General features: G+C 44.0%; 3 protein-coding genes and 1 non-coding gene across 12 annotated transcripts in view; 1 reads left to right on the forward strand and 3 right to left on the reverse strand.

The window, feature by feature from the left end:
- The window catches only part of HTR3A (5-hydroxytryptamine receptor 3A), a 12901-nt gene extending 11705 nt beyond the window's left edge, over positions 1-1196 (reverse strand). Inside the window, exon 1 of the mRNA XM_006735358.3 lies at positions 916-1196. Coding sequence (XP_006735421.2) covers positions 916-982 — 67 coding nt within the window. The 5' untranslated portion in view covers positions 983-1196. The remainder of the gene's footprint in view (positions 1-915) is intronic.
- Positions 1197-21310: 20114 nt separating this feature from the next.
- On the reverse strand, positions 21311-50818 carry HTR3B (5-hydroxytryptamine receptor 3B). The gene is made up of 8 exons (XM_031030241.2): positions 50592-50818; positions 36767-36811; positions 36330-36439; positions 35738-35907; positions 35054-35211; positions 25777-25987; positions 25459-25641; positions 21311-24472 (listed from the first exon to the last, which is right to left on the reverse strand). The coding sequence occupies exons 1-8, from the start codon at positions 50733-50735 to the stop codon at positions 24237-24239; spliced, it is 1257 nt and encodes a 418-aa protein (XP_030886101.2). The 5' UTR covers positions 50736-50818; the 3' UTR covers positions 21311-24236.
- On the reverse strand, positions 24983-25086 carry LOC115941592 (U6 spliceosomal RNA). The gene has a single exon (XR_004076325.1). It is a non-coding gene; the product is annotated as a U6 spliceosomal RNA (small nuclear RNA).
- A 23332-nt stretch (positions 50819-74150) lies between the features above and the next one.
- Positions 74151-121696, forward strand: USP28 (ubiquitin specific peptidase 28). Of its 9 annotated transcripts, XM_081799443.1 has the most exons (17): positions 74645-74765; positions 75448-75549; positions 90723-90800; positions 91836-91968; positions 98743-98848; positions 99849-100008; positions 105226-105310; positions 105941-106080; positions 106907-106980; positions 107867-107946; positions 109139-109287; positions 111094-111221; positions 113956-114051; positions 117384-117563; positions 118744-118961; positions 119924-119994; positions 121382-121696. In XM_081799443.1, exons 3-17 carry the CDS (start codon positions 90732-90734, stop codon positions 121679-121681), a joined length of 1989 nt encoding a protein of 662 aa, XP_081655569.1. In that variant the 5' UTR covers positions 74645-74765; positions 75448-75549; positions 90723-90731; the 3' UTR covers positions 121682-121696. The 9 variants fall into 9 exon arrangements, with proteins under 9 accessions (XP_081655566.1, XP_081655568.1, XP_081655567.1 ...); XM_081799440.1 differs by lacking the exons at positions 74645-74765; positions 75448-75549 and adding an exon at positions 74151-74169 and having other exon boundaries at positions 105226-105312; positions 105943-106080; positions 107870-107946; XM_081799441.1 differs by lacking the exon at positions 75448-75549 and having other exon boundaries at positions 74614-74765.
- The last annotated feature ends 322 nt before the right edge of the window (positions 121697-122018 follow it).

Raw genomic sequence — 122018 nt, forward strand, 5'->3', positions numbered from 1 at the left:
AAAAGGCTATGGCTGGGAGGGATGGTACTTCTCTTCAGCCAGGGAAGCCCCCCAGACCAGAGTCTTAACATGCAGCCTGGGTCTGTTGTCCCACTGAGCTTCCCCAGTGACAGCTCAGGGGAGAAAAACCATCGTGCACTTAAGCTCTTCCTATCCGTCCAGCCCCGGGACAGCATCCTAACTGTGCTTCAGCCCCCAGCTCCAACCTAGCTCTGGATGGGGAGAAAACCTTCCGGTTTCCTCATCACTATTTGGAGTCAATATTGTTTGTAGCAAAAGGAAACAGATGCTTTTGTGACCCCAACACCTTGTATCCCAGGAAGGCAGGAAAGGGTGGGTGGGGGAGGGAATATGGAGAAGTTTGGCGTCTCTGGAGTTTAGCCTTGGAAGGGAACTTTAGGAAAGGAGGCCCAGGAAACCTGTGCAACAAGACTAGGGAAGTTGAGGAAAGATGGCTCTGTTAGTTCTGGTCTCCACTCTGTTGCGAAGGCGCTGTGTGACCTTGAGTGAATTCCTCCCCCTCTCTGGACCACAGCATTCCCATTTACAACAAGAAGGGGTAGACCAAGTGAGCTCCAAGGTACCTTGCAGCTGCCATTCCATGAGTTTGGGGGCAGGGCAAAGAAGAGAGGAGCCCCTCTCTAGCATCTTCGTACACACTTCCTAGTACCAGGCTGCTGTGGGCCCCTCTCAGCAAGCCCTGCCCCCACCCGCGCTCACCCACCTCAGCTTTGGAGGTGGACCACAGTGCCTTAAAATTCTCTCATGCTCACCTGTGGCAAGATCCCTGACTCTCCTACAGCAGCACCCACCCCAAAACCCTCCTTCCCGCGACCCTTGGGGGAATCAAGCATCCCCTGCCCTCCGTCGGCAGGTGGCCAGCGACTCCTACGCGCTTGCCCCCGGTCCCCTTACCTTCTCCCTGTGCCAGGAGCGTGGGTAGAAGCAAGGCCAGCAGTGCCTCTGGCACCCACAACAGCATGGTGAGCTCTTCCGGGGTGGGGTGCCTTGGCGGGGCCTCGGGGTGAGTCGTGCTGAGGAGCAGCCTGCCCACACGCTGCCAGCCTCGTGTCTCCAACAGCCTGCCTCCCGGCGGGCTGCTTTCCACACCTTCTGAGGCTGCAGCCTTACACAGCCCGGGGCCACCAGGGGTGGGCGGCCGCCAAGTTTTCCTGCAATCAGTCCCTCGGCTGGATCAGGTTTCAGGGCGGGAGGGAAGGAGAGGGAGCCAGTGAGAGAGGAGCCCGCCCAGCTGATGTCATGCGGCAGGACTCGGTCCACCCATCTAGCCAGGTGGCCCGGCCAAATTCCCCAAGGAGTAATGGGGTGGGGGTGGGGCGGCAGGAGCCCCTGGAGCAAGGATGCGGCCTGTGTGCTGGGAGGTGCTCTGGGTTGCTGCTCTCATTTATGTCAAGTATGGTTTGGTGGCATGGGGCTGGGGCAGGGAGGGGTGAGGCAGCGGGAGCAGGGAGGCCATTCCTTTACACCACAGGGTGATGCGTGCCCCAAGCTAAGCAGGTGACCGGGCATCCTTGGCGGACAGAAGAAGGGGACCCAGGGTTACCACATGTCTGCTCGTTTGTCCTCATCTACATATTTATTCATGTTTCTCATCTAAATATGTAAATCTAAATATTTAAGTAGCAACACATATGTGTATCTATAGTTTATACTATAAACTATATAGTATAAACTATACCAATATATTTATATATTTTTAATATACATAATAAATATGTGTTATCAAAATATAATAGAAATACATGCTTGTTAGAGAAAAATATGAAGAAAAATTAAAATCATCCGTGCGCTTACTTACTCCCCAGAGACGGCCACTGTTAATATTTTGGTGTGTATTCCTCTATAATTTTCCTCAGTGATATGCATACAGTGAAGTAAATATACCTGCACTTAACTTTGCATCCCATTCCTTTCTTTGCTTATTATCAATTCACGAGCATTCTTTTTTTTTTTTAAAGATTTTATTTATTTATTTGACACAGAGAGAGAGAGAACACAAGTAGGCAGAGAGGCAGGCAGAGGAACAGGGAGAAGGAGGCTCCCCACTGAGCAGGGAGCCGATGCGGGGCTCGATCCCAGGACCCCGGGATCACGACCTGAGCCGAAGGCAGCCGCTTAACCGACTGAGCCACCCAGGTGCCCCAATTCACGAGCATTCTTAACACTTTCCTTTTAAATGTTTTCTTGGAAGAAGTGTTTCTCTTTCCTTTGTAAATTGAATAGGAAAGGATCTATCCCTCAGATACCCAACTGTGTGCCAACAAAATTGTCTGAGAAGAATATTGCTGTGAATTTGAGTGAATCCCACGTCACCATTTGGAGTAGAAGCGGACTTTTCCACCTCGAGGGTGTTCAAAGCGAGAAGCACCTGTATCAAATCATGGCAAGCCTCAGTCACAAAACATTTTTATACCTTTCCACTCCTTTTCCAATTGAATTTAAGTGTGGCATGGGCTGGGAACACTGTAGGAAGGAAGAATTTTCTGAATTGTAATTAAGTTAAAAAAAAAATCACCTGGGGCAGGGGCGAGTCCTTGTCAGTTTTGTCTGGATTTTTCCCCTTATTCATGTGCATGATGAAATCTGCATTTAGCATTTATACCTTTCACTGATGGAGTCCCTTCATATGGCTATGAGCCCGAGTCTTGTCCTGGAATGTTCAGTCAAGCTCAAGGAGGTTGGTCTACCCTTCTCTTAAGTCACGTGCTTCTTCACTGCACAATCCAGAAAAACAAGGAAAATCATCTCCAGGATTTCCTTTTGGAGGAATGGAGATGGGGGTAAGTGGTAGACTAGGAGAAAATAGGCACCCCCAAACTGCTAGGGAATTTAGAGAGCTAGACACCCCCACCCCAGAATGAATGCATACAGACTCCAAGCTTGACCACAGGACAAGGCAAGGCAAGAAGAAGCAGGCTGCCCCCAGGCCTCCAGGCCGAGGTCTTGAAGGGGCTCAAACTCAGGAGGGGTACTTGTGGATCCCTAAATGCATCCTCGAGCCCAGCATCTGGAGTGATACACAAAGATTCTTAGGCTCATGCTCACCTCCATTTTTGGCCATTGTCACTTAGAAATCTGCAAATTTCTAGAAGGACTTTTCCTCTTGTTGTGCATTATAAAATCTGCACATAGCATTATACCGTTCCCTGATGGGGTCCCTTACATGTAGGCATTACCAGGTTTGGTGCCTAGCAGTAACCCACTTGGGGTTTCCATTACAGTTGTTTCATCATTCAAGAGCAAACAACACTTAGCTGCTCCCCTCTGCATGCCCTAACCCCTGCCCCCCTCCACATGCCCTAACCGCTGCCCCCAAGTGCCTCATTTTGTCCTCCCTGGGGCTCCCTGCATGTACCCACGGGGCACGCCCTCTTCTCTTGCTCCAAGCCGAGGCCAGTGTGGCCTGGAGCCCGCTCCTGCCACAGACTCAAGCAATCTGGAGACAGAGAGCAGGAAGGCGCATCGGGCACTGAATGTGTTGAGCGAGGCACAGAGCCCAGGCAGGGTGCGAAGAAACAGAAGGTAAAACTACAGGAAAAGGGGCATCTGGAGAAGGAGAAGGAGAAGGGAGAGAAGTAAAAAACAAAAGATGAGAAAGGAGAAAATTAGCAGGAAACTGAGAAAGACAAGGAAGCTAGGAGTAGAAGGCAAGGAGAAAGGGAGACACAAAGAGGGACACAGAGGGAGAAAGAAAAGAGAAGGCTGCCGGAGAGGCTGAGCCAGGAAGCGGGGTGGGGGGGCGGCCTGAATGTGGCTGACCCTCCGACACTATGGGGTGGTGTGGGCTGAGACCTGTGCAGGGGCCGCAAGAAAGCCTGGAGCCCCTGTCATCTGAGCCCCAAGCCTTCGTTTCTGCACTGAGCTCCTGGAATCCTCTGGGACTGCCCGACTGTGCCGGGGGTGGGGGGGCGGCGGGGAGGATGTCTCGGTACAGTGTGTGCATTAGAGAATTAGCTTCTTGGGTAATAGGATTATAGCGAGCCGGGCAGGCCGCGGCCTCGAATGGAGATGTATGGCCTGTGTGCCTCCCCGATGGAGCCGCAATCAAGTTTCCCCTGAAGAAATTTCCTATTAATGGATTTGATGGCACAACAGACGGGGTACTTGGAGCTGTGGCCAGTGGCGGGGTGTAAATTGCCTCCAATGAAACTGCGGAGTCACTTCTGTCCCTTTTAAACAAGATAAACATTAGTGCGAGGCCTTGATGAACTCTGCTTGGCCGGTGGGGCCGAGGGAAGAGCAGAGGCCTGGCTAATTTGATTCCCGAGCTCAGCCTGCAGACGGCCGGGCTCCGCCCAGGGAGTGGGGGCCGCCGCGCCGACCGCAGCCTTCCAGGCTGGGGCATGAAAAGCCCCGAGAGTGCAGGACCGTAGGCCGGGGCCTTCCCGTTGTGTTCAGCTGCTCCCCAACACCGTGGCAGGGAGGACTGGACTCCCGCGTGTGCTGGGGGCTCTCCAGAATTCAATCGGCCCCGGGTCTAAATCCTGGAAAGAGCTCTGGGACACTCAGTGTCATCAGGCGGTGACGAGCCCCGGCTCATGCGGGCGCACACTGCCCTACCCCTTACCATGTGGCTTGCTCCCATTTTCCAGGTTAAAACACGGAGCCCAGGGAGCCTCCACGACCTGCCTCAGATCCCACGGCTCCTTTAGGCTCCTGGCTACAGCCTTTTCATACAGCTGTGTCTCGTGTCTTCTCCTGTAAAGTTTACTGGTCTCTAAAACTTTTAACACCTAAGAGCCTGACCTTTTAAAACCTATCAACTTAGAAAAATGCTGCAACCTGGAGTCACATCTGGCCCCAGTAGGCGCCTGCCTGCTAGGGAGGGGCTGGAGAAGGCTTATGGTTCGCCATCGTGGTCCTGAATGGGAAAGGCATCTTCACCCTCCCCGTCCGCTTGAGGAGAGGGGTCCACGGAGCCCTGCCCGCCGCACACCCACACTGGGCACTCGGTCGTGGAGACCCCGTGGGCTCTGCCTCTCTGCTCTGGGGATGGCATAGGGAGCAGACAGGTGAGCCTTTCCTCCAGCCAGTTCCAGGCACCTGCACATCCTGGCATGGAGGCTGAAAGGTTTAGGGGTTGTGTCCCATGGGGACGGTGGGAGCCAGCAGGCTGGGAAGAGGCCTGACTCAGACTTCCTGGTTTCCCTGCTCAGAGAGGCAGTAGTGGTCTTTATAGGGAGGACAGGGGAGGAGCAGTCTCTTCCCTCCTGGCCTTGCTTTCTTTCGTGTCCTATCATGTCCCATCATGACTTTTTCTCTCTCCAGGCCCTGGTCCTTGGAATGGCCTGGTTCTGCGCCGCTCCGCCAACCGTCCCTAACGCTTACCGAGCTCGCTGTGTGCCAGGCCACTGTGCTATCTTATTTCATCCCTGTTTCCTCTGAAGAAGATCTTATGACTTGCATGTTGCAGATGAGAAAATTAAGGCACAGGGAAGTTAAGCAACCTGTGTGGAATTACGTAACTGATAAGTGGAGGGTGAGGTGTTAGGTCTTACAGGCTTAAAAGCCTGGGCCCGTAACCACCTGATGACACTGAGTTCCAGAACATTCTGTAGGCTTGACACCCAGGCTGATTGGACTCTGGATCCAACCCTGAGTACAGCTGGGGGTCCCCACTCCTGCCTTGATTGCTCTGATTGAAAGGGCAGGCTCACCGGGCTGGCTCCACGTAAGCCTGCGAATTAAAGATATTTTTATTAGAGAGTAGTCATAAGTAAGAATACACGATAACTTTACAGACCATTCTGTTTCTTGTTTTCCCCAGGACAGAGCGGATTCAGAAGTACTGCCCTTTGCCATCCTGGTCCCAATATAGTACAGCCAGTTTCTGCAAATGCTAGGTCATGGGGCTTCATAGTAAATTTGGGACCAGGAACCTCTGCAGTCCCTCCTCATGGTATGGAAGGGATGCTAGACTTTTTGGAGTGTAATGTTATTCTGTTGAGTCTGGGTGCATGGGGCGGGGAGCTTCCTTAGAAGGAATGGGGTTTTCTTGTCACCTGTCACATGGAGAAGAGGCTTTTTCTGGTCCTCCACGCAGACAGGATGGGACTCCTGAAGGAAGTGGCACAGTGGGGCTTTTTTCTCTCAAAATTGACCCCAAAGGTCAAGATGGCTGAGTTTGTTCTAAGATGCTTATATTGCTACCCTCCACACGCAGACAGACAAGGAGTAGAAATGAAGAAACCCAAACAAGGGGCCTGTGAGGTTGTGCTGCCCCTGTGGGGCCCTCTGAAGCACTGTGGGGACATGAGGAGCGACTTGACAGGTCTGGGATAACGGAGCACTTGAGCAATACAAGACCACGTGTTTTAGCCTGCAGAGACTCCTTCGCTTCCTTCCCCTGTCTCTTCCCTTAATATGTGCTCGTGTGGGAATTCCCAGCCTGGATCCATCACACTAAGCGGGGAGAAAGAAGGGGACTCTGTTCCTGATTAGGCCAGTGTGGTGTGGCAGAAGCAAGGGTCTGAGAGAGAAAAGCACCTGAGCAAAGTGAAGACCCCGGTGGGCTGCTTGGCCCCACTGCCCCATCCGCCTAGAGACATCCCTGCTGTGAAACTCTGGAGATTCGGGGACTTGTTTTCACAGGGGAGGTGGCAGTCCTTCACACAGGCCATGAGGGAATCATGGGTGTGAGAAACAGCAGAGACACAGGCCTGTCTTTCCTCTCCCCTCCGCTCCTTCCTGGTACAGGAGGGTGGAGGTCTCGCTCCAGGTCCTTGCAAGTATCCAAGACCCGGATGCGCCAGCTTCTGGAGAACGTCTCCTTCCTATACGATGAAGCTTCCCCCCTACTGCATTCCCCAAATCTCCATCAAATTCTGTTTCTTGGCCACAAACAACAGAGCCAACTCCAGGGTGGTCTCCAGGGTAGACAGTTGCCCTGGAAAGTGCATCTAGAATTAGTGAGATGGTAGCAAAAGCCAGGCCTTAGTGTGGCTGCTGATGGGTCATTAGCCCAAGGGTCACGCCACAGCTGGATCCGGGGACAGAAGGTTATTTGGCTTAAATTTCTCCTTTACTTGACTTCTAATTTCTAGAGAGGAAGGGATCAGAGAGGCCTTTTTATCTATTCCCTTGCTTCTGGGAAGATTAGTGTCTTAATATATTGTTATTAGTATTTGCCAAAAAATTTTCAAAGAAAGAAACCTCACAAGCCCCTTTGGGATTCCAAAACAAAGTCTCCTCTAATATTAAACTTTAATTGCCCTTGGTACAATTTGAATCATTTCCTTTCATCCTGCAGAAATGAGTTCCATCTCCTATCCATTCTCTCCATTGTCTCTGAGAGGTGGTGAGAACATCGTGAGCATTTCTGGGCTCTTGCAGAGGCAGAGAATAAAAACACTTACCAACCTTCGTATGGCTCTGCATGTTTTGCCATGCATTTTCCTGCATGTTCTCTCTTTCACTTTGATGCTCACGAGAGAGCACCCTGAGGTAGGTGATGTGGTCCCCGTTTTATAGCTGAAGAACCTCCAGTCTGAGACATGTAGCCACCTGCCCAAGGTCACTCAGCTAACAGGTGGCCGAGCCTGGTTTCAGACCCTAAGCCCAGCAAGGATAGCACATGTGAAGACATGATTCTCTCTTCGCCCTTTTCCACTGGGAAGGAGCCAAGAGAATGTAGTGGTTGTTGCCTCAGCGGCCGTGAGATGTGGAACTGGGGACAGGGTGGGGAGGGAGACATTTTCTCTGTCTACCCTGTTATGCCTTTAAATTTTGTACCGTGTAAATATATCATCTCTTAAAAAACAAAAACAAGGGGCACCTGGGTGGCTCAGTCGTTAAGCGTCTGCCTTCGGCTCAGGTCATGATCCCAGGGTCCTGGGATCGAGCCCCGCATCGGGCTCCCTGCTCGGCGGGAAGCCTGCTTCTCCCTCTCCCACTCCCCCTGCTTGTGTTCCCTCTCTCGCTGTGTCTCTCTGTCAAATAAATAAAAATAAAATCTTTAAAAAAAAAACAAAAAAAAAACGAGTTGAGTTTTTAAAAGGAAGCCAGGGGAAGAACGGAATACAAGCCGGCTCTAGTCCTACTTCCATTGTCAACTCCCTGTGTGGTCGTGGGCGAACTAGCTGAGCTCTCTGTGCCTCAGTTTTATCACCTACCAAATGGGAATAAAGGAATAATTGCTCTGCCTACTTAGTTCACCTGTCTGCCAAATTCACGGACTCTTATTGAGAATAATACAGTCCAGTAATCATGAATCTGGAATGGGAAAGGCAATACCAGTATCCCCTGATTCAAATTATGCACGCTCCACCCCCCTCCAGATATTCTGAGACCCGCTCCCTCTTCCCCACCGCACAATTACAAAATTTGTAATTCATGTGTCACGAGAAAAGCACAGACTCTGGAGTCAGACTTGACCTCAAATCTCGGTTGCTCAGCTTACCAGTCACATGACCCTGGTCAAGACACCTAAAGCGGCTAACCTCAGTTTTCCCGAGTCCAAAGTGGGCATAAGCACACGTGTCCCCCCAGGGGTACTGAGGCTTCAGTGGGCTGCGGGAGGCGCCCGCACATAGCCTAGACTCAGAAGCTATTAGTTTCCTTCCCATTGCAAACAAAAGGGATCAATAGAATGAATAAATAAATGAAGTAATGACTTGGGGTCGCTCTACAAGAGTTAAATACAGCCCCAGAGCCTGAAGGGGGTGGGTTGGGAGCAGCTTGCCCCGTGGCCCCAAGGTGGAGCCTGGGAGGAGGAGAGGGAGTTAGAAAGCAATAGCTTGTCTGTGAGGCCGGCAGCCATCACCTGCCGCCAAGGGCACCTTCTGTGACCACCCTATCCAACATGACCCCCTCACACACGCCCTATATTCCTTCTGCCCAGTGTCTGTCACCATCTCACACCCTACACACTCGGTTCGTGTATCTTGTTTATTTTCTGTTTCCGCTACTGGAATGTGAGCTCTGCAAAGGCGGGGATGTTCCCCCTCTCCGCTTTCCTGAGGTATAACTGAGAAATAAAACTGTATACATTTAAGGTGGGCAAAGTGGTGATTGGAGACACATATGCATTGTGAAATGATTACTACAATCAAGCTGATGAGCATATCCACCCCCTGACACAGTTACCTTTGTGTGTGCGTGAGAACGCTTAGGGTCTACTCTCTTAGCCAGTGTTAGGTAGACAATATGGTATCGTCACCTGTAACCACCGTGTTCTCCATTAGATCCTCAGAACTTACTCATCTGAAAACTGCAGGTTTGGACCCCTGACCAACGTCCCCCCTTCCCCCCAACCCCCAGCCCCTGGCAGCCACCAGCCAGTCCTACTCTCTGTTTCATGAGTTTGACTTTTTTATTTTTGATCCCACACATAGTGTACGATAGATACAGTCTGTCTGTCCTGTCTGGCTTATTTCACTTAACATAAGCCGCTCCACGTGCATCACATTGCAAATGGCAGGATTTCCTCCTTTAATGACTGAATAATAAATACTTTGTTGTATATGTAGACCATATTTTCTTTATCCATTCATCCATTGGTGGACACTTAGGTTGTTTCCAATCTTGGTTACTGTGAATAATGCTGCAAGGAACATGGGGGAGCAGAGATCTCTTCAAGTACTGATTTCACTTCCTTCAGATATTACACCCAGAAGTGGGATTGCTGGATCATAGGGTAGCTCTATTTTTAATTTTTTGAGGAACCTCCGTACTGTTTTCCAGAGTGGCTGCACTGATTCACATTCCACGCACAGTGCACGAGGGCTCCTTTTGTCCACATTCTCACAAATACTTATTTTTTTCTTTTTGATAACAGCCATTCTAACAGGTCTGGAGTGATACCTCATCATGGTTTAGACTTGCATTGCTCTGATGATTAGTGATGTTGAAAACATTTTCATGTATCTGTTGGCCATTTGAATATCTTTTGCGGGGGGGAATGTCTATGCAGGTCCTTTGCCCATTTTTAGATCGTATTATTATTATTTTTTGCTACTGAGTTGTATGAGTTCATTACATATTTTGTACATGAAAACCTTATCAGATAGGTGGTTTGCAGTATTTTCTCCCATTTCGTTGGTTGCCTTTCATTTTGTTGATGGTTTCCTTTTCTGTGCAGAAGCTTTTTGGTTTGATGTAGCCCTACTTGTTTAGTGTTGCTTTTGTTGATTGTGCTTTTGGTGTTATATCCAGAAAATCATTGCCAAGACCAATGTCAAGGAGCTTTTGCCCTGTTTTCTTCTCGGGGTTTTATGGCTTCAGGTCTTATCTTTAAGTCCTTAATCCACCTCAAGTTAATTTTTGTGAGTGATGTGGGATAGGGGTCCAGTTTTGCATGTGGATATCTAGTTTTCTTTTTTTTTTTTTAGGATTTTTTTTTTTTTTTTTTTATTCATGAGAGAGCGAGAGAGAAAGGCAGAGGGAGAAGCAGGCTCCCAAGGAGCAGGGAGCCCGATGCGGGGCTCGATCCCAGGACCCTAAGATCATGACCTGAGCCGAAGGCAGACGCTTAACCGTCTGAGCCACCCAGGCGCCCGATATCTAGTTTTCTTAACACCGTTTATTGAAGAGACTGTCATTTAGGGGCAGAGATTTTCATTTGTTTGTTGATCGTTGAATTCCCAGAACCTAGAAGAGTGCCTATCACATAGTAGATGCTCAATAAATATCTGTCGTGTAAACAAATGAGTGGCATTAGTAGAAGAGAAGAAAAATGGGGCTATTAGCAAAATCCACCTCTGCTCTGGAGCTCCCCTGATCTCCTTGGGCGCGGAGGACAGGTTGCTGTCAACTGAGGTGGTAAAGATGCTGTCAGCCCTGGATCTGGGATCCTTGGCTGCCTCCTCTGGGTCTGGGGCTGTATCGAGCAGATGGTCATGGTCCCACCGCCACCACAGCTCTGGTTTGTTGCTCTCCGGCAGTGACACGGGGCGGCGCAGCTGGCCACCACGTGGCTTGTAAAGGAAAGCATTTCTTGGAATGCGGAACGCTTGGGCTCCCTGAGCTGCCACCAACTGGAGAGAAGAAACACTCTGTGACACAGAGCCTGTTGTAGTCCCGTGTGACTAGACAGAGAGATGGGACGATGGGGAGAGGGCAGGCACGGGAGACCTTCCAGGCTCGCTCCTAACAGGAGCGAGGCAGTGAAACCCCACAGGAGGACTAGGCTAGGGAGTGATCTTCCCACACCGCCCAGTGGAGAGGCAGGACCCAGAGCCCTCCTGCTTCAGGGGCCACTGTCTCATTCCCCTTGACATTTATGGGAGAGCAGTCAGCCTAAAGCAAGGTCTTCAACACAACCCAGCAGACACAACCTGCTTTTGTATCAACGCCCTCCAGAGTTGGAGACATCGGCAAGAGCTCCCTTTGGCCTTAGAAACCATCTAGTCCAGCCTCCCTCTGACACCCAGGTCTCTAGGACATCCCCAACCAATGATCTCTCAGCTTTTGTTCATAGACCTCCAGTGATGAGGAGATCTTTCATGACCATCCATTTCATTTTTGCAGAGATCTTTCTTATATTGTTCCCCGATGTGTTTCTCTAAAGCTTCCACCCACCCAATGCTCTCCTTTGGGTTATTCAGAAGCCTAATTCCTCATGGATACCAAGTCCTCCCACCACCATGCCTTCTCGTGTACAGGCCCAGCCCCTCACTTCTGTCAGCAGAGAGCAGAGCAGGAAGGACGTGGGCAGGGAGAGCAGAGGCCGTGCATGACTCACCTTGGGGTCTGCAGTACGTGCCATCTTCCTGGGGCCTCAGTCGAGCTTGATGGAGTCCTCTGAATGGATGGACGAGTGAGTGAATCAGTGCAAGTTTCTCCATCTGTAAGTGAGGAAAGTGAATCCCAGGGAGGCTAAGTGACTTCAGCAAGGCCATGCAATTCCCACCCCCAGAATGAGCTCCCAGTTCAGAGGACTTTCCAGAGTTCCGTACTGGAGTGTTCAGAGACCTTGTTTTACTGTGTCTTCTCTCTTTCAGGTTTGGCTTGGTTAGCTCCAAGAAGTAGCCCACCCAGCTCCTGTTCCCTCTCTGTGCACACCTTCTGTGACCCTCCCATCATTCTGTCCCCTCCACCTAGAACCTTTGCTCTAGCTCTTTCCTCTCCCCAGAGCTCCCTCCTCCCTCCCAGATGTCCACTTGGCTCACTCCCCCTCACCTCCTTCAGGTCTGTGCCTGAACCTCACCTGTTCAATGAAGCTTATGCGGACTAATCCGCTTAGTACCTGCCTGGTCCCACCTCACCTGCCTGGTCCCACCTGGGCACACCTGACTCCTCTTACCCAGCCCTACTTTGTCTTTTTTTCCACAGCCCTATCACCTCCTAACATTCTATGTGATTGACTTGCGATGACTCCTTATTGTCTATCTCTACTGATAAAACGTCAGCGCCGTGAGGGCGGGGAGCTTTGGGGGTTTTTGTCTTCTGATATATCCCAAGTACCCAGAACAGTGCCTGACACCTAGTAGGGGCTCAATAAATACTTGTTGAATGAATCTCCTACTAGGAGAACCCGGCAGGGCCCCAGGTCTAAATCACCTCCCACAGGACACAGTAGGTGCTGAATACATATTTGTTAATACATGGATTAACTGATCATATGACGAGCCTTTGCTGCTCTGTAGCCCTGTGTGCCAGGCGCTGCCTACATGGCTGAAGGGAGAGAGGTGTCACAGGCTCTCCTGGGGTCGCCACAGAGGTCCTACCATGGCTGTGGCCTAGAGGATGCCCCCTACCTCAGGCCCCATGGGAGATGTGTGGAGTGCAGCTGGTTGCCCTTTTGCCTTCCAGCCTATCTCGGATGCCCCATGTGGGTGGGCTGGGTAATGGTCCCAGAGATACTCAGGTCCTAATCCCTGGAACCTGTGATTGTTAGCTTATTTGGCAAAGGGAGTTTGCAGATGTGATTGTGTTAAAGATCTTGAGATGGTCTAGAGATTATTCTGAATTATCCTGGTTGGCCCTACATGGAATCACGAGTGTCCTTCTAAGAGGGGGGCAGAGGAGGCTTGATGACAGAAGAGGAGAAAGCCATGTGGAGGCAGAAGCAGAAACCAGAGATGAGCTTGGAAGGTGGGGGAAGGAAGGAGCCAACATGTGTGGGTGGTCCCTAGAAGCTGAAAGAGGCAAGGAAACGGATTCTCCCCTTACAGCCTCCAGGAAGAACCAGTCCTGCCAACACCTTGACTTTTACCTAGTGACACTGATTTTGGACTTCTGACCTCCAGAAGAGAAGACGTTTGTGTTGTTTTAAGCCACCGAGTTTGTGGTGATTGGTTACGGCAGCCCTGGGAAATGAATACACACCATTCCATAGGCAGCTCCCCGCTTCGAGACCACCAGCATAAACCCCAGGTCTGTTTGTTCACATCATCCAAACCTCAGACCCTGGGAGGCCAAGGCTGGGGTGGGGGGGACGCAGCACCGTCCGGAGTGATTTCAGCCCTTGATAGCCTTGTGTTCTGCCTCCAGAGTGTTGTTCCGAGTAGAGCCACCCACTTCCTCCTCCTCTGGAGCTCTCCAAATGCCGTAAATAGACCCTGAAGTGTCTCGCTGGCCTGGAGTGGCTTCCCAGAGAGGACCCTGTCAATCTTCCTGCTTCCAAGTATTTAATTAGTCCTAAATGAAGAGTCCTCCAAAAGCATACAGCACTTTTGCACATTTGCTGACATAATCCCATTTGCCGATGCCTCTGATTGTCAGCCTGGAACTGTTCCTTCCCTTCTGGCTCCCCTGAAGGTGGTTTCACGAGCACCGAGAGCAACAGAGCTTTTCAAAGCATGTCCCTTGTCTCGCAGACACTTCTGAATTCTATAGTGAGATTTGCCATTCCACCAAGTAACAGTTGAAGTGACCAGTCCAGAGTATTCCTGAAGCCCACACATAATCACCATGATTCAGTGTTTCCGGGCTTGGGCTTCTTGTGTACTATGTCCTGTCAGCAGCGTGACCATCCTGAGAGGTAGAATTATTATTCCTTCCTTACAGATGAGAACACTGGGGCTCACTCTACAGTGGGAACCCATGGAGCGTAGGGATTAGAAACTGGATATGGTGGTCATTAGTGTTACTCTCCGAATATTCTGGCTGTCCCCTTTTCTGGGTACTTGCAAAGATTGCCCTTCCTGGTGACATGAGAGTTGAGTGGGTTGCATGATGAGGATGATGGGACAGTGAGTTAGGTTGTGAGCAGAAGAGACAGGTATATTTTTCAGGCCTGGCAAGAACCTTGTGAGGTCTCTTTCCCTCTCTGCCAAGGTGACTGACAATGTCCCAGATAGAGGCTGCTGCACCAGCCCATGTCTCAGAGGGAGGGCATGGCCCAGAACTGGAGCTGGCCTGTGGTGGGCACACAGTGTGCTGTAAGCCACTGAGATTTGGGGGTCATGTGTCACCGTAACATTGCCTAGCCTCTCCTGACTAACCCAGTTCGAATGTCAGCTCTGCTATTTTCTAGCTCTGTGGCCTTGGATGAGTCCATCAGCTTCTCTAGGGCTTGGCAGCATAGATGGATGGAATCTAGCATAGAGTTCTGGGGGAGGAGTTAATGAGATAATACGAGTAAGATGCTTAGTGTTATGTCTGCCACGTAGTAAGTGCTCAGTAAATGGAAGTTGTAGTCACTATTGTTACTACTGTTATTATTATAAAGGAAATTAAGTAAATTGACCAGAGTCCCCTAGTTAGGAATGGTTGGTAGGGTGCGGGAAGAGGAAGGGACGATACTTTTGAGCAACTATTACATGTCTTATACACTTGCAGAGTCTTCACTCTAAATGTTGGACATCATAATCCCTATTTTACAGATGAATAAACTGAGGCTCAGAGAATTATTTAAGTTGTCCAGCATCATGAAGCCATTAAGTGGTGGAGCCAGGATTTGAATTTATGCTTGGGTGACTCTCTCCCCGTCATCTTCTTTATCTTTCTTGAAAGAGAATACCCCCACCCTCTTGCTTTGTTGGTGGGAATGCAAGCTGGTGCAGCCACTCCAGAAAACAGTATGGAGGTTCCTCAAAAAGTTGAAAATAGAGCTACCCTGTGATCTAGCAATTGCCCTACTAGGTATTTGCCCAAAGAATTCAAAAATACTAATTCAAAGTGATACATGTGCACTGATGTTTATAGGAGCATTATCCATAATAGCTCAATTATGGAAGCAGCCCAAGTGCCCATCGATTGATGAATGGATAAATATGTGGTGTATATATATACACAGTGTAATATTACTCAGCCATAAAAAGAATGAAATCTTGCCATTTGCAACAACATGGATGGAGCTAGAAAATATTATGCTAAGTGAAATAAGTCAGAGAAAGACAAATACCATATGATTTTACTCATATGCGGAATTTAAGAAAAAAAGGAAAAACAGAGAGAGACAAACTAAGAAACAGACTCTTAACTCTAGAGAGCAAACTGCTGGTCACCCGAGGGGAGGTGGGCAGGGAGCGGGCGGGGGAGTGAACAGGTGATGGGGATGAAGGAGGGCACTTGTCGTGATGAGCACAGGGTGTTGTATGAAGTGTTGAGTCACTATATTACACACCTGAAACTAATAAAACACTGTATGTTAACTAGAACTAAAATAAAAACCTAAAAAAGAAAGAATTCCCCCAGTGCCGGGCACACAATTCCGCCTGAAGCCCCACCTCCTCCACCCCGCCCTCTGGCCGGCCCCATCACTTTCCCACATCAGCACGGTTTGTCGAGGGCTCCAAAATGCCAGTCTTCTCCAGCCACCTCCTCAACTCTGGATCTTGCCCATCCCGACTTGACCTGCAGCAGCCTGGCCTCATTTTGCACCCCTCCCCTGCCCTTCGCCTGCTTCTCTTTGCCTGGGCAGGGGAGCACGTGGGGTTCTCAGGATTCTAGCCCAAGACAGTGTGTGTACTTTCTAACCCAAAGGCTCAGGCCCAGCAGGGTAAGACCTCAAGGGAAGCGCACTGCATCGGGAAATAGAAGACCCCAGCTCTCCTCTGGGCTCTGCATTGAGAGTAATAGTCCCTTCCCTTTGCAGCTTCCACCCCCCAGGAGCTCATTTAACTCTGCCCCGGCGGCTCCATGACAGGGGGGCCATCTGCTACTGTCACCATCTCTCCAAACACGAGAGATATTAAATTCACCTAGATACTAAAGCTCCTGGTTGCTCCGTGAGATAATCCTGAGTTCAAATCTACTCTTTCACCTCCTCATTGTGTGATATGAGGCAAGTCACGTCACCTCTCTGGGCCTCAGTTTCTGTATTTATTCATTCATCCTACCGTAAGAACTAAATTGGATACAATATGGGAAGTCCTCATGGGTAGCGTGACACACAGTACGTGTCCCATAGCTAGAGGCTATCCGTCCGTAATCAGCATCATTACCATCATCCTCATCATTATCTAGGGTTTATTGTTCTCCTGTCCCAGCCTCATCTGCAAAATGAGAGCTTTGAACGAGCTGGGCTAGATCCCCTCCAACTCTGAGCGACCACCTCAAACACACACGCACACGCACGCACACACACACGTGCTGCCCAAGGAGGCCAAGCAAGGGGCCCCAAGCCCACAAAGCCACAGTGACAAGCCTGGGCACCCTCAGGGTCAAGTTCAGGTGGCAGGGAGAGTGCCATGGTGGCTGAAAGGGGAGAGGGCAGGGAGTGAGGGGGAGATGGGGAGTGGCCAGAACGAACTGCAGGCCGTGGGGAGACCTCAGGCCTTGAGTGCAGGCCCAGAGCCACCCCGCCCCCCTGTAGGCCTGGAAGCAGTGCTCCATAAAACCTAATGGATGTTTCAAGTGTCACCAGTAAGGGAAGGTCTGGGAGACAGAGAGAGCTTTCCTCCCTCCCAGGAACCAGGGCTGAGACATGGTGGCGGAGTGAGCAGGCCACCGGGAGCCTCAGGGACCTGGCTGGGAAGACAGGGCGTAGGCTGCACCTGAGTGGAGGAGGGGAGGACCGTGACAGCAGCATGGCTTACCCTGTGACCTGGGGCTCTTCCCCTCCCCAGCCCCATGCCCAGTGCGTTGATAAGAGCAGGCAGCAAAGCCCTCTGCCACGGTAGCTTGGCCTCCCGGGAGGCTGGCGTGCACGTCCCTTCCCCCAGCACCGGCTTGTACCGGCCGCAGGAAGGAGGACAGCGGGCGGTCCCTGAAGTCTCACGTCCACCCCTGCTGAGGTGTCAAGCTCTGGGGAGAGGCAAGGCTTTGGGTCAGAGGCTAGGTCTGTAGAGGAGGCTCCTCCCTGAGAAGAGGGATTCAATGCCTGAGGTCCCTCGAGAGACTGTGGCCACGACACAGCCGGCTGGAGGGCTCGGCGCTCTGCCCAGGGGCAGCGAGTGGGTTCCGGGGGTTGGGGGGGGAAGGGTCGCCTGATCGCTGGTGCCAACCGCCTGGCTCTCCAGAAATGGGGGCGCCTGCTGTCAGGGGAAGGAGAGCAGTGGAAGGGGCCTTCCTTCCCCTTCATGCTCTTCTCCCCTCGGAGCTCACGCACGGAGCTATCTCCGCCATCCGCCCACAGCCTATAATTCAGCCTCCCAGCTGCACCGAGGGCTTGACTGCTCCGACTGGGGGGAGGGCAGATTACGGAGTGAGTGAGGCGACTGGCAGGTGCCCTGCGGGTCCAGCTGCCCGGATAGCCGAGGCGGGCTCCGCTGACGCTGTGCTGCCCCTGAACCCCAGGCCTGCCGTGAGGCTCCCTCCAGGAACGCTCACTCTCCCCCTTTACCATCATCCTTTCCAACCAGGCGTCTGTAACTGCAGTGTGCAGACGAATCCTCTGGGGTCAGGTGAGAATTCAGATCCTGACTCAGTAGATCTGAGAGGACCCAAGATTCTGCTCTTCTAACGGTTCCCATGCTGCTGAGGCTGCTGATCCAGAGACTATGCATGGAGGAAATCTTTAGAGTTGACATAGCTATTTTATATATATATATAAATCTCAATCTCTCTGGGCGCTGGTAACAGCCCTGTGGAAAGGTGGCGAATAATAACAATAATTGCTATCACTCTCAATACCTCTAATGCGAGGTACGTGCTCAGCACTTCATAAATCTTATCTCATTCAATCCTCACAGCATCTCAGTGAAAGAGCTCTTTTTCAGAATTTACAGATGAGAAAAAATCCTGACATTCTGAACTAACTCAGTTACTTGCCCAGGGTCATGAACCTAATGGGTGGTAGAATTAGAATTCAAGCTCCTGTCTTCTACGGCAGCCCCCTCCTCTAGCCACATATAAAGTTAGCAAAGACGAGCCTCTTTAGGGAGTAATGGTCAAGGGTAAAAGCTCTGGAGTGAGAGAGCGTGCTTGACTACAGCAGAAGCCCCAAGAGCACGGAGTCTGGGGCCAGACTGCTTAGATTTGAATCCTAGCTTTGTCACTTGCTAGCTTAGTGATCTTAGACAACATAATTAACCTCCCTATGCTTTAGTTTCTTCAACTGCGAAGTGGCAATGATAATACTAGGGCTATTATAAGGATTATATACACCAGGAGGTCTCATTGTACATACATATCTCATAATATAGATAATCTTCATAATAACCCTCGTATTATCTATCAATCTATCAATCTATCATCTACCATCTATCTAATGAGATTACCTATAGTGATCAGTTAGAGAGTGTTTAGCACGGATATAAGTGATGTTGATCACTTGCGAAATGGGGATATTGATACTCAGGATAAAAACTGTCACTTAACCAAGTGCTTAGCATGTGCTGGACAACTTTCTAAGCGTTTTCCATATAGTAACTCTTAATATTAAACCTATAAGCTGGGTTTAATATTAATCATATTTTATAGTTGAGGAAACTGAGGCACAGAGTTCAAATGACTTGCCCAAATCACATAGCTAATAAGGAATTTTAACCTGGTGTGGTTCACCCAACACATATTGCCACACAGATTGTTGACTATGTGTCAGGCACAGTCGTAGGTCCTGGAAGCACAAGAGTGAACACAACAAACTCCCTGATCTCCCAGGGCTGGGGTTCTCGGGGTCCTAGAATACTATATCCCCTAAGCACTCAGCGCAGTGCTTGGCACAAGACAAAGCCTCAGTGAACATTAGCTCTGCTTCTCCTCTTACCCCTCTCTTTCCCGGGGCAGACATCACCAATTGACCACAGCCTTCTTTCCCGCAGAGCCCACTTAGGGCCCCCAAACCTGTCTCAAGACAGCACTTCCTCAGGTTTGCACGGAGAGCAAACCCATGTCGGCTCTGCGTAACCATGCTCTAGGGAAACAAATGGATGCTTCTGACCCCAAAGCCCGTGGTGTCCCCCACCTGGGAGGGAGCCGCAAGGTTAGGAGACAGGCGTGGGGAAGGCTTGTACGGGAAAGAGCTGAGAAGCTGAGATTAGCCAGGGAGGTGGGGAGAAAAAGAAATGCCAACAGCACCTCAACCCTCTTGCTCTTGGCCCGGAGCTCTCCAGAGAGGATGAGCAGGGTGACCGGGAGTGGGGTCTGCTCAGGGTCTGGCCGTCCCCATGCAGCCCTGGTCCCTAGGGCCACTGAGTAGGGCTGATAATCCTGCTAGGCCCAGGGCTTCAGAGGCTGGCATTAGGCCGGGGGAAGGTAGAGGGGGCAAGGCAAAGGGCAAGCAAGCCCCCCGCCCCTCCCCCACCCACCCCACGGATCTGGAATCTGTTGCCTGCCACAGAGCCCGCCCACTGCTCGGCAATGCCTTCCCACCCCTGCAGAAAGCCCCGCTGCAATGCCTGCTTTATGGTCTCTGCCAAATGAAGCACAAACTTAACTACATCACCCCCCTGACAGGACAGGAGAGAGGGTTGGGGGTGGCACACTGGGCTGCTTCAGCCCCCTAATCTAATCACTGGCGTGGGTCATTTCAATTACGGACACCAGAGTGTGGTGGGGGGCCTGGCTGCTCATAAAAGGCTCCATGCTGTTGCTCAGCTAATTAGGAAGCTCTTATTGTCTCAGCAGGTAAATAACTCAGGACTGAAAGGTTCGGGCTGCTGAGATGGAGTGTGAGCCAGGGAACAGGACGGGGAGATGCCTGTGATGAGCCCCAGGGCACAGATGGGGTTGCAGGGAGGGAGGCACAGCCATCCTGGAGGGAACAGGGCAACTGGGTCTCTGCCCTGGGATGATTATCCAACATCCAGGAATTGGTGGAGGAATTCCTTACCTTAAACACAAGACCTGAAGTTTACTAGAAGCCTCAGAGCCACACTATAAGATAAAAATTTTAGGTCCACCTCCTTTTGCTAATCTCTCCTTTCTATGTATATTTAGATCCTTGAGAAGTGAGCACTGCCCCCCCTCCTCCGCCCTGGGAGCCAGGGGTCATACCATGCTGCCTGTCCCCAGGGCTGGAGCTGTGATTGCTTTGGTTTGCTTCCTGGTCTGACTTGTCCAGGCTCAAAGCTGGACCCCAGAGGCTGGCTGGGTCCTCAAGATGTAAGGGTGAGGGGCTCAGCTTCCTTGACCACAACAGCTCCTCCCCTCTAGGACAGGCAGGGAGGCAGAGGGGGACCTCTCGAGAGGGGAGCGAGACCCTCCACCACCTAGTCATTGGCCGTACACGAGGCCCCACAGGTACCAGAGACCACGGCAGCAGTGCCTAGAAGTTATTCTGAGATGTCATGACATATAAAATGGAGGGCTGCCTGTCTAGCCCAGGGCTGTGCTTCGCTAAGTCTTTATTTTAGACGTCAGTGAAGTCCCCAGAACTGGAGCTGTGATTTCTTGGTGAGTTCCGAAACTACCTTAGCTTCTGGGAAACAGCAGATGGTCGGAGCATTCACAGCTGGGAGAATCCCATTTTTGCTCTGTTCCTCAGTTTCCTTCCTCTATGAAACAGGAATCGTGAAACTTATAAACATTTGGAGGAGCCGAGCTAAAGCTGCTCTGTAAATAAGGGCTGCAGGCACCCTCTCTTCCTCCCACCGCACAGGGACTCTGTGCCCCTGACGTTTGTTAACGTTGGCCTTGCTTCGGGTGGCAGAGCTGAGCCTGGGGCTTCGAATGAATCCCTGGCCGCCACGTTCAGATCAGGGGCACTTGGAGCTTAGGCAGAGGTGGTCCACCTGGGGCCCAGCTTAGCGGCCAGGCTTCACTCCTCTTAGAGGCAGACATAAAGAACCTGGAGATGTTCTCCAGGGAGGCAGCGAAAGTGGGCTACACGGCAAGTGGAACGGGAAGGGCCTTGGGCAGCCCCCCTACCCAAAGCCCCCAGGAGAAGGCACGGGATGGCTTTAGTCCTTGGCCTGTGGATCCTGGAATAAAGGCACTTGTGGGGAGAACCAGAGCCCATACCTGGATTCTGATAGAGGTAGTGGAAGAAGGAACACTTCAGACTAGAACCCCGTCTGTTGATAGCAGGCAGGTCTTATTTTTATTTGGTGATGTATTATCTACTTTTCAAAGTACTGTTAAATACATTGCTTCATTCTGATCCTCAAAGTTCTGTGATTTGGTAGAGTAAGTATGAGCAACCCCAATGCCAAACAGGGTAACTAAAGCTCTGAGACATTAAGCTCAGGGTCCCCTGGCTAGACAGTGATGGAGCCAGGACCCAAACCAGGTGCTTTCTCCAAGGACAGCTGGAGAGGAAGGAGACTCCGCAAGGGGGAGTTCATGGCAGGCCTTTTCACCTTTAATAACCAAGGAAGTGAAGAGAGCTCTAGGGATCAACGTAGAGGCTCACGGAGCAGGTGGAGACAGAGGAGGCCAGGAGTAGAACGGAGGAAGTGAGGAGGGAAACAGGTGGAGGGTTGCATGGACACTTCCTGTTCACAAACTTCTTATGTTCCTCATTTCATTAACAGCAGCAGTGGAATTTCATGGACAATTGGCGTTGAGCACTAACTGGGAGGTAATGAGAGAGGGAGGATGCAGGTAAAGGCTGTTTGAATTTAAATTCTTTTTCTTTAGGGGGATGGGGGGGCGGGTTTTTTTAAAGGCAATTTTAGCGCTGCAGAAAGTTCCTAGCAAACAGCTTTGGACTTTTGTGTCCTCTGCCGGTAGCATTAGGAGTGCTGGTTCTCGCTCAGCCTACCGTGGTCTACACAGCAAGCTCCCGATGGCTACCCTGACAGAGGGCAGAGCGACGCCGAAGCACCGGGAGTCTGACCTCGGGTAGACTCTCCCCTCAGACCTGGGAAGACACACGACACCTGCGTCCAACAGCAGCAGTGAGCTGGGACGAGCGGTTCTACAACAGCAGCTGCAGGGGTGCGGCGAGCAAAACTCTGTGCGGACCTGGGCAGAGATGGCGGAGGAGCCAAAACAGAAAACAGGGGGACTCCACTAGGAGTATGTGGTCTGTGTGACAAGTGATGCACACACACACACACACACACAGGAGGCCATAAAACGTTCAAAGAGGGAAGCGTATAGAATAAGGTAAAACTAAAGCTAGAGAGAGGGGACAGAGACATGGGATGATCGGGTGAAGAAGGTGGGGGAAGGCTGTTTTGAGCAGGGTCCTTAGACGGAGTGGCACACAGATTTGGTGACACAAAAGAATATGTGAGCTAGCTGTAGAGCCTGGGACGGAATGGCAAGCAGGTGAGCTGGCCTAGACGAAGCCTCCGTAAAAAGAAGCAATGGGAAATGAAGAAAGTCAAAATAAGAGGAAGGAAAATATGTGGGAGACTTGAACTCTAATCTTTGAGTTCAGGTGACGGGGCCATGGGAACTGCCGTAAGGTAAGCGAGTCAGTACAGGTTCGGCCCCTGGAGAGTAAGAGCCAGAATCTGATGAGTTACCCGAGTGCCCGGGGATCAGGGCTCTTCTGTCTTAAGAAGCGTCTGTGGGCATAGATGGGAAGCTATGGGGCCACTGGGACTGTGATGGTTAGTTTTGTGTGTGAACTTGGCTGGGCCACAGGACCCAGATATTTGGTCAAACATTATTCTAGATGCTTCTGTGAAGGTATTTTTTACACGAGATTAGCATTTAAATCAGTAGACTTCGGGAAAACAGATTCCCCTCCAGAATGTGGGTGGGCCTCATCTAATCAGTTGAAAGCCTCAAGAGTAAAACACTGGCTTCCTGGAAGAAGCGAGAATTCTGCCAGCAGACACCCCCACCTCTGCTTTGGATTCAAACTGTAACTATTCCCTGGGTCCCCGCCCACCTGCAGATTTTGGACTGGCCAAGCGTCCACAGTCATGCAAGTAGTCTGGGCTGAATTGTGTTACTCCCCCCAAATTCATGTTGAAATCCTAACCCCCAGTGCCCCAGAATGCGTATCCAGAGTAGGGCCTTTAAAGAGGTGATTCAGGTTAAATGAGGTTGTTAATGTGGGCCCTAATCCAATAGAGTTGGTGTCCGTATAAGAGGAGGAATCGGACACAGATATGGACGTGCGCAGAGGGAAGGCCACGTGAGGATGCAGGGACCAGTCAGCCAGTTGTGGGCCAAGGACAGAGGCCTCAGAAGAAACCAACCCTGCTGACACCTTGATCTCAGACTTCCAGCCTCCAGAGCAGTGAGAAAAGACATTTCTGTTTAAGCCTCAGAGTCTGTGGTGTTTTGTTACAGCGGCCCTAGCTGACGAATACAAGGACAGTGGATTATAATCTCCTGGAACCCTAGGTTCATGCATGAAGCCTGGCCCCCAGCTCGGTGCCTTACACATGGTGTGTGCTGACCAAGTGTTGTGTTGACTGGGTCCGAGACGTTGGCTCCCGGCTTCCCTCCAGCAGTGATACAGTGCAGGGGAAGAGGCGCTCAAGGGAGACAGTGGGAACTAGAGCTTCAGGACACGGATGAGGTGTGAATCTTGCATTCTGCTCTGTACAAGGTTGACCTTGGGAATCAAGTCAAGGGAAGAAGGATCTGTGACGGACGTATTTTGTATTCTCTGGTGTGCCCAACATAACACCTAGAACTTAATTGACACTCAGTAAACATTCTGAATGGCTGACTGAATGACCAAGACAGACCTGGGGGGTGAAGTGATCTTTCATTTGAAAAAACAACCCTCCAAACACACATGTATGTGATGTACCTAGAAAGGCTCTGAAAGAGATTGCTAACGGTGCTCACTCTGGGGGAGTGACGTGGAATAAGAAGGCAGGCTTCCTTTTCACTGTATACCCTGAGATGTCCGGGCATTTTCATCATGAATGCCTAATCCTGGGTCATTCAGTACCTCCTCCGGTGTGAGTACCTGCACTGAAGGCCAAGAGGCAACAAGAGGTGAGAGGAGCTTTTTAACCCACGTGCCCCTTCCGCACGGCCCACAAAACCCTCCAGCCTGCCCCAAGTGCTGAGAGAGCAGCAGCCTCCGGGGCTCACGAGCTGCCCCACAGTGCCCAGAGGGAGCACAGGGTGACGGTGTAGAGGCCCAGCATGACGGCGTAGGCTTGAAAGAGCAGTCGGTCAAAACGTTCCAGGAGGGCCAGCCACTTAACCCCCTGCCGGTCCGCCTGCTCCCAGGTTTGGAAGTAGGTGCTGATGGACTTAAGCTGGAACCAGACTTCCTTCAGGCTCCCTGGCTGCACCTGGTGCTCTCGACAGATCAGGGGCTCTGCATGAGAGAGGAAAACATCCTGGGTGAGCTGGGGGCTCCCGAGGCCCCCTGGGCTTCCTACTGGAGGCGATGGCCTCATCCTACAACGAAGGTTTGTAGGCAGAACAGGGCAGGGGATTGGGTTGGGCTTGGGGGGAGGTAGGGCTGTGCTCAGGGGAGCTCTGCGGAATGTGGCAGAGCCGGGTCGTGCGGGAAGCCTGTCTAGGTTAGAGCCACCCAGATTTTCTGAGCTGGGGGCCGGCCCCACTAATTCCATCGGAGCTTTAGGGGCTGGGATGATTATTTTTGTTTAATTGTGATATGATTTACATATAACATTATATGTCTCATGTGTATAGCATTATATATATATAATATATATATATATATATATTATATATAATCTATCTATCTATCTATCTCACCAGAGTAAGTCTGGTTAACCTCCACCACCACACAGTTACACATTGTTTTCTTGTGATGAGAACTTTTAGGATATATTTCTTTAGCAACTTTCAAGTATACAGTAAAAATACAGAACGCTTCACAAATTTGCCTCTCATCCTTGAGCAGGGGCCACGCTAACCTCTGTATTGTTCCAATTTGGGTATATGAGCTGCCAAGGCGAGCACTGGGATAATTCATACACTTGCTCACATTAAGCAACAGGAACCCAAATACATACAAGCAAGTGTGCACACACACCAGCACTCTATTATTCCAGAGTCAGTCGCTTAGTCACTTCAGCTAACTGGCTAAAATTGGAAAATACAAACAAAAATAAGCAAAGTCAACTGAGGGCCTGACCTCTAAGCTAAAGTGAGGCTTTCTGGAAAGTCAGCAGGTCTCCAGATAGGTAATATCAAATGCAGCACAGAGGCTAAGAAGCAAGTGTTTCAAATTTTTCGCACAGCTGGACGCATGGCCTGGTGCTCCACCAATGGGAACCGGTGCGGAGAGTGATCAGGCAAGACAGGGTGCGGACCTCGAGGCTTCTCACAAACCTGGTACCCCAGCAAGCTGGGCTCTGGGATCCATTCTAGGCCCATCAGCATCAGTGTCCCCTCGAAGGCACAAGAGGGGCCACTCCTGCCCATGGCTCCACTCATCATGGAGGAATCTGACCAGCAGGATGGACTTAAATAAGCTGATAACCAGGAAGGCCATGCAGACCGTGAAGAAGACTCCTGAGGGAAGGAACCAGAGGAGGTGTACTTAGCCACAGTGTCTGGGGCCTCTCCCTCCCCTGATCTGAAATGCAACATCAGATCTGTGACAGGAGTCATGGAAGATGGGTGCCTGGTATCCCCAAGGCTGCTTACCAATCAGAGGGGTACTCAGTGCGCTCCTTGGCATCTCGTCGGACATGTTGACCCTGAAGACAGTGTAGCCCACCAGCACGCTGCTCTTGAACACAATCCTGATACGGCAGGTGGGTGGTAGGTAGAAGCTCCCCAGATCCACAAGCATTAGGAAGATGCTGGGAATCAGCAGGCTCACAACATAGACCAGCGGACGCCTGCGAATCACCACCTGCCCAGGGACAAGGCATCTACTGAAAAGAAGGTCTGTGCTGAAGGACTAGAACCCATAGCCAAGAACATTCCCTGACGTCCCAACATTTTTGCATAATGTGAAAAGACTATGTAGTTTAGAAAAAGGAGATTATTTTGTGGTTTAGAAAATAGAAAAAAAACCCTTTAAGCTTTTATGTGGAACTAAATTACTAATTATAATAAGAAGTGTCTATTTATTTGCTGCTTGCTGTATGCCAGGCACTAGCCTAAGTGTCCTCTGTGCCCTGTCCTGCTCAATCCTCACACCCATTCAAAGGGCTGGTCATTATTATCTCCATTCTACAGACAAAGAAACTGAGGTTCACAGAGATTGAACTGCTTGTTCAAACTCACACAGCTGGGGGCGCCTGGGTGGCTCAGTCGTTAGGCGTCTGCCTTTGGCTCAGGTCATGATCCCAGGGTCCTGGGATTGAGCCCCACATCGGGCTCCCTGCTCCGCGGGGAGACTGCTTCTCCTTCTCCCACTCCCCCTGCTTGTGTCCCTCTCTCGCTGTGTCTCTCTCTGTCAAGTAAATAAATAAAATCTTAAAATAAAAAAAAAAAGGAGGGTGCCTGGGTGGCTCAGTCGTTAAGTGTCTGCCTTCGGCTCAGGGCATGATCCCAGGGTCCTGGGATGGAGTCCCATGTCCGGCTCCCTGCTCAGCGGGAAGCCGCTCCTCCCTCTCCCGCTCCCCCTGCTTGTGTTCCCTCTCTTGCTGTTTCTCTCTCTGTCAAATAAATAAATAAAATCTTAAAAAAAAAAAACCTCACCCAGCTGGCAAGTGAGAAACTGTGTTAAATCGAGGTCTTACACCAAAATCTTTCTTCTTACGTCACTTCTACAACATATTGTACTGTTTTCGGCATAGCCTGTCCTCTGTGGAACATGAGCGTCTCAGCACCTGTGTGTCCGTCAGAGTCTGGGCACGACCAAATGGCACCCTGGGACCTCTGAGGAGGGCTTGGCAAAGAGACGGCTGACAAGGTATGGGCAGGCAGAGGGCAGTGCCCAGGTATTTGGGATGGCTGGGTGAGCTGTCCCTACCCTGGGTCCTAAAGGGGCCTCGGGCTGGGAATGTGACTAGAATCCGAGGAGAGAAAGCTGGGTGGAGGTGGCCACCACACTGTGGCTTGCCCCTCCCTCTTCGGGGCACAGCCAGCCTGGTGGTGATTCCATAGGGAGAAAAATGGACAGATAAGCATCTGACTCACTCTTCCCCTCTCTCCAACCTCCTGCCATTCCGTCTCCTCTTCCCATCGGTCAGTGGGGCCATGGCTCATCTCCAGGAGCACAGAGCAGGTGGACAAGTGGATCTAAGTGGGGGGACAGCCGAAGATGTCCAGCAGGATGGCCGGGCATACAGAGCTGCTGAATGGGTTTTGTAGCTGGGAATTGGAGACTAAAAAATTGCTGTTATTGCCATTTTTGTACACCTCTCTTGTCTGGGATGGTGATAGGAAGTGTCTTTAATAAACACAAACTATTTTCATCAGAATGACAGGATTGCTTCCCCCCCCCCCCCCCCCGCCGACCCTTGGAGGGCAAAAGCAGCAACAATTAAACAATTCCTCATGGGGTGGGGGCGGGGGGCGCCTGGGGGCTCAGTTGGTTCAGCGTCTGCCTTCGGCTCAGGTCCTGATCCCGGGGTCCTGGGATCGAGCCCCACACTGGGCTCCCTGCTCCGCAGGAAGCCTACTTCTCCCTCTCCCACTCTCCCTGCTTGGGTTTCCTCTCTCGCTGTGTGTCTCTGTCAAATAAATAATTAAAATCTTTAAAGAAAAATTCCTCATGGGGCCAAAAATAATACCTACCTTATTCATGTTTATTGAATATATGAATGTCCTGAGCCCTTCACTGTTGGATCTGGACGTAAAATAATGTCTGAAGTCTCCCATTTCTCTGATCCACCAAACAACTGAATGCTTTCTATGTGTCAGATAACATGTGAGATGCTTTTACACATATGATGTGGTTTATTTAATTCTCACTGTGAGCTTGTTGGCAGGTAATAGAACACCCCCACTCTAGACTCTTAAAAACAAAGCTCGGCTCCTGAAGTAAGTTGAGTAAGTGGAAGAGCTGGGCTGTGCCCCACATCTGGTTCCAAGCCCAGTGTCCCTTCTGCCACAGCGTAGCTACAACTCTTGGTCTGAGCAGACATCCGAGCTGAGTTCAGGGTTCTTCTCCCTCATCTCTGTCTCCCACTCTGCAAGGCAAGCACACAGAAGGAGCCCAGGCAGAGGCCAGGGATGGAGGAGAAGGGGGTGGGGAAGAGCTTGGCTGGGTGAGACCAGACATCTACCACCCTGCAGAAGCAAACGGGGCCCCCAGCTGTTGGGACTGGGAGCATATCCCAACCCAGTGGAGCTTGGGAGGCCAGAGCCAATGGGAGGGCTGTAGTCTGGCTATTATCTTTCACATTGAGCATAATTGGCTGCAAATATCTATAAACGAGGGCAACACTCATGCTTTGTAATAATTTGGTTAAAACACATTTCTACCACAGCATAGTCAACAAGGAAAGCAACAACCAAACAGACTGTCACCACTCTGGGCCTCGCAGGCTGTCTTGGTCATACTATGGAAGAGATGGCTGTGGTTAGCAGGGGATGGGAGAAAGGGAGCTGGATGGTTGGGGTCCACAGGGGTCTTGTGCGGTGCACCCGGCCTGGGCTATGTGGAGTGGGGGTGGGGGGTGATCAGCCTGCTCTCTCTAGAAGGGAGAAGTGGGAAGACTCCCCTAGAGACTTCATGGCAGGTATGATGTGAAGAGGATGAAAAGCGTTAAGAACACCACCCTAAAGAAAGTCCAAGTAGGCAGGGTGGTTAAGCAGAAACAGCCCAGACTTAGAGTCAAGGGACTTGAGCTCCAGGGCCCCTCAATTCTAAGTGCCCATGTGTGCTAGTTTAAGTGATCCTGGCTGCATGCCTTGATTTTCCTTTTTTAAAAAAGCACTTTACTGGGGAGCCTGGATGGTGTAGTCAGTTGAGCGTCTAATCCTTGGTTTTGGCTCAGGTCTTGATCTCAGGGTCGTGGAATCAGGCCCCATGTTAAGCTCTATGCTGGGCGTGGGGTCTGCTGGGGATTCTCTCTCTTCCTCTCCCTCTGCCTCTCCACTCTCTCTCCCTCAAAATAAATAAATAAACCTTTTTAAAAGACTAATAAATAAATAAATAAATAAATAAATAAATAAATAAGCACCTTACTTTTGCTTGCTGAGCATCTTGGCTATGATTGAGATTGGCTGTCGTATCTAAATAACATTGCCATGTCACTAGCAGATGCTTAGGTGGTTCCTCTCTACCCAGAGGCTGATGCAGAGAGTGAACATAACCCTGGGCCAGAACCAAAGATGGCTCCCCAGTTTCATCAGACCACGTGCCCCCCAAGGTGACGGGGGAGAGGTGTGACGAGCCAAGAGGCTGGGAGGCAGGCTGGCTTCGTGGGCATAAAGCTTGGGAAGTTACGCAGGGCCCGGCGTTTAGAAGGGCCTGGTGCTTGATTTCAGGCTCTGCTGGTGCCATTTGGAAACTTGTAATTTTTGAACAGGGAGCCCCACATTTCCCTTTGTCCCTGGCCTCACCAACCATGTAGCCAGTCCTGTCAGGAGGATCTTTGTCCCTGGATATCAACAGTAGCTGAAAGTAAAAGGGAAACATGTAGCTCCAAGGGTAGACAATTAGCTCTGCTGTCACATAAAGCAGAAATCTCCCCTGCCTATGTTTGGCTTATACAATTATACAGTCAGATAGGCCCTCTCTTTGGTTTTCTTCAAGAAAAAAGGACCTCCCTTTTTATTTAGGAGCAATATTGATTTTGGAGCAGTATTACTTATGGACTAGACTAATTTTCTCCACAAGCCCAGCGCAGCCTAAAGAAATTCAACATTTTATCACATAGCTTTCAGAAATGGTTTGTTTTCGTATCTCGTTTGATCCTCAAATCCCTTTATTCTCTTGTTTAAGGAACATTAATTGAGCATGAACAGAACGTCAGGCACTTTTTAAAATAATGGAATTAGAACAGTTAATAGGATAGGTTTCTGCCCCTCTTCATCCCATGAAATCAGCAACTGGACTCTGGTAGTTGGATGTTTTAGAGTCTGCATGTAGAAAGGAAGTTTGCTCCAGAATGGACCATACCCAGAGTCTGTACCTGATTTAGATGATGAGACTTGGGACCTTCTGAGTTTATATTTAGATTATATTTTGGTCTCAGAGTTGGTGCTGAAATGGGTTAAGACATTTAGGGATGTTGGGATAGGGTGAATGCATTTTGCACATGTGATGGACATGAATTTTGGGGAGCCAGAGGGCCAGAGGGCAGTGGACTATAATGGGCTGAGTAATGGCCCAAGAATTAATGTCCTTCCTGAAAGCCAAGAATGTGACTTATTTGGAAATGGGATCACCACAGATATAATTAATTGGTTCAGATGAGGTCTTACCTCAGTAGGGTGGGCCCTTCTCCCAATAGAACTGGTGTCCTTATGAGAAGAAGAGAAGAGATACATAAAGGAGAATGCCACGTGAGGATGGAGGCAGAGATTGGAGTGATACATTTACAGGCCAAGGATTGCTGGGAGCCACCAAAAGCTAGGAGAGAGGCCTGGAACAGATTCTCCCTCGGAGTCCCCAGAAGGAACTAATCATGCTGACACCCTGATTTTTAGCCTCCAGAACTGTGAGAGAATAAATTTATTCCTGTTGTTTTAAGCCACTGGTTTGTGGTCCTTTGTTATGGAAGCCCTAGGAAACAAATACAGTTGATTTGCCCAGTAACACACAGTAGATGAAGGCCAAAGAATGCACCGGCGTGTGCTGTGTTCTGTTGAATTGTGTGGCAGTTGTGAGGTACATATAGGATTAGCACATAGTTTCTGGAGTCAGACCGTCTGGGTTCAAGTCCGGGCGCCACAGTCACCGGGTCCCCTCGGGCCAGTTACTTAGACTTGGGTGAGTTAACTTCTCTGTACGCCCAATTCATCCATTTGGGTGTGTTGCACTCAGAGCACCAATTGCATAGACATGTGAGGTTTACACGTACAAACTCTTAAGTGCTGTCTGGTGTCGAGTAAATGCTCACTTCTGTGGTTACTGTTACAGTGTCTCCCTGGGCCACATTTGAGGGCCATAACAGATACCAGGAGCCCTCGTTTACTCGTGCTTGTGTCCTCAGTGGGGCCACTGTGACGGGCACGTGAAAAGAGCTCAAAAGATGTTCGCTGAGTTGTCCTGGAGTCTATGAGTGATGCTGCTTTTAGTTCCAATAAGGCGGGAGTGTGGCGTTAGCCCAAACGGGGGCTCTCCTGGTGAGGCCAGTCCTCTGAGGGCCACCTCTCTGCAGGTCATGCCGGAGACAGTAACTGACTGCTGATGCTGGGGAGGAAGGTATGTCACCAGGTCAGTGAGACACCGTTCTCCATGGAGCTGGCCCTACCGAGAGCCCATCATTTCTCATGGACTAAAGGAGCTGGTGCCTTTAAATTCCAGAGAAAGGGAGGAAAAAGCACTTTAGTTTCAGTCCGTGTTTCCATTAGACACCCTTCAGGTGTTAGCGATGTTATGCCACAATTTCATTATCCATTAAAGCCAGGTAATAATAAGTACACAAAGGTATTTGGAGCCTATTGATGTTAATGAAAGAGATCAATCTAATTCAGAATGTGTGCGTGGAGAGCTCCTTGGAGATGCAATAGGCCCCAAGGTCAGCCTCTAATCGCCTCCTTGATGGTAGACCCCACCAGTACTCAATTTTGCATGACCGTCTTTATGACATAGTTGGAATTTTTGACGCCCAGACTCACGCTTCATACAGAAGCCCATCTTCCTCCTCTCCCAAGCCCCTCCCAACATTCCCAATTCAGAAAGAACGGGAAAGTTCTTGCCATCTAAGTAAGATCCTTGCACAGGAGTGAGAGTTTCTTGGATCTGGACCCTGGGTCAGGCTGGATGAGCAGAAAGTCCGTGATTCCAGGGATAATTGAGTGACCCTGGAAAGATTTCTAGGACTCTAAATTCTCTTTCTTCTCTCTCTCTCGATCTGGTGGAGCTCAGAAAGATCTTCTGTCAAGTTTATGAGCTGCATTCAATGGATAGCTCCACAAAACTACTCTACCCTAATCTAGACAGGAAAACTATGTCAGAGAAGGAGGATAGATGAGGCACCCTTCTTTCTCAAATGGCCCTCTGCATTTTCCCAGGAGTCCCCCTGGACGGCCGCCACCTCCTGCCTGCACGGACATCTCGCTCCGCGTGAGGATATCTGAGGGCTGGGCTCACTTTAGCTCCTACAGCTGTCCACCCTCTTCCATTAAAATGAATTCTCACATTTTATTCCCACCTCCTCCCACTTCTACCCTCATTATTAAAAAACCCAAAAAACCAAAAAGCTGCCATATAGAAATCAAATGCTCACCCTGCTGTTTCTGGGAACCAGCACCTCCGATAATGTAGTGGAGGTAAGCTCCCCTCCTAAGGCTGCTGGATCGGAGCCAGGCTGCACACACACATCCCTGTAGGCCGAAGGGCCTGTGCTCTGGGCTCCCTGTGGAATGCAGCCTGACTCCAGAGTGTTAGCCGTGCCCTCTGATAAACAGTACATGTCCCGGAGCCAGCGGATCTGATTGCCCATTAGCCAGAACTAACAAGGCATCCTGAGCATTGGATTTAGTATCAATGGCAACATTGTACATCAGGCCCAGAGTGGCAACAGGTTTAGAACAGATCATTTTTCCTCCTGCCTGCCCAGACTTGTCTCCAAGCCCCTGCTGGGCAGCCTGGACAGGGCTATAGCACACGATTAGATTAAGAGGGAGATGGCCCTTTGCTGTCAGGACCCTAGTAGACCCAACGTTGGCATGGAACCGGGCTCTGAATTTCACATCATTGCCCAAGGGCTATTGAAGGACACCAGGACACCTCAGTTGTTAACTTCAGAGTAGGATGACTGATACAGAGTAAGAGAACGTAAGCCTAGCCACGGTACACATAGCAGGGGTGGGGAGGCACGGAGGCCGCGAGATGTCGAGGGAGACAGAGAACTGGGATAGTCACTGAATCTACTTTAAGTCTGTTCAGAGTTGTAGAACTGTTGCTGAGTCTGGCTCCCTGCCCTATGAAACATGATCTATGACTCTACTCAGGGTTCTTTCCTCCTTTGTTCCAGAGGGCCAGGGTGGAAGCCAGCCCTGCAAAGGGAAAAGCTCCAAAAGCATGAAATCCTGCCGATGCCCACCTCTAGCCTGCCTCCATGCACACACTGTAAATGGAGAAGCATGGCAACAAACAGAGCAGAGGAGTGGGATCGTTGCTCCTGAGAGGCAGGGAAGCTTCTCCTTTCCTTAAACAATCTTTTACATCTCTGTCCATTATATTTAAAATGGAGCTACTACATAGAAAACCTTTTGCGACTATTGAGAAGACAAATTAATATTCAGGGTAAGGGGTGACATGTAAGCACAGATAATCCCAGCTTTATGGAAAGTGTGTGTGTGCGCGCGCACGCGCGTGCACCCCCGTTCATCTGCCCTGTCTCTTGCCTTTGTTTGTCTCCTTCATGCAGTGTAGGTAATGGTGTGTGCAGCGTTCTCCGGAGTGCTTGGTGGGTGACTGTGTTCCACCTTGCACGTGCTACCCCCTCACATTTCCCTTTAATGCTCTCCATTATTTGGGCTGCATTAATAATGTTTGTGGGCTGATATCTTTAAAATTAATGAGGTGTTTACTCTTAACCAAGAAACTCATTGAAATTAAAAAAGCTTTCTTTTCTTCTCCTCCTCCTTTTCTCTTGCTTAAAAAAAGGTGGACAAACAAGCCACAGTGCTAGCTTTGCTAAAAACCAAGCAGCACAAGGAAACACCCAAACCCCACCGCTAGGAAGGTATGAGTTGCGAATAGTTAGTTATACATGTGTCAGGTTCAAACCACAGCTATTTCTAGGAGCCCCTAATTTAACCAGAGCTTTGCTAGAAAGCTACATAGAACACCTACAAACAATGGAGGGGCATCTGTGACCTCAATAATAGCTTATTTCAATACCACCCTCTCTTAGCATATAATTATCCAGCATAACCATAGTACCTAGTCTAGTCTGAATTTTCCTTCTTATTCAAAAGGTTTGTTTCCAGCGGAATTCATCTTGTGTTTAGTCCTGACCTGTCTGTAGGCTCTATTTTTCAATCAGAAACATTATCTGGCATGAAGGACTCCACCCCACCCAACTACCACTACTACTAGCTGACTTGGTCCAGAAAAGAAGAAATGAATATTAATCATGGGTCTACCAGTTGCAGGAACTTGCTGCAAACCACTTATCAGGACAATTTGCCAGAAAGGCCAGGAAGGGAGAATGGCTCCCTCTGGAGTGTAAACCAGCAGGCTTCACTGTCCTGCATCCACCTCCCAAGCTCCTGCGGAACACATTTCCCCATGACAGGGCAGCCGAGAGCATCCCTGGTGGTGCCTCTCAGAAGTCTGGCTTCTCACTGCGTTGTTTTAGAGCAGTTCTCTCTGATCCAGAAACCACCAGTGGGCTCCAAGGGCCCTGCAGGTGATTTGTTAGCTAATTGCTCAAGATAGTCAAGTGAATAATGATAATTTTATACATTTGTATCTGGAATTAATAATTGACTCACTTAAAAACAGGGCAATAATGTTGTAGAGACACTTCTCCCAATTTTTTGTTGTTGTCGTATGTGGGTTTTCTTTTTTTGCCCTCCCCGTAGCAATTAGGAATGAGGGTGTTAGTATGTACCGAAAGGCTTGAGGACACCTGCTACGGTGGGTGGTTCAGGTGCCCGAAAAACATTCTTTTTATACCCACATAGGGGCTATCTACAGTAGAAGTCCAGGACCTGTGACTAAATCTCTGGTCTGTGAAATGCCATCATGCAAGAGGATGTCCAGAGCCACCAGAGTCATCTGTTCTTGGATGATAACGAGTGAGAACATGCGACAGAGCAGAGAACTCCTCAGCCCAACACAGAAGGCCCAAGACTGCAGAGAAGTGGGGCAGCAGGGACAGGGAGGGGTAGGACCTACATTAAACTGAATCTGGGCAAAATCTCCAGCGCTGCTCTGCAGGATGCTGTACGTTGAGGACACAGAGAGAAGTTCCCACTCACTGTCATTCAAAAATTCCTTCTTGTCATGCTTAATGTCTTCTCTGCTCCTGAGGAAGGCCAGGTTGACATCTTGCACTGAAAACAACATGAACGAGTGACTTCCCCACAGAGGGAGGCCTCGATAATAACCCACTTTTCCAACTTCCAGTTCTTCCTTTTACCCCTGCCCCCACGTGTACAGTCTCACTGAGATAGGGTTCAATATAACCATTTTGAATTAGGGATAGAGATGTGGAATAAAATCTTTCTAGCAGCAAAAACAAAAACAAGAACAAAACCCAGTTGTGAATTTACGGTTTGTATTCCATTATCCATAGAAGGCTGGCCCTGGTCCTGTGACTTCTCTAACCTTCTTAGTGGCAGCAGAGGTCGAATACTGTATTCCCAAACCAACTGCAGCAATGAGCTGGGCACAACACTATACTTAGTCTGAATTACAACAGGAGCCAAATAACTATAAGAAGAGATTTAGATTTGTAAAGAGTCAATTACGTGCAAGAATAAAATGCACCCGACGGATGGCACGGCAGAATCTCACCTGTGTGTGCCAACCCAGCACAAACGTGTCTCCCACTAGCAGACCATGCCTCTTGCGGTTTACCTGTGTGCAGGACACTACTGAAGGTCAGGCTGCAGTTCTGGATGTCAAATGGAAACGTGTAGGTCTCTAAACCGCATGTAGAAACCACCTGGATAGGCTTAGAGTTCTTAATGGTCCCAGATGAGTTCACATAGACATACGGAAGGTCGGGTGATCCTTCAATGTCCACACTATGGAAACACAAGAGACCTCGCTGTTACAGAGAGGGCCTTCATCATTTCAGTCCACAAACAGAACTGATTATGAGGCGGTAGTGACCATGATACCCAGGACTTGCCTAGAAGTGCAAATACAGAATCACATTTCCCATGACATAATTCAGATGGACTCAGTAATCACAGTCTCAAAAGTTAATTCACTTGCTACTCTTGTAACACAGACATAATCCATGAGTAACCTCAAGCATTTGTAATCAAATCTGTATCTTAAATGATGTCAAATCATGGTACTTCTAACTTGGATATTCCCAACACCGTGATCCTTTTCAAGCTGAGAAACAAAAAAATAGCAACAATGACCAAAAGTAAGAACAACTGGCCTGAATAGTCCAAGCAGTTTTAAACCCCATGGAAATACACGCCAGCACACTTACAGCTCATTAATGATGATGTCAGGGGCCCAGATGTCACTTAGAGGAAGAGAGATCTCTCTAATCTCATCAAACATGCTGGGGGTCCAGGATAAAAACTCATCATCCCAAACCTGTTAGGAGTAGCCAGAAAAGAAATTTATCAAAAAGGGGCAATGTCAGTCTCACCAAAGAACTGAAGAGGGATTTGGATGAATAACCCAACTGATCTGCTTGTTGGCACTGTTAGGGGAGAGGACTTTCCTCCCAGCTCCTAAAGATGGTGCCCCAACCAGAAACCATGACCATATATCTTACATAGATTCTAATAAATTAGGTCTGTTGCAGATCTAAGAAGCTAAGTTGCAAACACAAAGAAAATGTCTATTCCTTAGAATAATTATATTTTGCAACCGATTAAGATCAAGAGTCCAGCATGCACGGAAGGAGACATCATTTACCTCATGGTACCATATACTTGTCTTTAATTTTTGGTTCTGTGCATCCTGCAAAGCAAAAAGAAAATCTGTACCAAATCTTAGAATGTCAATAAATCAAAATCCAACTCAATACTATGATAATACAGAGAAAAAAATCAAATCTAGTTAAAAATGCTGATTTTAAATTTTTTTTTTAAGATTTTATTTATTTGCGAGAGAGACAATGAGAGAGAGACAGAGAGCATGAGAGGGAGGAGGGTCAGAGGGAGAAGCAGACTCCCTGCTGAGCAGGGAGCCTGATGTGGGACTCGATCCCGGGACTCCAGGATCATGACCTGAGCCGAAGGCAGTCGCTTAATCAACTGAGCCACCCAGGCGCCCTAAAAATGCTGATTTTAAAAGCATTGCCTTGACTCTTCAAATCTGAGTATTCTTGGTTCCTATTTATTACTCATGCCTGGCACTATGAACTTCACTATAGTATCTATGACAAAATGGGACTATGACTACACCTGACATCTTGAATGATTTGCTAATCCCTTTCCTACCCTAATTAGTTACTCTGCCATTAATCAAACTAAAAAATGACATGTAGCCTTAGCCAATTCTGGGATAAAAAGATGGGACCAAGCTTTTATTTATTTTTTTTAAGATTTTATTTATTTATTTGACAGAGAGAGAGACACAGCGAGAGAGGAAACACAAGCAGGGGGCAGGGGGTGGGAGAGGGAGCAGCAGGGAGCCCGATGTGGGGCTTGATCTCAGGATCTCGGGATCATGACCTGAGCCAAAGGCAGACGCTTAATCAACTGAGCCACCCAGGTGCCCCCCCAAGCTTTTATTTGTAATCAAGATATTATTCATAATATTTCAATGAGTGTTCTCTCAACTGCTCCTGGCAGCCATTCCTGTTAAGTTACCTTATGTTTGGATTTCTCTGCTTATCAAACAGACTGAATGAGCTTAATGTAAATGAAGTGTATTTTTGATGATATAAATAGACGAGATTTCCCCATGTCTGCGATGAGTGAGTAATTTTTTTAAAAGACCCCTAAGAATAACAAACAAAAAAGGAACCCCCTCCTTACTAATTTTTTCATATCTCCTCTTAGTAAAGAGCATTCTGAAACTACTATCTTCTTAGGAATTGAAAGGAATATCTCACACCATATACAAACGTTAACTCATTAACTCAAAATGGACCATAAACCTAAATGTAAGAGTTTAAACTGTAAAACTCTTAGAAGAAAACATAAGAGGGGTGCCTGGGTGGCTCAGTTAGTTGGGCAGCTGACTCTTGGTTTCGGCTCAGGTCATGATCTCGGGGTCCTGGGACAGAGCCCTGTGCCAGGCTCCGCACTCAGTAGGGAGTCTGTTTGAGATTCTCTCCCTCTCCCTCTGCCCCTCCCCCCACTCGTGTGTGCACACTCTCTCTGTCTCAAATAAATAAATAAATAAATAAATATTTTTTTAAAAAAGGAAGAAAACAAAGTAAATCTTCATGACTTTGAATTAGGCAATTGTCCTTTAGATATGACACCATAACCACCGGCAACCAAAGAAAAAGTAAATGGGACTTCATCAAAATGAAAAACTTTTGTGCTTTAAAGGACATCATCAAGAAGTAAAAAAACAACCCACAGAATGGAAATAATATCTGCAGATCATTTATCTGATAAGGAGTTAATATCCAGAATAAAGAATTTCTACAAATTAAAACAAAACAATGACCCTATTTCAAAATGGATATTTCTCCAAAGTAGATATACAAATGGATAATAAGCACATGAAAAGATGCTCAACATCACTGCTATGGACCAAATTATGTCCTTCCAAAATTCATACATGACTAAATTTAGACTTTGAAGGACTTTGAAGAGGTAACTAAGGTTAAATGAGGGCATCATCTACTAGGATTGATGGCCTTAGAAGAAGAGGAAGGGAGAATGATCTCTCTCTCTTCCATATGGGTATACAGGAAGAAATCAGCCATCTGCATGCCAGGAAGAGAGCTCTCACCAGGAATCTAATTGGCTAGAACTTTGATCTTGGACTTGCCAGCCTCTAGAACTGTGAGAAATAGAGTCTATGGTATTTGTTATAGCAGTCCAAGCTGGCTAATACAATCACTAATCATTAGGGAAATGCAAATCAAAACCACAGTGAAATACCACTTCACTCTCATTAAGATGGCTACTAAAACAAAACAAAACAAAACAAAACAAAATCAAACAAAAGCAGAAAATAAGTGTTGGTGAAGATGTAAAGAAATTGAAATCCTTGTGTACTACTGGTGGGCATATAAAATGGTACAGCTGCTATGGAAAACAGTGGCAGTTCCTAAAAACTTAAAAATAGAATTACCATATGGTCTAGCAATTCCATTCTTTGGTATAAATCCAAAAGAACTGAAAGCAGAGAATCAGTTATTTGTACACCCATGTTCAGAGCACCATTATTCACAATAGCCAAGGGGTGGAAGCAACCCAAGTGTCCATCAACGATGAATACATAAGCAAAATGTGGTATATACATACAACGTAATATTATGCAGGCTTAAAAGGGAAAGAAATTCTGACACATGCTACAACATGAATTAACCTTGAGGTGACACCACTTCCTTCCAAGTTTTACCAGCTGAGAGATTCTGAAATAGATAATGTTTTTAAAATCAGCATTTTTTAGTTAGATTTGATTTTCTTCCTCTGAACTGTCATGCTGTTGAACGGGGCTTTGATTTACTGACAATGTAAGATGTGGTGTCTGTCTCTCCGACTAAAGCTCAAAGGACTCGGTTCTAGGCTTAGCTGCCATCGATGAGGGTTCCCCACAAATGGGGGGGAAACCAGGTTCAAAATGCCATTTGTATTACTGGAAAACATAGCTTGTAACTATTCTTTCACAACAAATATACTTTTACATCTATGAAATGTCCTGATCGGTTTTTTTGGTTTTTTTGTTTTTAATCTCTATCACGCCAAGTCGTGAATGCGTCACTGACTCAGTCATGGTGGGGGAGACTATTATTTTACCCAGTTGATTCTTATTAACTGCCATGTTGATGCCTTAGCTCGTTTTTCTCTTCCTGCCCATTGCTTTGTCATGTTACATGTAACAAGTGTTAAGAATTTTTTTCTAGTATATTAGGGGGTTCTGGGAGGATTTGTCATTCACCCCTAAAGAACACAATGTCAAAAAGGAGTTTGAGGCTAAAACTGAAATCTTTTTTTTTTTTTTTTTGTCAAAGGAAACAAGTTTTTCAATGCCAGCTGGTGAACATAATTGGTTCTCTGGTGGCATTATTCACAGCTTTTCCCTCTGTGTATCTCTCTCTCTCTCTCTTTTTTCTTTAGATACCTTCCATCTTGCTTGTTAAAAGCAAAGGATATTTCAGAGAATTGGAATTCATTAGTCTTCCTAACAGAGGGAGTCTATTTAGATCTAAATTGGTGGTTAGCAAATATACAGATAATTCCTGCACATTCTTATTTATCTTTCCCAGTTCCGAAGACTATAGAAACAGATGCCTCAACGTCTGGCTGGGAGGCTCTAGTCAATGGACTGGAATACAAAGGTATCTGGGATTCGGAATTGACAAAATTCAATAGAAACAAATTGAAACTCTTCACTGTTGAGTAGACTACCTCTATAATCAGATTTCCCTAAGGTACTCATAATACCCAGAAATTCTAAGACAAGATTGTAGTCTTTCATATAAACAAAACAGGAGGCAAAACATTATAATGGAAGCGAGGTGCCGTGGTGAAAGAAGGGCTGAAAGCTCCTTCCTCCAGAAAAAAGTTGCTGGCAGATGCACCCAATAAGTTATCTGTTCACACGGGGGGTACCCTTGTCCCATTCTGTGCACGATTTCATCAAGTCCTTCAAAACCAGCCCTACCTCCACAATGAACTTTGGGCTTAGCCCTGCTGAATGTACTAGAGACGTTTGCAAGGCATATTAGACTATCCTAATCAATTAATTGCTTGACAGATATCTAGCCAATGTCTTTGAACTAAGATATGCTGCACTGCAGATTGTGGGAAATATGAACATGAGTAAGCAAGCCCTTCCCTCAAGCAGCTTATTAATAAATTAGGGTATGGGACATTTTAACAAATAACTCTGTTTGTTAAGAAATATATAGACTTCAGTGGATTTAAAGAAAGGAGACATGGTTGTCAGCTTGCAGACTTGAGGGAAATCTCTTTTGGGAACTGAGATTTGAAGGACTGTAATATTTTGCAGATGGAGAATGAAGACAAAGACATTCCGTGGAGGAAACAGCATACAGGCAGGAGACAACAAGGGGTTGGTTTCATTGTAGTATTGAGGGGATAAGGCTAAGGCAGCAGACAGGGATAAAACTAGCGGGATGGAATTTGAGATTTTTCCAGATTTCTGAAGGAAAGTCTGCCAAATTCAATAAGACAGTATTACCGTCTAACGTATTCTAGTAAAAAAATTGTATACTCCACGCCAGTGGAGAAAACATATCTTTGAAAAAATAATGGTGTTCTCCTTAACTACTGTAAGGAGACTGGTTTTATTTTCTTTTATCAGGATAGAAAGAAAGAGATAAAAAAAATATCAATTTGATATAGTTGTTCTAAGGGGAAAATATTAACATAGAAACTTTGCTCCTTTTCGATATTTATCTCCAAATAGTCCTCAAGAGGAAAGCCTGAGCAATTCTACTTTATCTTAATCAATATGAAGTAGAAAGTGGCAGGATGAGGATAGACCTGAAGGTAGTCTTATTCCCTTACTCAAAGTTGATCATATGCATGTCCTGGGGTTTTACATGATACAGCTCATATCATGTGTCTTTATTCAAATCATGCTATTCCCATTATACAATGTCTGATAAACAATGCAGTCATAATAACCCACTGACAACTAGCAAGGACTAATATTCCCTAAGTATGTGAAGATAGAGCCCCAGGAAATTAACTCTCAAAAATTTTAGTTCAATATCCAAATACAGAGGAAATTGAAGGGAGTTCTGTTGAAGCTTATGTAGGACCAGGCCTTTGGAGTAGGGGTGGATATTTCCTGGCATTTAATTAAATATTTTCTAGGATCTTAGATCTACTACTTTTGCAAAAACAGATTTTTTGTGTATCACTTAAGTGTTCCTGTTTACAAAGAAATAATGATTAGGGATTTATCTGAGCTGGAGGAAAGTGATGTTGAAATAATTTGTGGGGCGCCTGGGTGGCTCAGTCGGTTAAGCCGCTGGCCCTTGATTTCGGCTCAGGTCATGATCTCGGGGTGGAGCCCTATGTCAGGCTCCGTGCTCAGCAGGCAGTCTGCTTGAGGATTCTCTCTCCTTCTCCTTCTGCCCCTCCCCCTGCTTGCACGCATGCACTCTCTCTCTCTCTCCCTCTCTCTCTCAGATGAATAAATAAGTCTTTAAAATAACTTGTATCAGACAAAAAAAAAATTTAAACCCTGTTATATACTTTTAGTTTCAAATTATTTTTTTAATCAATTACAATGCCTAATTCTCTGTCAAAAAACCAGAGTCTATGATTCACAGCACAGTATTAGGATATCAACATAGAAAAATATCTCCATTTAAAAAATAAAGAGAAATTATTAAGTTATTTTAACAAAATACATTAAAATAATAACATTGTATTGTGGGGTGTATTATGCATGTAAATGTAAAATTGAAGAAAAAGTAGTACAAAGGACAGTGGAGCGGGGAAATGGAATTTTACTGTTGTAAGATTTGTACAGTTTATGTGAAGGGTAATAAGATTAATTCTAAGTACACTGTATGAAGTGAATGATGGATATGGAAATTCCTAAAACAACATCTAAAAAATAATATAGAAGGATGTTAAAAAGCCAACAGAAGAACTAAAATCAAATATTAAAAAAAAATGTTTAATTTACTTAAAGTAAGGCAGGATAAAAGGAAAAGAAGAAGGAGAACAACAACAACAAAAACAGATGGGGCAACTGGAAAACACATAGCAAGATGGTATTGGTAAATGGACGAGATGCTTCAATTAAAATGCATAGATTGACGGGTTAAAAAAAAGCAATGCCCCAGAATACTGCTCAGCAATAAAACTCAATGAACTCAAGATATGCACAATGTGGGTGAACCTGAAGGGAATTACACCGAATGGAAAAACCTATCTCCAAGGTTACATACTGTCTGTTTGCATTTATAGAACATTCTCAAAATAACACAATTGCAAAGATGGAGGAGAGACTTATTGGTTGCCAGTGGTTAGGGATAGGCGACAGGGACAGGGTTGTGGCTATAAAAGGGTAGAATCAGGCAGCCCTGTGGTGATGACTTTGTAGCTTGATGTGGTGGAAGTGGTTACAAAGCTACACATGTGATAAAGTTACATACACACACGCACACACAAATGAATATATGTAAAACCGGAGAAATCTGAATAAGTTCTGTGGATTGAACCAATGTCAATGTTCTAGAACTGGAACTATACTACATTTGCCTAAGATGTTAACATCGGGGGACATTGGGTGAAGGGTGCATAGAATCTCCCTGTAAATTTATTTGCAACTTCCTGTAAATTTATAATTATTTCAAAATTAAAGTTACCCAACTATATGCTGCCTCCAGGAAATGACCTTGAATGCAATGTCACACAGAGACTGAATATAAAAGGATGGCAAAACATACACCATGCAAGAAAACCTTCTCATACACCATGAGAAAAACTTCAAGAAAAGGATATTACCAGACATGAAGAGGGGTATTTAATAATATAAAAGGATCTGTTCATCAGGAAGACATGTAATTCTAAATGTATACTCACCTAATAACAGAGCAGAGAAATAGACAAAGCACAGTTATAGTTGGGGATTTTAACACTCCTCACTATGAAATTACTAGAACAACAAAAATTTAAAAAGTTAGAGAAGATTTTCATACTATCAAACTTTGTATATTCCACGCCAGTGGAATTTGATATTTATGGAGTAGTACACCCTTCTATTTAACATTGTACTGGAGGTTGAAGCCAGCGCAAGAGACAGTAAAAGGAAATACAGGTAGAAAGAATAGAGATAAAGAAGCAAAGCTATCTTTATTCACAGACAACATGATCTTCTTTTTTTTTTTTAATTTTTTTATTCTTATGTTAATCCCCATACATTACATCATTAGTTTTAGATGTAGTGTTCCATGATTCATTGTTTGTGCATAACACCCAGTGCTCCGTGCAGAATGTGCCCTCCTCAATACCCATCACCAGGCTAACCCATCCTCCCACCCCCCTCCCCTCTAGAACCCTCAGTTTGACAACATGATCTTCTATATAGAAAATCTGAAAGAGGGGCGCCTGGGTGGCTCAGTCATTAAGCGTCTGCCTTCGGCTCAGGTCATGATCCCAGGGTCCTGGGATTGAGCCCCGCATTAGGCTCCCTGCTCGGCGGGAAGCCTGCTTCTCCCTCTCCCACTCCCCCTGCTTGTGTTCCCTCTCTCACTGTCTCTCTCTCTGTCAAATAAATAAATAAAATCTTAAAAAAAAAAAAAGAAAGAAAATCTGAAAGAATCTACAAAAAGGCCTATAAAACTAATAAGAGATGGTAAGATCACAGGATCCAAGGCCAATACATACAAATCAACTATATTTTTGTATGCTAACCACAAAGAGACTCATTTTAGTACCAAAAATGTGAAATACTTAGGGATACATTTAACCAAATATGTGTAAAACACTGAGAACTACAAAATATTACTTGGAGAAATTAAAGAACTAAAGACATGGAGAGCTAAGATGCACTCATGGATTATAAAGCTATTATTAAAATGTTGATTCTCTTCAAATTGATCTATAGATTTAATGTAATCCCAATAAAAATTCTAGCACTTTTTTAAAAATAGAAATTGATTCTAAAGTTTATATGGAAATGCAAAGGACCTAGAAGAGTCAAAATGATTTTGAAACAGAAGAAGTTTGGAAGACATACACTAATTTCAAGACTTCTGTAATGCTGCAGTAATTGAGACAGTATGCTGGTGTCAGGGGAAACACTGATCAGTTGGGTAGAATAGAGTCCAGAAATAGACCCAAAATATATAAAGAACTCCTGCAACTCGATAAGATAATAAACAACACTATTTTTTAAATGGGTAAAAGATTTGAGCACTTTACCAAAAAAGATATCAATTGGCAAATTAGCACACACATTAAATGTGTCGTTAGTCTTTGGTGAAATGGAAGTTAAAAACTACAGAGAGCTATCACCACAAATCTACCAGAATGGTTATAATTTAGAAACACTGACAATATCAAGTGCTGACCATCATGTGGAGGAACTGAAACTCTCATACATTGCAGGCGGAATGCAAAATGATGCAACCACTTTGGGAGGCAGTTTGGCAGTATCTTATAAAGTTAAACACAGGCTTATCATACAACTCAGCAATCCTACATCTAAGTATTTATCCAAGAGAAGTGAAAACATATGCAATTGTATATAGTGGCTTTACTCATGATTTCCCCACACTGGAAATAACCCACATGTCCAACACCGGGTGAACAGATAAACCAATTGCAGTACACACACCTGCACAATGGAACGCTACCAACTCTAGAGCAAAACATGTGTGATCTCCAAGGCACTGTGCCACATGCAAGAAGCCAAAACAAGGGTAAAATACTTTCTGGAAAGGCAAAACTCTAATGAGAAAGGTAAGATCACTGGTTGCCAAGTATTGGGGGTGGGTGGAGCGATCAGCTTTACAAAGTTGTTTCATTTTATGTAATTTATGTCTCAATTTTAAATGCTTCAAAATTTTGTAGGATATAGTTAAAGCAGTGCTTAAAGGGAAATTTACAATATAAATGCTAAAATTAGAAAGAGAAAGATTTAAAATCAATAATCTTAGCTTCCACTTTAAGAAAGTAGGTAAAGGAAAACAATTAAAAAAAAAGAAATTAAGTAAAGATAAGAGCAGATATCAGAAATAAACAACAGATAAAATTCAAAGTGATATTTGGTTCTTTGAAAAAAAATAAGTAAAACTGATAAAACTTTCACAATATTGGTCAAGGGAAAATAAGAGAAAACACAAATTACCCACAGGAGGATGACAAAAGCAATATTATAAACAAACAAATTTGACAACTTGGATTAATAGATAGAATTATTTGAAAAACCCAAATTATTAAAAGCAACACAAGATATCCAAGATCTATAAAGAACTTCCCAAACTTGACACCCAAAAAACAAATAATCAAGTCAAAAAATGGGCAGAAGACATGAACAAACACTTCTCAAAAGAAGACATACAAATGGCTAACAGACACAGGAAAAAATGTTCATCATTATTAGCCATCAGGGAAATTCAAATCAAAACCACACTGAGATACCACCTTACACCAGTTAGAATGGCCAAAATGGACAGGGAAAGAAACAACAAATACTGGAGAGGTTGTGGAGAAAGGGGAACCCTCTTACACTGTTGGTGGGAATGCAAGTTGGTACAGCCACTTTGGAAAACAGTGTGGAGGTGCCTCAAAAATTTTAAAATAGAGCTACCCTATGACCCAGCAATTGCACTACTGGGTATTTATCCCAAAGACACAGATGTAGTGAAAAGAAGGGCCATATGCACCCCAATGTTCATAGCAGAAATGTCCACAATAGCCAAACTGTGGAAAGAGCCGAGATGCCCTTCAATAAATGAATGGAAAAAGAACACATGGTCCATATATACAATGTAATACTACTCAGCCATCAGAAAGGATGAATACCCAACTTTTGCATCAACATTATTAGGACGAATACCCAACTTTTGCATAAATAGATTATGCTAAGTGAAATAAGTCAAACAGAGAAAGTCAATTATCATATGGTTTCACTTATTTGTGGAACATAAGGAATAGCATGGAGGACATTAGAAGGAAGGGAAAAATGAAGGGGGGTAAATCAGAGGGGGAGATGAACCATGAGAGACTATGACTCTGAGAAACAAATTGAGGGTTTTAGAGGGGAGGGGGGTGGGGGGGTGGGTTTGCCTGGTGATGGGTATTAAGGAGGGCACATATTGCATGGAGCACTGGGTGTTATACCCAAACAATGAATCATGGAACACGACATCAAAAATTAATGATCTACTGTATGGTGACTAACATAACATAATAAAAAAAAGCAACACAAGAAGAAATAGAAAATTTGAACATCCTTAAACATGTTAATGAAATTAAATTCACATTTGAATAATTTCTCACCAAGAGAACTCCAATCCTAGATGGTTTTACTGGTGAATTCTATCAAACATTAAGAAAGAAAAATATCCATATTACACAACTCGTTCAGAAAATTGAAGAGGGAAGACATTTTAACAGTTTTTTAAGGCCAGCATAACCCTGATACCAAATCGAGACATGTACACTACAAAAAATAAAAATAAAAAATAAAAACCATTGCCCAATACTCTTCATTAACATAGATGCAATCTATATTAAGTAGGTATGTAAATCCAGAAATATATAAAAAAGGATAATATATTGAGATTAAGGGGTTTATCCTAGGAATGCAAGGACGTTTTAGCATTTGAAAATCAAAGTACTTTACCCTATTAACTGCATAAAACAGAAAAATTATCTGATCACCCAAATAGATGGAGAAAAACATTAGATGTAATTCAATATACATTCATGATTTAAAAAAACAAAACAAAACTCTCAGTGTACAAGAAATAGGAAGGAACTTCCTCAATCTGATAAAGAACACTGATAAAAAAGCTATGGCTGGGGGCGCCTGGGTGGCTCAGTCGTTAAGCGTCTGCCTTCGGCTCAGGTCATGATCCCAGGGTCCTGGGATCGAGCCCCGCATCGGGCTCCCTGCTCCGCAGGGAGCCTGCTTCTCCCTCTCCCACTCCCCCAGCTTGTGTTCCTTCTCTCGCTGTGTCTCTCTGTTAAATAAATAAATGAAATCTTTAAAAAAAAAAAAAAAGCTATACCTGAGATCATACCTAATAGTGAAAAATTTTCCCCTAAGAATGGGAATACCCAAGGATGTCTGCTCTCACCATTTCTGTTAAATTGTCGGAGGGGTCAGAGGCAATGCAACATGACAATGAAAAAATAAAGAGTATAAACAGATTAGAAAGGAAGAAGTAAAACTATCTGCAGATGCCATGATTGTATGTGTAGACAATATTCACCTACAAAAAACCTGCTAAAATTAATAAGTGAATTTAACAAGACCACAGTATACAAAGTCAACAAGCAGAATTAATATTTCTCTATAATAACAAATAAATAGAAGATAAAAAATTTCAAGTAATATTTATAGCAGCATCAAAAATACTTTGGGATACATTTAATAGAAATATGTGTAAAGCTTCTACATTGAAAATTATAAAACACTGCTGGAGACCCAAATAAATGGAGAGACATCATGTATTCAAGAACTGGAATATTCAATATTATTAAGATGTCAATTCTCCCCTAAATTACTCTGCAGATCCCATACCATTCTAAACAAACTCCCAGCAGTTTTTTTTCAAAAATAGAAACTGACAAGCTGATTATAAAATTTATGTAGAAATGCAAAGGACTTACACTGCCTGATTTCAAGAGAAATAGCCCAACATTTATCAGTCAATTTAATTTTCAACCAAGGCACCAAGCAATTCAATGGTGAAAGGAAAGCCTTTTCAACTCCTCTTTGAATGCAAAAAAACAAAACACAAAAACAACAAAAACTGACCCATACCCCACACCATCACAAAGATTAATTTTTAATAGATCATAGGGCTAAATCTAAGGAGGTAAAAGCTATAAATCTTCTGGCAGAAAATACTTCTGTGAACCTGGAGTATTGAAGGTGTCTTAGTACCCAGAAAGCACTAACCACAACTAAAGAATTGATTTACAATGGACTTCGTTAAATTTTAAAATCTTTGTTCATCATAAGACCCATTAAGAGGATTAGTAGACAAGGCAGAGATTGGTAATAAACATTTGCAATGTAAAAATATGCCAATACATAAACAATGCCTGTAAGTCTATAATAAAAAGACCAACAACCCAGTAAAAAAAAAAAAAAAAAGGAAAAGACTTAAAAAGGTACTTCACAAAGAAAGATATGTAAGTAGCCAATAAGCACATGAAAAAGAATTCCTGGTCACTAGCCATCGGAGAAATTTAAAGTAAAACCTCAATGAAATACCATTACACCCTCAACAGAATGGCTAAAATTAAGAAGACTAATAACACCAAATACTGATGAGGATGTGGAGCAATGGAAACTCTCATAGCTGACTCGTGGGAGTGTAAAATATACAACCACTTTGTAAATCAGTCTGGCAGTTTCTTAATAAGGTACACCTGTCTGAAGCAGTTATTCCAATTCTAGGTTTTACCTAAGAGAAATAAAAACATGTACATAAAAAGTCTTGTATAGGAATGTTCATAGCAGCTTTATTAAGAATGTCCCAACACTGCAAACAACCCAAATGCCTATCAACATAAGAATGGATAAAGAAGGGGCACCTGGGTGGCTCAGTGGGTTAAACGTCCGACTCTTAATTCCAGCTCAGGTCATGATCTCAGGGTTGTGAGACTGAGCCCCGTGTCCAGCTCTGCGCTGGGCGTGCAGCCTGCTTAAGATTCTCTCTCTCCCTCTCCCTCTGCCCCTCCACCCGTCCCCAACCCCCTGCCCGCTTGCTCTTGTGCCCGCTCCCTAAAAAAAAAAGAATGGAAAAACACAGGATGGTATAACCATAACCAAATACTACTCATCAATAAAAAAGAAAAACTACTGATAAACACAACATGAGTGAACCTCAAAAACATGATGCTGAATGAAAAATCCAGACACAGTAGAGGGCACACAATAAAATGTCATTCATATGAAATTCTAGAAATGGCAAAAATAATCTATGATGAAAGCAATCGGAACAATGTTTGTCTCTGTGGATGGAGGGATGGGATTGGCTGAGAAGTCAATAAGGGGCCTTCCTGGGGTGATGGAAATATTTGTTATATTGATAGGGGTGTGGATTCTATGGGTGCACCCAGTTATCAAATCTCATCAGACTGTATACTTAAGATCTGCGTATTTCAACATATGTATGTTGTACCTCAGTTAGAAAAAAAAGTTTTGAGAAGTAAATTGAAAAAAATATTAAACTACATTAACAAACAAGTTAAGTAAAGTCTGTTCTTAAGAAAAATCAAAATAAATCTGGGACCTATTGATACTGAATTGTGATTAGTGATTAAGAAAAAAGGAGAAAGAGGAAGGAGGGATAAGCCATCATTTATGGAGGGCATACTAAGATCTCTGCTAACTGCTTTCCATGAATTCTCTCATTTAATTTCCACAACAACCCACTTTCTAGATATAGAAGATAGTTTTATAAGTAAATCTTCCCTCACCACCCTTAGCAAACACCTTGTATAAACTCAAGCACCAGGACCCTTTTTGCTCTTTTTCTCAATTTCAGGCAATAAGTGATAGATGTTTTTCTTAAATTGACTACTATCCCTAAGAAATGTGAGCCAAAGGAAAAGAAAAAATACCTATTACCATTTTTTGGTTTCAGCAAACTCATAAAATATGTAAAGTGGTCTATGACCACAATTTTTAAAATGTCTTAATTCCATAAAACTCCTATTTCTAGACGATCTGCCTCTCACATTGCAAGAAAGCATGATTTGCCTAATAAATGTTTTACCTCATGCTCACTGCTAACACGAGTCTAGTAAAACTTCCCCACCAGCTCAACTAGGCTGCTGCATAAACAGCAGGGTTTTGTTTTTGTTTTGTTTTTTTTATAAAACAGATAGTTTTACAAAAGGGTAACAGGAATCAGAAAGGGTAAGACGGTCCTTACCACATCCAATATGGCGTGGACAAACACATCCAGATACACGGTGGTGGCCTCAGTCCAGTCGTGAACTGGCCTCACTGCCTTGTGATATTTCTGAAGTAGCTGCTTGGTGAGACGATACAGAGCAGGATTCCTGGGATGAGGCATATCTATGGCTAGGATTTCTGAAAAACACAACTGTCATCGTGAGGATGAAAATAAGAGGAGCTTAGCATCTTGAGATCTCAGACTGTTCAAGACTTGGTGGCTCCTAGCAGAATATGGTTTTCAGCTTACTCCAAACTGCTGAAGTTCCCAGCCAGCTGGTAGGCTTTTTGGCAGATGCTTATTTAAAGTAAGCTGATGACCTGATTGCCCAATAGAGACAGCTCATTGTGACAATAAATAAATCAATCCGATCTCCAAGGATCCAAACTGCACCTACAATTCTGTTTTCACAGCAATCATGAATCTTAGAAACAGAATCTTTTATTCCTGTATCACCCCCTCCTAATACACAGAAAAAAACCTTCCTATACACTTAGCCAAAAGTGATCTCTTCCTTGGATTTTTCTTTTGATTTTTTCCATTTGTAATTCAATAGTTAAATTGGAAATCCAAGCAGAAACATGGACAAACCAGTGAACCCAAAGATCTGTGTGGATTCCTAAATAATGGGATCAATAAAATTCCAGTTCATACTTTTCTCCTCAAAAAAAAAAAAATCTCTTTTCTCACTCAACTGTCTTTAAATAAAACACATTTGTCAGAAAATGAGATCTTCGTTTTGGGAAAATTCTTTCTGGTTCCAGAGAAGAACCATTCTTTATGGCCTGGGAATCCTGATTTGTAGAGGAGCGGTGATTGGTGTTGCGGTGGGGGAGGCCAGGGGAAAAGAAGCAAGAGAAATGAGCACCAACAATCGGAACTGACAAATTTGCGAGGGTTTCCTCTGAATTGCAAAAAGATATTTTGCTCACAAGCTTTGCCAGCTCCTGGGGGATTCAAAGCTTCGCTAAGTCATTGGACTGAAGCAAATTGCACACCTCCTGCCATAGTGCGTGAGTGAAATCTATCTGTAGTGTCCTGTGCGTGAATTCACCTCACCTGTCAGTGGTTTTGATGGTTACTTTGATGAGCGGCTGAAGGTATGCGGGATCCAGCAGGAAACTGTAAATGAGATATCTTCTCCCTGTGCGACAGATCTGTTTATACCCATTTCTTTATGAATGATGTCGTGTCACCTGCTGCCACAGGCTGCAATTTCTATGATTTGTCAGTGTCAGTGTGACCAAAATGCTAACAACGATGCTGGAGGTGCAATTGCAGACTCATTGTGGGAGTGGAATATTCACTTTCATTACCACCAGAGCTGCGAAGCTAATGAGCATTTTAACTCCCTAACTAACTATTCACCCAAGAAGATGCCTAAAATGGCATCCGCTCTTCAGGCATGCAGGACCAAGGTAGGTGGCTTGCAGCAGGCATCATTTTTAGTGTCTTTGTGAACCGTGATCGTCAAAAAAATGTGCTGTGAATCTCTCTTCCTGAGATCGTTTCTTGCTGGTGTACCCCAGGGGAGAGAAATAAGGAGCACAAAGCAAAGCTGGTCTGGGGCTTTTCCTGTGAACTTCGCTCTGGGCAACTTCACTTTCACCTCGCTTGGGAGCTCCCAATTCAAGTCCCAGTTGGGGAAACACTGAAATGTGCATGTTTCAATACAGGAAACTATCTGAGACGGAGTTAAAACATAATTCTGGGAGATGAATGTGTTTTCTCTATACCCTCTTCTCATAAAGACTCAAATTCCCTTCTGCTATCTTTTCTAGGAAACAATCCATACGTCCCCTATGGATAAACATATTTTCCAGAACATATCAAAGCCTTTGGGTAAAAAGAGAAAGTTCTGGAATCTAGAACTAGGAACAACAGAGAAACAAGCAACGATAGGGAAAATAAGGAAATGAAAGTATGCTTAAATAAACCATAAGGGTAAAGCATTCTTTGTTTAAAATGGGAAGAAATAATAAATTACATTTCTACTATGAATGCAAATTTGCCTGAGGAGAAAGATCAATTACAGGAGAGAGATTAAGGATTTAAGTGACCATTAATTAACAGTAAATTATGCCCCTTGAAAGCTAATGTGACATTCACACAAGCACTAAATGACTCACAGTTCAGTGATGTTTCAACAGACACTGATGGAAGCTATCCACAGACCCAGGAAAGATTCCTCGTTAGCACTGCCTCTATGGATGTTAATAATTGGCTCCAAATAATTCACTTGTAAGATTTCTGGAAAGTAGAGTGCTCGCTTCGGCAGCACATATACTAAGATTTCTGGAAAGTAGAATGTGTCAGGGACTGAGCTAAGAAGCACTTTTAGGTGAAGAGAGATTAAAAAAAAAAGATAAGAATACAATAGAATTATTCCTTTGTTTCCCTTGCTTTAACGAATTCTATCTTAAAGAGTTCTGGGCACTCTGATGAAAAGAGCTGTTCTCGCTTTAGTGAGTATGTCATCTTTAGGATTATAAGAGTTATACATATATCTGAGAAGTTACAAGGAGATTGAGACTTAGGTGTGTGGTCTATTGAATTCCCTGTATGTCAGGCACTGGGCTACGAGCATTTTATGTGAATTATCTCATTTGGTTTTTACAATAGCCTTACGAGACGGGTACTCTCCAGCCCCATGAGCAGTCCCTTTACTACGAGTGAGGGACTAGAGGCTTAGTGAGGTTAGGACCACCCAAAGTCCTACAGCTTACCAATGAAGAGGCTGGAATTTAAACACAATTGACTGATCTGGATCCAAAGCCCAAGTTCTTAATCATGACATTCCACTGACCTGGCTGCCTGAGACTATTAGGGACAGCAGCGAGTAGCCCTTCAAAAGAAGACTGATGTATTACATGGTGTACATCACTGGGCAAAGACAGCCCATTGTTATTTTCTGTATATGTATGTTTGCAGGTCATAAATATCTTATATTTGCATTGCACCTTACAGTTTCACAATGCTATCTTATTTGATCTTCACGATATGCAAAATAAACATTTAACGTACAGGAGAACTGAATCTCTAAGAGATTAATTGGCTTGTTCAAGGTCACATGGCTGGTGAGTAGTGCAGGAGGAACTAAACAGGTCTCCTAATCTAGGCCTCTTGCCCAGGACACTACCTTCAAGCAGCGGCCTTGAACTGGTGGTTGGCTTAGTGCTCTTGTATTTACAAATCATCTTGATATTAACCCAGCAAAAATTCCAAAGGGCAGATTTTTCTGCAACACGTGTCCCCAGTATGATTTATGGTCAAGCACTGATTACTAGGCACCATTAAAACACACCTTCTGTCACATTTAGAACAAAAATCAAGCATAATACAAAACATTAGAAAGAGACATCATTAAGAAGAATTTCTTCCTTTTCCTTACCTTTATTTCTCTATTTTATCTTACTTAGCTTAATGTTCACAATTATTTTCTGCTAAGAAAGCCATTTGGCATTTAATGAAATTTCCTGTTTTCATTTTTATAATTAAGATATGCTTTTATCCTTTAAGTTCAACGTTCAGCATTTTCCTACTTTAATGATAAGTGGTTATTTTTCTTCTCCACCCAATAAAAAATCATTTCCAGCTGCTGTGCTACCAAATTCCTTCCTCATCTCTGTAATTGACTCACTCCACTTCCAGTTACACTTTAAAACATGGAAACTCCCAGATATGAGCTCAAGGAGACCCCTCAAGAAAGTGGGGTGTTGGGGGGGGAACACCAGCATAAACATATATTCTTGATCTGTGTGTGTGTTTTAAGAATCCATTGGATCCTAAGGCAAATGGCCCAATTCAGTAGAGTTAATACTCGTACCACAATAGTTCAGTTCTAGAAATTCAGACAAATATATTAATTTTTAAAGTATTTTAAGGGGAATTGTACACTCAAGACATGCAAGTTTCTAGTACGTGTCTCTAGAGATATATTCATTATCTGTACAAACTTTGTACGGCGGGGGGAAACCCCCGATACTGAAATGATATCCAGGTGTCCATAGCCATGCTGTATCCAAGAGACTCTTTCTCTGGGCTACTGAAAGCTTATAACGAAGCCAAGACTATTTTGGATAATAAAAATCTGTTATTCCGACATAAAAGCAAATCTGAAAAAGAATGCCCCAAACTATCAGTGTAAAGCGCCACAAAGAGAGCTTGATTTCTAGAGAAGCAGAGATTTAGCAAACAACTAGAACATTTCCGAGCATATTTTCAGCTGTGTGTAAAAAGCCCCACTGTGTGACTCTGCTTGTATATATGTTTCTGTAATTGTAGGAGCAAAGACAGAACAAATCACTGGGCTCCACGTAGCTTTGCAGGACTGGCATTTTACAGAGGATAAATAAAAACGAACACTTGTAAGGACTTATACAGCACAAGGTAGAAAAATATTGTCTCGAGCTTCTAAGAGTTAACATTCAATGCCTAAAATAAAATCAATGAAAGGACCCACCTGAGGCAGCCACCAGGACGAAGGGCCACAGAGGAACCATGGCACCTGCCCGTGTCCCCAGGCACGGCCCAAGGGAAGATATGCAAGCTTGCCTATCGGATGGACTGCCACTCAGTTTTTCCTAAAGGGGCTCCTCTTCACTCCATTCTTCTCTCTTGGCCAGTGTATGCTGTCCTTGCTGGTGCTATTTGCAAACACTAAACAGGACCGAAAGCGATGCCAGCACCATATAAATGTTTTGGAATCGATACCACTGCGATACCCCTTAACTTCTCCATTTGGTTCTGCCCCTGGATCAGATCATGGCCAACATTTCAATTTCCCTGACAGGAGATAGCTAAGTGAATAATGTAATCTAAGAGGAGCCCCTAAGGAGAGGAAATTCCACACTAATATGATTTCCTTTACAGTCTTTACCTAAGGCAGTGCTCTTGCTGACATTCAGGACACTAATTTCATTAATAATTGAGATCTAAATAGCTGTTCTAAATCAGACTTATGCAGCTACATCTTCAGCATTTGACAGTGGCTATTGGACTCCGGAATTACACAGAGCTAATGGAAACCTGGTATTGTCTAATGAAGAACGACTGCTAACAATACAGTGGGAAAAGTGCTTTTTGTTTTTCCTAAGCCCCTTTAATTAAAAGAAACATTGATTTTTGATAAATGGGAGTGCTTCTTCAATTGTCACTGCGTACAATTCAGAAAGTAACTACGTATGAGAGGATGCTTCCAGGCTTATTGAAGATGAGAGTTACTAAAGTTTAACATCATTCGATAAGATTTTTCTTTCACCTTTTGATCGAGTACCCATCCACTCTTCACTATTAAGGAAAAAGAGGCACGATTCTATATAACTCTATCTGCCATTGGTAGACCCCTAGATGCTCTAGAAACAAAAACTAAATTCCATACCATTTCCAGCATCTGTCTGCTTTTTACTGTAGAGGCACAGGATTGAGATGTGTTTCACAGAGCAAACTGATGGGGAAAAGTACATACCTGATCCCTCTTCTCCTAATTATTCAGCCCCTTTGCTTAAAATCTATGAAGCTCTCGTCTTAATTTTCATCTACCTATAAAACGTAGCCTGATTGGTGTCCTACTGTTGGTGACAGGAGTTACAAATATGGAAATGGATAAAACTAGGACAAGCCCTGTGGTGTTGAGTTGGTTTTGTAGGTATCAGTATGAACTCATGGTTCTCAATACACGTTGCTAAGAATGGAAATAAACACAGATGTAAATGTGTGTGCACATGTCCTTACAAACATACATCCCTAGGTCTGTCCACCAGTGGGTCTGGGGGGAGGGACACCCCAGTAGCAATGAGTATACCCAATACCCAGAGCTTAGTTTCTAAATAACATGCCTACCTAAAAGGAAGAAATGGAGAAATGACCGATTTCAGGGATGGACAGGAGAAGTGTAAGAAGAGCCTAGAACATCTCGTTGCATCACAAAGTAAAGAAGTGCTAAAACGAATAATAGGGACATGGTCAAAGGACGTAATCAGCCTGAAGGGTCTCCCACTTGCCAAATCTGGGACAATTCCAGCGTCAAAATCAATAATGATGGTGAAGAATTATAACCCACTAAATAAAATACTAAGACACAAGTCCATGCTGATTTAAACAAATGAATGAAAAGAAGAGAAGGCTTTTCCTTAAGTTAGAATGCCAACTAATAAGGGCGCCTGGGTGGCTCAGTTGGTTAAGCGACTGCCTTCGGCTCAGGTCATGATCCCGGAGTCCCAGAATCGAGTCCTGCATCGGGCTCCCTGCTCAGCAGGGAGTCTGCTTCTCCCTCGGACCCTGCCCCCTCCCCTGCTCTCTCTCTCTCAAATAAAATCTTTAAAAAAAAAAAAAGAATGCCAACTAATAAATGTAGAAGGAATGCTAGAATCTTCATAGTAATTATTCACTCAAGAAACATCAATGTCTGATAAAAACTAGTTGGTGAAAGTTTGATGAAAAACAGGACACTTACACAAGATACTCATTAATCACAATGATTAAAAAACACACACACACAACTTTCCATGGAGAAAATCTGGCAGACAACACCTTAATCAAACAATGAAAATTAACATTACCGATCATGGGAGTTGTGTGCCATGAGATAGAAGGAACTGAGAAGAGACAGCTGCATTTCTGCTATCATCCTGCAAAAAATTCAAAACTTGAATCTATCCAGGAGGAAACACCAGATAACCTCGTACCGTGGGACATTCTACAAAATAGGCATATCATCTTCAAGAGTGTCAAGGATCAGGCTCCCTGCTCGGCGGGGAATCTGCTTCTCCCTCTGACCCTCCCCCCTCTCATGTGCTTGCTCTCTCTCATTCTCTCTCTCTCAAATAAATGGATAAAATCTTTAAAAAAAAAAAAAGAGTGTCAAGGTTATGAAAGTTAAGGAAAGACTGAGAAACTGTATCACACAAAAGCAGATTAAAGAGACATGACGACTCAGTGCAACGTGTGATTCTGGCTTGGATCCTGTTGTTACAAAGAACGTCTTGGGGAGAATTCATAAGACTCAAACTGGGGCCTGTAGATTAGATGGTAATGATGTAGCAGTGCTAATTCCCTGATTTTGATGGAATTGAGATCATGTGAGGTTCTTGTTTGTAAGAATCACACACTAAGTACTCACAGGTGACAGAGCATCATGTTGGTTTATTCTCAATTGGTGTTGGGGGGGGGCTTCATTCTACTGTTCTTCCAGTCTTGCTGTGTATTTGAAAATATTCCAGAAAAAAATGTAATCTGGTAGAGGAAATTTGATACAAAGTTATGAAAAGTTTGAGAAATATCCTTTAGAGAGGGTGGCCAGATAAATGGGGCTTTATTAAGAGAGAAGATCACCAAGGATTGATGTGGCCACCAAGGTCCCAGGCCTGTCCATCGGGAGAAAGGCAAGCTACAGGCAGCATATCCATGTACACTGCACTTTTTATGGGAAGGCAACGCGGAAGCTTGCCTTTATGCAAAGGTTTAATCGAGATGATGATCGACATTATATTCTTGCCACGCATTTCAGTAAGCCATGGCTCTAAGTCAGACCTTCTGGGACATGCTTCCCCTCCCTTTTCTTCTCACTTCCTCATATACCCATCTGTTACTGGAAGGCCATTGCTAATGATGTGTAATACAGGTACATTACGACCTTCATTAGCTAATTTAACAACAGTCTGGTGATCCTGCCCATTACAGCTCTTTACTGGCTGATGAATTCTGCCAAGATGGGAAAGGTTTTGTGTGAGTGACTGGTCTTCAAAAGAGTTTATATACAGATGCTTCCTGATCTTTCTTGATCGCCCTGCTCTGCATCACCAGATGGCTCAGATATTTCTTTTTCCTACCTTACTGTCCTGTCTGGATGTAGTTTGTTTACTCAGTGCCTTTAGATTTGGTATCTCTTCCCTGTTCAACCTTTAATTTTTCATGAAAACTGTCTGCTCTCCTTAATACAGTACTTTTTAACTCACATTGTTTCTTATAATCCATTACTCAAGGATCTCTCCCCCACTACCCCACTCTCAGACAGCTCTTTAGGAAGGATGAATGTGAGATGAACCCCATTCAGGTCCTTCAAGCAGATCAGTGTATTAAAATAAAAAAAATGGAATTGTCAGGAGCTCAGCATTCAGGCTTCTTAAATATCAGCTGGGAAAAGAAAGACTTATTAATCTGAAGTTTGAATCTGCTGTTTCCCGAACACGGTTTAGGTCGGGCCTACAATTAAGTACCTAGAGATGTATTTCTTTCAGTAGCCCCCCTCTCCACATTCCCATGAGCCCTTGTACTTTGTTTCTCCATCATTTCCAAGTAAGATATGACACCTCTTAGCTGGACCAGTGTCTTTTAGAAGAAGGCGGGGGAGAGGGTTTATTATGCAAACATAATAAGGAAGTGTTTATTATGCAAACAGCGACTGAGTTATGTGTCCTTTAAGACTACTAAATAGTTTTTAATTACTGCTATATCAGTAAATCCCATAAATATGCAAATGCAATTAGTTCACAAAATAGACCTTAAATATCTTTATTCCTCTCCAACAAAGTTCTTTGAAGTTAATGGCTAACTCTCTTTGTTCACTTCCTTGGCAGTTGTGCTAAAATTGACAGGAATTTTGACAGATGTACATATTCGGGGGAAACCAGATTTTCTGAGCACATCTGGTCAGGCTGGAGGAGAAAAGTAGAAATGGATGCTCTAGCCAAAATCAAATATTTAATGAGTCCCATATGAAATTTCTTTTACTCCATAGCATTATCCTCTGAAATAAATATCAAGGTAACTCCTGGGGCACCACTTCAAAGTCCAAAGCCACACTCAACATCTGATTTTCTTCTGGCTCAGAATTTCATTTTTAATAATAATGCACATTTTTTTCTGGCCCTTAAAAATGAATGAATGAATGAATGAATGAATGAATGAATAAACAAACAGAGGAATCGTACCCCCCATGACTCTGGCCCTTCATGGCTATGTGACCTGGTTTTCTACGGGAAGTCATAGAACATGGGAGTAAGTTTCCAGGCTTTTGAGTCTGACACATCTCATTTTCCCTCCCCGCTCCATCACTTGCTAGATGGCTCATGGCCTTGGTCAAATTGCTTACCATTTCTAAGCGTTAGTTTTGACATCCGTATAACAGGCTCTGTTTAGTTTTCTATGGCAACATAACAAATTACCACACACTTGGCAGCTTCAACCAAAACTCATTTATGAGCTCATGGTTCTGTAGGTCAGAAACCCAGGCACAACTTGAATGGATTCTCTGCTCAGGGTCTTAGAAGGTGAAATCATGGTTGTGTACTGGAGCTGGCTCTTACTGCAGCAAAAAAGCCAACTGTGTGTTGACCTGCCCAACTCTGTGTTCAGTGACATCCGGTTAGTAGCTTGAAATCAGCCATGTTGGGAAGGTCTGCCACACTTAGAAATCAGCAAACGCTGCCAATCAGGAGGGCTCCTCCCACCAGCTGGCTACTGAACATCTGCTAGTGTGTCATGGCCCACTCCCTGAGCCTCCAGGGCCTCATAGAGACCTCCTATATGATAGCATTTTTTCAAGTATATTATGACTTTTTTTTTTTAATTAAGACTATTTGTTTACTTCCCTATTTCTTCCAGAATCCTGTGAATTCCCTGAGGGTAGAGCACTGTGCCTTATTCATCTCTGTATCTCCAGCACAGAGCTTGGCACCTAGTTAGGACTCGTTAAAGATGTGAGAAGGATGGAGGAAAGAGAGGGAGGGAAGAATTGACAAGTGGGCAGAAAAGAAGCTTGGTTTATGCAAGAAAGAGGACACCAAAAAGGACGAGCTTTTTCTTTTTTTTTAAAGATTTTATTTATTTATTTGAGAGAGAGAGAATGAGAGAGAGAGCATGAGAGGGGGGAGGGTCAGAGGGAGAAGCAGACTCCCTGCTGAGCAGGGAGCCCGATGCAGGACTCGATCCAGGAACTCCAGGATCATGACCCGAGCCAAAGGCAGTCGCTTAACCAACTGAGCCACCCAGGCGCCCCAAGGATGAGCTTTTTCTTTTTTTTTTTTTTTTAAGATTTTATTTATTCACTTGAGACACAGAGATACAGAGAGGGGGAGAGAGAGCATGAGCAGGGAGAGAGGCAGAGGGAGAGGGAGAAGCAGACTCTCCGCTGAGCCAGGAGCCTGATGTGGGGCTCGATCCCAGGACCCTGGGATCATGACCTGAGCTGAAGGCAGACGCTTAACCATCTGAGCCACCCAGGCGCCCCGTAGGATGAGCTTTTTCACAACCACACCCAATATGCTGTTCTTCCACCACCAACTCACAAAGGATGGGTGGGATCTTCAGAGCAAGACTGCTTTTATTTGGTTTCCTCCAGAACCAGCTAGCCAGCAGTGCAAAGGATAAATGTGGGGCACAGACACATGTAGTTCATGCCTCTCTGATTCTCTCAGAGGCTGCCTCAAATTGAGGGGTCTCACAGTTACCTGGAGGGAGATGTGCCCCCAGAACTAGAGGAACATGGAATCCCAGGTTTGCTGCTTCTTTTCATGCCTCTGACTACATCAGCTCCAGGGACACGGGTTCAACTGCAATGCAAGGCAGGTAGTCTGACTCAGTGGTCCGTGCTGTCCAGGCCTTCCGCACAGGTGATGGGCCTTGAAGTCTTGCTGTGCCAGCTCTGGGAACCTTCCCTGATCTGTGGCTCAGTGCAGGACACAGGACCTCTCCATGTAGGCCCATTTAGAACTCTTCTGTGGAGGGGCGCCTGGGTGGCTCAGTTGTTAAGCATCTGTCTTCGGCTCAGGTCATGGTCCCAGGGTCTTGGGATCGAGCCCCGCATCGGGCTCCCTGCTCCACGGGAAGCCTGCTTCTCCCTCTCCCACTCCCCCTGCTTGTGTTCCCTCTCCCACTCCCCCTGCTTGTGTTCTCTCTCTCGCTGTGTCTCTCGCTGTCCAATAAATAAATAAAATCTTAAAAAACAAAAACGAAAAACAACTCTTCTGTGGAGAGGCCACAGTCAACCACAGCAGGTGGAAGATATTCTGGTTCGGGTCTAAGTTGCTGGATATTTCCAACCCTGCTATGGACTTAAGATGGGGCAAGGGCTTTGATCTGTTAGAGCTTGCTTTATTTATCCATTCATCTGCTCACTATGTGGGGAATTGTGGCAGACACCGGGTAATATAAGATAAGAAAGTTCAAGGAACTTGGAACAGAGGTGATAGATAAGACCCATTTAGAATGCAATGGGATGAGCACTAGCTAGCCGGTGAGTGAACAAGTGACAATGGAAGCAAAAACAAGAGCCACACTTGGGTCGGGTGAGGAGAGGTTTTTCACAAATGGCTTTTGTGTTGGGAAAAGACAGTCAATTAGGTGAGGGCAGGGAGAGCGGAGCTCTTCGCAGAAGGAACAGGGTATGAAAGGGCTGGATGGTACCTTCCTTTGTAAAACTGGGGAGCAGGCAGGACCCAGGTTTCTACCTGAATCTGTTGTTTTCTGACTTGCAACTCTAATTGCCCAAATAGATGCCTGTTGCTTTAAAAAATAAATAAAATAAAGTAAAATCAAATAAAATTAGGGAGACAATTCTAGACTCATGAGATGAGTGGATTAACAAACTCATGTTGCAGAGTGTTGAGGGGGGGAATAAAACAGCAAAGGGAAATATTGTATAAGTCTGTGTAAGTGCCATTATTATAAAGCTGTCTCCAAATGGCCTGTAGCAATTATTCTAAAAGGCACAACAGCTGTATCTGTCCCCTTTCTGCCATTGCTGAAATTTACACTGTCATTGCTCCAGGCGGAAGGCTTGGCACTAATAATAGGCTGGCTGACTATGGCTGGAGTGTGACAGACCTCTAGTTAGAGCCCTTGAAGACCGAGAGAGGAGTGGGACAATGAAAAGCACAGTGGAAACCAAAGTAGATGTAGTCAGAGCGCCGCCTTGTGGCAGCCACTGCACCCACAGCCCGGGAGAACTCCAGCCAACTCCAGTGTGTTTTACTCCACCCTGCACGTTTCCAGGACTTCAGAGTCATGCCATGCCTCCATTCACTAGTCTTCCTTCTTTGCTCTAAACATTCCTCTTCAGGTTCCCCAACGCCACCCCGTCTAATCTATTTCTACTCTGCTTGCCACTGTCAGCAAATTCCTCCCTGCTTGCTTCTTTACTCTTGCTTCTCCAAACTCTTGGTCCCTAGGAGCACCCGAGGTTCCCAGGGACTCAGTGACTCTTTAAGGGGTAGCTTCCCTACTTTCTTCCTAAGAGTGGAAATAAATAAAGCCTTGGTCCTTCCCTTCTGAAAAGTTATAAACAGTATTACTAAAAACCATATAGAATTTTAATGTTAGAAAGTTCCACCTTTTCTAGAATGTCATAAAGGTAGAACCATACAGTATGTAGTCTTTTCAGAACCAGACCTATGAATACAGAGAACAAATGGATGGGTGCCAGACGGGTGGGGGGGGGTGGAGGGTTGGGCAAAACAGGTGACGGGGAGTGGGAGATACAGGCTTCTAGTTATGGAATGACTAGGTGACGGTATAAGGAATATAGCTAATGATGTTGTAATAGGGAGGTATCGGGACAGATGGTAGCCACATTTGTGGTGAACGTAACATAATGTATAAATTTCTTTGCATCATTATGTTGTACATGTGAAGCTAATGTAACATTGTGTGTCAACTACACTCAAATAAAAAAATAAAATAAAACCATACATTTCCTCTAAGCACTGGGTTAGTGGCATTGCACAAATTTTGATATGTTGTATATTCATTACTTTTCTGGGTTTTTTTAAGATTTTTTTTAAAGATTTTATTTATTTATTTGAGAGAGAAAGAATGAGACAGAGAGAGCATGAGAGGGGGGAGGGTCAGAGGGAGAAGCAGACTCCCCGCCAAGCGGGGAGTCCGATGTGAGACTCGATCCAGGGACTCCAGGATCATGACCTGAGCTGAAGGCAGTCGCTTAACCAACTGAACCACCCAGGCGCCCTTTTTAAAAGATTTTATGTATTTATTTGTCAGAGAGATAGAACAAGCAGAGGGAGCGACAGGCAGAGGGAGAAGCAGGTTCCCCGCGGAGCAGGGAGCCCGACGTGGGGCTTGATCCCAGGACCCTGGGTCATGACCTGAGATGCTTAACTGACTGAGCCACCCAGGAGTCCCATCATTACTTTTCTGCTTTAAATACTTTCTAATTTCTCTTGTGATTTTCTTGCCCCATAGATTATTTAGAAGTTGTTTATTTTAAAATTTGGGATGTTTTTATAGATACTGTATAGATCTTCCTCGACTTATGATAAGGTTATATCATAAGTTGAAAATACAATTAAGTGGAAAATGCATGTAATACACCTAACCTCCCAAACATCATAGCTTCACCTAGCTGACCTTAGATGTGCTCAGAATACTTATATTAGCCTACGGTAGGAGAAAATCATCTAACACAAAGCCTGGTTTATAATAAAGTATTTAATATCTCATATAATTTATTGAATACTATACTGAAAATGAAAACCAGAATGGTCGTATGGGTACAAAGTGATTATAAGTGGATCAGTTGTTGACCCTTGTGATCTAACTGGGGCTTACTGCTGCTGCCCAGCATCATGAGAGAGAATCATACTGCATAGCACTAGCCCAGGAAAAGATAAAAATTCAAAGTATAGTTTCTAATGAATGTGTATCATTTTCACACCATCATAAGGTTGAAAAATCATAAGTGGAATCATAAAAAGTTGGGGACCATATGCATTTTTCTTGATTTTTAATTTTGTTATGGTCAAGGAACATATTCTATGATTTCGATAATTTTATTTTGAGTGAGAGGTGTTTTATGGGTTGGCATATGATTCATTGCAAAAGCACCATGTATACTTGAAAGGAATATGTATTCTGCTATTAGTTGTAACATTCTGTATCAATTAGATCAAGGTGGTCGATAGTGTTGTTCAGACTATATTTTCATTGTTTTTTTCTGCCCCTTGATGGACCACTTCCTGTGGGATGTTGAAATCTCCTACTACTATTGTGGAATTGTCTGTTTCTTCTTTTTATTCTTTCAATTTTTGCTTCATGTATTTTTGAAGCTCTGTTATTAGGCACATACACATTTATGATTATTATGTCTTCTTGATGAATCAATGCTTTTGCTGTTATAAAATGACCCTCTTTGTTTCTTTTTTTTTTTTTAAGATTTTATTTATTTATTTGAGAGAGAGAGAATGAGAGAGAGCCCATGAGAGGGGGGAGGGTCAGAGGGAGAAGCAGACTCCCCGCCGAGAAGGGAGCCTGATGTGGGACTCGATCCTGGGACTCCAGGATCATGACCTGAGCCGAAGGCAGTCGCTTAACCAACTGAGCCACCCAGGCGCCCGACCCTCTCTGTTTCTGATAGTACTCTTTTTCACTGGTCTATTTTGTCTGATGCTAATACCACTGGATACCACTCCAGCCTTTCTGTGTTAACTGTTTACACAGTGTCTTTGTTTGGACTGCAATAACAGAATACCATAGACTGGGTGGTTTATAAACAACAGAAACTTATGTCTCACAGTTCTAGAGGCTGGAAGCCTAAGATCAGGGTGCCGGCACGGTCAAGTTCTGGTGAGGGATCTCTTCTGGGTTGCAGACTGCCAACTTCTTTTATCTTCACATAATGGAAAGAGGACTAGGAAGCTCTCTGGGGTCTCTTATAGGGCACTAATTCCATCAGGAGGGCTCCACCCTCATGACCTAATCACCCCCAGAAGGTCTCACCTCCTAATACCATCACATTGGGAGGTTAAGATTTCAATATATGAGTTGGGGGGGGACAGAAACATTCAGTCCACAGCACATGGTATATCTTCTCCTTCAGCCTACATGTGTCTTTATATTTAAAGTGCATCTCTTGCATATAGCATACTTGGGTCTTCCTTTTAATTCTGTTTTGTTAATTTCTGTTTTTTAATTGGAATACTTGATCCACTAATATTTAAAGTAGTTTTTGATAGGGTTGGATTTAAATCTCCCATTTTATTGTTTGTTTTCTATATTCTCCTGTTTTTTTATTCCTCCTTTTCTGCCTACTTTTTTTTTTAAAGATTTATTTATTTATTTGAAACAGAGAGAAGACATCACAAGTAGGTAGAGTAGCAGGCAGAGGGAGAGGGAGAAGCAGGCTCCCTGCTTGGCGGGGAGCCTGATGTGGGGCTCGATCCTAGGACCCTGGGATCATGACCTGAGCTGAAGGCAGACAATTAATGACTGAGCCACCCAGGTGCCCCTCTGCCTACTTTTGGATTTTTTGATTTTTAATATCCATGAGAGATTACCTATTAGCATTTTAGCTATACTTTTTGCACAATTTACTTAGTGGTTATCCTAGGAATTAAAATAAACATTCTTAACTCCTCACAGTCTACTTTTAGAGTTACTATTGTACTTTCCCATAAAATGTAGTAATTCTGCAATCATTTGGTTCCATTTAATAGCCCTGCCATTATTTATGCTTGTTGTCAGATGCATTACATCTAAATAGACACATACCGTAAGACAATGTTATAGTTTTCCCCTTATACAATGTGTAACCTACTATGAAGCCAATTCAATGACTTTATAATTTCAGATACTGAATGCTTACTTTTGAAATTTTTTCATTTTGTTCTTGTTTATATTTTATAACTATCTGTTGAGGTTTTACTGTTTTCTCATTTATTATGAGTATGTTTTCCTTTACTCCACAGAGTATAGTTATCATAGATACTTTAATATTCTTGTCTGATTAATTCTAACATCTTGATCTGGCCTCTCTGTCTCTTCCCTTGATAATGGGTCATATTTTCCTGGTTCTTTATATATCAGAGTAATTTTGGATTATATCCTGCATATTATGTTTTACTGAGACTCTGAATTCTGTTATGTCTAAAGGGTAGAGAGGGTGTGTGTGTGTGTGTGTGTGTGTGTATAAAATCTTCCTCCAATGAATGTTGATGTTTTTGTGCTTTAGAAGTGAATTAATTTGGTGAGACTCAAACTGAGAACAGTCTCTTTTGGATGTAGGCAACGGCTCAGAGCTCATCTGATTTCTTTTGTCCTTTTTGAGGTGCTTTGTGTCTATAGTAGAAGGGTCAGCCAGAGACTTGGGTAGAATCTGCACAAAAACCTAGGGATCCTTTTCTCCACCTCTCTCCTTTTCACAATTCCCTCCTTGCTTTTGGGTGAATGTATTTGTCCTAACCTCTAGTTTGGTTTCTCAGGCCAGAAGCCTGCTTGATTTTCTATCAGCACTTCCACCACCTCCTGTCATGCTGTGACTATGGCCTGTTGCCTGAGTAAAGCTGCAAAACTGGGGCACACACCCCTTGTCAGACCTTTCTTCTGTGTTCTGACTCTTTTTTTTTTTTTTAAGATTTATTTACTTTAGAGAAAGAGAGAGCGTGCGAGCGTTGGGGGGATAGGGGCAGAGGGAGAGGAAGAGAGAGAGACTCTTCAGCAGACTCCCTTCGGAGTGCAGAGCCCAACACGGGGCTTGATTTCAAGACCCTGAGGTCATGACCTGAGTTGAAATCAAGAGTCGGACACTCAACCAACTGAGCCATCCAGGGGCCCTTAGTGTTTATTTTTTTAAGTAGGCTCCACATCCAGCATGGAGCCCAATGCGAGGCCCAAACCTAGGACCCCAAGATCAAGACCTGAGCTTAGATCAAGAGTCAGATGCTGGGGCGCCTGGGTGGCTCAGTCGTTAAGCGTCTGCCTTCGGCTCAGGTCATGGTCCCAGGGTCCTGGGATCGAGCCCCACATTGGGCTCCCTGCTCCGCGGGAAGCCTGCTTCTCCCTCTCCCACTCCCCTGCTTGTGTTCCAGCTCTCACTGTGTCTCTCTCTATCAAATAACTAAACAAAATCTTAAAAAAAAAAAAAAAAGACGCTTAACTGACTGAGCCACCCAGGTGCCCCCAGATTTTTCGTTCTTATGATAACCAACACAGAGATTCCTAACTAATGTATGTACATGGGTGAAAAAGCCAAAAGTTATGTCACAGCTTTTCTAGTATGGTTAAATACTGAGAATGAATTCCTAGCCAAGAAAAGAAACAAAAATGTCACTTCTGTTAAACTTTGGTTTCAAGAAGCCTCCCCCCAGGAATCTTTAGAATTTGATCTGAACGTGTAGGCTTACTCGGTAATGTCACAGAGTGATAGAAAAGGGGCTCTTTATCCTATCCAGTTTGAGCAATGCAGATTTAGTTTTTGTAAAAATCAAAACCTATTTAAGTGTCACTTCATAACGTTGAAAATATTTTCATCATGTTCTCCCAATGAGCTTATGACCAGATCATGGACCTACTCACCATGATCAAGTCAGTGTTGGTTTTGCCATTGTCCCATTCTCTTTGTCTTGCCAATGAAATGATGAGATTTAACATACAACAATAATTATTGGGATCACTTCTTGTCTTTTCATGAGGTAGGAATAAAAGTTGAAAATGCTCTACTTCAAATAACACGACTAATAATTTTAAGCTAAGTACTTTTCTAAATCTTTTTTACTCCTTGGTACTAGAGCACTTGGTTTTGCACGGACAGACCAACTCTCTGAACGGCCTGCTCAGGGAACGCGATACTCCCCTGTACTCCTTAAAGCAACTGACACCTCCTCTATAGGGTTGTAGCTCCTCACAAAAATGACTGAAGAGTCCAGATGATCTATTCAGCACCCTGTTCCTTTGGTTTTAAGTTTCTTTTTACTCTGGAGAAGTAGAGGAGACAATAAATACTACAACAAACGACTGTTTCAGAATTTTAAAGTTCTTACCTTCAACATCCCAGGTCCGAAACTCTGAACTCTTTTCTCCCAAGGGGATGGAAAACCCCCATTCAACTTCTGCCCCTCTGGCAGAGACCATCAAAGATTTTCCCTCCTTTTAACTCTACATTGCCTCCAATTCTCCAGGGATGGCTCTCAGGCACCTGTAGGCCTTAAAGGCCATAGAAGTTGGCTTACAAAACTGAAAAATCTACCATCCCTTAAGGGCATGGGACTCAAGGCAGTGATCCCATGCACTTTCAGTGGGGTGCCCTCTATTCCCCCTGGCTGTGTTCTTTAGAAACAGATTAACCGATTCTTGTTAATGAGGCATACTTATCAGACTTGGCTAGAGATTTGCATTTTAGCTATACCTCAAAGACTTTGGTGGGATTCTCTAGGAATTGCTTACACTCAAGATAAACTCCGTAAATAAAATGGCCATACAATTTATCATCCAAACCTAGAAGTTTGAGAAAGGGGAAGCTACTAATAATCGTGCTGGGAAAACAGGGGTAAACTGTAGGTGCCCCAGGCAAACTGGGACCTGTGTTACTCCACCTATAACTAACTAGTCTTTGATAGAGCGCCAAGACTCCCATTGTCTTACACAGCTTCCTCTGTCTTTGTCAACACTGTTCAAATGGCACCTCCTCAGAGAAATCTTTACGGGCTGTTTCTTCTAGTTATTCATCCAGAATCTTATTTTTTTACCTCGGCCTATAGAGAGAAAGCTAGACTGCTTAGCTTAGAATCATGGCTCTGTCTTTATTAGTAGAAAAATCTTGGGCAAAGTATTTAACCTTTCTGTAGTGGTTTCCTCATTTGTAAACGAGGTATTAATAATAATAGCACTTACTTCATAGGGTATTGTGAGGATGAGTTCATAAATGCAAAGCTCTCAGAACACCACCTAGCCTAGCTCAGTAAAGTTATTACTTCCTCTAAAAATGTTCTTTTCTTCCAGAGTCAAGTATCAGATCAGTAAAAACATTTGCATTTCTGAAGGCAAGTTTGTATTAGCTACTCTTGCCTCATCTATTTTTTCAAATTCTGATATTTTGAGAACGATTTTTCGCTTCAGTGGTGTCTAGGGTGAAAAATTAAGTCACCTTAAGTTCCAATTTATGCTCCAGTACTTACTGCATTATACAAGTTTCTATTTGCTTTTCCTGGGTAGCTTTCTGGCTTTTATCTTAAAGCATATTTCTAGTTTCTGTAGGAGGCCCCAACTTTGACACAGAAGTCTTTCCCCAAATCTAGAAGCTAAAAGGGAAAATGTTTTATAAAATGATTTTCTAACTCATTGGGCATCACCTAAAATCTGGATTTTTGGCACAATTTGCATAAAATGAAATGGTAATATTTTTCATTTATCTTAAAGATAGTCAAATTATAATTTCTACTTATTAGGACAGAATGTTAAATCTCTGCCTCATGCATCACCCAGCATAAAAGAGTAATCTTTGTAAACTACAGAGACTTGTGTTTTTCTGTATTTTTGGAAGGCACAGAAACATTATTAGAGTGAAGATTGTATGCTTTTGATCTTAATTTTAGAATAATGTCCTTTCAATGTTTTATTAAGCAGTTAATAAAATGTATGTAAAATGATATGATGAACCCTCATATATCTACCACTTGATTTATGAAAATAGAGCATTACCAATATCTGTAAATTCCCCTATACGTCCCTTCTCCTCCCTTCCCTTCCCCTTCCTTTCCCTCAGAGCTTCTAGTCCAGATTTTGTGTTTATAACATTCAGGCTCTTATTAGTAGTTTAACCATGTGTTTATCTTCCTAGACAATATATTATTTGACAATTTTTGTAATTTGTACAAATGGAATCATATTGTATGCCATCTTCAGTGATGTGTTTTTACCCTACAACACTATGTTCCTGAGATTCATCCATGATATTGCATGGCTGTAATTCATTCAGTTTAAGTGCTGTATACATTTCCATTGAATGACGACACAAAAAGTTGATTAGTTTTACTGTTGATATGTTTAGGTTGATTCCCATTCATCTGCTATTAAAAGTGTTACAAACATTTCTGTACGTATGTCCTGGTAACAATGTTTAAGAACTTTTCTAGGATATTCCTTAGGAAGTGCTGGCTGTGAGGCATGCACGACTTCAGACTTTAGTACTTGATGTCAAACTGTTTTCCGAAGTGGTTGTGCTAATTTACAATACCAAACAGCATATAGGTGTTCTCCCGTTGCTCCATGTTCTTGCCAACACTTGTTATTGTGGTATCTTAAAATTTTTGTCAATCGTATGCATGACATGGCATCTTTGTGGTTTTCATTCCTGTGTTCCTGGTTATCGGTGAGTTTAGAATCTTTTCATATGCTTGAGTTTCCTTCTCTGTGAAGTACCTACAGAAGCCTTTGGCTCTTTCTTCAATTGCACTGTCTCTTTCGTAAGGGTTTTTCACCTAGTTTAGATAGGTGGTTCTCAACTGGAAGAGAATTTGCTATTTAAGAAACATTTAGCAATGTCTGGAGACATTTTTGATGGTTATGGGTGGGTAGCGGAGAGCTACTGGCATCTAGTACTGAGAGGCCAGAAATGATGCTAAACATCCTACAATGCGCAGGACAGCCCCCAAAACAAGGAATTATCTGCCCCAGTATGGTACCAGTGCCAAAGTATGGAAATTTTGTTCTAGATACTAAAATGTTATCAGTTACACATATGTGTTGCAAATATTTTCTCCCAGTTTGTGGATATTTTCTTTTTTTTTATGGCACCTTTTGATAAAGAGAAATTCTTTTTTTTTTTTTTTTAAGATTTTATTTATTTATTTGACAGAGAGAGACACAGTGAGAGAGGGAACACAGCAGGGGGAGTGGGAGAGGGAGAAGCAGGCTTCCCGCAGAGCAGGGAGCCCAATGCGAGGCTCGATCCCAGGACCCTGGGATCATGACCTGAGCCGAAGGCAGACACTTAACGACTGAGCCACCCAGGCGCCCCGATGAACAGAAATTCTTAATTTTAACATAATTGAAGTTATCGATCTTGTCTTCTATGGACTGTACTTTTTGCATCTGATTTAAGAAAGTACCCTTGACCTCAAAATATATTTTCCAATTGAGTGTTTTAAAATTTTTCAATTTTGATTTTTACATTCAAGTCTTTAATCCACCTAAAACTGATTTCTATTTATGATGTAAGAGTCCAAAATTAATTTTTTATATGGAAAACTAGCTGTCTGAGCACCATTTGTTAAAAATCTGTCCTATGCCCATTGGTCTACAATGCTGTCAAAAATCAAGTTTGAAGAAATGGGCTTATTTCTGGTTCTCTATTTTATTATCATCTTTCAATCTGGAGGCTAAAGTTATTTTCACCTTCTTATAAAAGGAAAACTGACTCCCACGAGTTAAAGATTTTTATGAATTCTGAAGAAAACAGATTTTAAGAGGGTTTGTTGTTGTTTTAGTGTTTGTTTATATTTTCCAGAGAAACAAAAAGAAGGGGACGGGAGGTTGTTATTTTCAATACCAAGGCCAAATACCTCTAAAATGGAAATGAACTCACTCACTTTAGTGAAAGTTGTTTTGATTCTCCACAAACTACATTTGCCTACAGTATACATTTCAGGAAGGCTAGAAATGCATTTACCTTTCAAGTAGCCAAAGGTAACCTTTTCTGAAACACTTTATTAACACCTATAATTTAACCTTGTATATCATCTAATTCCTTAATCTAGGGGTTATAACAGAAATATCCATATTCTTTCCTAAATAGTGAGAAAGGCCATTTTCCTACTGCTAAGAAGCTGGCCCTTACATAAGGACATTTCTGACTCCATCATTGCTGGAAGGAATCCATAGCTCAAAGAACAGTCATACCTGTCCATCAGCCTCAGCCTTCAGCTTTCAGATCCAGTTCCTCCAAAGCCAGTGGCAAGCACTAGTTACAGAGTGAGGCAGAGAATAGAAGTATACATATCCTTCTTTGCCCTTTATTCTCTTCCTAACGCTTCCTCTTCATTGTCATTTATCCCACACAAGCTCCACACAAGTATGCAATAACACTGAAATGGGATCAGTTTGCTATAATACAAACTATATTTCGGGTGTGAGTAAATCAGAAGCAAAAATATAAATTCATTGATTCAGAAAAAGAAACAGCATAGGGACAAATTTCCAGAAAAAGAAAAAAAAATTCAATTTCTTCATCAGGAAAATACTCTGAAAACTATTCCCTTTTTAAATATGTCAATTACTTGCTATTGTTCCTTATTAATATTATTTATTTTCCTGAACACTCTTGACATGATTATCAGCTAATAATGTAATTATTCTGGAACCTTCATGTATGGGTTTTAAGGAGGAATAAGAAGGGATTTTCTTTGGCGACAGCACATGTTCCATGATGTCCACTTTTGATATTTGATCACCCTGAAACTTGCCAACTGATGGCCAAGCACTGACGTAGATTGGTCATGAAATACTCTGGTTGGACAGGGTGTTTCTAGCTGATTACCATGTCCAAGATCAGGTGGTAGTTAAACCCAAGGAGGCTAAGAGGATTTATGAGATCTAGAGCCCTCAAATTGATTTTATCAAATATATTAGATCTGGAGTTCTGTTTAGAATCACATAGCAGAAAGACGCTTAATCAAAATTCAGGTGCCTATATTTATCAAATGGCCTGTATATATCTGTTGCAGAAATATGGGTATAAGTGGTCTCTGGTGGCCTTTTAAGGAAATTTTCACGAGTAAGTTACAGGTTTCCACCCCATTTACTCACATTAAATAAGCACTTTCCTAAAATGAATGTGCAAAGACAAACAAGAGTTGCCTGAGACACGGTAAAGACACACAGAAATAGAACTTTCTAGTAATTTAGAAGTATGCAATGCTGTAAGGAAGCCAGACTGAGAAATCAACTTGTTTTGCAATGACCCCTGAATTGAGGCCATGAGCACAGCTTTTGATTACTCATGAGAAAAAAAAAAAAGGCCAAGACAAACATAAAAGTCCAGCAACCATCAGACACACACACAGTCAACCTGTTGAACGTGGAAGATTCTGATCACTCTGCCGGTTTACCTGCCAGGAAAAGGGGCACCTCTGTGTCTCCAGGTAGGAAAGAAGCAGCAGGAGTCATGGCCCAGGCTCCGGAGAGCACCACGTCTCCTCCTCCCAGGGGAGCTGCCCCTGCGCTCTACCTGTTTCCTCGAGCCACAGCTGTGCTCACATGCAGGCTAGAAAGCCCTGCAGGTGAAACATCACAATCACACGGACAACAATACCAGGTGCACAGGAAAGGCCACCCTCCATATCAAATTCACACCCAAGGTGCTGCCAGGGACCCTGGACCAGGAAAATGGTATAACCCTACCCCTAAAAGAGGCTCCTCCACACCCGGCCTCCACATACACTGGGGACAAAGGGTGCTGACTGGATTGTCGTCGTGATACATGTGCATAAATGTGAAACATTTAAAATTTCCACCAAATTGTTGAAAATACAATTTCAGGTGTGGTGGCGGGGGGGGGGGGTCATCTTAGCTCTTAACATGCCGTCATAGCATCTGGCTCAAACTTAACGAAATAGGACAGAACTGTGGTTGGAACTGCAGAAAACCGAAAATGGGACAACTCGGCAATTGTTGCTCCCCGTGCCCGGGGGTGTTCGGGTACCACGCTGGGCATCCCCGCTTAGAAGGTCTGGTCCGTCTGGTTAAAGACCGCAGCGCTCAGCCTCCGCCTGTCCTTGAGGACGACAGTAGTCCTTCCTGTCGCCGGACTTCCAAGCGGCTGCGCGGCCAGGTGGGAAAGCTTCCAGTGCGCGGTCCCCAGACAGGTTCCCAGGTGGAGAGCAGTTTTAGCTCCTCTGCGGGCAGGCTTGAGGCGGCAGCGAGTCCTACAGATGAGTGGGTTCTGAGGGCAGAGCGCCGAGAAGCGGACTTGACAGCGCAGCTTCCGCGCTTTCCAGGACCATTTCCTGGGCGCCAACAGCTCGGAACGCAAACATCCCGGGGCGGTGCCACTGACCGTTAGCCGCGGGCGGGGCCTGGGGTCACATGACCCGCGCGGGTTCAGAGCCCGGCGTGCGCGGGAGCACGCAGAACCTCTCGGCCCTCGGCCGCGCGCCTTGCGTGCGCGCGCAGGCCGGGGGCGGGGCATGTGGGCTGAGCCTCCGGCGCGCTCTGGGGCGGAGGCGGGGCCCGAACGGGGCGGAGGGCGGGGCGGGGCCTCCTCCTCCTCCTCCTTTTTCTCCTCCTCCGCCTCCACCTCCTCCTCCCTCTGCGAGGCTGGGCTGGCGGCGGCGGCGGGAGCCGGATGACCCGCGGAGGGGCGCCTCGGCCATGACTGCGGAGCTGCAGCAGGACGACGCGGCTGGAGCAGCCGACCGACACGGCTCGGTGGGCCCCGCGGCGGCGAGCGGGGGCCGGGGGTGGCTCGGGGTCCCGGGAGGGGAGGGGGCTGCGGGGCGCGGGCCGGAGCGGCGCGGGGCCCGGGCGGGCCTGCGGGGCTGCGGGGCTGCGGGGCGCGGGGCGGGAGGGGGCTGCGGAGGGCGCCGGGGCTGGCTGGGCGGGGGCGAGGGCGGTGCGCCCGGGAGGGGGCTGAGGTCTTCGCAAGGCTCGGATCCCGGGCGAGCTGAAGTTCGGGGGGAGTAGGTATTTTGGAGAGCCAGCTATAAAGGGCAGGACGTGGGGTGGTGTGCATCAGGGATCTTTAGGGGGAGCGCTCTTGGGCCCTGACCTGGGTGAGAAACTTCCAAAGAGGGCAGCTTAGGTGGGTTTTGTGGTTTTTAGTTTTAAGTCCCTTTTATGGCAGTACTGTTTTAAACTGTCTAAAGCCGACCGAACTTACCTGACTTAAAGCCGGGATTGATCAACACCTTGTGAAAGACCAGGGGTCCTGTTTACCACTCCCTACCTTCCCTTACCCCAGCACCCCCGCTTTTTTTCTTTTCTTTCTTTCTTTTTTAAATAAACTGCGAGCAGCCTGCCCGGTGCATTCATCAGTAGATTTTTAAGGAGGGAAACAGCGCGTTGAATAGAAGGTATTCTCATAAATGCCTTCCTGTTTCTATTATCTAAGAAGATTGAAATCAATACAAAGATTTCTGGGCTAAGTTGGTGAGAGTGAAACACTGGTTTGGGAGAAAATCAAAAGGCTGATAATGCCGTGTGTAGAAACTTGGTAAGTGGGCAATTTGAGAATGTCTTCTAATGTTACTTTGGAAAGTTAGAACTTAACACCACCTCCTCACCCCTCAACTGCCGTGCTTTTTCGAGACCGAATGGGAGACTTGTGCCAAGTATTACAGTGAGAGTCTGGAAATGAGGAATTTCATTAAAATATTTATCATACAAAGCTGTCAGATACCTCCACGTGGGAAACCTTTTGTGCCTGTTTATTCTTTTCCTGCTCACAGGAGACCCGTGGTGTATAGTGAACACATTTCCTTTCTAATCTCCTCCAGGTCCTGGGCTCCAAAATGAAAGTAACATGGATGGTACTTCACGTGCTGCCGATTTCTAATGGAGATGCTATTGTTAGGTGTTCACAAATACCTATTGGAATCTGAGTCAGGATTTTCTCTGGTTTCACGGTCATTTCTATTTGTTTTTAGGACAGTGACTTCGAAACAGGTGGGAAAAATCCGAGTTTTGAGATAGTTGTGTTGATTTAGAGAAGAGGCTATTTTAAGGGAGAGTAGGTCATATTTAAATTTGTTCGGGGACCATGTGCCTGTTCATCAACAGCATCTTGGTTTACCTCTGCCACAGTTTGAGTAGTGACCACTCTCTCAGCACTCAGAGGGTTTGTATGTGAGGTGTTTGATGAGCACTTGTATGTAAGTCATAGCTATTTTGGGAAAACTTGGAACTCAGGTTGGCTGTGGCTGGCTGGAGTACCCTGACTCCTGGCCACCTGCAGAGTGATGACATTCACTGTTCTTCCCAGTGATTCGCCCCATACAGACAGCCGATAAGCTTGGAATGCTTGATAATGTTTGCCCCTTTTGTTTTTGCTAATGAAAATGCTTGATATTAGGCTAGGTTGAAGGAATCCTATCTAGGGAAAGTACCTTTCACATCACAGAGGAAAGATTTTAATAACTTCCTCATCTTGATGAGTTTCATGTTAGAATGGACTCTATTCATGTTCTCTGAAGCACTCTGCATTTCCCTTAAAGGGTCTTTAATTGTTCTGGTTGAGAAGAGCTATCCTCCCCTGACACTCAGAAGCTATTTAAAACCTAGAATGCTGCCCTTCCCTTATTGGTCAGTTGTGCATGGGACAGACAGAACCCTTTATAGCCTCCCAAGAATTTTAGTGAGAAAAATGCAGCACCCTTGGAATATGTTCTCAGGATGTCCTAGAGTCTGAAAGAAGGTACTTTGTGATATCGCTAAACACCCCAGACTGCAGACAGATAATTCGAACATCTACAGAGATTCTTACAGACAGGTTTCTGTGGTTTAATCAGCTCTTGACTTAGATAAAAACCAGCAGCAACATTTACTGTTACTGTAGGGTAAACAACTTGAAGTCAGGTTGGTTCTTATAAACCTGTCATCCTTGGCAGCTGCCTGAGGATTCATCACATGTTCCTGACGCTAACTGGAGCCCTATGAGAACCTGCCAGTTTCAGTGAAAATTTAATGTCCTTTTTGCTTTCTCTTGATTTATTGGCTTTTCATTCGCGTTTACCTTGTCTTGTTAGTTGTGATTTTTGGAACATCAGCCAATCAGTGCTTGGTTGGCTCTCACAACTTTAATGCCTCTTCAGCTGCAAACAGTTTCTGCTCACACAAGGAGTACAATATTTGTAAAAAGCAGTGACAAGTAACGCCTCGCCAGGCAAGATCTTCCATGTGTTATATTTCATTGAAGAAATGTAAGCAGGAGCCAAGTGAAGCAGATGTTTTTTAAGGAAAATAATAATGCTGGTAATAGTAGGAGCTAACGTTAATTGAGCATGTAGTATATGTCAGACCCTGTGCTCAGAACTTAACCCGTATTATCTCAGGACTTATGACAACTCCATGAAGTTTTCATATAGGAAGGCTTATATTTGCTGAACAATTTGCCCAAGATCACCCACCTAGTAAATGGTACAGCCAGGATTGAACCTAAGCTATTCCGAGTCTAAGAGCCCAAGATGGCCTTGATCCTACTTCTTAGTCAATGGACCCATTGTCTTAGGTCAGAACCTTTCTTTGACCCTCCAGAACTCTCCTGATGTTTTAAACTCAATCCTCCCTGCATTCTTTCTAAATATATAGTTTCTTTTCTACTTGGCTGAGCCTGCTGCTATCAAAAGAGATGGGGTGGTTTTTGTTTTTGTAAGGAGATGTCTTATGTTTTTTCCTTTTGTTTTTCCTCTTCATTATCTCTTTTTTCTCGGTGTAAGAGGTACCACCCTTCCCTTCTTCCTTTATTTCTTAGAGATGACTCCAGATCCGTGCTGTCTGGAGAGCTTTTGGATCGTAATGGCTGGAGGAGGATGTACTGGCCTCAGTGGGTGGAAGCCAGAAATGCTGCTGAACCTTCTATGATGTACAGGATAGGCCCCCAAAACAGTTATCTGGCCCCAAATGTCAATAGTGCTGAGCTCGAGAAACCCTGAGCTAAGTGATGTCTCTCTTCGCTCTTCTCATTTATCTCACATTTCCTTTATTCTGGCCTAAGCCCCAGACACCTTCATTGTCTTCTGTTCTCTTGAGACTCAAAATATGGTCCATGGACCAGCAGCATCTGCATCACCCAGGAGCTTGTTGGAAATGGAGAGATTTGAGTGTGCTGGGGCCAGCTTGTACTGCCTTTCCAGCTGAATGTGTGCATCTCTTCCCAACTCTGTGTCCAGTGACCCCATGTTGGTAGCGTGAAATCATCATGGTGGGAGTATTTATACCAAGGAACTAAACAGGCTCCACAAATCACCGCACCATGGTTTGGGCCTCCACCCTGGACCTATTGAATCGCAGCTTGCCTTTGGATAACATCCCTGGGTGATGACTTTGAGAAGCTCTGTCCTACTGTGCAGAATTCCCACTTTCCCTTTAGCTATGCACATGTGTCCCCAGTCCTCCAACAAAACAGCAACAACATCGACTTCTGCCCTGCCCACCTGTTGACCTCACCCAGCACCTTCCTTTTGTTTATTTTTTGACCAGAGTTTTCTAAATCCATCTGTTTCTTTTCTTAAGTGTTTTCTCAGTTATATTTTAATTTCAACTCACTGTGGAAAACTTGGGAAACAGACCCTTGCAAGATTTGCTCTTGGCTGATAGGAGGCACAGCCCCCAGACCTAGGCAGATCGGTTCCCAGGTTGCCCCGTAAAGCTTATGGCAGCAGCCTCAGGGCAAGAACCCCATTAGGAGTTGGTGTGGGGGACCAGTGTAGGCTCCAACTAGTAGAGGGCTGGTTGCCCAGAGGCATGCAGAGAGGCTGACCAGGCAGCAGGAGGTTGGGTTGTAGGGCAGTGACTGTTTGTATGTGATCAGCATTCCCTGGGCCACCCGACGAGAGCCTTGCCAATAGTAGGCTTTCAGTATTTGTCTCTTGAGAATGAAACTGATCTCTTGGAGGTGACCAGGGACTAACCACCTTCTGATGAAATCTGTGGCCTTACAGAGGCCCCAGATACTCAAGCCCCAGTCTCATGCTTTTGTATGTGATGATTCCTCATCGCCCCTGTTTGGTTGATGTTCATCTTGGCATTTGACTTCATTCCTGCTTACTTTCAATTGTTCTGCTTTTTCCTAAAAACTAAAAACAAAAACAATAAAACCCAAAACTTTCCAAAAACTTTCCTAAAAACAAATCATTTGCCACAGTCTTATCACAGACAAAAGTACTGTAGTTGGTCCTCACTTCCGAATTGGCTACATAATTTTACAGCGTCCTTAGGAAAATTAGCCCTGGAAAAGCTGTTTGAGTTTCTCCTCCTCATCTTACAACTTGAGGGTATTGAAGGGGTTCTTAAACAGTGACCTGTTGGTACCCTCACTGCACAGCTGCCTTACTTCCTGAACTCTCTCCCTTGGACATTTGGAACCTGTATTACTCTGGTTCTGCTGCCTTTCTTCTCCTTAAGGGCTAACCTGTTAGCTTTCTTGGCTGTTATGTTCCTTTTACTAACTTCTTCCAAATCTGCATCTGGAATCCCGACTTGCAAATGACTTCTCCTCCTCTATTTGCAAATGCTGGTTAAACAGTGGTCCTTGCATATCCGCATCCTTGGCTCTAACCATGTGCTGCATAGTGACTTTTGCCACAGGCCTGGGAATATCTACCTGTAATAATGGGACCTGCCACGTGCCGGGTATGGCCCGAAGCACTTGCCTGTGCATTCTGTATATCTACAAAAATCCTGCAAGGTATGAATTATTATGTCTTAGGACTGATGAGGACACTCAGACTCAGCTCTAGTAGAGCTTATAAGGGCCTAATACGAGATATGAAATCAAAGTCTGTTGGGCTCCATGTTGCAGATGGGAAATGGCTTACTTACTCAAGCTCGAATGCTTAAGTAACAGGGCTGGGACTTCGAGCCACTCCCACTTTCTACCTGGAACATGTGCCTTTCTTTTTTTTTTTTTTTTAAAGACTTTATTTATTTATTTGACAGAGAGAGAGACAGCGAGAGAGGGAACACAAGCAGGGGGAGTGGCAGAGTGAGAAGCAGGCTTCCCACTGAGCAGGGAGCCCGATGCGGGGCTCGATCCCAGGACCCCAGGACCATGACCTGAGCCGAAGGCAGACGCTTAACGACGGAGCCACCCACGTGCCCCAACATGTGCCTTTCTAAAACCAGACTTTTCAGGGACCTGGGTGGCTCAGTTGGTTAAGCATCTGCCTTCGGCTCGGGTATGATCCCGGGGTCCTGGGACTGAGTCCTGCATCGGGCTCCCTGCTTCTCCCTCTCCCTCTGCTCCTCCCCCCGCTCATGCTCACTCTCTCTCTCTCTCTTAAGCAAATAAATTAATAAAATATTTAAAAAAATAAAACCAAACTTCTCAAGTGCCACTTGATGACGTAGGATGTGCTTTAAGGTATGTTCTCATTGAACCCACCACAGAGCCACCTTGTGAAGTTAAATTTAGTGTGAGGAGGAAGTAGAAGTTGCCCAGTGATACAGCTAGTAAGTGATCCCACCATAACCATAGCGCAGGTGGTTTTCTCCCAATCTCTAGACGAGTTTTGTTGGATAGGCAGGTCCAGTATTTGACATTTCTGTGTTGTTTTCATTTCACTAACAAATCCTGAACGCATTACTTCATTTGATGGTCATACCAGTGCTGCCAAAGCTTGTGGTTTACTTTATTTTCCAGATGTGGAAATTGAAGCCCTGGAAAGTTGAGATTTACTCAGAGGCTAACGTGTGGTGGGATCTATGCTCCGTAGCACTATTCCCACTATCCAGGCTTTCTATATAGAAAGGGAGGTCAAAATACCAGACAGAGAAAGCCAAATTAAAGATCTGCATGAGTAGGTGCGCCTGGGTGGGTCAGTGGGTTAAGCGTCCAACTCTTGGTTTTGGCTCAGGTGGCCTGGGATCGAGCCCCACGTCGGGCTCCGCACTCAGTGGGGAGTCTGCTTAAGGATTCTGTCTTTCCCTCCCCCTCTGCCCCTCTGCCCCTCTCTGCTCACACGAGCATGCTCTCTCTCTCAAATAAATAAATAAATCTTCAAAAAAAAAAAAAGATCTGAGTACATGCTGGCAGCATGCTGCATGATGGCTGGTGGTCAGTTTAAACTTGAGTTATCCCAAACAAATATTTTTTCTCTAATACTCTTGTCCAGGTTAGTACTTCCGTGCTGTCCTTTTTCTTTTTTGGTGTGTGTGTGTGTATGTGTGTGCATGTGCAAGCACAAATCTCTCTTGACTTCATTCACATAATATAAAATTAACCATTTAGTTTTATTTTATTTTTAGAGAGAGCACAAGCGGGGGGGAGGAGCAGAGGCAGAGAGAAAGAGAGAATTTTTTTTTTTTGAAGATTTATTTATTTATTTTAGAGAGAGAGATTGAGAGAGAGAGAGAGAGCATGGGTAGGAGGGAGAGAGAGAATCTTTAGCAGACTCCGTGCTGAGTGCGGAGCCCAATGTAGGGCTTGATCTTACGACCCTGAGATCATGACCTAAGCCAAAACCAAGACTCAGTCACTTAACCGACTGAGCCACCCAGGCGCCCTAGGAAGGAGAATTTTAAGCAGGCTCCACAGTCAGCATGGAGCCCAACATGGGGCTCAATCTCACAACCCTGAGATCATGACCTGAGCGGAAATAAGAGACGCTTAACTGACTGAGCCACCCGGGCGCCCCCAAATTAACTATTTTAACGTATCCTGTCCAGTGACATTTAGTATATATATTCACAATATTGTGACCTCTGTGTAGTTCTTTTTTTTTTTTTTTTAAAGATTTTATTTATTTGAGAGAGAGAGAATGAGAGAGAGAGAACACACGGGAGGGGATAGGGTCAGAGGATGAAGCAGACTCCCTGCCGAGCAGGGAGCCCGATGCGGGACCCGATCCAGGGACTCCAGGATCATGACCTGAGCTTAACCAACTGAGCCACCCAGGCGCCCACCTCTGTGTAGTTCTAAAAACATTTTCAAAACCCCAAAAGAAAACCCATATCCACGAAGCAGTTACTCCCTATTCCTTCCTTCGCCCAGCCTCTGGCAGCACAGATCTGCTGTCTCTCCATTGACTTATTCTAGATATTCCATATAAGTGGAATCATACAATATGTGACCTTTTGTGTCTGGCTTCTTTTACTTAGTATAATGTTTTCAAGTTTCATCCAAGTTGTAGCATCTATCAGTACTTCATTCCTTTTAATGACTGAGTAATATTGCACTTTGTGTATTTTATCCATTTTTCCTTTGGTGGACATTTGAGTTGTAGCCACCTTTTGGCTCTTATGAATAATGCTGCTGTGAACATTCGTGTACAAACATTTGAGTACCTGTTTCCAGCTCTTTTGGGTATATTCCTAGAAATAGAATTGCTGGGTCATATGGTAATTCTGTCTTTAACGTTTTGGGGAACTGCCAAATTGTTTTCCACGGCAGGTGCACCATTTTACATTCCCATCAGCAGTGCACAAGGGTTTTAATTTCTCCACCTCCATCCTCTCCAAACACTTGTTATTTTCCATTTTTGTTTTGTAACAGCTATCCTCATGTGTGTGAAGGGGTATCTCATGATTTTGATTTGCATTTTCCAAATGGCTCATGTTGAGCATCTTTTCATATGCTTATTGGCATCTTTGGAGAAATGTCTGTTCAAGTCCTTTCCCCATTTTTGAATTGCATTTGTTTGTCTTTGGTTGTTTGAATTGTAAGAGTTGTAATCTGGATACTAGACCTTTATCAGATTTATGATTTGGAAATATTTTCTCCCATCCTGTAGGTTGTCATTTCATTTTCTTGATAATGTTTTTTGATACACAAAAGTTTTTAATTGTGGTGAAGTCCTGCTTACCTATTTTTTTCTGTTGCTCAGGCTTTTGGTGCCATATCTAAGAATCCATTGCCAAATCCAAGATCATGAAGATTTGCCTCTATGTTTTCTTTTAAGAGTTTTGTTGTTTTGGGGCACCTGGGTGGCTCAGCCATTTAAGCGTCTGCCTTAGGCTCGGGTCATGATCCCGGAGTCCTGGGATCAAGCCCTGCATTGGGCTCTCTGCTCAGCGGGAAGCCTGCTTCTCCCTCTCCCTCTGCCCCTCCCCCAGCTCATGCTCTCTTTCCCTCTCTCTCGCTCTCTCAAATAAATAAATAAAATCTTAAAAAAAATTTTGTCATTTTAGCTCACATATTTAAGTTACTGATCCATTTTGGGTTAGTTTCTGTGTATTGTAGAGATAGGGGTCCAAGCTGATTCTTTTGCATGTGAATGTCTACTTGTCCCAGCATCGTTTTTGTTTTTGTTTTTTTTTTAAAGATTTTATTTATTTATTTGAGGGAGAGAGAGAACATGAGAGCGGGGAGGGTCAGAGGGAGAAGCAGACTCCCTGTGGAGTGGGGAGCCTGATGCAGGACTCGATCCCGGGACTCCAGGATCATGACCTGAGCCGAAGGCAGTCGCTTAACCAACTGAGCCACCCAGGCGTCCCAGCATCGTTTTTTGAAGAGACTATTTTTTCCCCATCAAATGGTCTTGGCACCATTGTCAGAGATTGACTGACCATACATTATAGGTTTTTCTAAATTCTCAATTATAATTCTGTGCATTATTACACTGGCAGGATTACTGTAGCTTTTTAATAACTTTTGAAATCCAGAAGTGTGAGTTCTCTAACTTTGTTCTTTTTCAATATTGTTTTGGCTGGTCAGGGCTCATTGAAATTCCTTACAAATTTGAGGATCAGCTTTTCCATTTCTGCAAAAATGGCTGTTGGAAATTTGACAGAGATTGCATTGAATTTGTAGGTCACTTTGGGTATAACAATATTAAGTGTTTTGTTATGGTTAATTTTGTGTGTCAGTCAGATTGGGCCCCAATGCCCAGATATTTGGTCAGATGTCATTCTAGGTGTATCTGTAAGGGTGCTTCTGAATAAGATTTGAATTGTAGACTGAGTAAAGCAGATTGCCCTCTCTAATGTCTGTGGGCCTCATCCACTCAATTGAAGACCAGAATAGAACAAAAAGGCTCAGTAAGAGGGAATGTCACCTGCCTGACTGTTCAGCTGGGCCATTGGTCTTCTCCTGTCCTCAGCCTGGAACTACATATGCAGCTCTCCTGGGTTTACACCTTGCCAGCTGAAGAGCTGAGGACTTACAGCCTCCATAATGGCAAGAGCCAATTCATTATAACAAATTACTTCTCCCCCGCCACCCTGACAGGAAACTAGGAATACAGGGTTCATTTACACACACACACATGCGCGCACACACGCACCCTGTTGTTCTTTTCTCTGGAGAACCTTGACTAATCCAGTCTTCCAATCCATCAACCTATCTTTCCATTTATTTAGGTTTCCTTTGGCTTTTTTCTCAGTGTTTCACGCTTTCCAGAGTTCAAGTCTTGGTTAAATTTATTCCTAGATATTTTATTTTTCTGGATACTATTATAAATAGAATTTTTTTTTTAATTTCCTTTTCAGATCATACATTGCTGCTGTATAGAAACCGCTGATTTTTGCATGTTGATCTTGTATCAACTTCGCTGAATGTGTTTATCAGCTCTAGTAACTCTTGTAGATTCTTTGGGGTTTTATATATCCTGTCATCTGTGAATAGAGATGGTTGTATTTTTTCCTTTCCAATTCGGATGCCTTTTATTTTACTTGCCTAACTGCTCTGGCCAGGACTTCCAGTACACTGTTGAATAGCATTGCTGAAGGTGGGCATCCTTGGCTTTTCCTGATTTTAGGGGGATGGCTTTTAGTCTTTCACTGTTGAGTATCATGCTCACTGTGAGTTTTCTTTTTTTTTAAATAAAGGCACTTTATCATGTTGAAATTCTCTTCTGTTCCTAGATTTCTGATTGTTTTCATCATGAAAAGGTGTTGAATTTTGTCAAATGCTTTTCCTACATGAGTCAAGGTGATCAGGTGTTTTTACCCTTCGTTCTGGTAGTGTGGTGTATTACATTGGTTGGTTTTCTTGCTGATGTCCTTTTATGTCCTTGCCAGCAGCATTCTCTCAGGCATGCAGTTTCAAATATTTGACTAAGCTTCATTTTTCCATTCTCTGAGATGTTCACTGTGTGTCCTACCTTTTCAGTTCTCCTCTCGGCACCCTCCCTGTCTCATCACACCTGTGTATTCGGTACTCTTCTAACTCATGGTTAAGCTTTCTTTCCCTAGTCTTATCTCCCTTTGAACTAGCTGTTCACATGTGCTAGATTAATCCCCTTAAAGCACCCTTATTTTCCCTCATATTTATGCCCTGCTGAGGGACCTGTGATGATTTTCCATTGTTCATCAGATCAAGTCCAAACTCATGCTGACATTTAGAACCTTTCCTAATCCAGTCCCACACCACCTCTCACGTCCCGCTTATTTATCACAAATAGAAACTGCACACTGAGTCCCACCTAATAATAACTTTTAATTTTACTGTTAGATTTGTAACACAGTAAGCACCTAAGTTTGATTTCCTATATCTTTGCCCTTATTTTCCTTGTTTCTCAACCTTCGCAATAAATTGCTAAAAATGGCATTTTCTCTAATTTGTGAAGGTGCGTTCCATATGTCCTTATTGTAAAAGCTTCCCAGACTCCTTTCTTGTATTTGACTGGGGCATGCATTCAAAGAAGTGAGAAAGTATTGTCTTAATGTGTTCGACAGTATGAAAAAAGCAAGTTGCTGGACACGATGTTCAGTATGAAAAGACATATTCATGTGCATAGGCCACTTCTGGAAAGATATATTGGAAATTATTAATAGTGGTTACTCCTGGGAAGTGGGACTGGGTTGGACAGAAGAGAGAAATTCCTTTTCACTCTGTATCCTTTTGTGCTATTGGAATTGTTTCGTGCATTTGAAAAAGAGAGGAGAAACAATGATTAATTCCTTTTTTCTCCTGGCTTTTAATTCCAGTTTCAGCCTCTTCTATGCTATATAAGAGTGGCTGCATCTTAAAAGCTTTTAATGCCTTTTAGAAACTTTGGGCCATGGGCGCCTGGGTGGCTCAGTTAAGTGTCTGCCTTCTGCTCAGGTCATGATCCCAGGGTCCTGGGATAGAGTCCCGCATCAGGCTCCCTGCTCTGTGGGAAGCCTGCTTCTCCCTCTCCCTCTGCCTGCCGCTCTCCCTGCTTGTGTGCGCGCTCTCTCTCTCTGTCAAATAAATAAAATCTTTAAAAAAAACAAAAACAAAAAACTTTGGGCCAGTTGATGAACTGAAACAGTCCTTTTCACCATGTTACCTACTTTGCACGTCATTGCAATACATTATCAAGTAGTCCTATTTCAGCAGGTTTAGTTTTACCCACCAAAAACTGCTGTCATTTTTAGGAAGTCCTATCCTTATGTCATGTTGTGAGTAAATGGGAGTTGTTGGAATACACATGGATTTGTTCCTGGAAGGAAAACCAAGAAAGCACGGCCAAATACAATGATTGATGAACTGTTTAACACTTGGAATACCGTATTTCATTGACTCATATTTATTTGGCATTCTGAGGTCTCTGAAATTGAAATGCTCCTTACATTTACTACCTCCAAGTAGCAGAGGTGATGTACTTAATCACTGTCTGCACATGTATGGGCTTGGTCAGGGCTGTTCCTACTGTCATGACAGTTGAGTTATATGTACTGTTGGTACCACATGTTAGTTTACTTTTCGCTTTAAAAGATCGCACTGTGATTCAACGCTTAAGTGGGAAAAAAAAACTGGATGAAGAAAGGCATAGATGGGCGCCTGGGTGGCTCAGTCGTTAAGTGTCTGCCTTCGGCTCAGGTCATGATCCCAGGGTCCTGGGATCGAGTCCCACATCGGGCTCCCTCCTCGGGGGGAAGCCTGCTTCTCCCTCTCCCACTCCTGCTGCTTGTGTTCCTGCTCTCGCTATCTCTGTCTCTGTCAAATAAATAAATAAAATCTTTAAAAAAAAAAAAAAGGCATAGAAACAGAACAGTAGGGTATAAATTTGATTTTATGTGAGGCAAAATATCTGTCACTGGAGGAATGAGCACAGTTTCATATTTTCTTGCAAAGCTACAATCAAGTGTTTTATGGGACCTAAGAAAGGAAGACAGCCTAGGTATATTAGGTTTTGTCACTGAGAAACATGCAAAAGATGTCACATGCTGCGCAGTGCACCTGGAAACAGGGAAACCCGCTGTGGTTCTCAACATAAATAAGGAATTTTTAGAGCTGCAGGAAGCTGGTGTGACCAATTCATGGGTCTCCTAGGACCGTCACGAAGGCATCCTGTCCTACTTTAAGTGGGCAACCGTTTTTCTCCTTAGTGGCGCGTAAAATAAGTGTGCTTCTTATAACGAATGGCCCCTTAGATTCAGTCAGAAATAGCATTTACCTCCGATACAGCCCTTTCCTGACGGTGACTACTTTGGAACTGACCGTACCACGACGTAATCACAGTTGTGGTTGTGATCACAGGGATCTTGGGAAGCTGCAGAGACCCAGGTCACAATACAGGAACAAAATAATTGCCTGGTTTTGCACGAAATAGGTATTCTTGCCTGTTTTCCTGGTCTTCTCAGATACAGCCCGGCATAGAGTGCAGACTCTGGAGGCAGGCAGCCCTTCACTAGCAATAACCTTGTGTAAGTGCCGTGACCTCCCCGTGCCTGCTCTCTGTCACACGGGCCTAGCACCTATCCCAGCTTTGTTACAAAGGCGAAATTAGTTAAATTAGTTAATACAAATGGGTGTTTATAACAATACCTGGCTGAAAGCAAGCAGCGTATGTTAGCTGCTATTTTTGACTGGCATTATTTTCTGTGAACCCTAAGTGTCAGTTGGTACACAGAGTAGTTTGAGGTGAGGGTGTGATTGTCAATCCTGTTGCTACCTTGTTGGTTCCAGTTTAGGGCTAATAACACTGCTCACTTCCTCCTCCCAATTACAGACAGTCCCTGACTTACGATCGTTCGACTCTACAATGGTGTGGGAGTGATACACATCCAGTAGAAACCATACCCTGCATTTAAAATTTTGATCTTTTTCCCAGGCTAGCACTATGCGACATGCCCCTCTCTCTGGTGACACTGGGCAGGGCCAGTCAGCCACTCGATCTCGGGGGTCAGCTCGATCTCAGGGGTCAGCAACCAGTCAGCCACTCGATCTCGGGGGTCAGCAACCAGTCAGCCACTCGATCTCGGGGGTCAGCAACCAGTCAGCCACTCGATCTCAGGGGTCAGCTCGATCTCGGGGGTCAGCAACCAGTCAGCCACTCGATCTTGGGGGTCAGCTCGATCTCGGGGGTCAGCAACCAGTCAGCACTCGATCTTGGGGGTCAGCAACCAGTCAGCCACTCGATCTCGGGGGTCAGCAACCAGTCAGCCACTCGATCTCGGGGGTCAGCAACCAGTACACTTACAAACCTGCACCCCTACAGCCGTTCCGGTTTTCACTTTCAGAACAGTAGTCGGTACATCCCACGAGATACTCAACACTTTATTATCAAATAGGCTTTGTGTTGGATGCCTTTCTCCCACTGCAGGCTAATGTAAGTGTTCTGAGCACATCTAAGGTCAGCTCGGTGAGCTATAATGTTTGGGAGGTTAGGTGTAGTAAGTGCATTTTCCACTTAATGACATTTTCTGCTTACAGTGGGTTTACTGGCATGGGACCCCACCATACGTTGAGGAAGGTCTATTATCCCACCCTTTTGGGGGCATATTGATTTTGATTTTTTGGAATATTGCGTATGATTGAGATACATAGATTCACACACTTTTGTACAGTAAAATAAAATGGAATTAGAATTCGTTTGGGGAAGAAAAACCTTCTTATTTTTATTGTTTATTTTTTAAAGTTTGTTTTTATTCTTTTTAGAGAGAGCGCGCACAGAGGGAGAGTCTCAGGCAGACCCCGTGCTGAGCACAAAACATGACTTGAGGCTCGATCTCACGACCCTGCGATCATGACCTGAGCTGAAATCAAGAGTGAGATGCTTAACTGACTGAGCCACCCTGGTGCCCCCCAAAAAACCTTTTTAATACATTATTCTTTTAAAAATCCCATGCTTGTGTTTCCAGCATTAGCCAAGGCTAAATCTGGACAGCTTTTAGTCTGATAGCACTCTCCCAGTATACAGGCAATGACTGCCTCTGACAAGACTCATAGCCTCCAAGACTGCTGGTCTCAGCAGGGTCGGGTTCCATTTCTAGCCTATGACCGTGGCCCATGACTAAAGCAGCAGGGCTGTTGATGCTTTTCTGAGCACTGTGCAGGGCTGTTTCAGTTAGTTATTTCTAGTTGTGTGATATTTAAGTGTTGCATTGGGCCCTCAGCTGTTGAAAAACATAGGATACTATTTCTGTTACAGCTGACGGTGAACATAGACTGCCTCTTGGAGACATATTACTAACTGAAGGATAGTTGATGGGAATCACCAAGTATTGAATTGAGGCTTAATTCTAGAATAACCTTAGGAATGATTTCCTCTCGCTGAATTAAATTTGAACTATTTCGTTTTCTTCCTTTTTTTTTTTTTTTTTAAGATTTTATTTATCTATTTGAGAGTGAGAGCACAAGTAGAGGGAGAGGGAGAAGCAGGTTCCCTAGGGAGCCCGACAGGCCCATCCCAGGACCCCGAGATCATGACCTGAGCTGAAGGCAGATGCTTAACTCACTGAGCCACCCAGGTGCCCCTGAACTATTTCGTTTTCAATAATCATCTAAAATAATTGGGCCAACCAGTTCTTTATATTGAGCTTGCTTGTAAAAATTAGGTGTTTTGTGTCAACTTTTGTCTTTGTGCAAAACAAGGTAAAATGTTCCACTGAAGGCTTGAAAGCTGCAAAGGGGTTATAAACTGAGCTTGTGGTGGCTGAAAGCTAACAAGATAGGTTTTTCCATGATTTCGATTAATGACGGGAAAGCATTCCACAGTTTATTCCCTCTGGGATTTTATGTATAATTCAGAAAATCTTAGTTTTGTCTATACTTCTTTTTAAGCAATCAAATCCGTAGTTTTAAATATGATGTTGGTGGTATCATTTGTTAATTACATGATTAGAAATTTATTGTCAGTGAAAAATGACACACAAAAAATGCATGTGCAGTGAAGCTTAAAATAGCACATCTTCACATCCATGCAAATTCCCTGGACTCCTTATATGACCTAGTTATGTATTACTCACAGAAAGAAAAACCTCAGGCACTTTCAGCTACTCCGAGAGCTAGATATTACATTTAAATGTTTTATATACTTAATAGTTTTATTGTTTACTCATAATTTTTCCACAAGTACCAAAAGCATTTTTCATGATTAAGCTTTTAAAAGAGTAATAGATTTGGCATTTTTATTTTATCTTATTTTATTTATTTTTAAAGATTTTATTTGTTTATTTGTAAGAGCACAGAACCGCAGTTAGGGGGCTGGGGGGTAGAGGGAGAGAGAATCCCAAGCAGACTGCGCCGAGTGTGGAGCCTGCCTCAGGGGCTTGATCCCACGACCCCGAGATCATGACCCAAGCTGAAACCAAGAGCCAGAGGCTTAACCAACTGAGCCACTCAGGTGCCCCAAGATTTGGCATTTTAGAATGTGTCTTGACAGTCAGTACCTTCTTGTTCGGAGCTTTTCGATTCCTTAAAGTAAAATACACAAGTCTCAAACATGATTATCCAGGTTACTTGTACTTAAATTCTTTAAACGTATCCAGCTTTACTTTGTGACTGACCTGTCTGTGTTTTTTTTTGTTTCTCAAATATAGAGCTGCCAAATGCTGTTAAACCAACTAAGAGAAATCACAGGCATTCAGGACCCTTCCTTTCTTCATGAAGCTCTGAAGGTTAGTTTCAAGGCCACTGTTAGTCAACAGGCTTTAAAACAGTTGTCCATATCATAGTTATGTCAGATCAAGCTATTTTTATGCCAAAATGAAAGTGCATATAGGGACAGGAGCTCTATGGGTCAGATGACCTAGTATCATCAATGGCCCAATAAGGTGGGGGAGAAGTTGGGGATGGGGAGCGACTCAACTGGGAGGGACCCTGCAGGGCAGAAGAGATTTAAGAAATGCATCAGCCAATTGCATTGTATAGCCTTTATGTGGCTTCTGACTCAAACACACACACACTAAAAAATCTTTGAGTCAGGCAAGTTTGAACTGGTGATTTGATATTAAAACACTTGTTACTATTAAGGTGTGATAATAACATTGTGGGTTATATTTTTACGTTTTCATGTACTGATAAGATGCTTAGGATTTGTTTCAAAATGTCTGGGAGAGGTTAGGCAGAATAGATAAGATTGAGCCTAACTTGATATTTGTTGAAGGTGAGTGGTGGGTGCCTGGGGTTCAGCTATACATTCCCTCTGCCTCTACCATTGTAAATGTTAGAAAGTTTTCCTAATAAAAAGTTAAAAACAAATAGAAATGTGATCACCACGGGAGACTATGGTAACTGCTTGGCATGTTTGCTGTAGGGGCCGACTTCATTTAGAATCTCTGTTTTCATTGCCAGCCCCCTTTTGACACATCATGCCTTAGCTAATGTGTGAAATCGGAGTAGTAGCATCCAGAGCTACTGAGACCAGATCGCAGCAAGATTTCATTCTTGTTTGCGTGGGGTGGGAAGTCAGAACATGGCGGCTCCCCTCCTGTAAACCAGGAGTTTGATAGATGCTTTGAGCATGGTACCCTCGCTATCCTCCACCATACTGTCTTTCTTCTACTTTCTACCCTAGAATTATGCCCTGACTTACTCAGAATGTCGCTGAGGTAGTCAGGAGTTAAACCAAAAAACTAACTCACTATTTGAAATGCTGTGATGCTTTACTTTGGAAATTTCTGGGTTTTTTTTTTTTTTTCCCCTTTCTTTAGGCCAGTAATGGTGACATCACCCAGGCAGTCAGCCTTCTCACCGAGGAAAGAGTTAAAGAGCCCAGTCAAGACACTGTTGCTACAGAACCATCTGAAGTAGAGGGCAGCGCTGCCAACAAAGAAGTTTTAGCAAGTAAGCATATGCTGTCTTGGTCCTGCTGCGAACTAGCAGAAAATACGTGCGTTTCCTATCAGTCACATCAACCCTTTTGGAATAGTGCTAATCATAGCGAATTATTGAACCATCACTATGTGCCAGGCCTAATTCTAAGCAATTGCATGAATTCATTCATTCATTCATTCTGCATTTATTTAATGAGTACCTACTATGTGCCAAGCACTCTTTTAAACACTGGAAATAAACAGAATCCTTGCCTTCATGTAGCTTACTTTCTTGTGGGGGAGATCACTAAATCGATGAGTAAATTATATGGCGTATTAGAATGATAAGTACCATGGAGAAAAGTAAAGGATGGAATGAAAGAAATGAAAAATAGCGGCGGGGATTGGATTTTTACTAGCGGGGCCTTCTGAGAAGGTGAAAGGGAGCTGAAGGAGTCAGTGAGGTCTTAAGACAGGGATGTATACCACCTGCTCAAGGACAGCAAGGAGGCGGGAGCTGAGGCTTTAGTGGGTGAGAGGTGAGGCCGTGGAGGGACCAGGAGGCAGGTCCTGCAGAGACTTCTGCGTGCTTGGCTTTTCCTCTAGCTAGAGGCTAGCCAGCGGAGAGCTTGGAGCAGAGGAATGACGTCCACTGGTTTCCATTTCCTAAAGGTCATTCGGACGGCTCTGTTGAGAACAGAATTGCAGGGGGAGGTAATGAGCATGGGTCAGAGCAGGGAGCCCCGGACAGTCAGGACGCTTTGCAGGGTCTGGCGGTGTGGGCTAGCGGGTAGTGGTGGGAGGGTGAGGAGTAAGAAAATCCTAGTGGGATTTTCTTACAGCAGATATAAGGGGTGTGAAAGAGAGGACTTAAAGGCAGCTCCAGGTTTTTTCCTAAGCAGCGAAAATGCTGGAGTTGCACTAAGCACCCTGGGAATGGCTGCCGCTAGAGCAGATCTGGGTGGCAGATGAAGGAAATGCTGTTTGAGGCACCTGCAAGACATCAGGTGGAGTGTCGCAAAGGCAGTGAGGATCCAAGCATGCGGCTCCGGGGAGCGATCCGGTTGCAGAGAGAGAAAACTTGGAATCGTAAACCTGTGAATGGATGTGAAGTTAGGGGACCAGGTAAGCTTTCCAAGGAGTTGGGGTGCACGGAAGGGAACAGGTTCAGTGACTAAGCGGTGGATACTCCCAGTGCTTAGGGGCCAGGGCAGGTGAACAGTGTCCAGGGACATTGGAAGAAGACCAGGAGAGCTGGGAGAATGGGACTCTGGAAGCCAAGGAGGCTTCCTGGAAGAGGGAGCCATCAGCTAGGGCAGATGGAGTTAATGGATATTTGGACTTTTTGCAGTTTTGAGCTATTCTGAATAATGCTGTTATGAATATCCATATCCTTGTATATCTCTTTCAGTGCAATAATGACTCTTCAGTCAATGTTTTTCTTTTTTTTAGAGAGAGAGCACGTGCATGTGCATGCGCCTGCACCGGGGGGAGGGGCAGAGGGAGAGAGAGAGAGAGAGAGAATCCCAAGCAGACTCCGCACTGAGTGTAGTGCCTGATGTGGGGCTCGATCTCACGACCCTGAGATCATGACCTGAGCCAAAATCAAGAGTTAGACACTGCCCCAACGTTTTTCTTTTTTAAAGAAGTCAGGTGCCCTAACGTTTTTCTTTTTAAAATTCATTCCTGTTGAAGGTTATAAATAGTTCCTTTACTTTGACTGGTGTATAGTATTTCATGGTCTGAATATACCACAATTTATGTATTTGTTTATTGACTTGGGTTTGTTTCCATTTTTATTTATTTATTTTTTTGCTCTTATAAAAAAGGCTGCTGTGAGTTGTTTGATTTGTGTTTCTATTACACGTATGCAAGAGTTTCTTTAGTGTATATACCTAGGAGTGTAATTGGTGGGTGGTAAAATACGCTCGTCTTCAGTTTTATAGGCAATATTCTCCAAAATGATTTTTTAACTATTTACAGTCACAGGATTTGGGGATAACTGTTGCTCTCAAACTTGTTAGATTATAAAATCATTGCCCATATTTTTGATAAAAAATATCAAAATATCTTGTTTTCAGTGAGAATTTTTTTACATTGGTAATGAGATTGAACATCTTTTTCTTTTTGACCATTAATGTTTCCTTATAAGTGAAATTTCTCTTTATGTCTTCTGCCTCAATTTTTCTGTTTGTTTGCTTTTTTCTGATTGATTCCTGATATTATCTTATTGATAATAAGCTTATTCTTGATACATTTCTTGATACTGACCTTATGTATATTTGATATTAACCCACTCTTTTGGATTTGTGTGTTGCGGACATCTTTTCCGTATTGGTGACTTGTGTTTTCACACTATGGTGATGAACTAAATAGCTAAATTTTATTGTAGTTGCATTTATTGGTCTTTTTCTGTGATTTGTGTTTTTTGTTTAAGAACTCCTTCTATACCTTGATTGAAGTCATAGGATTTTAAAATCCTGATGTTTTGCTTTTCACATTCTTTAATTCATCTGAAGTGGATTTTGGGGGAAGGGGCAAGGCATAAGGTAAGATACAGTTCGATTCCTTGCCACCCTCCGGCCCGATACAGCTACGCAGTTATCCTAGTATTAAAGGATACTTTTATTAAAAAGGCTTTACTTACCCACTGATCTGCAGTATTAGCTCTGTGTTATATTGGATTTTCATGTTTTCCATTCTATTTCACTAAGTATCTGTTTTTAATTCTTTAGGATATATACCCATGAGTGGAATTACTGGGTCGTGTGTTTAACTTTCTTGGGTTTTTTTTGTTTTGTTTGTTGTGGTTTTTTTAGATTTTATTTATATATTTGAGAGAGAGAGCACACATGCGTGCTTGTGCACAAGTTGGGGGGGGAGGAGCAGAGGGAGAGGGAGAAGTAGACACCCCACTGAGCAGGGAGCCCAATGTGGGGCTCCATACAAGGACCCTGGGATCATGACCTGAGCCGAAGGCAGATGCCTAACTGACTGAGCCACCCAGGCACCTCTAACTTTCTTGTTTTAATATTTCTAAAAGAGGACTGTTTTCATAGCTGCAGCATTATCACATTTTAAAAATTAGTAATTCCTTAATTTCAAATACCAGGGTAGAAGTCTCCCTGATCATCTCATTAACAATATATTTGCAGTTGGTTTGTGAAAATAATGATCCAGATGACATTAAAACATTAAATATATTTGAATGTCTTCTTATGGGCGCCTGGGTGGCTCAGTTGGTTAAGCGTCTGCCTTCAGCTCGGGTCATGATCCCAGAGTCCTGGGATCGAGCCCCGTGTCGGGCTCCCTGCTCAGTGGGGAGTCCGCCTTTCCCTCTCCCTCTGCCCCTTCTCCCGCTCGTGCTCTCTCTTGCTCACTCTCTTTCTTAAAAAAAAAAAAAGAGATAAGACACTCTTTATTTCCCCCTCTTTTTTTTTTGCAACTTTAGGGTCCAAAGAAATCAAGTCCTTTGTTCTCTCAGATTTCATATGTTCTGAAATTTGCTGATTTCATTCCTGTGGTATCTTTCAGTGGATTTTTCGGTCCCCTGTCTTTCCTAGAGACTTATGTGCTTAATTGGCATGACTGTGTCTCAGGTAGGGCCGTGTGTACAGTGTATCTTCTTTTTTGTCATATCCAAGAAGCAGGGAACATCCCGTTGCTCTCTTTTTGTGTTACTAAAATTGTTAGTGTGTTCAGAATATTATCAGCTTGATTCATTTATTATATAATCCCCCACCTAGTGTTTCCTGCAGCCACGGGTTATTGTTGCTGTCATTCTTTTATTTTATTGGAGATTTCATAATTTATTAGTTGGGATTCTGTTTTTCTTAGTTGTCAACAACACGTAACATAAAATTTGCCATCTTAACCATTTTTAAATGTACAGTTCAGGAGTGTTAAATATGTTCGTCTTGTTGTGAAACAGATCTCCAGAACTTTCTCATCTTGCAAAACTGAAGTCTGTGTCCACTCAACAATAATTCCGCATCCCCCCTCCCTTCAGCTCTCGGCAGCCACCATCCTACTTTCTATGATTTTGACTGCTCTGAGGACCTCCTTTAAGTGGAATCCCACAGTATTTGTCCTTTTGTGACTAGCGTACTTCACGCAGCGTAATGTCCTCAAGGTTCGTATTGTAGCACGTGTCAGAATTTCCTTCCTATTTAAGGCTGAGTCATACTCTTGTATCTAGATACCCCATGTTGTTTACCCATTTATTCATCGGCTGGTATTTGGGCTGCTTTCACCCATTGGCTGTCCTGAATGGTGCTTCTGTGAACATGGATGGTGCAAATAGCTCTTTGAGACCCTGCTTTCAGTTCTTTTGGATGCAGGGACCCTGGCAAGGGCCCAGAAGTGAGATGGCTGGCTCAGGTGGTAGCTCTATTTTTATTTCTTCGACGGACGTCTGTACCGTTTTCCATAGTGGTTGCTGCACCATTTTACAGTCCCACCAATGGTGCGTTAGCGTTCCACAAGTCCCACCACATCTTCACCAACACTTGTTATTGTTTGTGTGTGTTTTTTTTAGTAGTCATCCTGATGAGTTTGAGGTGATACCTCATTGTGGTTTTGATTTGCAGTTTCTTTGATGATTAGTGATGCTGAACATCTTTTTCTATGCCTGCTGGCCATTTGTGTGTCATCTTTGGAGAAATGTCTATTCGAGTCCCTTACCTATTTTCTAATTGGGTTATTTTATATTTTGTTATTGAGTTGTAGGAATTCTTTGTAGATCCTAGATATTAACCCTTTTATCATGTATATGATTGGCAAATGCTTTCTCCCATTCTCTAGGTTGCTTTTTTATTCTATTGGCTATATCCTTTCATGCACAAAAAAGTTTTTTAAAATTTTGGTTGAGTCCCTTTTGTCAATTTTTATTTTTGTTCCCAGTGCTTTTGGTGTCATAGCTAAGAAATCATTACGAAGTCCAATTGTCGTGAAGCTTTGTATGTTTATCCTTTTTTTAAAAAAGATGTTATTTATTTATTTGTTGGGGGAGGCACAAGCAAGGGGAGTGGCAGGCAGAGGGAGAAGCAGGCTCCCAGCTGAGCAGGGAGCCCGATGCGGGACTCGATCCCAGGACTCTGGGATCATGACCTGAGCCGAAGGCAGTCGCTTAACCGACTGAGCCACCCAGACGTCCCTTTATGTTTAACTTTCTGAAGGACTGCCAAACTCAGTTCTTCAAACTTCCACAGCAGCTGTGCCATTTTGTATTCTCACCAACAACACACAAGGGTTCCAATGTCTCCAAATCCTCATCAACACTTGTTATTTTCCTGTTTTGTTTTTTGTTTTTGATAATAGCCATCATAATGGGTTCAGAATGATATCTCATTGTGCTTTTGATTTGCATTTCCTTAATGGATAATGATATTGAGCATCTTTACATGTACTTACTGGCCATTCGTATATCTTCTTTGGAGAAATGTCTATTCAGATTCTTTGCCCGTTTCTAATATTGGGCTATTTGTTCTTTTTATTATTCTCTTGCAGGAGTTTTTAAAACATATTCCATATATGTAGGTGTCTTAGCACATACATGATTTGTGAAAAATTTTTCCCCTTTTCCACTTTCTCGATGGTGTCCTTTGACCTGAACTGAAACCAAGAGTCAGATGCTTAACCTACAGAGCCACCCAGGTGCCCCTAGTTTCTTTTATTTTCTTACTGAATTGGCCAGAATATTCAGAACCATGATGAGTAAAAGTCCTGATGGTAGACATTTTTGTCTTAGTCTTGATTTGAAAATAAGTGTGTTTTACATTTCAAATTAAGTATAAAGTTTGCTGTGGGCTTTCCTTTTTTTAAAAATTTTTTAATTTGTTAAAGATTTTACTTATTTATTTGACACAGAGAGAGAGACAGTGAGAGCGGGAACATAAGCAGGGGGAGTGGGAGAGGGAGAAGCAGGCTCCCCACCAAGCAGGGAGCCCGATGTGGGGCTCGATCCCAGGACCCCGAGATCATGACCTGAGCTGAAGACAGACACTTAACGGACTGAGCCATCCAGATGCCCCATGCTGTGGGCTTTTCATAGTTACTCTTTCTCAGCCTACGAATATTCTCTTTTCTTCTCAGTTGGCTTGGGGTTTTTATTCCTGAATAGAGGTAGAATGTTGTTATTAAATGCTTTTTCTCTCTTTACTGAGATGATGATTCCTTTCAGCATATTCTGCTGGTCTGTTTTCTCATTTTAACTCAGTATTTCATTCTGCAGTTAGCTCCACTTGGTCCTAATATTTGATTTTTGGGGGGTACATTTTTGGATTTTATTTGCTAATACCTTGTTTCTTTTTTTTTTTTACATCTGCGATTGTGTGTGAGTTGGTTGTTTTTCCTTTCTCTTACTATTCTTGGATGGTTTGGGCTATAGCTAGGTGTTAAGCTGGTTTCATAAAGTGAATTGGGGAGTACGTTCTCTATTCTCCAGAGTAGTTTGTATGAGATTGAAAATATCTGTGCCTTGAGTGTTCAGTATTTAGCTGATGTTTTATGCTGACAGGTAAGGAGATAACTTGACCTACAGAGATGGGATGTATTTTTTACTCTGGAATAAGACTGCAGAAGCGGGTATTCATTCCATTTTCGTGGCTCATTGGCTCGTCTTAAGGTTACCATATAGCTGTGAGTTACTCATGTGGCTCTGGCACAGAGTAATAAAGTTGTTCCACAGATGAGAACTAGGGAGCATATTGAGTTTTGTGAATGCTTTTGCCTTTTTTCCTACCATACAGTCAGAAGGGCATTGTTTCCTACATGTAGACTAATTAAATTTCTGTTTCTCTTACAGAAGTGATAGACCTTACCCATGATAACAAAGATGATCTTCAAGCTGCCATTGCTTTGAGCCTACTGGAATCCCCCAAAATTCAAGCTGATGGAAGAGATCTGAACAGGTCATTGATGTAATTTGTCATCTTCGCTCCCCACAGCAGTGTCTAGGTCGAAGGCAATAATAGCTGTGGATGCCACTGAGGGACCATTCTGCCAAGTTCTTTTAATTGCATCCATATGAAATTTCTTTTAGGAGAAAATTTAAATTCACATTAGCTTACTTATTCTTTGGTTTATTTTTTTGACAAAGCCAAATATGACAAGGGCTTTACAGTAGCCGTGGTCTTTGAGTAGAAGCCTGCAGGCTTTTGTAGTTTACAATTTCTGGGGTTGGAGGGAGACACCCCATCCTCATGCAAGCATCTGACAGTATGGATTCCCTTTATCAACCTGGAACCTTTGTAAACTTCGAGGGTCGTGTGGTCAGCTCTTTGAAAATGAAAGTTATCACTCAGCTACCCTGTCTCAGGAGTGACCAGGGATATCTTTTTTTGAATTGGTGCTAATTTGGTGATTAGTATTGCTCGTAAACATCCAGTTCCATGGAGCTCCAGTGGCGCAATCGGTTAGCGCGCGGTACTTATACAACATCCAGTTCCAGTGGTAGCCGGTCAGTTTCCGGACACGTTTATTCCCTCACACCGATGAGTTGTTTTTTCAGGGAAACATAGGGCCAGGTTTTGTGTGCTAGGCCGTTGAAAGGCTCTTACCGTTAGCAGAGTGTCTCTCTTGCCTTTTTCAATGGCAAGGTCTGAGATAGGGCACTGTTGTTGAAATCTAAAACTTGTAATACAGTAGCCATAAATAGGCTTGAGCGTCAGCTCAGTTCCGTCATGGACCTTGTAAGTAATAATCTCTGGTGGAAGGATTAACATCTATGTCTAAATCTTACTTTACACTTGCATTATAGTTTTATAATTACTGTATAGCCAGCGATGACCCAGTAAATAGTTCATCTGGCATTTTGGATTATCTATGAGAGATTACCAGCATTCTCCATATATAATACATTGTTCCTTAACTTTTTCCTTTCTGGATTCGTGGTGTTTCGGCACCATACAGGATGCACGAGGCAGCCTCTGCAGAAACGAAACGCTCCAAGAGAAAACGCTGTGAAGTCTGGGGAGAAAATCCCAATCCTAACGACTGGAGGAGAGTCGATGGGTGGCCCGTTGGGCTGAAGAATGTTGGCAACACATGTTGGTTTAGTGCTGTTATTCAGGTATGGTATTTTTTAAAAAGATTTTATTTATTTATTTGAAAGAGAGAGAGAGAACACAAGTAGGGGGAGTGGCAGGCTGAGGGAGAAGCAGACTCCTCGTGGAGCAGGGAGCCTGTCTCGGGGCTCAATCCCAGGACCATGAGATCATGACCTGAGCCGAAGTCAGATGCTTAACTGACTGAGCCACCCAGGTGCCCCTCAGGTATGATATTTTTTGAGACAACTGTGTGTTCTGGGAACAACTTTGTCATTTGTTCAACTGAAATGTGAGAAACATAGCTTTTAAAAAATGGAAACAGATATATAAGACTGGGGTGTTTTATTTTCCCCATGGCGTTAATTATGTTTTCGTTGCTTTCCTATTTTTGGATTTAGATGCTCTGGTGTCCAAATTGGGCAGTACTAAAAACAAAATATCCTGTGGTTGCGAATATGGTTGCAAAGATGTTCAATAGGTGTTTTGGATTAGCATTTCCTGAATCACATGTTGGAGCAGAGCCAGAGTTAGTAAGGAGAAATCATCAGTGGGGAGGCGATCAGAGACATTCAGGCAGGAAGTGATGGCGGCCTGGAATAGAGAAGCTACATAAGGCTTGGAAGGAGAGTACAAGCATTCTAGAGCTGCGTAGGAGATCGGATCTACAGGATGTGGTGGAGCGGTTGGATATAGGGTTGAGAGTTGAGAAAGACTCCAAGGTTTCTAGCTTGAGGAATCAGGTGGGTGATATTGCCATTTGACGCTAAAAGAAGAATGTTTGGGTGTGTGTGAAGAGTGGGATCTCAGTTCAGTTTTACCCACGCTGAGTTTAAGATGCCACATGAAGAAACATGTAGGCAGTTAACGACACGAACCTGTAGTTTGTTTAAAAGATCTGGGCTACGGATGCAGCTCTGGGAGTCGGTAGCATATAGAGAGTGATAAAGCCAAGGGAGTGGATGAATTCCCCTAGAGAGAGGGTTGCCTTTCTAGAAGTACCTCCCAGGCATCTTAAACTTGGCATGGCCACCATGCGGCACTTGATCCTGCCCCACCAGTCTTCTCCTTCATGGTATTTGACATCTACCCAGCTGCTCAGCCGGAAATGGAGGCCTCCCTTTCCACACATAGGACCCAGATTCATTCAGCTGTTGTGCGCCTGACACTGTGTTCGCACCAGGGAAACAGCAGTGAATACATCGAAGCCGTTACTCTCAGAGTTTCCTTTGAAAAGAGCGGGGCAGACAGTAAAATATATATCAGGTGGTGCAAAGTGCCATAAACATGAGTGAGGGCGGGCGGAACTGGACGGGGTAGGAGGCCTTTCTGATATGGTGGGCTTTTGAGCAGAGGCCTGAGGGAGGGGACGGAATGTGCCCCGTAGTTACAGAAAGGGCAGCAGACAGGGAAGAGCCAGTAAAAAGACCCAGGTTCAGGAGCTTGCTTGATGTGTTGAGAAACAGGAAGAGGGCAGAACTTGAGGGTGGGGAACAGACTGTGACGAGGTCAGAAAGGTAGTGGAGGTGAGGTGGGGGAGCTGGGCGTGGTGAAGAGAACTTAGGGATTGTCTGTGAGGTGGGAAAGTATTGGAAGGTTTAGAGCAGAGAAGTGAGATGATCCTACTTACGTTTAAGAAGACGGCGGGCATCTGTGTTGAGAATAGCATGTCAGAAGGAATGTGGAATTAGGGACATCAGTCAGTCCTTTCAGAGAGAGAGGGGGAGAGAGTTTGAGCACCCTGGCTGCATTCACCCCCTCCTCAGCCTTCACACCTGTGGGGATGTTGAAAGAAGCCGAGGGCATCACTGAGAAAGGTTCCTGAGGAAGCCTGAGAAGACAGGATGTGGAGCCTGGAGGTAGGGATTGGTCCTAAGTAGGAAAAGGGCAGGAGGGGCAGGAGAATAGTAGGGGAGAGGAGGGCAAGGAAGACATGATGGCTGCAGATTACAGTTGAAGTAATTTCCGATCATCCTCTCTGTGACGTGAGCAGCCATTTTCTGAGGCCATGGAGAGGGGACAGCATCGGGTGTTAAAGGGGGGGTCACCGCGGACAGTGGGAAACCAGTTGGCACCAGGACACAGTAGTAGGATTTCTACAAATTAGAAGGTCTACTTGAGGGTGTTGACCTTAAATGCATAGTGATGTCAGTGTGGCCTGTTTTTTATCAGGACTTTTTCTTAGCAGCACTCTGAGACTCTTAAGTGGAAAATGAAATTTATTTAGGCTGGAGGCTCTGCTGGGTTCAATGAAAGTTTGAGGATTTAGTGAAGGATGGTTAAAGACCATGGAATCAAAGTTAGAGAGAGGGAGGAATGAAGACAGGGAGCGACTGGTGGTTAGGGGAGAACAGGAAGCGTCTGTTTGCTCAGGTCCTTGGTGAAGTCAAAGAACAAATGTCCTGCGGGGGACTTGGATCAAGAACGCCAGAAAGGTTATGGTTCAAGAGCAGGCTTTTCTGAATTTGTGGCCTGAGAATTGGCTTCGTCTCAGGAATTGACATATCCTGGGTGTGACCTCAGATGTGGGTGTAGAGATGGAATGGAGAAATGCGTTACTAGAGATAGGATGCTCGCAAAGCCAAGGGTCCCTGGGCTGGGTGGATGTGCTCATGTTCCCTCAGCAAACGTTAGTGGAACACCCACTGCATGTCTAGCCCTGTTCTAGGCCCTTGATAAGGGAATGAATAGAACCAAGACAGGGCTTTACCCTCATGGAACTTAAATTTTTGTGAGGCAAGACAATAAACTGCAAAAGTAACTAGTTAATTATGTAGCTAAATTTAGGTGACATGTTAGGTTGTGATCGGTGTGATAGAAGCAAGATCAGGGCAGGGAGACCAGAATTGCTGCAGGAGAGATTGGAGCAGGGCGCCGTATTAACTATGGTAGGTAAGGCCTCCTCGCCCAGGGGATGAGGTTGGAGCAGGTGCCAGATACATGCGAGGCGAGGGAGTGAGCCAGGCAGCCTCCGGGGAGAACATTCCAGGTGGGGGAACCCCAGAGCAAGGGCCCCAAGGTGGGAGCGGGCTGAGTGTACTCCCCGGGGCGTCCAGGAGGTCCGAGGGGCTGGGACACTAGGAGCAGAGGGGAGAGTCACTGGAGGTTCTGAGCAGAGGAGTGATGAACTCTGACCCGAATCTTAAAAGGCTCACTGTGGCTGATGTGAGGAGAGCAGAATGGGTGTGGTGAGGGACAGGTGGGGTGAACTCTGCAGGGGGCTGCTGCAATTGTCCACGGGACAGGTGACAGTGGCCTGGACCTGGCTAGTAGCCATGGAAGTAGCAAAGAGGTTGGATTCTTGATTTATTCAGAGGGCAGAGCTAATATGATGTCCTATTGGGTTGGGTGTGGACAGGACTTGGGAGAGGAAGAAGAGCTGTTATCCTTTGGCAGGTGTCCATGGATCAGGAGCTTTATTTTAGTCCTGTTAGGAAGACAGAGGAACCCGTGCGGCAGGTGAATTGGTCCAGGGGAGGCCCTGGAGGCAGAGAGACCCTGAGCAGTGACCCAGGTGAGCAGTGACCCAGGTGAGCAGTGAGGAGAGACCAAGGAGGGCACTTGGTAGGGATGGGAGGGAAGAGGTGGTTCTAAGGAGCACCCCTGAGGCAGAGTCCAAGCGACCTCTTCCTCATTGGATGGGAATGGTTAAGAGAGAGACAGGATTTGAAGATTCTTCCAAAGTTCTAAACTTTATGAGTAGAGGAGGAGGATGTAATTAAGTGACACAGGAGAAGCAGGTGCTGGAGGGTCCTAGGGATACTGGATTGGGAAATGTCATCAGCTCACACGTCGAGGGGTTTTAAGAATGGCGGTGTCTTTGGGGAAAGCCAGATTTGGTTGAAGGAGAGGGGTTAGAGTGGAGTGTAAAGCCAGTTTTCTCATGGCAGAGGAGAATTTCTGGGACACATGACGGCATAGTCAGCAGAGCGCAAATGACACAGCAGGAGGGGACAGGGGAGGTGGAAGGAGAAGAGAGCAGGCTGAGTAGAGAGCAGAGCGGTCTCGCTCTGGCTCCACATAGAACGTTGGTGGAACAGCAGGACTGACTTTAAAGGTGCCGCCCAGGGGTGCCAGGGTGGCTCAGCCTTCGGCTCAGGTCATGATCCCGGAGTCCTGGGATCGAGTCCCGTGTTGGGCTCCTGGCTCAGCGGGAAGCCTGCTTCTCCCTCTGACCCTCTCCCCTCTCATGCTGTTTCTCACTCTCTCTCTCTCTCTCTGTGTCTCAAATAAATAAATAAATAAATAAAATCTTAAAAAAAAAAAAAAGGCACCGCCTGGTTGTGTGCTCACCCTGTTGGTGGCATCCCAGTTGGGTTGGGAGAGTGGGAGGGAAGCCAGAGGCCTGTTGTCTACCCAGGATGTTGCTTCCAGAGTTTTTCATCTGGGTCTTTCCTGAAGAGGAAAGTGTACTCCCCGGGGCGTCCAGGAGGTCCGAGGGGCTTTTCCTGAGGGGTTTTCCTCTGAGGAGTGTGTTGGGATGAGGAGCTGTATTCATACAAGGGATTTTTAAAAACATTAACCTTCAAAAGATATTCATAGTGGGATTATGCATGATTTACAAGTAAGCCAGAGATTCCTGCTGTTAAAATTTTTTTTTAAATGCAGTTCTTGTGACAAAGAATGGAGGGTAGCCCACGTTGCTGTACTCACCGCCCAGCTTTAGAAAGAAATGGTACAGCTCCCTGGGTCCCTGGGAGTGCCCATACCCAGTCCCTGCTGTGCCTATCCCAGTCACAGCCTCCCTTCCCCGCAGATAAAACCACCCCTGCAAGTATCCTTAGACCAACTGCCATGTTGTTTTGTATATAATTAAACTTACTATGAACACTTTAATACTCTGTTTTTCTGGAACTTTCTTCCACAGAGAATATAGCTCTGAGACTTCTCCATGTTGATCCTGTAGCTCTCGGGAACTCACTTTCAGTGCTGTGTACTAGTCCATTTTACGAAGACATTTTTTTTTACAACTTGATTTTAATGACTACATAATGATCTGTCATATACACATACTGTACGTTATTTAATCCATCTCTCTTGTCAGCCATGATGTTGTTTCTGGGTTTTTCCCCAAAGAATTAATATTCCGTCAGCTTTGTTTGTACCGTAGCCATCATTCTCTCACACAGGATAGAGGTAGAAATAGCAGGTGACGGTCACACGTACTTTCAAGGTAAAAGAAATACCGTTCTGCTGCAGTTAATTTGAAAGAAAGGCTATGGATCTTTCTTTCTTTCTTTCAGTCTCTCTTTCAACTGCCTGAATTTCGAAGACTCGTCCTCAGCTATAGTCTACCGCAGAATGTGCTTGAAAACTGTCCGAGTCACACTGTAAGTTGCTGCGGAGAAGTCCTCACTCTCGCTTGGTCCCTCTCATCCCAAAGGCTTTTAAATTCTGGCCAAAGCTGATAGCTGTGATGTCCTTTGGCTGCGCTAGTATTTGTTTTCGTTCCCAAATGGCTTTTTCCTTCTCTGTGACACGAAACAGGGGTTTGCAAAAATGTAAAGTTAAGTAGGAATAAAATTAGAAAAAGAGTTTCAAGAAAGTGGCAAGTCATCCTGACGGCCTCCGCTTTTCTGCCTCTGGGAGGGAGATTCAGAAATTCTGAATCACAGAAAGTGTGTGTGGCGTCCTGTGCCGATGCTGGAGGCGTGCACCTTCCAGAAGGTTCTGCGGTCGGCTCTTGCCCAAGGACGTGGCCTCCTGCCAGCGATCTAACCCTTGCCAGGATTTCACCTTGGGGGTGCGTTTTCCTAATAGGCGGGAGGGCAGCAGCTTCAGAAAATAAACATTTTTGCCTTTCCTACAACATTCCTTCCTGGCCTCCACATAGACAGCTTCAGTTGAAGGTAATCCCCTACACAGACCTTATCAGAGCACCTGTGAGGTGGTTTGGGTCCTCATTGATCCAGGTCTGGGTTGCTGTCTCGTGCGCTACTCACACGTTGGTGTCTCTACAGGAAAAGAGAAATATTGTGTTTATGCAAGAGCTTCAGTATTTGTTTGCTCTGATGATGGGATCAAATCGCAAATTTGTAGACCCTTCAGCAGCCCTGGATCTCTTAAAGGGAGCATTCCGATCACCTGAGGAACAGCAGGTACGAGAAGCCCGTTATTCTCGTGTTTTCCCTCGGGTTCTGCGACGTTTAAAGCCATGCCTCGCTGCTGTTCCTGTGATGTGGCCTCAGGTCAGCTATGCAGTAAGCTCTGAACGTGACTGCACGGGACTCGGGGTACACAGGGGCTGTTGGAGTAGCGAGGAGGTTGAAAATACCTCAGCGCATCACAGCAAAGGGTCGCTGACAAAAGTAAAGCCCTCTGTCTGCGCCTGTGCCTTGGGATGGCCCAGATAAAAATCCTATTTTTAATACTACGTAAACCTAAGTTGAGCAGCTTTGCTGAGTGATCTTTCTCTTCTAGACATTAGTGCTTCCCTTTCCCTACCTTCTGTTACAAAACAAAGCTGTCACCAGTAGAAGAGCACCTGCCTCGTAAAATTAAATTTTCCCTTTGTTTCTCTAAAGGTCCTACAGTTCTACAAAATTCTCAAAGCATTTCATAAAAGTCTCTTTTCTCCATTCAGATCTCCTGTTGTTCTAGAGGACTAGAGTCTGTTCTGTGGACCTTTTTTTTCTTTTTCTTTTCTTAAGAAAGATTTTGTTCGTTCCCCGTTTGTTACAAATGGATGTGGCTTGCAGTGATGGCGCTCCAGTTCCCTCCTAGCCACGAGCTGGGCAGCGGCTGCCTTCTGTTTCTGCAGTGCCTGGGGTCCAGGGTTCCCCGTCTCTTCCTGCTGTTTGTTCTCAACAAACAAATCCTTCCATAGTCCTACAGTCATAATCGTTGGCGGGATAAGGGCAGAGTTTCATTGCCCTAAGTGTAGTGTTGGGTCTAACTCTTATGCCGTTTGTGCCTCTTTTGTAGCAAGATGTGAGTGAATTCACACACAAGCTCCTGGATTGGCTAGAGGACGCATTCCAGCTAGCTGTGAGTGTGAAGTGAGTGTTGAGGATTTGTTTGTCCCGCATTCCTACTCACAGTGGTCCAGCGAGAACTATGATGGGGGGAAGGTACTCTTCTCCAGTAGAAATTGCTGGTTTTTGCCAAACTTCATGGGGTAACCACTCAGATACTTGTCACTCTGTATCCTCCTTGCCTTTGGTTTTTCTCTCTGAAGATGTAGATAATCATCTCAGCCTGCCACCTTTTACTGAAAGTCAGGCCATAACGCTGAACGTCGTTAAAGTCATGGCCTGTGCTACAGAATGTGTTAGAAGGCCAAATCAATCCTAGATGTGAATGTGGTAAATCAAATTTAGTCACTGCAGGCACTGAAATGAATTTCAGAAGTGAAATTCAGGGCAAAGAATACAAGTATCCCCTTTCGAATACAGATGCTGAGAAATTTTCTAAATTGTTTTAACTCTAAGTAAAAGAAATCTATATATCGTAAGACAGCTTTGCACATAGCACCTTACATAGTAACACTTTATTTAAGGTGGACTTGTCCGTTTCTGTTGTGCCACTGGGAAAACTTTTGTGTTTATTTGCAAAACTGCGCAAGAGGGTTGATTCTTGCTTCTGTCCTATTCTAGAATTTGTATACATCTGTCACTGGCTATAGATATATATATTGAATGCATACAGATACACGTATTTTTCGGTATGTAGGACTCTCCCTCAGCTCCTCACAGCCAGGGATCATGCCTGTATATTTGCTCAATGAGTATTTAAACTGAATGAGCCCATTACTAATTTTGGACCATGCCTAGCTCTTTGGAGGTCTATGAAAGTGAACTATTTTTGCTTTTGAATGACGGTTAGGTTTAGTGTGGTGCTTATCTGATCCAAATGATAGAGTACTGTTTTCTTTTTTTTTAAAAGCAGCAATCCCAGGAACAAATCTGAAAATCCAATGGTGCAGCTTTTCTACGGTACTTTCCTCACTGAAGGGGTTCGTGAAGGTAAATTCTCTGCTCTGTTAGTTCTAGACTTGTGACTGTATCTGTATTAGTCAAAAAGGCTTTCAAGTCAGGCATTTCCAGGTCTGAATATTGATTCTACCTCTTAGTATGTGTGTAACATGGACAAACTGTGTGAGTACCTGGATCCTCAGTCTCTTCATCTGTAAAATGGGCACAGTGTTTACAGTTGTTAGATGAAATCGTATAATATTCGCACAGCCCAAATCTAGTATTAATGTCAGACACGGTGATGCTACTTAATTTTCTCAGTATTGTTCTTTTCCAATGTAATATCTAATCTCAAAAGGTTTTGTTGAGTTAGACTGCCAAAAATACTTGTCCGCTTTAGAGGCTTATCTAAGCTGCATGTTGGATGTGTAATTTTAATTTTTTGTTCACTATGGAGAATTTTTATCGTCCAGATAGGGCAGTCTAAAAACCCCCCATGAACTCAGCAACCTTTAGTTCATGGCCAGACATTCCCTAACTCCTTTCTTCTCTTACCCTTCCAGTATTCTCTGTGAAACAATAACAATACCACTATTCACTCCAAAAAAGTAGCATTTAATATCAACTATCTAGTCAGTGTTCAGATTTCCATGTTGTTTTATAATTTTATATATTGGGGGGTTGGGTGTTGTGTTTATTTTTACAGTTTGTTTTAATCAGGATCTAAATGTGGGTCATTTATATAGTTGATACGTCTTAAGTTTCCTATCAAAATCTGTACACTATCCCCCCCCCAGTCTCTTTTTTCCTTGAAATGTTATTTTTTAAGAAACCAGGTGGTTTGTTCTCTGAGATTCCCCAAAGTCTGAAATTTTGCTGCTTGCATATCCATGATATCACGTTCCTTTCTACTCCTCTTTTTATAAATTGGTAATTGGATCTAGAGTTTGACCAGATTCAGGTAAGGCTTTTCTTGGCAAGACTAATTCACAAGAGGTGGGATAGTCTTTGATCAGGAGGCATATAATGTCTGCTCATCTTTCTTTTCGTGATGGTAGCAGTCACTCATGATCGGTGCCTGGATCCACTGGTTCGTTGGAAGTTGCCCTACAGGCTTAAGTATGCTTCTGACAGTTCTCAGCAAGTTGCTGAATCAAGAAGATGCTGTCTCTGTAGTGCCAGCAAAAAGGCTTCGGATAATGCTAGTGATGTCTTTAAAAAAGCAATCTGTTTCCTTGCCTAGGAAAGCCCTTTTGCAACAATGAGACCTTCGGCCAGTATCCCCTTCAGGTAAATGGTTATCGCAACTTAGACGAATGTTTGGAAGGGGCCATGGTGGAGGGTGACATTGAGCTGCTTCCTTCCGATCATTCGGTGAAGTACGGGCAAGAGGTAAGTTGGATATTTTTATTTGCCGTGCCAGTGACAAAACCAGTTAAGTAGAACTGAGCTCTTCCCATCAGATATTAAAGAACTTTACACGTAACAGATGTTGAACTAGTCTGAAGGTCTCTCATGAGTTGATATGCGTTAGTCAGTCTTAGTGTTTGATGAATAAATTCTTCGCTGAAAGTATGAATTTGAGTTAATCATATAAAGGTTGTATGCTGCTTCTGATGTTTTAAGTATGATCAAGTTTCTCTTTTTCTGTTGAAGCCTACCTGTACCAATAGGGAGAACCCACTGCCTCCATATTTTCGGAGGGTAAAAGTACAGTGATTAACTCCTATGGTATGCCATTTAGAATATTTTCCCTATTACACTATTTACTGTTCTTCGTAGTAAATTCTGCCTTTGCTTTTAAAATTTTTCAAATTTAACGTTCATGTATTTTTGTGGGTCGGAAGGAAAGGGGGAAGTTAGCGGGAGAGCAAGGGTTAATTAATGCCCCAGGATTCCAGTTGGGTTAAGAATTAGTGAATTTGGAACATAACTGTCACTACCACACTGCTTGGCTTGTTCTCCTTTATCATACATTTTGAAACAAAACTGTGGGCTTATGTGAGTCCAACTTAGTAATTACTGTCGGAGAAAGCAGAGCTTTTTTGAATTAAAATCGGGAGCCTGACACGAGCCGTGTTGCAGTGCATGAGCTGTTGGGCAGCGTGAGCACTGGGAGAGAGCTGCTGCCCCCTGGCTTTCCAAGGACAGTGCGGACTCCTGGCTGGGAGGCAGGATGGGACATCTGTCCCATCTGTGCACAGCTGATGCATGCTCTTACGAAAGAGTAAGGGGTGTTCACCAGCTGGACCTCTGGAGACCTTTATTCAGAATGGGAGCGCTATTAAAAAAAAAAAAAAGAAGAAAAGAAAATCATTATGCTTATTTAGATTTAGCCTGAGGCAGTCAGACAGGCTCTCTGGATTCACCTCATGCCAACAGGGAAAGGGAACTTAGCTGTTTGCTCCTTTGGTAAAGGGAACGTCTTAAAACTGCTCTTGCAGACCTCTGGCATAGAGGTGAATTGAACAGAAATGCCTCTCCTGGTTTAGCTCTTCCTCATCTGTGATCAGGAATAGTTGAGATCTTTTTTTAGAAGTCAGTGCTTTTTTCTCTTGAAGCTCAAGGTAACATCCTAGGTTGATTTGACTGGGTCCCTTATGAGACCTCTGTAAAGTCTTAGAATTCAGAGATTTTCTCAGAAACTTGAGCACTCATAATCATGAGGCTCTTTCAGGTTTCTTATTTTAGAAATAAAGGGGATTCACATTATGGTGAATAGACTGTAAATAAATAGTATATATGTACACATATTAGTCTTCTGAGCTGATTCATGGAGATAATTAGCTTCTTAGTTATATGCTGCTTAGGTCATAATTTACGATTCTTTGGTTAGGCTAGCCGTTCTCTTCAGCTTTTGACCCTGTTTTGACTACTGATGACTTAGTAAGTGGTGAGGATTCTTCTTGCAGCTCACCTACCTTAAGGGTGGGTATTTCTGAGGATAATAGTCAAATAAAATGTTGTTGACTGGCTTGTAAATTTGGAGTCTTGAGGAATGTTTAACCACATTCTCTGAGAGGGCACGATGCTAAGTGGTCATTTTAGTATTTGGGATAAAAAAACCTCTAGGGTCAATTGGATTTGAATATAAATTCTATACCAGAAGAAGAAAGTTTGATGAGGGATGCTTTAAATCTGGCTTTTGCTATTTCCTGAAATTAACTTCTTTCTTTCATATTTCTGCTTCTGACATAGCGTTGGTTTACAAAGCTACCTCCAGTGTTGACCTTTGAACTCTCAAGATTCGAGTTCAATCAGTCCCTTGGTCAGCCAGAGAAAATTCACAATAAGCTGGAATTTCCTCAGATCATTTATATGGACAGGTGAGTTCTGTGATTGAGTGTCTTCTTTGTGTATTACAGAAGGAGTAGGGAGCATTTACTAAGCGTATTGTGCATAGGAATCGCCTGGGGCTCTTGATAATATGCAAATGTGGAGTCACTGGATTCACTGGCTCTAGGTTGGGGCCCAAGAGTTGGCATTTCTGAGAAGCTCTCAGGGTGATGCTGATGATGCATTTCATCTCGAGACCACAGCTTGAGTAGCTAGGCTTCAGGTGAGAGCCATGCATGTGGATCGGCCACAGGGTATTGCATCTAATCTCAATACTGTTTGTATTCCTGAAAAAAAATTCCTAGGTTGACTTATATTACAGGATTTTAATCTTTTTAAAGTGGTTTATTGATGTATAGTTTACACACAAAACAATATTACCATTCTTTAGGTATAGGGCCAATGAGTTTTGACAAATGTCTATAGTCAAGTAACCACCAGCACAGTTCGATATAGCACATTTCCATCCCCCAGAAGGTTCCCGCATACCCCTTGCAGTCAATCTCTTTCCCCACCCCAGGCCCTAGCAACCACTTGACTTGTTTTCTGGCCCTGTAGTTTTGCCATTTCTAGAATGTCACAATAGTGATATTAGTATTTAGAACACACTCTGTTGTGGTTGTCTTCTTACACTAAGGATAATGTTTTGGGGATTCATCCATATTGAGTAATAACCCACTGTAGTGATATTCCAGTATTTTTTCCGTTAACCGGTTGACAGATATTTCAGATGTATCCAGTTTTAGGCTATTATGAATAAAGCTGCTATGAACATTCACCCCAAAGTGCTGGTGTGGATTTTAGTGCTTCTGGGTAAAACACCTAGGAGTGAGATTCCTGGGTTGTATGAAAAGTATATGTTTAATTGTATAAGAAATTTCCAGACTGCTTTCTAAAGTGGCTGTATGATTTTGCATTCCCACCAGCAGTGTATGAGAATTCCATTTGCTCCAGATCTGCCCATAATTGGAATTGTCAGTCTTTTAAATTTTAGCCATTCTAATGGGTTTGTAGGAATATCATATTTTTCTTTTGACATATATCTCCCTGGTAACTATTGATGTTGAGCTTCTTTTCATGTGCTTAATTAATGGTCATTTGTATATTTTCTTTGGTGAAGTGTCTTTTCAAATCTTTTGTCCATTTTTTAATTGGGTTGGTTGTGTTCATCCTGAGTTGTAAGAGTGAGTTCTTTGACATATTTTGGGTACAGAACCACATAGTCCTCATCTGTGCTGTCTCTTCCATTTTCTTACCAGTGTCTTTAGGAGACAGTGAGTTTTTAGTTTTGATGAAGTCTAATGTATCAGTTTCTCTTTTAGAGTTTGTGTTTTTGTGTTCTAACTAAGCGATCTTTGCCAACCCAAGGCCACAAATTATGTAATTTGAACTCATATATTCATGTCTATGACCCATTAGGGTTTATTTTTGTATATAGTATGAGATGAGGGCTTTTGTTTTTGTTTTTGTTTTTTGCAGGGGAGGGAAGGAAGTCATGTGGATGTCCAATTATCCTTTCCCCCCATTGGATTACCTTGGTACTTTTGTCAAAAATTAATTGTGCATGTAGTTGTGGGTCTATTTCTGGAGTCTCTGTTTTATCTATTATCTAATCTTAAGCCAGTGACACATTGTCTTGATTACTTTGGCCTTATTGTAAAACTTGGCGTCAGAGCATGTAAGTCCTCCGATTTTGTTCTTTTTTTTTTTTCAAAATTGTTTTGGCTATTTTGATCCTTTCCATTTCTAGGTAAGTATTAGAATTAGCTTGCCAGGGGGCGCCTGGGTGGCTCAGTCGTTGGGCGTCTGCCTTCAGCTCAGGTCATGATCCCGGGGTCCTGGGATCGAGCCCCGCATTGGGCTCCCTGCTTGGCGGGAAGCCTGCTTCTCCCTCTCCCACTCCCCCTGCTTGTGTTCCCCCTCTTGCTGTGTCTCTCTCTGTCAAATAAATAAAATCTTTAAAAAAAAAAAGCTTGTCAGTTACTACCTCGTGACTATTGTGATTTTGATTGGCATTATGTTGAATCTGTAGATCAGTTTGGGGAAACTATTTTGAGTCCTTTAATCCATGAACGTGGTATAGCTCCATTTATTTGAATCATTAATTTCTCTCAACATTGTTTTGTAATTTTTAGTGTACAGGTCTTGCATATATCTGAGGAAATTTATACCAAAATATTTCATGCTTTTGATGTTCTAATGGTTTCTAGAAAATTCTGCTTTCCATTTGTTTTTCACAAGTATGCGGAGATACAGTAGATTTTTCCCCCCTCTCTCTTTTTTAATTGACTTTACTAAACTCACTTACTAGTTCTGATGTATTTTTGTAAGTTCTTTGCTACTTTCTATGTAGACAATTATGTCTGCATAAAAAATTATCTCTGCAATGAAAGGCAGTTTTACTTTTTCCTTTGTAAGCCTCTCCTCCCTCCCTCTGTTCCCCTCCCTCCCTCCCTCCCTCTCTCCCTTCCTTCCTTCCTTGCACTGGCCATGCCTCCAGTAAAACATTTAGTTGAAGAGACAAGAGTGGGCCTCCTTGCGTTATTCCTGGTCTTAGGGGGAAAGCTTTCAGCCTTTCACCATTAAGTATGATCTTAGCTATATGTTTGCATAGAAGCCCTTTATCTGCTTCAGGAAGTTCCCTTGTATCCCTGGTTTGCTGGCACTGTGTGCCGTTAATGCTTTTAAATATAAATTGTGTTTGTGGTGTTATCATTTGCTTAGGTACATGTACAAGAGCAAAGAGCTTATTCGAAGTAAGAGAGAGTGTATTCGAAAGTTGAAGGAGGAAATAAAAGTTCTGCAGCAAAAACTGGAAAGGTGAGTCGTGACCCCTTTGTGCTTAGAAATGTGAAAGAATAGAAAGTTAAAACCAGATAATTTGCTTAAATTTAAAAATTAATTTGGATGTTAAGTATTAACTAGTGTGTTTTATAAAATAACTAAGGAAAATTCTCCGAGCGTGAAGCAGTCTGTAAGAGGAACCAGAGTATCCATGGGCGAGTAGTAGTCCCGAGGACTGGCGGGACTCAGGGTCACACGGTCAGTCCCTGGCAGTGCACAAAGGGACCTCAGCTTCTGAGTTCATAGCCCTTTACTTTTTCTCCTCCCCTCATCATCTTCTTCACAAACACGAGAGAGAGAGAACGGTCACAGTACTCCAATCCCTGTCTTGGGAGAGCGTTTTCTTAAGGATCTGGGAAAGATAAAAAACAAAAATGGTGCTCTTCTACCTGGAGCTGGTGCTCAGTGATTCAAAGGGCTAACAGTTGTGACACAGACAAAGTCCTCTCTCTCGTGGAGGAATCTTTCCCCTTTTGTCCATTCGTTTTCCCACTGTTTCTTGGGAACCACCCCGTGACTTCCTAAGGAGGAGTCCATGTATCGATCCCATTGATTTAGCATTTAAGAAGGAAATCCCATATAATGTCAATGGCTTTTCCCCCCTTTATCTACTTCACAGTTTTGCTGTGAACACCACCCCACTTCTACCCACTCCATTGCGAGGTCGTTCATTTCCCTGAGAGGCAACCCTTTCCATACCAGCCCAAGATAGACCCTGCACCCGTAGGTCCCCGTCTCCCGCTTCCTGTCTCTCACTTGGGAAGAACTTATCCAAGGTGTTGAGTGATCAATTCTCTGCTTGTCTTATATAGACTTAAGCTGAGGATTGATTCTTCAAATACCATCCTGGAAGTGATTTACAGGACTCTACTTGCAGCTGTATTTTACCTTTAAGGTTTTAGTGATGGCTTTGTAAGATTGGAAAAATGTAACTGTTTTTATAGAACCAAATATACCTGATGTTATTATAACATAGAAAAACTCAATTTGCCAGTAACTAACAGGGCGTTCTGACTTTAGATTTTAAAACAGAGGCTATGAGCATTTTCTGTAGTATGATACTACTTAAAAAAAAACATAAAGTGAATTTTTTATATATGTATTTATTTATGTATTTTATTTATGACTGGCTGACTCAGTAGAGTCTCAGGGTTGTAGGTTCGAGCCCCATGTTGGGTGTAGAGATTACTTAAAAATAAAATCTTTAAAATAAACAAATAAAATAACTTTTAAAATCTCAGATAATTTTATTTGGGTAATTTAAAAAAAAACCACTTGTCTAAGTGTGACCTGCTCCTGGGAAAATATACAGGAACTGTTAGTGAATACCAGTAGGTAGTAGAACTGAGATGTGAGCGGGTGAGTTTTGTGATTTGTTTTACACTCTTTCGTATTTGAATTTTCTTACCAGCACGTGCATTACTTTCATCATTAAAAAGTTCACCCTTTCTTCTCTAAGATACCTTGATATAATATTAAAAATGAGATTTCTTGCATATAGTGTAGACATCTTTTTTTTTTTTTTTAAGATTTTATTTATTTATTTGACAGAGAGAGACACAGCAAGAGAGGGAACACAAGCAGGGGGAGTGGGAGAGGGAGAAGCAGGCTTCCCGCCGAGCAGGGAGCCCGACGCGGAGCTCGATCCCAGGACCCCGGGATCATGACCTGAGCCGAAGGCAGACACTCAACGACTGAGCCACCCAGGCGCCCCTGTATACATATTTTTTGAAACTACTTTTGCTCAGATTCTACTAACCGAATACAGCTGCTGCCTTGTATGAAGTGGTGGGTCTAAAGGAATTAATTCAGTTAGAACAGGACAATGATTATGTCAGAAAATCGAAGCTAAGTTTCTTAGAGGAAATTTTTTCCTGAAGTTTTGTTATCAGTATCATATCATATTAAAGTGTTAAAGTGCTGGTTGTAAATGATGACTTAAGATCCAATGACATATTGTGTCTGTGCTGCATTTTTAGTGAGAAAATGTTTCCTTTGGTCCATGCCAGTCATGTGTAAATTAGTTCTTTCAACAAACACTATGTGCTTCTGAAGACCTATTAGCCATGTCTGTGGTATAGACCCGAGGTTCAGGTCCTGTCCTGTAGAAGTTCAGCGGGGGAGGGGAGAGTTGGGGGGTGGGAAGGATGTGGAGGAAGACTTGATGGAGAAACTAGATCTTGAAAGGTAGGTAGAGTTTAGTTAGATAAGCCCATAGTAGCTGAAGTAAAGACAAGGAAACACATCTAAGGAATAGTACGGTTTTCTAAGCTTCCTCTAAGTTGACATATTTGACATCGTTTTCAGTGAGAGCCGCCACTCTCCACGGCTAATTGCTAATTCTACTTCTCCTTCAAATTAGTGACAATAAAGTGTCTTTGCTACCTACCCTCTAACTTTGAACTGCATATTTCCCACTGGTATTCTCATTTCATAATGTCCTTTTTGATATGGACACAATTTTCTTTCTTCCTAGTTCTATACGTGTTTCTTTCTTTCCAAGTGCCTCTCTATCCCTTTGTAAATGGAACCCCATAATTTTAGGGTTCCCTTGTACCAGCCAGTCAACCAGTGCTATTTAAATGCTGTCCCCTGTGGTGAAGTACAGAGTTCATTAAAGTTCATATTTATATTGAGTCTCACATGTGCTGGTAAAGGCAGAATATTGGATAGTGTTAAAATCATTTGTTAATTATTTTGGTTATATATTGATTTTATTATTTACTAATCCCAAAGAAATCTTCAATAATTTATGGCTGGCCTATGCTGTTGAATGAGTGAATGAATAATAGGGTACTGAGGACCCTACAGAAGAAAGATTTGCCAGTTTTCTTCAACTCTGACCTTCATTATCACCTATTTTTCATTTCCAGCTTTCTCTCATTGTTCTTAATTTCCAAGTAGGGGTCTTAAGGGTAGCGAAGAAGAAACCCTTGGGTACCAATACACCAGCATGATTTTCAGATTGGAGCACTGCTAATATATCTGTTTTCCTTTAAGAAATAGAATTTACTTCTCTGACCAGAGCCTAGATGTGATAGGATTTCAAGAGAAAGCGTAACAGACATGACTTCAATTAGGAGCCCATTTGAAATGTTTTCTGCCAGGTGTAAACACATAGACTTACCAGTTTTTACTTTTGTAGAGAATTCTCACCTTATGGATTGTTTGAGTGACGCGTTGAATACTGCATGGCCTTTAGGAATAAGCCTTTCTGTGGACTCTACAGGGTAACAGGGGTTTTGTCAACAAGCCACAAAGTACCAGGCAGACTTGGCCAGTAGAGCACTGTTGTGTTTGCCTCTTAGGTACGTGAAGTACGGCTCAGGCCCAGCTCGGTTTCCACTCCCGGACATGCTGAAATACGTTATCGAATTTGCCAGTACAAAACCTGTCCCAGAAAGGTCCATGTCTCAAAGCGATGCGCGCATGACGTTACCGCTTTCTTCAGCACACTGCCCCGTTTCTGACCCGGCATCCCAGGAAAGGTGATGAAAACAAATGTTTAAAATAGTACACATTGCGGGGCGGGGCGCCTGGCTGGCTCATTCGGTGGAGCATGCCACTCTTGATCTCAAGGTTGTGAATTCAAGCCCCGTGTTGGGTGTGGAGATTACTTAAAAATAAAATCTTAGGGAAAAAAAGATAGTACACATTGGGGTTTTTTGTGTAATTTGAACTGTGCACCATCTTCCCACCTGATAAAGACTCACCCCATTAGAGGGCAAGGGCTACAACTTCTTGGTCTTAAAGGGAAAGGTTTGCCCCCACATAGGTGGGAGTGTTCCCGATTCCCACCAGGGCACTCACTTATCTTGCCCACAGGATGGGGCCTTTGAATTATTTCAGGGGCCTTTTGAACGGTCTGCAGTGGTGTTCATGCCCCACCGAGTCTACCTTGTTTTGAACCAGCTATAAGCTAGCTGCCACTCAATCCCTGATCTTCCAAAACCTCTCATTCTCACACCTGCTGAGAAGGATGCTCAACCAAGTCAACCTCAGGGAAAGATTTATTCATGAGTAGACTATTGAAACATGTTCAAGAACTGCTAGACATTGAAGAGGACAGCAGAGAGGGGCTTGTTGGGAAGGAACGGGAGGCCAAGGCACATGAGCCCTCGTATTCTCTTAGCTCAGATCAGATTTGCTGTGTGTCCTGGCTAATACAATCACTAGAACCCATTGGGGAAAAAGTCTGTACTTCGTATTTGTTGCTTCCGTATATTTTGTTCAGTCATCTGCATCGTGGAAACTCTGTAGTGGTTCCTTGATTCTTCCAGCCCAGTCTTCTCTTCTTTGAACTCTTCCTTCATGTCCCGTCTTAAAAGAAGTGGTTAGAGAGTATGAATCATAGGCTCAGACAGATCTGGGTTTAAGTTCCATAGTTTACTAGCTGGGTGAGCTTGGGTAAGTTGTTTAACTTACCTAAACCTTAGGTTTGTAATTGGTGAACTAGGGATGATAATAGTATCTGCCTCAGAAGCAGCTAGTGTTAAATGAGATGATGCATATAAAGACACGGTTGGGCTCAGTGCCTTTGTAGAGCAAATAGTCACTAAATTATAGCAACACTTCTCCATATAGCAGTTAGCATTACAAAGCACATTAATTGAGGCCGAGGCATATTTTGGAAATTATCATGTGAATGCGATTTTTATCTTTCTTCAGTACAAGTAAAGAAAGCTCTTCTCAGGATGTTGAAGGTACCTTTTCTTCTGAAGATCCTCTACCCAAATCTAAGGCAATGAATAAGCCACTTGCATCTTCCCGGTCTTCAATGGAAATGCCTGCACAGCCAGCTCCTCGAACCGTCACAGACGAGGAGATAAACTTTGTTAAGACCTGTCTTCAGAGGTGGAGGAGTGAGATCGAACAAGATATACAAGGTTGGCTCTTTTAAAGCTCGTTGGACAACGACTCTTTCCCTTTCCACTGGGAGTCAGGCATGGGTGATGGAGTGCACGACTCAGGCACATGGGGATTGGGACTGGCTTTGTACTTTTAGGTCCTCCCATCATACAACTGCGGAAAGATCCCTCCTAGAAACCCTCCTCAAAATTTCTGGGAACTCTCGGGACACTTAGACGCTCGCAGTTACCATCTGCTGGGATTTTTCTGCATCTGCTGATACCTGTTCCTGTAGCTTATGTGAACTCTGGCTTTAGTCGACCCAGACTTAAAATTTACCTCTCGTAGATTTCCGCTTTTATGAGTCTTGTCTGTATGAAGCAGGTTTTACTGAAGGCTAATGAGGCAGAGAGTGTTGGACAATGCACACAGTGTAAAGTGGAGTTATTCAGCCTTCTGTTTTTAAAGGCCCTTTGGCCTCATTGTCATGTTGCTCAGACTTTCTCTCCTTGCCTTCCTTTCTCCTTTTATCTAGGGAGCCAAATAAATAAAATAATCAGATCAATCAAATCACATTAGTCAAATCAAATCAAATCCTCAAATCCAGATTCCTCTCAAGTTCTTATCACGGAAATTTTGCCCTGCCTTTTGCTCTGCCTTCTCCTCTCAGATCCTGTCTCAGGGATATCCATTTTACACCCAGAATGACCCATGAAGGTCTTTTTCTAAATAGAGACTGTTTCTTTGGGGCGAAATTTTGGTGCCGATTATAAGAGATAATTTTTTAAACCCTTAATGGAATTAGGTTAAACTAAAAGCCTTTATAATCTAAAGCACTAGCTGCCTTGAAAGCCTCCACTCCCTTATGGTTCATAGAGTAAAAATGAAATCGTCAGAACCCAGAGAAACAGTGCTTTTTGCTTGACTGAAGCACCCTGTGTGGCGCGGAATGACATCATTTTAACTAAGTTTTGTTTTGTGGTTTTTTTTTTTTTAACAGATTTAAAGAATTGTATTGCAAGCACCACCCAGACTATTGAGCAGATGTATTGTGACCCTCTCCTTCGTCAGGTAGAATGGATATTGATGGGAAAGTAGTCAAGGCATGTCCTCATGTGCTAATGTAGATCAAAAAGAAAATTGGATGGTTTTCTTTGAGACTGAATGGGAACCTCCCTGAGTTATAAGAATAAACTTAGAACAGAAATAGGTATTTTTTCTGTTTATTTTTAGGCCAAAACAAGGAATGTATCTTCTACTAACAATAAAATTTAAAACATACTTGTTTTGATTCTGCCACATGGTATTTTTTCATACAGTAGAAAGATTGGCTGTCCAGTATTAAAAATTTCCCATCAAGTGGTCCTTTAAGTCGTGTGGTGGGGAAAACCCCCACCGGGGACTGGTTACCCACCCTTTCCAAAGTATCACCATCCTTGGTGATGCTTTGCTTTAGCAGCGTGCTTTTAAGCTTTATTTTCCTGAAAACTGCAGAAGGGAATGTGGTCAGGGCAGAAGTTCTTATTGTCCACATAAATTTTTGTTGGGAATGACATCGTGGGTACGGAGCGGGGAGGAAGCCGCGGTGAGGGGCACGAGCGCCCAGTGGCTTCTGTGTGCACGGCTGGCGGGGGAGAGTCCCATCTGCTGCCGGGTCTCATGGAAATCCTGGGTTTTCTTCTTCGGCTCTTCTGTATTATTTCAGAAATGTCCCCACCAGAAAAACCTGTCAAGGTCGTGGTTGAATGCAGGTTTAACTTGATTCTCTGGCCAATTTTCCTTCTTATCATCAGTACCTACTTGCCACCTAAAGCATTGCTCTGTTTTCTCCATATTGAAAAAACAAATGCTTTTCAAATGCTGAAACAAACAAGTATGAAGTTAAAAGGGTCCTCACCCCAGATAGGTGGATGGGTCACTGGGCAGAAGAAATGTAGGGACCATATGACTGATTCGTGATGAAATGTGCTAACTTGAAATTTGGTACCAGATAAAATCTGGTAAGAGATTCTTTAAATGGTACAAGAGAGCCGCTAAACTTGCTCTAGGTCCCAAAATTTCTCAACACGAGTGGTGAAGGTGATTTCTATTTTTAGATAAACTGAGTTTGGAATTGGGGGGGAGGGATAAATAGGTCTGTGTTATCTTTGACTTTAGATTTGTGATTTTAGGAGGTGAAAGAGTCATCGAAGGAGCCATCTCGTTCAGATGTGTGGTCTTAAAGATTCAGGAATTGAAACATAATTGGTAGATTCCAAGACTGTGTTTTTATTAGTTCATTGAATTAGTTCAAATTGAATCATCAAGATGTTAGACTGTTAACCCTATATCAAGCACATGTATATAGTCAGTTTTCTTATGTCTGATAGTTGGCCATAAGTTTGGATTTTAATAACCTAAAATTTAGTCTCCTTTACTTTGCTTCATCTGCCTCAGGAATATGTCTTCTGCTCTGCAGGTGCCTTATCGCTTGCATGCTGTTCTTGTTCATGAAGGGCAAGCAAACGCTGGACACTACTGGGCCTATATCTATAATCAACCCCGACAAGTCTGGCTCAAGTACAATGACATCTCTGTTACTGAATCTTCCTGGGAAGAACTTGAAAGAGATTCTTATGGGGGCCTGAGAAATGTTAGTGCTTACTGTCTGATGTACATTAACGACCAGCTACCGCACTTCAATGCAGGTAAAAATAGCCTAGTGGAAGCCAGAGATGGGGAAAATCTCTCCTGCTCACAGAAGGGAATGCTCTTGTAGCTTTTTAAAAAAAAAATTTAGGGGCGCCTGGGTGGCTCAGTCGGTTAAGCGACTGCCTTCGGCTCAGGTCATGATCCCAGGGTCCTGGGATCAAGTCCCACATCGGGCTCCCTGCTCTGCGGGGAGCCTGCTTCTCCTTCTCCCCCTCCCCCTGCTGGTGTTCCCTCTCTTGCTGTGTCTCTCTCTGTCAAATAAATAAATAAAATCTTTAAAAAAAAAAAAAAATTTTAAACTAGAATTTATTTTAAAATAATATTTCATTTTAAAAATACAGTATAAAAGAGAATTAAAAAAAAATGTTTGCTTTCCTGCTCCCATCCTGGAGCTTGGCATGTAT

This window comes from Leptonychotes weddellii, chromosome 11, assembly GCF_054177405.1.
Source record: "Leptonychotes weddellii isolate Sample4059 chromosome 11, ASM5417740v2, whole genome shotgun sequence".
In the NCBI taxonomy this organism is placed as follows: domain Eukaryota; kingdom Metazoa; phylum Chordata; class Mammalia; order Carnivora; family Phocidae; genus Leptonychotes; species Leptonychotes weddellii.

Coding starts and splice junctions, on each gene's coding strand:
- HTR3B (XM_031030241.2), bottom strand. CDS start 50,735: ATGCCTCATCCCAGGAATCCTGCTCTGTATCGTCTCACCAAGCAGCTA. Junction 36,440..36,766: donor CAAGTATATGGTACCATGAG/GTAAATGATGTC, acceptor TACTCCTAACAG/GTTTGGGATGATGAGTTTTT. Junction 35,212..35,737: donor CAGTAGTGTCCTGCACACAG/GTAAACCGCAAG, acceptor TGTTGTTTTCAG/TGCAAGATGTCAACCTGGCC.
- USP28 (XM_081799441.1), top strand. CDS start 74,709: ATGACTGCGGAGCTGCAGCAGGACGACGCGGCTGGAGCAGCCGACCGA. Junction 106,081..106,906: donor GATCACCTGAGGAACAGCAG/GTACGAGAAGCC, acceptor CCTCTTTTGTAG/CAAGATGTGAGTGAATTCAC. Junction 107,947..109,138: donor CACTGAAGGGGTTCGTGAAG/GTAAATTCTCTG, acceptor TTCCTTGCCTAG/GAAAGCCCTTTTGCAACAAT.